Source organism: Megascapheus bottae, chromosome 6 (assembly GCF_031878675.1).
Source record: "Megascapheus bottae isolate mThoBot1 chromosome 6, mThoBot2.hap1, whole genome shotgun sequence".
In the NCBI taxonomy this organism is placed as follows: domain Eukaryota; kingdom Metazoa; phylum Chordata; class Mammalia; order Rodentia; family Geomyidae; genus Megascapheus; species Megascapheus bottae.
In genome coordinates, this window is record NC_143514.1 from 19,040,796 (window position 1) to 19,180,054 (window position 139,259).

At 46.1% G+C, this 139,259-nt stretch overlaps 8 protein-coding genes across 10 annotated transcripts; 7 read left to right on the plus strand and 1 right to left on the minus strand.

The window, feature by feature from the left end:
• Positions 1-1,538: 1,538 nt before the first annotated feature.
• On the minus strand, positions 1,539-12,516 carry Gnat2 (G protein subunit alpha transducin 2). The gene is made up of 8 exons (XM_090334362.1): positions 12,389-12,516; positions 10,590-10,632; positions 9,951-10,092; positions 7,170-7,327; positions 5,231-5,359; positions 4,903-5,032; positions 2,385-2,538; positions 1,539-1,930 (listed from the first exon to the last, which is right to left on the minus strand). The coding sequence occupies exons 1-8, from the start codon at positions 12,504-12,506 to the stop codon at positions 1,740-1,742; spliced, it is 1,065 nt and encodes a 354-aa protein (XP_090190488.1). The 5' UTR covers positions 12,507-12,516; the 3' UTR covers positions 1,539-1,739.
• Positions 12,517-23,070: 10,554 nt separating this feature from the next.
• On the plus strand, positions 23,071-33,623 carry Ampd2 (adenosine monophosphate deaminase 2). Of its 2 annotated transcripts, XM_090334363.1 has the most exons (18): positions 23,077-23,238; positions 26,804-26,934; positions 27,176-27,306; positions 27,574-27,642; positions 27,736-27,847; positions 28,073-28,259; positions 28,490-28,631; positions 28,742-28,831; positions 29,058-29,187; positions 29,348-29,542; positions 29,630-29,761; positions 29,896-30,059; positions 30,958-31,084; positions 31,173-31,336; positions 31,629-31,749; positions 31,984-32,157; positions 32,311-32,421; positions 32,542-33,623. In XM_090334363.1, the coding sequence occupies exons 1-18, from the start codon at positions 23,148-23,150 to the stop codon at positions 32,749-32,751; spliced, it is 2,481 nt and encodes an 826-aa protein (XP_090190489.1). In that variant the 5' UTR covers positions 23,077-23,147; the 3' UTR covers positions 32,752-33,623. The 2 variants fall into 2 exon arrangements, with proteins under 2 accessions (XP_090190490.1, XP_090190489.1); XM_090334364.1 differs by lacking the exon at positions 26,804-26,934 and having other exon boundaries at positions 23,071-23,238.
• Positions 33,624-55,802: 22,179 nt separating this feature from the next.
• Positions 55,803-61,071, plus strand: LOC150061460 (glutathione S-transferase Mu 4). Of its 2 annotated transcripts, XM_090334365.1 has the most exons (8): positions 55,806-55,972; positions 56,272-56,347; positions 56,675-56,739; positions 57,003-57,084; positions 57,191-57,291; positions 58,222-58,317; positions 58,871-58,981; positions 60,934-61,071. In XM_090334365.1, exons 1-8 carry the CDS (start codon positions 55,937-55,939, stop codon positions 61,021-61,023), a joined length of 657 nt encoding a protein of 218 aa, XP_090190491.1. In that variant the 5' UTR covers positions 55,806-55,936; the 3' UTR covers positions 61,024-61,071. The 2 variants fall into 2 exon arrangements, with proteins under 2 accessions (XP_090190492.1, XP_090190491.1); XM_090334366.1 differs by lacking the exon at positions 58,871-58,981 and having other exon boundaries at positions 55,803-55,972.
• Positions 61,072-72,332: 11,261 nt separating this feature from the next.
• LOC150061461 (glutathione S-transferase Mu 2) lies at positions 72,333-78,264 on the plus strand. Its single transcript, XM_090334367.1, has 8 exons — positions 72,333-72,439; positions 72,868-72,943; positions 73,319-73,383; positions 73,625-73,706; positions 73,811-73,911; positions 74,936-75,031; positions 75,118-75,228; positions 78,142-78,264. The coding sequence occupies exons 1-8, from the start codon at positions 72,404-72,406 to the stop codon at positions 78,229-78,231; spliced, it is 657 nt and encodes a 218-aa protein (XP_090190493.1). The 5' UTR covers positions 72,333-72,403; the 3' UTR covers positions 78,232-78,264.
• Positions 78,265-87,280: 9,016 nt separating this feature from the next.
• On the plus strand, positions 87,281-94,426 carry LOC150061462 (glutathione S-transferase Mu 1-like). The gene is made up of 8 exons (XM_090334368.1): positions 87,281-87,453; positions 87,750-87,825; positions 88,218-88,282; positions 88,551-88,632; positions 88,737-88,837; positions 89,679-89,774; positions 89,862-89,972; positions 91,960-94,426. The coding sequence occupies exons 1-8, from the start codon at positions 87,418-87,420 to the stop codon at positions 92,047-92,049; spliced, it is 657 nt and encodes a 218-aa protein (XP_090190494.1). The 5' UTR covers positions 87,281-87,417; the 3' UTR covers positions 92,050-94,426.
• A 498-nt stretch (positions 94,427-94,924) lies between these two features.
• Positions 94,925-99,835, plus strand: LOC150061463 (glutathione S-transferase Y1-like). The gene is made up of 5 exons (XM_090334373.1): positions 94,925-94,958; positions 98,743-98,802; positions 99,100-99,164; positions 99,433-99,514; positions 99,619-99,835. The coding sequence occupies exons 1-5, from the start codon at positions 94,940-94,942 to the stop codon at positions 99,828-99,830; spliced, it is 438 nt and encodes a 145-aa protein (XP_090190499.1). The 5' UTR covers positions 94,925-94,939; the 3' UTR covers positions 99,831-99,835.
• An 11,987-nt stretch (positions 99,836-111,822) lies between these two features.
• LOC150061464 (glutathione S-transferase Mu 1-like) lies at positions 111,823-116,985 on the plus strand. Its single transcript, XM_090334369.1, has 8 exons — positions 111,823-111,998; positions 112,295-112,370; positions 112,764-112,828; positions 113,098-113,179; positions 113,284-113,384; positions 114,227-114,322; positions 114,410-114,520; positions 116,508-116,985. Exons 1-8 carry the CDS (start codon positions 111,963-111,965, stop codon positions 116,595-116,597), a joined length of 657 nt encoding a protein of 218 aa, XP_090190495.1. The 5' UTR covers positions 111,823-111,962; the 3' UTR covers positions 116,598-116,985.
• Positions 116,986-132,539: 15,554 nt separating this feature from the next.
• Positions 132,540-137,768, plus strand: LOC150061465 (glutathione S-transferase Mu 1-like). Its single transcript, XM_090334370.1, has 8 exons — positions 132,540-132,640; positions 132,948-133,023; positions 133,325-133,389; positions 133,648-133,729; positions 133,834-133,934; positions 135,032-135,127; positions 135,209-135,319; positions 137,638-137,768. The coding sequence occupies exons 1-8, from the start codon at positions 132,605-132,607 to the stop codon at positions 137,725-137,727; spliced, it is 657 nt and encodes a 218-aa protein (XP_090190496.1). The 5' UTR covers positions 132,540-132,604; the 3' UTR covers positions 137,728-137,768.
• Positions 137,769-139,259: the final 1,491 nt, after the last annotated feature.

Consider the following 139,259-nt stretch of genomic DNA (forward strand, 5'->3'; position numbering starts at 1 on the left):
GCCAGGAGGTCTTTCTTCCATAACAGAACTAGAAGGTAGGTTCTTTGTCAATGTTTGTAACCAAAGAGGATGGCCTAGACTCTGTGGTTTGACCATATGTGTTCTGCCTATATTCAAGGGCCAAGAAAATTACAGCTAATTAAAGACAAGCTGTACAAGATGCGGGGTTATCCTCTGAAGTAAATGGGATAAATTAGGCTTTGCTGAAGGCTGATAACCCAGGACTTAAGAGCTCTGGAAGTTTACAGATAAACCAGCTCGCTAAACATGCTTAAAAAAATTCTCTGAATTTTACATTGTAATATATTCTAAGCTGGCACTGATTGCATTGATTGCATGTATAATATCAACTAATGGAATTTACTTTAAAAACCTGTGAGCTAGGCATGGCGGTAGATGTCTTCAGCCCAGCTATTCACAAGAAGGCTGAAGGAGGGTGGTGATCTGCTGAACCCTGGAGTAGAGACCAGCCTAGGCAACAGATAGTGAGGCCTTACCTCAAAAACAAATACTGTAGGTTTCCGCATACTGCCAGAAGGAAAAATTCTTGTATCTTGAGTTAAAGAGAACAAGTTAGTAATGGCTGAGGCTATCTTAGATGTGTGAAGTCTTGCCCAGGTTTATTTATTTATTTGCTTCTGATTTTAAATCTTTAGTAGATGTAGCCAGAATAGTTCCTCTGGTAATCTTCCAGGTTAGCATTTACTTATTTTTAGGCAACTCAGAATGATTCTAATCTTAGTAGCTGCAAATTTATTCTTTAGTGTATTTCAAACACATGTTGTTCTCTAGTATTAATATTGCTGGAAAGCAGTCTAAGTGTGAATGGATGTTTGTGGCAAGTTGCAGGTTTTCATTTTAATTGACACTTCATCTTTATATATTAAACCTTTCCAAGAGCTGTCCTTACTAGTACTGTAGTTGTAAATGCTAAATCTATACTTGACATCACCACCTCCCATCAAGATAAATGTAAGCTTCATCTCCCTCAGAGTAGTTCAAAGGAATAATTTACTCCTTGGTCTGGAGAGATGTTATTTGCAACTAGATTCATGTGGACCCATCCACAAAGATTTTCAATGCCTAAAACAAGCTCTGCAGTCTTTTTTTTTTTCTCCTGAAATGTGGCAGTTGAAATAATGTTAGATTGCCCACTTGTTCTGAATATTTTGATGCAGAAGTGGCAACAATAAAAATCCTAAGTGGGCATGTGTTGAAGCCCTCCAAGTTCAGTCAGAAAGTATCATATGTAGCAAAAGTTATTTATAAAGAAACTCAATGTGTTTGGCAGCCCAGAGGGCAGTGGGATAAGTCTGTGTTTACCAAAGATGATCTTTAAAAACTTAACATCTCCCATCCAGTGATCCAGATCTGTGAGCTGAGTCACAGAGATCTATTTGTGTAAAAAAAAAAAAAAATGGAGTGATAGTTTATTGAGGGTTTGGTTTTAATTGGTTTATTTTGCATTGTAGGGAAGATTGCCATTATGCTGGGGATAGTTTGTTGAGATTCTGAAAACCAGGTGTTATTTCATAAATTACAGCCTTTTTATGTGTGACTAACCACAAAAGCTTTTCTGTGCCTTCCCTACTTGTATTTGTGCTCCTCAGAAAAACCCTATGAAATAGTAGGTTGGGGAAGTTATCTTCTATTTAGAGGAAGGACTTGAGGCTCAGAGAGATGAAGCATCCAGAATCTTGTATTAAGCAGAATCTTGGGATTCTAATCTGAGGAATGTTTTAAAAGAGTCCACAGTCCTTGAGGTTTTCTTTGATGATAATATCTGTAACTGCATCAAACACAAATTTGACATTCTGTGTGTCAGTAGCACAGGTCATGTGGCTGTAGATTTCTTTGACATCTTTTCTCATATTGAGGTCGAGGAACTGGCTCTTGATATAATTCCCTGCATCCTCATAGGAGTTGTTGCCTGGTTTAAAAAAAAAAAGAAAATAGTGAATGGGATAAATTAACCCTTTTTAGTTGCTCAGTTTTTTTCTTCTTTACTGTACTACAGTTTAGAATCTAAGGCCTCACTTTTTTTTTAGGTGACCTTTTCCACATTGTGTTAGATAAAGAGTATCTAATTTCTGAGGTAGTTTTCTCTTACACTCTAGTACTTTTTATTTAGTGAAGCAAAAACATTGAGGAAAGATCTCTGTATCTCCATATTTAGTTTCTAGCAGGTGTCGTTTTGAACAGTCAGTGGCTCCCCTGTGTCTACTATCTCCTGTCTTCTGGACACATCTGAATTTAAACCCTGTACCTGAATGCTCAAGTTTCTCCCTTAAGACAAGTTCCTTTATATCTTCCTTGGCATAGGGAATAAGACATCTGTGAGTCACTACTAAAAGGCTTTGCTGTCTGCAACATTTGACACTTACCATCATACTCAGGAAAACAGATACTGAGATGGACTTTCTTGATCTTTTCCTCAAAGAGATCTTTCTTGTTGAGAAAGAGAACAATAGAAGTAGCGGCAAAGAACTTGTGGTTACATATGCTGTTGAACAGGTGCAAAGACTCATGCATACGGTTCTAGTAATAGGAAACACCATTGGAAATATCAGATTGGGTTTATGAGATATCTGTTTACTGTGTCCCAAATGTAAAAGGAAAACAGGAAATAGCTTCTGTCTTTTTAACGTGGAGTACACCCAAACAGATTGTGGTGGCTTCTAATTTCCTTTCTGTCATGTTCGTAGATGTGTGTTTCAGGGGAAATTCTCAAGCAACTCTGAGTCCTTTTTTTTCCCCCTTATATAATTATGAAAGTTAAATAAGAGCCGGGTGCAGTGGATCAGGCCTATAATCCTAGCTACTCAGGAGGCTGACATCTGAGGATCATGGTTCAAAGCCAGTCCAGCCACTAAAGACTGTGAGACTAATCTCTAACCACTAGAAAACCAGAAGTGGCGCTGTGGCTCAAGGGGTAGGGTGGTAGCTCTTCAGCTCAAGGACAACCCCCAGGCCCAGAGTTCAGAGTTCAAGCCCTACGACTGAAAAAGAAAGTTAAATAAGATCATGTATATATTGTTTCCACAGTAGTGGCTAGCATCTAGGTATACAATAAACATATACAGATCTTTAGCAACCAGGACACAAGTAAGGATTATGGCATTCATAAGTACTGCAGTTACAAGTTTGAAACCAGGCCCAAGTTAGCACGTGCCCACTTGAATATATCCCAGATCTCAGTTGTAGCAGAAACATGACAGTGGATACTTTGGTCTTGGTGCCACACAGAAGGAATTTCCCATTGCCACACTACCAACACTTCTCATTTTCTTTGTTGCTACATTTGAAGACAGAAAAGCATTAGATATAAGCAGTGTGGAGGTGGCTGTGTTCTAGTACAGCTTGTTTTTAGGGAACAGCTCTTTAGAGGCTTGAAATAGGCCGTAAAGGTATACCCTTTCCTTACTGTTAATACTTCTACAAAGCCCTTTAAGACCTTAGGATTTAAGGTAGAAAAGATCTCAGAAGGTGAATAAATAGTGCTGTAAGATACTGAGCAAATGCTCTAATGGGAACCTGATCTATTAGGGAGAAGTAAAGATAACTAGAGCAAGAGAGAAGCTTTGCTTTTCAGTTAGTAGGCTGCTGGACTCCATATGCAGAATAGATGTTTATATGAAATTAGTGTTTTCATACCTTGGATTTCCTTTCAGACTCAAGGTAACTGACACTTGTCCTGTAATGTTCACATCTAATAGAACTTTACAGGTTAGGGGCTGGGAGTTTAACCTAGTGGTAGAGTGCTTGCCTACTATGCACAAAGACCCGAGTTTGATTCCTCAGTACCACATACATAGAAAAAAGCCAGAAATGGTGTTGTGGCTCAAGTGCTGGAGCTCTAGCCTTGAGAAAGCCCAAGGACAGTGCCCAGGCCATGAGTTTAAGGCCCAGGACTGGCAAAAGGGAAAAAAAACAAAACAAAAAAAACAACTCTCAGTCTTCCAGCTGCCAGTTTAGTTGATATGTGAGAATCCTGGTCTTCCAGTCTCCTGTTGACACTCAGTCTATTTTTAGGCTTCAAAATGAGGTTAGTGTTTCAACCCCTTTTATTATATTGCATAAAGATACACAGCTGGGTGTGCTGGCACACATCTGTAATTCCAGACACTCAGTAGAATTGAGGTTCAGGGCCAGCCTGGGCAAAGGTAGGAAAACACTCAAAAATAAGACAGAGCCAGCAGTGGCTCACACCTGGAATCCTAGCTACTGAGAGTGTTGAGATCTGGGGATCATGGTTTAAAAGTCAACCCAGGCAAGAAAGTCTGAGAGAGTCTTGACTCCAGTTAACTTCCAGAAAGCTAGAGATGGAGCTGTGGGTCTGGGTCAAAGTGATATAATACTATACTTGTACAAAAATGCTCAGGGATGGCTCCTAGGCCCTGAGTTCAAGCCCTAGGACTGTCAAGAAAATGAAAGGGGGCAGGGAGTAAGGACATAGGTCAAATGATAGATGTTGCCTAGGATATTCATGAGACCTCGGGTTCAGCCCTAGTGCCTTAAATAAACATGTCCTGTTCAATATCAGTACCACAAACGGGAACATCATCCAGATATGGTGGCATAAGTGTAATCACACCTCATTGGAAGGTATTGTTACTGCTTGAGACCACACACACAAAAGGAACACATCAAACTTAACTCTTCATCTTTCTTCCTTATTCATCTGTAATTTATAAGCAGCCTGGGAGAATATACTAAAACCTGCAAAGGAAAAGCTTTTTCTGAAGTTGCTTACCTGCGCCATTCACTGATCTGATAGAATAGCTGAGTTGACAGTACTAACTGAAACCACCCAGTGAGGGGCATTGAAAGGCTTGTGGTTTAGAGGAAGGGAGAATGGAGGAAAATGTATCACTGGATCTGATTGGTGCAAAGGCTACTTACCACTTCATCATCTTCCACTAGCACCATATCATAGGCACTGAGAGCTGCACAGAAAATGATGCAGGTGACTCCTTCAAAGCAATGGATCCACTTCTTTCTTTCTGACCTCTGTCCTCCCACGTCAAACATTCTGAGAGAGAGGAAGCAGTTGTTCACATATGCTGTTCAACATGTGAGGTGGCCACCATAAGGCCAGTTGGCATAGCCAGAAGTGGGATGATGATGGGAGAACTGAGATTGGGCTTCAGCAAAGAGCACAAAGTATGCCCACACCCCACTTGAAATTACACATGTGCATCTGAGATGCCCTCAGGAAATGAGTACTTGCCTGAAATTCAAGTCTTTGACAGAAAACTTGGTTTCAATGATGCCTGTGGTTTTGACTCTGGATCGGAGCACATCTTGTTCACTGGGGAGGTAGTTGGGATCTGTAATTTGGTCCAACTGGTTCAGATAGCTAGAGAAAAGTGATTGGCCATTGGTGACATTACATTTGCCAAAGCCAAGGCTAATAGAAGGCAAATATTACCCAAAGTCACAACTAATGTGAAAGTGTCAGGGCTGGAATCTGTAGCATTAGATCTAGGATTCCCTCAAACACTCCTGAGCCTTATAAAAGTGAGTTTATAAAAGAGCTGTGAGTTTATAAAAGAGCTGTGGACACAACATTTTCGAGGCAGGTGTGCTGGGGTTTTTTTTTGGTTGTTTTTCTGTTGGTTGTGGGGCTTGAACTCTGGGCCTGGGCATTGTCCCTGAGCTCTTAGCTCAAGGCTACCACCTACCCCTTGAGTCACAACGCCACTTCTGGTTTTCTAGTGGTAAATTGGTGATAGGAGTCTCATGGACTAAAGTCCATCTGGCTCTGAACTTTGATCCTCAGATCTCAGCCTCCTGAGTAGCTAGGATTACAGGGGTGAGCCACCACGCATGGCTGGGTATTCTGTTCTTTAAGTCAAGTTGAATTTCACATGACAGGCTTTTTAAGACCCTTAACAAGATTTACTGGCTTAAATAGATACCAAAAGTTCATCAGGAGAGAGGAATAAATTGAAAGATTAAAATTTTGAGACTTGAAAGCAACACATCAACATTGTTTATATCCTGAATGAAATTAGAAAAAAAAATGCAGTAATTAGAAAGTTGCTGGGCTCACATCTGTAATCCTAGCTACTCAGAAGGTTGAGATCTGAGGACCATAGTTCAAAGTCATTCAGGGCAGGAAAGTCAGTGAGACTTATTGCCAGTTAACTACCCCTATCTCCCCCCAAAAAGAAAGACAAGAAATAGAGCTATGGCTCAAGTGATAGAACTCCAACCTTGAGTGGAAAAGGCTAAAGGACAATATCCAGGCCCTGAGTGTAAGCTCCAGTACTGGCACTAGAAAGAAAAAAAGAGGCTAAAGGCAGATATAAAACCAAATAACTCATGAAGAAGTGTGGCTCAACTGGTTGCATGACAGCTTTAAGCAGAAAAGGATAAATGGAAGGGAGAGGCCCTGAATTCAAGTCCCTCTACTGTTGGCTATGTGTGCACACACACCTAACTTGAAAGCTTATTGGTTAGGGGTAAAAAGGACTCTCTTAAGTAATACACTTAACAGTGACTGGGCCCTAGTAAAGCAGCATTCCAGAGATAACAGCATAATATCAAAATCAGATGGCAGATGGGAATTACGCACAAATCCATTTGATTCAAGCTCATTTGATACTACCTCATTGCAGGTAGGATGAATATGTCCCTTATTATTTTGAATCAAGCTTTGTAAAGTTGATTGTCTCTTAGTTCCTGACCCTTTGGTTTGTCCTGGTAATGTGTGAGTGTACATCTTAAGAGTGCAGGGCTTAGCCAGAAGTTTGGCTTAGTGGGATTGAGTGCTTGCCTAGCATGCCCAAAGACCAGGGTTCAATGCCCACATACATAGAAAAGCCGGAAGTGGTGCTGTGGCTCAAATGGTGAAGTGCTAGCCTTGAGGAAAGTCCAAGGACAGTGCTCAGGCCCTGAGTTCAAGCCCCAGGACTGGCAAGAAAAAAAGGAGTGCAGGGTAACGGCTGCTAGGTAGAGCACTTCTTTGAATTTTTGTCTTCAGCTTTGTAGACTGCAAAGAACTGATGTACAGTAATGCAGAATAGTGGAAAGTGGCAGATAGCCCTGTGACCTTACATCCAGCCTTCTGGATCTCCAGCTTTCATTGCCTGCAATTGAAATTTGGCTGAGTTTTCTCCTGAAGAATTGCTCAACTGTCATCCCACTTCCCATCCCAGTCTTACTAAGATGCAGAGTCATTGAGCTGATACTCTGCAGCTCTCTCAAAGCAGGCTTGCACTCCCCCATCTTTCCACAACTTCCGGATGACGTCTACCAGCTCAGGGGGCATGGTCCCCTCCTCGATGGAATCAGCCAGGTTGTTGAGCTGTCGGCCATCATCCTATAAAATACAGAAACCTGGCTGAGAACTTACAGGAGTCATGGCTATCCAGAAGACTTCCGTAAACATCCATGAATGGAAAGGGATTTGCCTTGCTGCCAAAACCTAAGGTGCAAAGTCCATCTATGGAAACTTTCTAGTGAACTCTTGAGTGTACATCCTAAATGTGGAGAGTGGAAATATATGCAGCTTTGAAATGCCTAGGGGATAGCAGAGTCCCATGTGCTTCCTCTTCAGTATTTCAGGCTTCAGATCTTAGTCTGAAAGTAAATGTCACACAATATGCTGCAGGAGACTATAACTTAAAATAAAATAGACTGTGGGGCCGGGAGTTTGGCCTAGTGGTAGAGTGCTTGCCTAGCATGCATGAATACCCGGGTTCGATTCCTCGGTACCCCACATACGTACTAAAAAACCACAAGTGGTGCTGAGGCTCAAGTGGTAGAGCTCTAGCCTTGAGAAAGTCCAAGGACAGTGCTCAGGCCCTGAGCTCAAGCCCAGGACTGGGAAAAAAAAAAAATAGACTGTTCAAGAAACAGAGAGCATGGAAAACAACTTTTGTTCTTTCAGTGATTCAAAGCTAGAGATTTTGTTTATAAAAGTTCCATGCTGAAAAGCATATGAGAAAATGTTCATCATCCATGGTCATAAAGGAAATGCAAATAAAAACAGCCCTAAGATACCACCTCACCCCAACAAGAATGGCCAAGATTTTGAACTCAGACAATGACAGATGCTGGCAGGGTTATGGAGAAAAAGAAACCCTACTACACTGCTGGTGGGAATGTAAACTAGTTCAGCTACTCTGGAAAAGCAGTGTGGAGGTTTCTTAAAGAACTGAAAATTGACCTTTCCTACGATCCGCCATACCACTCCTGGGCATCTATCCTGAACATCATGACCCAAGATATGATAAGGACACCTGCTCAGCTATGTTTATCTCTGCACTATTCACAATAGTCAGGCAATGGAAACAATCCAGATGCTCTACTGCAGATGAATGGATACAGAAAATGTGGTTTATATACACAATAGAATTCTACAGAGCCAACAGACAAGACAAAATAATGGAATTCGCAGGGAAGTGGATGAATCTAGAGAGAATCATGTTGAGTGAGACAAGTCAAGACCTAAGGAACAAAAGGCACATGGTATCCTTAATATGTGGCTATTAAATCCAAAGACTACAAGAGCGAGGACTCTATTTGCATACCCAATGCTATGGACATGGTACTGGAAATATAAACATAACTATATAGACATAAAAACCTATGACTCTATAGACATAATGTTTTATTTCATAAATTAATGTGTTTCTATGACATACAAACCCTTAGCCTAATTTTGATTAAGTTCTAAATACTAAGTTTCAGTGATTGTAAATAGAGATTCCCTCCTTGAACACTTGTTTGTTAAACATGTCATTTAAAATATGATGTAAAAATCAACGTTAATAAATTCTTTAATAAAAAAAGTTCCATGCCGGGGCCGGGAATTTAGCCTAGTGGTTAAAGTGCTTGCCTAGCATGCATGAAGACCCGGGTTCGATTCCTCAGTACCACATACATAGAAAAAAAAAGCCTGAAGTGGTGCTGAGGCTCAAGTGGTAGAGCTCTAACCTTGAGAAAGTCCAAGGACAGTGCTCAGGCCCTGAGCTCAAGCCCATGACTGGCAAAAAAAAAAAGTTCCATGCCATGGCCAAGGCTCAAAATGATAAAGAGAAAAAAATGTCAAGGAAGCAGAAAATTTTGTAGACATTACTTTCCTAGGACTGGAAATTTTAATCTGTTTGTTTTGTTTTGTTTTGTTTTTGCCAGTCTTGGGCTTAGGCTCAGGGCCTGAGCACTGTCCTAAGGCTTTCTCAAGGCTAGAGCCACAGCACCACTTCTGGCTTTTTCTATGTATGTGGTACCGAGAAATTGAACCCAGGTCTTCGTGCATGCTAGGCAAGCACTCTACCTACCACTAGGCCAAACTCGCAGCCCTGGAGATTTTAATCTTTACAGATGGCGTTTTAGCTACACAGAACTTTTTCTTAACTTTCCTTATGAATTCTTTTTTTTTCTTTTTTTTTTTTTTTTTGCCAGTCCTGGGCTTGAGCTCAGGGCCTGAGCACTGTCCTTGGACTTTTCTCAAGGCTAGAGCTCTACCACTTGAGCCTCAGCACCACTTCCAGCTTTTTTTTCTATATGTTGTACCAAGGAATCGAACCGGGTCTTCATGCATGCTAGGCAAGCACTTTAACCACTAGGCCAAACTCCCGGCCCATGAATTCTTTTTTTATTGAGGACTTTCTTTCTTTCTTTTTTTCTTTCTTTCTTTCTTTCTTTTCTTTTTTTCTTTCTTTTCCCCAGTCCTGGGCTTGAAGCTCAGGGCCTGAGCACTGTCCTTGAGTTTTCTCAAAGCTAGAGCTCTACCACTTGAGCTACAGCATCATTTACAGCTTTTTCTGTGTATGTGGTACCGAGGAATCAAACCTGGGTCTTTGTGCATGCTAGGCAAGCATTCTGCCACTAGGCCAAACTCCCAGCCCCTCCTTATGAATTCTTGACATTTAGTCTGTTTCTTGTTCTCACTAGCCATTCCTGCTTCTACCCATAATCATGAAATATCAATCACATACCGCACAACTTGGTTCAGCATAGTCAATGCCTAATGTAGACATGGCTCGGATGATAGCAAGGATAGACTGCAACACATTTCCATAGATGACTGACTTAAACTCCAGGCATTCTTCTGGCGAATATCCATCCTGGTGAATGATCCTTCAATGGGCAGATACCCAGCTTTCAGCTGGATTTAATAACCAGACTTAAGGGAATCTAGGGGATTTGAAGGGTGCTAAGAGCCCCATCTATCTCAAAAAATGTAGGAGGGAGGAGTGTTGGGAATCAGATTATTTATATCCAACTTTCCTAAGGCTAAAGAAGCTTTCAGTCTCTTCTCTCTCCCCCCCCCCCCCCCCCGTGCTAGTACTTAGGGCTTGAACTCGGCGGAGGCACTGTTCTGAGCATCAGCTCTATCACTGGAGCCACAGCTCCACTTCTGGCTTTTTGGTGGTTATTTGGAGGTAAGAGTCTCTCAGATTTTCATGCCAGGAGTTGGCTTTGAATCAAAATCCTTAGATTTTAGCCTTTTAAGTAGTTAGGGTTACAGGTGTGAGCCACCACCAGCACCTAACTGCCTCTCACGCCCAGTCCTTCCCCTGGTTCCACTGACAACTTCCCCCACCTCCATCCTTTTGGGCTTTGTTTCTACTCACTTCATCTGTTTGACAATAGTGCTCTTCCCAGATTCCCCAGCACCTGAAAGGAGAAATTTGTACCCTTCAAATCTCCATTATTCTCCCCACCATTCTGGTAGATGTCTGAAGAAGTGTTCTCTGGGAGCCTTGCTTCAGGAAGAACACACAGGATTGGTTGCCCCCCCGATGGTGCACATGGCACCATGAGCTCGGACCATCTGACCAGGGTTTACAGCAGAGTTTCTTAGCTTTAGCACTACTTCTATTGGAGGTTAGATTTTCTATTTTGCAGATGGCTGTCCTTTGCTTTGTAGGATAGTTGGAACCATTGTTGGCCTCTATTTAGTAGTATCCTACTCTAAAGTTGTAACATCCAAATGTTTTCCAGACATTTGCAGATGGACCTTGGAAATCAGTCAGCCCATTGACAACCCCTGATACATTCATGGAAAATTCTTTTAACAGTTTCCTAAGCATCCTTAAAAAAAAAAAAAAACCTTAAGATGAGTACACTTGGGTTGGATTGGAGAGAGCCAGAATCACTTCACTAATAAATTATTTTTTCATCATTTTGATGGTTCTAATAATTGACTAAAACATCCTCACTCATACTCTCCTCACCCCATCGAAACCTCACATTTCTTTCAATCCTCTCCCTCCAACTACACTGACTGCCCCATCCTCAACCTCCTCCCACTGGGTCTGTGCGTGTCCCTCTAAGCTGCTTATCCTGAACTTAGAAGAAATCTGTTTAGGTTTAAATCTCTTAGTGGCCTTTCCATCTCTTAGGTCTTCCTATATGACTCCTGGGTTCTTTGGAGTCTGGGTCTAGCTTACAGAAATAGGCTCCTGTACTGTGTCCTTGGACTGTGCCACAGGTACACTGGGAGAAAATGAGACACCTTAGCCTTGATGCTTCAATCCCAAAGCTCCTCACAAGCTTAAAAACCCAGTCTGCCATGTAAGTGTGCTGCATCTAAATTTCTTGTTTTGCTTCTATTTATAGCCATAATTAATTGAATGACCTACTGCAGTACCTTTATTTTCCCACCACAAACATCAAGTTAAAGAACCTCCCACTTGACAAGGGGCTTTAAAGGCTGCCACATAATATCAGAAGGGACTTTGGTGGGTAGAGACTCCATGGCCGCTCTTATGAGGACTCCCTACTCCCAGAGAAGAAATCGGCATACTTGGCAAGAGTCAGTGGACCTATCCTTAAGGCAGTGTGGTGGGAATATGTAGTGGAACTTGAGATTCTATTAGTGAAGGGAGATTCTGTTCTCTTCTGGTTCCATGCCCCAGAGTTCTTGCTATTTACCAAGCTAAAAGAAATATTACAGGGGCTGGGAGTTTGGCCTAGTGGTTAAAGTGCTTGCCTAGCATGCATGAAGACCCGGGTTCGATTCCTTGGTACCACATATAGAAAAAAAAAAGCCAGAAGTGGTGCTGAGGCTCAAGTGGTAGAGCTGTAGCCTTGAGAAAGTCCAAGGACAGTGCTCAGGCCCTGAGCTCAAGCCCAGGACTGGTAAAAAAAAAAAAAGAAATATTACATTAGGAGATAGATGGGACCATCCTGGCCTTTTCATGATTTCAAATTCAAAAACAGGAGAAAATTCAGTAACATTGCCATTCAGTTCCTTTTAGGTAGATGTGTTGTCTCCATATTAACTTAATGCTAGAGCTACTTCCTAACACAGACTGGAAAGAGGAAAATTGGCCTGCCCCTCCATCTCTGTGGGATGAGGTAGAATCTTCCCACCTCCCACAAAGCAGAAAGAAGCACTGTCTTCCCCTTTTCTGGTTTCACATCTCACCCAGCAATAGCAGCTTGATGGTCTTGGCTTCCTTGTCAGCGTCCTCCTGCAGCTTCTTTTCCAACTCCTTGGACCTCTTGGCCAGTTCTCTGTCCTCAGCACTGATTCCACTTCCCATCTCTGCAGTCTCCTCCTCAGCCTGTTCCTCTGGTTCTTAACACTTCCCTATGAAATTCCTATATGTGAATGAAAAAAGTGGAGATCCAGTATTGTTTTCCTCACTCCCCTAAAAACTAAGAAAATAGACTACAGGTTGTTGCATTCTGCTTACCTTAGCAGAGACTCCCTACTCCAACCAGAAACTATTAGTCTAGGGATTTTCGACTTTGTCTAGCAATGTGCTGGATTAAGCCAATTAAGAGCTTAGCCAGTAAGACAAGGCAAAGACTGAAATATGCTGGGGGCAGTGGGAATGATTAGAATTCTGACATAAGAAGGTAAGCTATTGGTCCTGAAGCTCTGAGATGCAAAAATGGCCCCCTTCCACCCTCTTGAAAGGCCTATCTCCTGAAAGAATTCTCTTTCATCACAGAGCTGGAGGTTAGGGACAGAGACATAGAAAGCATCTCTCATGTTGAAATTCCAAATTACAGGCCCTTGGTCTCCGAGGGCTCAAGGCATCAAAAAGGCTGATCCTGGATTTGTTTGAGGCGATGTCCTTACTTGGGAAGCTTAGAAATGTTTCATTCAACTCTCTCACTAGCTACGGCTCCAAGAAGCTCTAAAATTTTTCCTTCATATTGCTGTTTATTTGGGTTTGTACCATTTGTTTGTTTGTAGTATTCGATTTTGAACCCAGAGTTTAGAACTTTCTAGACAGGTACTCTACCACTTGAGCCCCATCCTTTCTTAATTATATATATGTCTATACTTATCACTTACCACTTCACAGTGGACTCTGATTTACTAATCTCTCCCACTGTGAATTTCTCCCCTGGGTGAGCAGGAACCAAATCAGATTCAATGTTAAACCCCCTCAGAACTTGTAGTTTATTAGTGGATCATCAGTGGATCATCATGAAAGGTGTGGTAGTATTAGAATAGCTCAGCATGTTGGGGTGTCATATAGGAATAAGGATGCCATCTCAAAAGGAACTTAGCAAGGCGGATTACTTTTGCAGGAGGGCCAAAAATGTGGTAAGCAAACACACAAAACAGGCAGTCTGCTCCGTATTTATCCCCAACCCAGCAGGCCTCTGTTCATATTGGCTGAGCTCAGGTTCACAATCTGCAAAAGGATGTGGTTTAATAGGATGTAATTAAAAATCAAGGAGTTTCTAGTGGGAGGTCTTAAAATGCATAGGGAAAGGATGAATGTAAGGAAAATGTAGTTAACAAGGGCTGAACTACCTAGTCAAAGCAGGAATCCTTCCAGAAAAATCTCATAAGATTAACAGAAAAGAGGGGTATAAATGTGTGTGAGGTAATTCTCCCTCTATCTGGCAAATATAACTATAACCCCTCTATTAATTACAATAAAAAAATTTTAAAAGCAGTATCCAATATCCATACAAAAAAAGATTAACAGAAAAGAAACTAACTACTTTGACAGAAAAGAGGCTTTTTTTTACCCACAGTGGGCTCTGGGCATAGGTGGCTTGCATTTACAGCTCTAGCTACTCAGGAGACAGATCTGGGTAAGAAAGTCTGTGAGACTCTTATCTCAAATCAACCACCCACAGAAAGCTGAAAATAGAACTGTGGCTTAAGCACAGTTCTAACCTTGAGCACAAAAGCTAAGGGATAGCACCCAGGCCCTGAGTTCAAGCCCCAGAAACAGCACTAAACAAACATTTGGAGAGTAAGTGAAGAAAGAAGGTGCGTAGTAGAGGGGAGGGGAGGGCTGCATTCCCTTAGCCCACTAGAGCCACCTGAAGCTCAGCTTCACCTGGCAAGTGAACTTTGCTGTCATTTCGGGTGAGATACATGGTACCTCTACACAACAAACTGCTTCCCTGGGCAACTAGAGTCTAACGGAGTTGAGCTTAGCTCTTCCTCTCTCCTTCTCCTTCTGCTCCTCCCGGAAGGAAGACAGTACAATCTAGCAGTTGTCCCCTAGCACTGAATAGTCCACTGGCCATAAGTGGCTATGCCCATTGTTTTATGGAAATGAGTTTTTCCAGTGGCACCTTCTCAGTTAGAGATACTTTAGAATTTTTCCTCACAAAGTTTCCTAGTCCTGAGAATCATCTGGCTAAGTTTGCTTCTACCTCATGAAGTCTTATATGCCACCAACTGGAAGTTTACTTTGCTTTCAAAAATGCCAACATTATCTATCTGTCTGTCTGTCTGTCTATCTATCTATCTATCTATCTATCTATCTATCTATCTATCTATATCTCTGAGCCATATAATTTTTTGATGGGTCCTGGGGCTTGAATTTAGGCCTAAGCTCTTTTTGCTCAAGGCTAGTGCTCTTTAAATTGAGCCATAGCTCTACTTCCAGGTTTTTTGATGCTTAATTGGAAGCAAAAGTCTTATGGACTTTCCTGCCCAGGCTGGCTTCAAACTGTGATCATCAGATCTCAGTATCCATAGTAGGTAGGATTACAGGTGTGTGCCTCTGGCATCCAGCATATATATATACAGAGAGAGAGAGACTGTTTTAAAGCCAATAAATTTTAGTAATAATATTAATCTCAGAGTCTCAGACACTATTTTAAAACTGATGCAGGTGATTATTGTCATCTGGAAAGTTTGAAAACTCTGGCCTAGAATAGTTCTCAATTTTTTGTGTATCAGAGACCTTTATCATTATTATTTTAAGTATTGATTGAATCTATCTGTTCTACTGTCCAGGAATAAGGATTTAAAATTTCCTTAGGTGAGCCCAATTAACTTGCAAAAAGAGCTGCAATTGGAGGTGTGGCTCAAGTGATAGAGTACACTGTGTGAAAAAAAGCCAAGTGTGAGTGAGAAGAATAAGTCCAAGAACTGGCACAGAAAATAAAATTTCCTCAACCAAGCTGGAAAACCCTTAAACTAAAAGATTTGCTTTTCCTATTAGAGCTGGAATTGTGTAGCAGCCACTAGTAGAATGACAAAGTAGGAGACAGAGCCTAGGTCTCCAACCCATCAGACACCCTAAGTTGTCACCCATCACCCTATCTCCCTGCCTTCCAGCTGCTGTTGGAGAGCCCAGACTGGTAGAGAATAAGGCATCTGCAGAGGTGTTTTCTATGGCAGTCCTGTTTTCCTAATTGAAACTTGGCAAGTGCTTATTGACTTAAGGGATAAAAGGAAAGTCCCTTTTCCCTTTGCATAAGAAATTGGCTGTCTTGGCATCTTGGCTCTAAGTTTCCAGTAACACACCACACCACCGGTCCTGTTTTGTCCTACAGAGTGCTGGTAATTTGTTCCAAAACCATAGATGTGCTGAGACTATCAGGAACTGTGACAGACCATGTATGTGGCTCACAGCCTCTAATTCTGTTGAAGGTTGTTGGAGGCCCACATAGCTTAGTAATAGATAAATTAATGATCTTTTCCAGTACCCACCCACCCATCCCCCTCAGTCCTGCCCTCAAGCTGCCAGTAAGAGAGAACTCTGGGTGAGTGCTGAAACCCAGGAACAGCAATCTTGCATTAGAAAAGAAACCTTCAACTTGTTTGTTGGGTAATATGCTTGAGGATGTTCCTTTCTCAGCCTCTAGAGCTGCAGGCTTCAATGCTGCTTCTGCTTTGCTTGCCGTGGCCACCAAGTTGAAGGAGGACATTCCCAGCCCTGCCCTGGCCTCTGGGAGTGGGAGCACATGCCCATAATGAGGGGTGTGAGCCCATGCCTGGGGCCTTCCGTCCCACGTCAGCTCGGCACTTCCTGTCATCACTGACCCATGTGAATATCCTATTTAGGGACAATGTCCTGGTGAAGAAGATAAAGCAGGAAGTGTGAGTCCCATTTTCTAAAATATAACTTTATTGGTATGATTAAGATGTTATACTGGCTGGGCGCAGTGGCTCACACCTGTAATCCTAGCTACTCAAGAGGCTGACATCTGAGGATCGCAGTTCAAAGCCAGCCCCGGCATTAAAGAATGTGAGATTCTTTTTTTTTTTTTTTTTTTTTTTTGCCAGTCCTGGGCTTGAGCTCAGGCCCTGAGCACTGTCCTTGGACTTTCTCAAGGCTAGAGCTCTACCACTTGAGCCTCAGCACCACTTCTGGCTTTTTTCTATATGTGGTACCGAGGAATTGAACCCGGGTCTTCATGCATGCTAGGCAAGCACTTTAACCACTAGGCCAAACTCCCGGCCTCAGAATGTGAGATTCTTATCTCCAATTGATCACTAGGAAAAGGGGAAGTGGGGCTGTGGCTCAAGGGGTAGGGCTGTAGCCTTGAGCTGAAAAGCTCAGGGACAGCGCCCAGGCCCAGAGTTCAAGCCCCATGACACCCCCCCCCCCCCCGCTAAAAAAAATAAAAGGAAAAAAAAGATGTTATACTGAAGGGTTACCATTTCATAAACAGATAATGAGTACATTTCTTTTTGGACAATGTCCCTTTGTTTTCCCTGCCACTGCTCTCCTGATTCCCATCTTAAGAGTGAGTAAAGGAAGCTGTGTGTTGGTGGCTCACATCTGTAATCCTAGTAGCTATGCAGGAGTATGAGATCTGTGGGACCAAATTCAAAGCAACCAGGCAGGAAAGTCCATGAGACTCTATCTCAATTAAACGTCAAAAAGCCAGAATTGGAGCTGTGGATCAAGTGGTAGAATGCTAGCCTTGAACACCAAAGCTCAGGAATAACACCCAGGTCCTGAGTTCAAGCCATAAGACTGGCACAAAAAAAAAGCAAAGGAAGCTTAGATCCATGATCCTCATCAGAGTATCAGAATTAGAGTTCGAGCTCAGCAGTTCAGTTGAGGGCCCTTTATAGACATAAAGTTAGTGGGCTTCTAAAGATCTGTATTATATTCAGTGATAAGGCTTGTCTAGATATAGTAGGGTGGAATGCGGGCATTGAAAATGGCCTTCAGGAACTTTCAGTACAAAGAATGAAATTTACAAGAGTAACATTTTCATTAAAGAGACCATTACTAGTGCTCGGGAATTTACAGCACCTATTGGCTGCCCATGGCTCACCCCTAGCTACTCAGGAGGCCAATGTTATTTAGGTCCTGCCAGAAAACCACACAGACATACAGGCACATAGAACAAAGGAAGGTTTAGTCACTGCCTGCACCAAATGGGCCTAATGATGAGCTCTAAGCTATGTGAAAGAGGCCTGTTGGACTAACAGCCAAGATCTGAAGATCTAAGCCAGCCCACGCAGGAAAGTTCATCACATTTGAATCTCCAATTAACCAATAAATAAATAACTTGAGGAGCCAGAAGTAGAGATATGGTTCAAGTAGTACAGTGCCAGCCTTGATCAGAATAAGCTAAAGGGCAGCATCTAGGCCCCAAGTTCAAGCCCCAGTACTTGAAGTGACTGGGCTGCAGTGAGAGGTGCATGGAAGGGAAAGCTGGGAAATGAGGACTGAGAAGGAAAATTGGGACCAACAAGCTGAAGAGCTTTGACGACAGGTTAAGGAGTTTAGTAAAATCCACCAGGAACTTAACAAAGATGGATACAGCTGCATGGTACTATGAACAGTGACTGAGATGAGGGGTAGGAGGAGTTGGCTGCCAGGAAAAGCTGAGATCTAGAAGGATCTGGGCTTAAGTGGCACTTGAAGAAGCGCCCTGGCCAAGTTTTTATTTTTGTTTTTTTTCAGAGCTGTAGGTGTTCTCTCCCAAGTCTAGGATCTGTTACTGATGCTCTGGCCTAGGGAAGCATACATTACCAGTGAGCTAAAAGCCAGAAAAGGAAATTAAAAAAAAAAATAGAACTATGGATATTAAGGGCCCGAGGCTGCAGGAGAACCCCTTGAAAAGTCATGATGGGAATGGACTGGGAGAGGAGAAAGCTGTGTTTGAACTAGGAAACATCTCAGGCATTTCAAATTAACCTTAAGGCTGTGAAAAAGTCTTAAGGCCACAGGGTGACTCACTCCTTCATTCCCCAAGCTTTGTTTTTCATAGACAATGCAACTCCACTGAAATTCTTGCTGCTAAGTAGGTGGGGGACTGATACTTAGCTAGAACCAGGGTAGACTTCCTTGCTGTAACTACACACCAGATGGCCTGAGAATAGAGAGGCTTTTCGAGTGAGCAGCATAATGTTGGTGGAACTAGGGAGACGTGAAAGGGACTGGTTCATCTGGGTTGGGTTGAGGGCAGGGACTGTCAAGAATTGGCTTGCCAGGTAGGTGGATCTGCATTAAGGAGATGCTAAAGAAGCCCGTCCCAATGTAAAACTCTGGTCCTTAAAATTATGTCAAGATTTGCATCTTATCAGAACATAGCTAACCCAGGTTACATGGTTCTTGATTTTTTTATTTTTTATTTTTTTTCCAGTTCTGGGCTTTGGGCTCAGGGCCTGAGCACTGTCCGTGGGCTTTCTCAAAGCTAGAGCTCTACTACTTGAGCCACAGCACCACTTCTGGCTTTTTTCAATGTATGTGGTATCAAGGAATCGAACCCGGGTCTTTGCATGCTCGGCAAGCACTCTACCACTAGACCAAACTCTCGGTCCACCTTGATTTTTTAATTCTGAGATTTATTCATTTTCAAGATCCAGCATCTCCCAAATTACTATGGGCCTCCAAACCAATCTAGGAAAACAAATGAAGAATAGCCAACTTTTGTTGGATGCCAGTGTCTCCTAACTACTTGGGAAGCTGAGATCAGATAATTGTGGTTTGAAGCCACCCATGAAGGAAAGTCCATGAGACTCTATCTCCAGTTAACCAGCAAAACGCTAGAAGTGGAGCTGTGTCTCAATTGATAGCCTTGCATGAAAAAGCTAAGACACAGTGCTCAGGCCTTAAATTTAAGCCTCAGTGCTAGCACCAAAAAAAGAATAGCCTGCTTTTTAAGGTGTGTGTGTGTGTGTGTGTGTGTGTGTGTGTGTGTGTGTGTGGAGGGGGTGGCAGTCTGTGCTGGTCACTACATTAGTTTACCATTTTTGTTAATTTACATTCCCTTAATTATAAAATTAAGGGCCACCCATCTACTGTGATTTTTTTTTTGCCTGTCCTGGGATTTGAACTCAGGGCCTGAGCACTGTCCTTGGATCTTTCTCAAGGATAGAGCTCTACCACTTGAGCCACAGCACCACTTCTGGCTTTTTTCTATGTATGTGGTAACTGAAGAATCGAATCCAGGTCTTTGTGCATGCTAGGCAGGCACTCTACCACTAGGCCAAACTCTTGGCCTCTACTGTATATTTTTTAAAAGTACAAATAGGTATAAGGAAAATCACCATAATCCATAATTCTAGTACTTTGAAAGTCATTTGTGAACTTTCTGGTGTGTTTATTTTCTGGGACTCTAGATCACATAATTAGGATATCATTTGTACACTGAAAAGTCTGTTTCACCTAACTATATTGTAAATATTTTCACACTATTAAAAATTCTACAAGAATAATTCTAATGTCCATATTTTATTATATGTATGTCATATAAACATTCCCTATGGTTTCCAAATTTTCTGTGTGACACAGTTGGCACTACTATACAATTGTGTTTATTTTTCTGGCTGCATATTTTGATGTTTTGTATTTTTGGCACTGAAGTTTAAATTCAGGACCTTATATTTGCTAGGCATCTATTCTCTAGTTGAGCTACATAATTCTTTTTAGCTTTTGGTTAGTTTGTAGATAAGATCTCACCTTTTGCCTAAACTGGCCTCAAGCCTCTATCCTCCCAATCTGCCTCTGGAGCAGTTGGAATTACCTTCAAGAGCCTGACATCTCTTTTTAAAGGAACAGCTCCCTGGAAGTGGCTTACTGAGTTCAATAATAAGAACATTTCTGAGACCCTCTGATTATGTAATATTAAGTGGCTTCCAGAAAGATGCTTATGGCCACCAGTATTGTGTATATTTATGTGCATGTGTGTGTTCCAGTTCACCAACTACATCTGTCCCCTTGTTAGACTGCTTTTCTTATTTCTAAATATTTTGGTATGTAAATACCGTATCTTTTTGTTCTTTTTTTTTTTTTGCCAGTCCTGGGCTTGAGCACTGTCCTTGGACTTTCTCAAGGCTAGTATGTATGTAGTATCTATGTAGTATGTATGTATCTATCTAGTATGTATGTAGTATCTATGTATGTGGTACCAAGGAATCGAACCCCGGTCTTCATGCATGCTAGGCAAGCACTTTAACCACTAGGCCAAACTCCAGGCCCTTGTTCTTTTAATTTTATTCTGCAAATGACCCTTCCCCCCATGTTTATGAAGTCCATAGCGTTTTTTTTGTTTGGTGCCCCTCCACTTTCCCACCCCCTGCAGTGCTTGTGAGAGCTTCCAGCACGTGAAGCCCTCAGCCCAAATCCCCAGCCTGAGGCAATAGTTAATAATTTGTTTTAAGAGACAATACATGGGATTAACGGACCAGCACCAGGTGTACACAGAAAATAGGGTTCAGGGTCCAGAACCTGGAGTGGTGAGACAAGGGGGAGGCAAAGTTTGAGACCAGCTTCGTGGGTGGCGTGAGGACAAGGAGTAACTAACAGCATTAGGACAACTGGGTGTGGGGGCCAACAGCTCCCACAGGGAGAGAACAGGAAGAGGCTAATTGCTGCTCATAAATTTAATTATACTCACAGGAAGGGATTTGCCTCCTCAGCTTCCCTTTAGGTAAGATTCTCTGCCCCTTGGAAATAAGAATGATCATAGCTTAATAATAATTAAAAAAAAAAATCTCCAAACAGCTCAACTTTCCATCTTCTTGTTTCCCCCACCTCCAAACTCCACTTCTTGGTAGGCCTCAAGGTGACCCAATAAGGTGTCAATAGGGACTCTCGAGAACAGACAAGACACAGCTCTACGTGCTTAATTTATATTAATTCACCTGGCCTTAACCACTATCAAAATATGGAAGTGGAGGTGTGGCTCAAGTAGTGCAGTGCCAGTCTTGAGGGCGGAGGTGTACTAAGGGACAGGGCCAGGCTTTGAACTCATGTCTTACCACCCTGCCTCACAAACCACCATGTAAAGCAGGTATTCCCATGCTACTTGTACAAACTAATCTGCACTAGAAAGTTAAGTAACTTGTTCATGTCTGAACTAGAACCCAGCGCCTTAGCACTATAGGAATTAATATCACACACACACACACACACACACACACACACAAAACCTCTGAACTCTGGGGCATCGTAACAGCTATCATCAGGCTCTGACTTTGTGCCAGGCACGGTGCAAAGGAATTTTACGTTTACTCGTCACAGTAACCCTTGATTCTTATTACCCCATGCCATCTTACTGATGAGGAAGCTGACGCACCAAACTTGCCCAAGACCTCGGGCTTGGCCTGACCAACCGCGGCGTGGTGGCTGCCCACGTGGCGCCGGGAAGAGGCAAGATGGCGGGGGCGGGGCCTGGGCCGGGGGGCGGGGCCCGGGACCCGGCGGGGCCGGGGCTGCGGGGGCTGGCGCCGCGCCCGCGCGGTTTCCGAGGGGTCGCACCTGTTGCTCGACTCGCCCGCAGGCCGGATCCCCAAGTCAAGGCCGGCGGGGGGACGCCAGAAGCCTAGACGGGTTCTGGGTCCGGTCCGCTGCGGAGCACGTGGCCAGCCCGCCTCTGGAGTGCAGCGCTGGGGGGTCAAGACGCCAGGGGTCCCCTGAGGCCACTCCGGCCACTGAGGTCAGCCGGGGTCCGCCCCCAGCCAGCTGGCCAATTTGAAAAAAAAAAACTGCCTTCCCCTTTCTCAGCGCTGGCGGAGCGACGTGGTGGGGGGTCTGGGCGCCATCCTCCCCCCTCTCCCCGCCCGGCTTCTCCGCGGTGCGGACCCTCGAGGGCGGCGTCCCCAGCGTCTCCCCGGCGCACGGGCAGCATGGCCTCAGGTAAGTGCCGCGGGTGCCGCGCGTTGGGGCTCGGGGGCGGAGAGGTGCGGGCACCGGGGTGACAGGACCGGGGGACGGCGGCCGGCTGCTCCGGGGAGCGCCGTCCGAGTGCGCAGACCCGGGGACGCGGCGGGGAGGCCGGGGCGCCTCCGCAGACCCCGCACGCGCCGTCTCCGGCCGGCCGCCCGCCCTGACAGGCAGCCTCAGCTGGACAGTGGAATTTTCCCAAGGCTGGCCCCTCCCTTCTGGGCCGGGATTCTCAGTTCTGCCCGCTTCGCCCGGAGTTGGGGGGTCAGATGGAGAAGAAAAACGAAAGGGGGGCGGGGGCTCCGTCCGGGGGCGCTGGGTTTCCTGGAGTTACGCTAGTCTTGCCCTGGGAGGAGTGAGTTCTGAGCTTTCGGGGGGCTCGGTCACGCTGGAATCCTCTTTATTATTTTTCCCCCAGGCTGGCTGAACTAGCCTAACCTGGACTTTGGCTCTTTTTCCTTGGAGCCTTGTCCAGGATGAGGGTTTGGGTGTGTGTGTGGGGGGGGGTGAGTTAGTGCGGAGTTAGGAGCTAGCTCTGCCCCCGTCTTTTTTTTCCCCTCCCACCCCGGGTGGGGGGGGGATCCTGGCTACATCAGTCGCGTGACCCTGGGGACTCCCAAGGAGGGTTGGGAACGACAGGGGACAGGGATGGAGGCCCCACTCCGTAGGTTGCCTAGACAACATCAGAAATCGTGGCCAGGGCCTCTTCCGCCGGCGGGGCGCTGCTTCCTGCATCAGTCACTCCCGCTGGGGGCGGGGCGGAGGAAGGGGTTGGATGTGGCTGAGCCGGGCCCTAGCCGGTGCCGCTCTGACTCCTCTGCTATCGCCTTGGCTCCAGCCATGGCATCCTATCCATCTGGCCCCGGCAAGCCCAAAGCCAAATATTCCTTTAAGAAGCGGGCCAGCCTGCAGGCTTCCACTGCCTTTCCTGGTGAGTGTGTGCTTCATTGCTTTAGGCACTGGCCCAGCTCCTGCCAGCTCCTGTCCAGGCCACACTGGACCCTCAGAGAGGGACTCTCCCATCTCTTGCACCCTCTCTGCAGTGGTGCCCCTTGGCCACCATTCAAGGATTGGCTGGGATTTTAAGGCAGCGAGACAAAGAAGGGGGTGCCTGAGGTTTCTGTGTCAGGCATGCTGGCCTCTAACAAGGAGTGGGTGTGGGTGCTGAGAAAGAGTGTGCACACACGTGTTTGCGTGTGCAGATGCTCAGACTGCGTATGTGGAGCCTGTGTGAATGGAGTGGTGGTGGGGTGTGGGACTGGCTGGTTTGCCGACTGGCTACTCTGATTGGTGCCTGTGCCTTGAACCAGGCCGGCTCAGGGTAGCCTCCTGCAACAACTGCTTCCTTCTCCTAGGACTCCAGATCTAGAATCCCTCTCTGGAATGCTGACATCTGGGCCCACCCATTGCTAGCCCACACACCAGAGCTAGCGTGTCTCTGTCACTGTCTCCTGCTGTTTGTGCTTGAAGCCTCCTTGGGAGAGTGGGGTGTCCTTGGCACTCTGTGTGCTGTGTGCATTGCACCCTTTGGTTTGGTTCCCACGCTGGGCATCTCTGCACCATTTGGAGTTGGTGGTGTCCTGTGGCTGTGCCCATCTTGTTGGGGGCTTTGTGTGTGCTTCCTGTGGAATGTCTGCTGCCCCTAGGAGTTGAGCTCAGGAAAGACCCACACTCAATTTAGTGCTGACCCGCTTCCTGCAGCTAGCCTTATCGATTGCTTGCCTACCTCCTGTTGTCATTGGAGAGGCCTGTTGGAGGTCTGAGCAGTGTTGAGGACCTGGGTTCTCTGTGCCATCCCGAAGGTGTGGGTTCCTGGGCTGTCTCTCAGCTGGTTGCCTTATTAAATCAGAGACTCCGATAGTGAGCACATCTTCTACTGGGGTCAAAGCCTTGGACATCTCTTGGTCTACTTGGCAATGAATGAGGGGGGCTCTGGATTAAGAGAGGGGACAAAGAGGGGTTAGAATCTTGGAGTTGGTAAGAATGGCTTTGTGGGGTACAGCCCCTTCCAGCTTTTGGTGGACTCCATTATGAAGTGTGGATATGTCTGTGTAATGATGTGGTAAGAAGCCTCCAGCTCAGGACCTAGGAGAAGAGACCAGCCATGTGCTCAATTTTCTAGCCTCACCTGAGAGATTCAGAAAGTTCCTTCCTGTGTGTAGCCTCCAGTAAATCTCAGGAAGCCCTCTGCAGTGGTTTGGCAGGCTGGCTGCTAGAACCTGTCCTGTTCTGTCTTCACTCACCTTTGCTGTGGAGGTCCCAGGCCACCAGCTAGGAGGGGTTCCCCTCCTGTTGAAGGGCTTTAGAAGTGGTCTCAGGCCAGATGTAGGGAGAAAGCACAAGGGTCTGAGTTTGGGGTTAAACACAGGCCTTCCAGCCTGGGCGTAGGCAGGTGCTCATCTGTACTTCTTCATATACACTTCCTTTTTCCAAGTGAGATAGTATCTCCAAGCCCTGCCAAGTTCTGTTCTCTTCATTGTTGTCCCTGCTCAGCTGCCTTGACCCTGATCTGGAGTTGGAGAATCTTCCGCCTTTTTCATTGAACAAGGGCTCATGCATGACATGTTTTGAGGGTCACAGGAGCTCCTAATTGCAGTTGTTGCTGGGCTCGGAGCCTCTATCTTTCCAAAATACTTCTATGACATTTTCTGTGTGAGCCATGGGGCTGTAGCTTGTTTACAGTGCAGGCCCTGAGATAAGCAGGGCAGAATCAAGTATCAGTCCTGTGTGTGGTAGTCCCACCTTGACAGTGAGCTTGAGACAGATTAGGTCTAGGGGCCAGGAAGTCTCCAAAACTGTCCCTATCCAGACTGAGCCATACGCCTGCTTCCAGCCAACTCCCTTCCAGCAAATCCTGTCTCCTGAGAACCCTGTAATCAGAACCTAGGGGTTATAGTGGTAGACAGAGGCAGCTGGCCTGGAGTTACAGTTTAGAGAGGAGGAGGATTGCTCCCTGTTTCCCCCCCTCCTGCCTTTTGGCTAGCCAGGTCCTGTCCAGTCCTTGTTCCTAGGGCTGAGATTTTAAGGAGGTTTGGTTCTTCCCTACCCCTGGCTATAGCAGCCTGCCCTGCTTCTCCCCCTTGGGGCCCCTTATATGGCTGGGCCTCCTTGGCATGGAAGAGGTTAAGACCCTGTTCACTCTGGAGTTCCTCTTGTCTCCCAATTCCTGCTCCTTTCCTGGATTTCTTGGCTCCCCTGAGCTTCCCCAGACCCTGTGTGTGGTCATCTCAGGGTCTCCCCTGCTTGCAGCTGCACTTGGTACAACCCATGCCGGGCCCCTGAGCTGTCCTAGGGGACCAGCTACAGCTTCATTTGCAAACAGGCGGGCAAGGGGCACCAGGCTGCTGGTCAGAGTGCCTGAACTCTGCAGGTCGGGTCCAGGCAGGTACCACGGCAAGCAGTTTTCTGGGTTCTGGATCTGGGGTAGGCATGTCCCTTTTCCCATTGTCCAGCTTGGGACCAGACTTGGAGGACTAAGGAATGGGCATAGAGACCTTAGGGCATGCTACTTGAACAGACCTGTCATTTCTCCTTTTGGTCAGGGTGGAAGGAGTAAAGGGTGCTAGAGGGAAGACCCTCCCATCTGGATGGGAGAGCTAGCTGCCTGTTGGGGAGACTGGGCTGCGAGAACCCTAGAAAAGGTCCTTTCCAATAGACAGTTTCAAGGCCTTTTAGTGTCAGCCTCCTGGCAAGTGCAGCTGAAGAGTTCTGTCTTTGACGGAGGAAAAAGACCCCTGGTTGTGGTATTCCTTTCCCGGGGCCTCCACGGGGCCTCTCGCTCAGATCCTGGGGTCTCTAAGTGGTGCACACTGTTTGTGGCCGCTGCCTTCGGAGGAACAGCCAACAGTGGGAGGTGCAGGCTGGAGCCGGGCCACATCTTGGCAGACCTGGGGTCCTGGGGAGAGAGCAGGCCTCTAGAGAGGAGACAGGGTTCCCTGCCAATCTGGTCCTTCTCTTCTCAGGGCTATTTCCCTGGGTCAGAACTGGGTGTCTGCAATGGCCTCCCTGAGCCTGTAGGTATAGAACAGCAGGCAGGGCCTGCAGATCTAGAGCAGGTCTGACCCTGGATTAGTCACTCTGACAGCTAGGGCTAAGGGTCCCTGGTGTGGCCCTTCACAAGTGCCTGGTGTGTGTCAGTGGGGAGCAGGTTCTCCAAGCCTCAGCCAGCAGACAGGGTTGCTAGTGAATGAATCCACTTGTTCCAGGAGTAGATGAAAGACCTCCTCCCCTGAGCCTGGGATAGTGAGGGCCCCTGTGTAGACGGAGGGTGAGGATGATAAAGGGGCCCTGAGTAGAAAGAGGGTGAGGATGATAGAGGGGCCCTGTGCGGATGTGAGGGTGAGGGCCTCTGGGAATCCACTAACTTGCTTCTCTGCCTCCGTGGAGGAATTGCCCACTCTCCAGGCCCTGTCCTCTGTTGGGGACTGGCCTGGGGCAAATGGGCATCTAAGCCCTGCTTCTCCACCCCCTTGACTGTGGCATCACTGTCTCTGCAGAGGCTCGGGGTAGTCTGGGGGCCCCTCCGCTGCAGTCTGCCCGATCCCTGCCGGGCCCCGCCCCCTGCCTCAAGCACTTCCCGCTCGACCTGCGCACGTCTATGGATGGCAAATGCAAGGAGATCGCTGAGGTATCCCCTGGTGCCCGCACCCCTCACCCTGCACCCCGCCTCTGCTCCCACACCCTCCATCTCAGCTACCTTGTACCTCACACTTGGCTGTCCCAGATCCTCAGCCTCTCCCAGGAACCCTGGCTCCTGCTGCCCTGCTGTCATACTCCATGTCCAGGCTCTGCAGGGGAGGTCCCAGGACGGGGAATGTGGGAGCTGGGCCACCTGACCTTTTCTCCTCCCCTCCCGCCTTCCCACCCAGGAGCTGTTCAGCCGCTCACTGGCTGAGAGTGAGCTCCGCAGCGCCCCATATGAGTTCCCAGAGGAGAGCCCCATCGAGCAGCTGGAGGAGCGGAGGCAGCGGCTGGAGCGGCAGATCAGCCAGGATGTCAAGTGAGCTAGGCTGCCAAAGGGGCCAGCTGTAGTCTGCCTAGAATCTGGTCCCTTGGCCTCTTTGTTCCCTCTGCTCTCGTCCCTCCGGGGTCCCTGCCCCAGAGGCAGTGGATGGCTCATTCTTTGGAGCCAGACTACTGGAGTCTGCTTCAATTCTAGATCTGTGTGTAGTCCCATGGGGACGTGTGACAAACCTTGTGGGACACCTAGCAAAAGTGCTGAGAGCTGGAGCCCAATCCCTTTTGCTTTTGCCCCTCTCACCTCTAGGCTGGAGCCAGACATCCTTCTTCGGGCCAAGCAAGATTTCCTGAAGACAGACAGTGAATCAGACCTCCAGTGAGGGCAGAGGGGCACATGGAGGAGAGGGGAGAGGGTGCTGGGGCCTGTCCTGCTATGGGCATCAACCCCTCACTGTACCTCTCCCTCTAGGCTCTACAAGGAGCAGAGTGAGGGGCAGGGTGATTGGGGCCTGCGAGAGCGGGATGTGGTGCTGGAACGGGAATTTCAGCGGGTCACCATCTCTGGGGAGGAGAAGTGCGGGGTGAGTCTAGGGACTGGAGTGGAGTGGGGGCTGGCAGGGTGTATCTTACTACCTGGAGGTGTGGAGTCTGGCTGGGAGCCCCCTAGTAGGCTAGGAGCACTGTGAATGGAGTGCCCCTGGGGTCAAATCTGCTGGAGATGAAGTCGGGGGAAGGCTGCAGGCAGCAGGGGAGCCTGAGTCTTAAGTCAGACCCCAAAGAGAGTGACTCTATGTCTTCTTTTCCAGGTGCCATTCACAGACCTTCTGGACGCAGCCAAGAGCGTGGTGCGGGCACTCTTCATCCGGGAGAAGTACACAGCCCTGTCTCTACAGAGCTTCTGCCCCACCACCCGCCGCTACCTGCAGCAGCTGGCCGAGAAACCCCTGGAGACACGGACCTATGAGCAGGGCCCTGACACCCCTGTGTCTGCTGGTGGGACCCCCATCCCTGCCATGCCCCATCCAAATGCCCTGGTCTCCTGGGCATTGAACTTGGGACCTGGACATCACCCTGCTGACTACTTTCTCATACTTGGCCTCATTCCAGCTTCTTGGAGCCTGGGAGGGTGGAGAGTGGAGCAGTGGAGCAGGACCTGGGACTTCTGATGTCTCCTGCTCTTTGTAGGACCTCTGGGGATGACTTCTGTCTTTCTACCCTTGCAGATGCCCCGGTACACCCCCCTGCGCTGGAACAGCACCCGTATGAGCACTGTGAACCGAGTACCATGCCTGGGGACCTAGGCTTGGGTCTGCGGATGGTACGGGGTGTGGTGCATGTCTACACCCGCAGAGAACCTGATGAGCAGTAAGAGGGGGTGTGGCATGTGCTTGGGGACACCCTGTGGGAGGCTGCATGGGCTCGGGAGGGGCTGTGGGCCTGGCTTACTTTCCTTCCCCAAACTCCCTTCGTGCCAGCTGCTCAGAGGTGGAGCTGCCGTACCCTGACCTACAGGACTTTGTGGCTGATGTCAATGTGCTGATGGCTCTGATCATCAATGGTCCCATGTGAGTCTCCACCTGTCCCTGGCAGCTGCCCTCCCTGCCCAGATTCTCCAGTGAGAGCCCTGCCCTGCCTTGAAACCTGTCACCTGGGCTCAGGCTCCTCCCTAGATACCTGACATCTTGGTGGTCCCCCTACCTCCCCCGCCTTCTCTTTGGCTCTGCTATGTGAGCCCACCCAGGTGTTTCTACCTTCAAGGCCTGAGTTCTACCTTGCTTTTCTCCTGCCTAGAAAGTCATTTTGTTACCGCCGGCTGCAGTACCTGAGCTCCAAGTTCCAGATGCATGTGCTGCTTAATGAGATGAAGGAGCTGGCCGCTCAGAAGAAAGTGCCACACCGAGACTTCTACAACATCCGGAAGGTGGGCCCCCAGACTATGGCCTTCCGTGGATCCTGACCCTTTACCCTCCTGACCAGGGCCTGGGCCTTCCTTCTGGCATCCCTTTCCATCATCCCCCTGTGCTCATCCTGGACCTTCCTGGTCTCTGGTGGACCCAGCAGCCCTGTTGTATGCGTTCCAGGTGGACACACACATCCATGCCTCGTCCTGCATGAATCAGAAGCATCTGCTGCGCTTCATCAAGCGGGCCATGAAGCGGCACCTGGAGGAGATCGTGCACGTGGAGCAGGGCCGTGAGCAGACACTGCGCGAGGTCTTCGAAAGCATGAATCTCACAGCCTACGACTTAAGTGTGGACACGCTTGATGTGCACGCGGTCTGTGTCTGCAGCCTGGCTGGAGGGGGTTGGGTCAGCGCAGGGGCTGGGGATCAGGGCTGACCTAAGCCCACCCATCTCCCCCAGGACAGAAACACCTTCCACCGCTTCGACAAGTTCAACGCTAAATACAACCCCATCGGGGAGTCTGTCCTCCGAGAGATCTTCATCAAGACGGACAACAGGGTTTCTGGAAAGTATTTTGCTCACATCATCAAGGTACGGAGACAGAGAGAGAGCCTGAGGCTGAGGGTGGGCTCATGTGATGGAGAGTGGAGACGGGGCTTAAATAGGTCTCTGGAGCAGAGTCCTGAGTGGAGCCTTTACTTGATAATTATGCCTCATCTGTCTAGGAGGTGATGTCGGACCTGGAGGAGAGCAAATACCAGAACGCAGAGCTGCGGCTCTCCATCTATGGACGCTCAAGGGATGAGTGGGATAAATTGGCACGCTGGGCCGTGACCCACCGAGTACACTCTCCCAATGTGCGCTGGCTTGTACAGGTGCCCCGCCTCTTGTGAGTATCCCTCTTTCACCAGGTCAAGGTGCCTGTGCCTGTACCCTGCCCTCCTGTCCCAGCTGAGCCCTTTTTAAAAAGTTTTTAAAATTGTTACTATAAAGGTTACGTACAGAGGGAGTATTTATAAGTCAAGTTGACGAATACAAGTTCTTTCTGGACAGTGTCACCCTTTCCTCTCACCCAGTTTCCCCTCCCATTCCCCTACAAGTTGTGTAGATAGTTCATTTTCATTTTTAACGTAGTGTCTCATGAGAACCACCCTCCCTGAGGCTGCGGTGGAGGAGAACGTCCTACCTTCTGCCAACCAACTGTATTACACCTTTGCCAACACTTGTTCATCCATTGACCCTTCGTTTCTATGCCCTCTCCTTCCCTCCCAAAGAAATGAACAGACAAGACCGAGAGAAAAGAAAACAAAAACATCAAAGAAAGCCTCTTGTTTCCATTTTCGGGAGTTCCTTTCGATAAACATTTTTTTATGTAAGATCAGATGCACATAGACATGCATTCATGCTTTACCTCTGAGACCTGTTTTGGTCTGTAAATGCCTAAAGTCCTGTATAATGTATCATGTCCCAGGGTATTTTAGATCTAGCTTCCATGTATGAAAGAAAAACGTGCCATTTGTCTCTCTGAACTAGGCTTACCTCATTAACATGATTTGTTCTCGGTCCATCCATTCCCCTGCAAATGGCATAGTACTATCTTTCCAATCCAGCCATGCCCTCTTGAGTGTTAAGGAGGGACTTCCCAGGCTCCTCCCCAGCTCTGCCTGCCCTGACAGGCCAGCTTTCCCAATGCCTGTGCTCTCTGACCATCTCTGACCCTTCCTGGGGTTCAAGATTGCCTCCTGCTGGCCTCACCGGTGCTAGCTTATTTACTGTCTTATCTGCAGTGATGTGTACCGGACCAAGGGCCAGCTGGCTAACTTCCAGGAAATGCTGGAGAACATCTTTCTGCCTCTGTTTGAGGCCACCATACACCCCGCCAGCCACCCGGAGCTGCACCTTTTTCTGGAGCACGTGAGTAGTAGCATGGTTGGGGTGAGGGTGGGTAGCCAGATGGAGGCCACAGCCACAGCTCTGGTGCTGACCACTGGTTCTGTGCCAGGTGGACGGTTTTGACAGTGTAGACGATGAATCCAAGCCTGAGAATCATGTCTTCAACTTGGACAGCCCCCTCCCCGAGGCTTGGGTGGAGGAGGACAACCCACCCTATGCCTATTACCTGTATTACACCTTCGCCAACATGGCCACATTGAACCACCTGCGCAGGTACCTGTATCTCCCAGTGTTGAACCTCTGCTCGCTGTGGGGTCTCACTCATCAGACCTCACTGTAGGCACTCTGGACTGGGGTCACTGTGGACCCTGACCCACCTGTTTGTGTGGCCTTTATGTCCTGGCTGATTAGACTCTGTCTCTGCCCTTGGACCTCATCCCTAATCCTTCCTAGCCCAGGATGTACCCTTGCCTTCTAAACCCAAACCAGCAGAGTCATTGGGTGCGGGGTGTGCTGGGGTTAGGGCTATGGAGCTGAACCTGTTTTCATTCCCCCACTCCCTCAGGCAGAGAGGTTTCCACACGTTCGTGCTGAGGCCTCACTGTGGGGAAGCTGGCCCCATCCACCACCTGGTATCAGCCTTCATGCTGGCTGAGAACATCTCCCATGGACTGCTTCTGCGCAAGGTCAGGGGCTTCACCCAGCTGTGCATCTTCCTTTGAGCCCTTCCATAACTGATATCCTCACCCAGTCTCCAACGAGTGGTATTCCGCACTGGGACCCCACCCTATCCTCGGTTCTGGTTAGAACTATTCTCACAGTGGGTCCACCTTGTGTTTCTGTTCCCCAGATGTGGCCTGGATCACCCCAGTTTTCCAGCTTCAAATCCATCTAACAGCTCTTCCTTTCCACCTGCCCAGGCCCCTGTCCTGCAGTACCTGTATTACCTGGCCCAGATAGGCATTGCCATGTCCCCACTCAGCAACAATAGCCTCTTCCTCAGCTACCACCGGAACCCGCTGCCTGAGTACCTGTCCCGTGGCCTCATGGTCTCTCTGTCCACTGATGATCCCCTGCAGTTCCACTTCACCAAGGTCAGAACCCCAGCAGGCTGCTGTGCCAGGTCCTCTGGCCCTGGGGTGGTGCTGCCCCCTGCTGGTGGAGCACAGCAGGCTAGGTGCAGGTCCTGCAGGGGAGGAAGGGACATAGGGTCAGGGAACCTGCTAAAGGAATTTTGGCCTATGCAGGAGCCACTTATGGAAGAGTATAGCATCGCCACTCAGGTGTGGAAGCTGAGCTCCTGTGACATGTGTGAACTGGCCCGAAACAGTGTTCTCATGAGCGGCTTCTCTCACAAGGTACTGTGCTTGCCTACTCTAGGCAGGCTTTCCCTGCCTTGGGCAGTTAGCTTCCTGGCCTCATCTGTGGGTTGGCAGGGAGCTGGCTGCAGCCTCGCTCCTTACTCGAATCTCCTGTAGGTAAAGAGCCACTGGCTGGGACCTAACTACACCAAGGAGGGTCCTGAGGGCAATGACATCCGCCGCACCAACGTCCCGGACATCCGTGTGGGCTACCGCCATGAGACTCTGTGTCAGGAGCTGGCACTCATCACACAGGCCGTCCAGAGTGAGATGCTGGAGACTATCCCAGAGGAGCCGAGCATCGCCACCAGCCCGGGGCCTCAGTGAGCCCGGTCCGTGTGGTGCCAGCCCACCTTACACCTTGACCATGCCTTGTTCTTGGACCCCTCCCGCCCTGATGTGGTCTCTGCATGTCTCTGTTGCTTTTTTGTTTCTGTCCTGCATGTCTCTTGACCATGTCCTGTCCCTGGGCCACCTCTGTGAAAATGACATCCAGGAGTCTGCCACTGTCTTGGCCCAGGTGGTACCTGCTAGCCAAGGTAAAAGGGCTGGGCCCTGCCGGTGGCTTCAGTATTCTTAGAAGTCTGGCTGTCTTATGGATGTCTTCAGTGTCCCCGTGGCTTGGGATAGTTGGGTGGGGCTGGCCCTTCTAGCCTCTGGGGTCCTACCTGGACAAATGTGTTTTTTCTGGAACTGAAGTTTAGTTCTCTACTGGTAGACGTGGCTGAGGGGCAGGTAGGGGGCCTGTGCATCTCCACTGCACTCAGGCTGCTGAGACCCTGTGAGGCTCCAGCAGCTCTGCACTGGGTGCATTTGGACTTGAATTTACGCAAGACTCCAGATGCCAGCCAAGAGGTTGGACTTAGATCTCGGAGGTACTGGACCACTGCCTGTGCCAGTCCCTGCCCAACGGCCTTCTCCGTTCTCCCCTGGCCCACATGCTCCTTCTGTGGTGTCAGCTTTTGTGCCTCTGTGGGAGGGGGCAGCTTCCCTGTGCTGTCTGGGCCACTGCAGCTGGAGAGTGCTGGATCTTCTAGTAACCCTGGGGGTGGTCTCCCCTTTGTGGTTCCCAGATCAGCCCCAACCCCAGCTGGCCCCCTGTGTTGTGTTCTCCACTGAGGCCTTTGCTGTGAAAAGCAGTGTTTGATATGACCCATCTTTCCTAGTGCATGAGAAATAAAGACTATTTCAGTAACGAGCCAGGTGGGGTCTCTGTTGGGAGAGGGAGAGCTTTGGGATGGAGAAGATGAGGGGCCAGGGCTACTGTGGATGAAGGTGGTGTGTATGCATGTGTTGAGAGTGAGCAGGGTCTTGCTAATGTAGTTCAGGTGAGTCTCGAACTTGGTCCTCCTGTCTCAGCCTCCTGGGTTCTGGAAATACAGGCATGTAGCACCATGCCCACAAAGGGAAAGAAGAGCTGCAGGGCTTGCATGGTATGTGTGTGTGTGTTCCTGACAGCTGTGGAGAAAGGAGAGACCCATGCATCCAGCTTGTCCTCAGGAGGACCCCGGGCCCCAGCTGGGGTCATCCCTGTCCTACCAGCCTGGAGGATGGGACTTTTTTTTTTACCTTTCTTAGCTGGACGGAGTAGTGGAGCAGGCCTCTACAGAGCCTGTTTCCAGTGCTTTCTCACTTTCTCAGGCTCTGAGATGCGATGTGTGTCACTGCGGTCTCGTAGGAGATGGTGGTGGCAAGGGTCTAGAACAAGTGGTGGTGTTTACCTTTAGTTGTGTGGGGTCTATACTACACAACCTGTGGAGCATCTCCTTGCTGCCAGGGTTGCTAGGGTTGGTTGTTGCTATACAAAAGGAAAGCAAGGGCTGAGGATGTGGCTCAGGAACCAGAACAACCCCTCAAAGGGGGAGTGATGTGTTCCGAGCTGTACACATGCTAGTGGCCTGCTGCTGGGTGGGGAGGGACAGGGATAAGGCTGCCCTAGTACAGAGACAGCCTGTATAATTGGGGGCTTGTCTGGGGGGCTTAGGAGGCAAGTGGCTTCTCTGCCCCCCACCCCAGGATAGAGGAGACTTCTGTCTATGGACAGAGGTCTCACCCCACTCCCTGCCCTTCCCTCTGTCAGGGCCCTTCCCAGCACAGCCTCTGCTGGTTGCCTACACCCCAGGTCCAGGGCAGGGGGCAGAACTCTCCCTCCTTTCACCTGCTGAAGGTTCCTAGCTAGGCCAGGACCCTTTGGGGTACAGACGGTGTGTTGCCATTATCAGAATGGAATGCTGGAGCTGAGGAGGAGCTGAAGGCTGCAACACTGGCAGATTTGCTGAAGAAACCGAGGTGAAAATGAGTGGCAGAATCTAGATGTGGTTGACATCCAGAGCTCTCTTTTTCCCCACCTCAGGCCCTGTCTGATCCCAAACAAAGCTTTCTCAGGATGATGGAAGTTGACTTTTCAAGGTGAATACATTTAATGGTACAAAAACCACTCCTTTGTCAAATAAGCAAGCTGGTTGAGACTTTCCTCTGAGGACAAGAACTGCCTGTCCAACCCAGCTCTCAAGACTTTGCTAGTGGTAAGAACTCTATATTTACAGATTGAGTCACTTAGTCATTGAATCAAATATTTTTGTTCATTTTCTTGTCCTCTGGTTTTCTCAGTTTGTTCTGAGGTCTTACCCTAAGAATATTACTGATTCAGAGTTTCTTAGCAACCTCCCCACAACGTTTGTGGTCCCCTGTTTTCTCAGAAGTTTTTTTCAAATGTTTACCAAGAGCAAATAATCTTTAATCTGGATCTAAAAAGAAAAAGAAGTCTTACTAAAGAACATGGGGAAATACAGAAAAATTAGGAAGAAAAAGCCCACTAAGAAGCACTAAGTAATGCTGGTTACTTGAATGCTTGAGATTTATGTATATATTGTGACACATTTATATGTTTATATCTTCTTTCCAGTTCTTTTTCCAAGAAATTAAAAACAAAGAAACAAAAAAACTTCCCAGGCTGTTCCTGGAACTTTCTGAACTGTCTCAGCCTGCCAAATGCCAGCATTACTTATGTGAACCTGTGCGGGATTTTCAAATGGCTTTTTTTTATTATTGAGTTTAGGTTGTATATGTATTAATTTTGCATTTAAGATGCTTCTCCCCACCCCCCCTCCACACCCGTAATGGGGCTTGAAGTCTGGGTCTGGGTGCTGTCCTTGAGCTCTTTTGCTCAAGGCTACCATCCTACCCCTGGGATCACAGCACTACTTTCCATTTTCTAGTGACTAGAGAGAAGAATCTCACATTCTGGGGCCAGGAGTTTGGCCTAGTGGTAGAGTACTTGCCGAGCATGCACGAAGACCCAGGTTCAGTTCCTTGGTACCACATACATAGAAAAAAGCCAGAAGTGGTCTCTGAGGCTCAAGTGGTAGAGCTTTGGCCTTGAGAAAGTCCAAGGAAAGTGCTCAGGCCCTGAGCTCACGCCTAGGACTGGCAATAAATAAATAAATAAAATAATAAATAAAGTTAAAAAAAAAACAAGAATCTCATGTTCTTTAGTGCCCAGGTTAGCTTTGAACCATGATCCTCAAATCTCAGTCTCTTGAGTAGCTAGGATTACAGGTGTGAGACACCATGCCCGGCATTTGAGATGCTTTTAACATGTATTTCTTATGAATTACTCTAGAAATTGATTGAAGTACTTTACAAATATAAATTTAATTACACTGCTTTTCCCCATGTGATCTCTGATTTCCCATCATAGATCTGTTAAGTATAGCTGTAGAGCCTGGCACTGGCAGCTCACCCCTGTAATCTTAGCTACTAAGGAGGCTGAGATCTGAGGATTGTAGTTTGAAGCCAGCCTGAGCAGAAAAAGTCTGTGAGGGTTTTTGTTTTGTTTTGTTTTTTATTAAAGAATTTATTAGCATTGATTTTTATATCATATTTCAAAGACATGTTTAACAAGTATTCAAGAAGGGAATCTCTATATACAATTACTGGTGTCTGTGAGGTTCTTTTTTTTTGTCAGTTGTAGGGTTTGAACTCTGGACCTGGGCACTGTCCCTGACCTCTTCAGCTCAAGGCTACTACCCTACCCCTTGAGCCAGAGTGCTACTTCCAGTTTTCTAGTGGTTAATTGGAGATAAGAGTCTCAGGGACCAACTTTTTAGTGCCCAGGCTGGCTTTGAACCTCGATTCTCAGATCTCAGCCTCCTGAGTAGCTAGGATTACAGGTGTGAGCAACTGCACCCAACTTCTGTGAGAGTCTTCTCTCCAATTAGCCACTCCCAAACCAGAAGTGGATCTATCACTCAAAGTTTAAGAACACTAGCCTTGGGATAGCTCCCAGGCCTTGAATTCAAGCCTTATGACCAACAAAACACAAAACAAAAACCCTATAGAACCAGATGTCTGTGGCTCAGAACAGGAGCTGAGATCTGAAAAGGCTGAGATCTAAGGTTCTGAGTTCAAATCCAGCTTGGGCAGGAAAGTCCCTAAGACCTTATATCCAATTAACTACAAAAGCCATAAATGAAGCTGTGGCTTAAGTGTTAGAGCATTAAATTTGTGCAAAAAAAGCTAAGAGATGCTCCTGGGCCCTGAATTCAAGTCCCAGAACTAATACACACACACCACAAAATTATATGCTAGGAGTGAAGGCTCATACTTGCAATACTTAGTTAGCAGATCTAGAGGATCATAGTTCAAGGCCAGTCTAGGGAAAACAGTCAAGGACACCCCCCCCTTGATGAGTACCTTTCTTCTACAAATAGCTGAACATTATGGTGAACATTTTTCAGTTCAGCTATTGGATTAAAGTCTAGGCCTGAGTGCGTCCAGGCATAAATATGAGAATCTATTGGAAAAATAAAATGGCTAGAAGCATGGCTCAAGGCGGTTCATTGCCTGCCCAGTAAATATAGGCCGTGAGGTCATACTCCATTACCACCAAAATAATAATAATAATAATGCAGTGACTAAGCATGCATGCTGGATTCAGAACACTTGTACTTGGGTTTGGGCTCCACCCCTTTCTATGCAGCTGGATGGCTTCTTTCAGCCTCATCCATCGCATGAGGATAATAATCGCTTTCCTAATGCTTTTGTGTTGTCTTACTCTCAGCATACAGAACACTCAGCATTCAGTAAGCATTAGCAGTTGTCTTTGTATAATGCTGTAGAGATATATCTTGTCTAAAGGCCCATGAGGAAAATTACCAGGTCCCAGACATTGTGTTATTTTCCATAGAAATGGATCAGTCAGGTGTTAATGCATTACGTCTGTAATCCTAGCTGCTCAGAAGGCCGAGATGGGATTGTGGGTGGAAGCCAGTCTGGACAGAAAATCTGTGAGACATTGTCTTCAATTAACAAGAAGTCAGAAGTAAGTCCAGGGCGCACACCTGTAATCCCAGCTACTCGGGAAGCTAAGATCTGAGTATTTTGTAAGAACCCAGTTTTAGATATAGTTTTTGTTTGTTTGTTTTGATCCGTCATGGGTCTTGAGCTCTGGGCCTGGGTGTTGACCCTGAGCTCTAGCTCAAGGCTACCACCCTACCCCTTGAGACATAGTGCCACTTTAGATACAGTTTTTAAAAAGTCTTAGACTCTCAGCCCTTTGCCCAAATTAGATGATGTAGCCTGTGTGAGCCTCACCTCCAGTCCTGAAACTGCAGCTATCTCTAGCCTCCAGCAGCATCAGTGGAATGCTGTCTGCCTAGGTCTAGTCACAATTGTTGACCTCCTCCCCACATGTGTTATCTCTGATGTCCAGGACAGCTGCAGAAATGCCCCACCACCCCAATGGCTCCAGGATTTGACCTCATGAAATTGTTTAAGAAAACTCCTCATGAAAGTTGCCTACGAAATTGCTTATGATAATGCTAACTGCAAATGTTGTTTCTGTGAATCAGTTGGCTTGCTTGCAAAACTGCCTCACCATCTGCATGTAGTTTTACAAACCCTGCCCTTTGTTCAGAGACTTCATTGGGAGTCCAAGACGGGACAGTTGATGGTCAGCGATAAACTCCTTTGCCATCTTTAACAGTGCCTCCGTGGAGTACTTGACTTGTGGGATATGTCAATTCTAGTTCAAAGTTAGCCCAGGCAGGAAAGTCTGTGAAATCCTTATCTCCAATTAACCAACAAAAAGCTAAAGGTTGGAGCTGTGGCTCAAGTGCTAGTCTTAAGCAAAAGAGCTAAGGGACAGCATCCAGGCCTTGAATTCAAGCCCCAGGACCAGGAAAAAAAAAAGGCCAGAGTTGTAGCTCAAATGGTACAGTACCTGCCTTGGGTGGAAAAAAGGTAAGAGACAAAGCCCAGGCCCTAAGACCAAGCACCATTACTGGCACACACACACACACACACACACACACACACACACACACACACACACACACACACACACACACACACACACACAACACCAAATGAAGAAAAGCCTTTCCCTGTTCTCTACCTATGCCCTTCGTTGGAGTCCTATCATGCCCCTCTGGTGGCACACGTGGAAGGTGTGTGACACATCTTTCCTCCCACGCTGGCACTTGGGGGTGGGGACTCTGTCTCAGATGGAGTGAGGTGCCTTAAAAGTTCCCAGTCAGAGAACAAAACAGCAGAATCTGCCTTCTTTCCGTCCTAGAGCTGGTGCTGAATGAAGTCTACATCTGGGCACTGTTCCTATCAGTCACAAAACCTTGCCAACCTTGCTCTGCCCTGGTGCTCCTCTCGGGCGCCCCCTCCTGGGAGAGTCAAGGAGTGCAGGTGGGGAGGTGCTTAGGATCAGAGTCCACTCTCCCTGGGAACATTAACTGGGTCACAGTATTGCCTCTGATGAATTTTCTCAAAGGAAATACCAATAAATATTTAAGTAGTAAATCACATTTGAGCGTTTTACTTTGTTTTGTAAATGAGAGAAAAGTTGCCCAACTATGCTTCCTGGTCAGTGTAGGGTATATGGTCTTTGTAGCAGGACCCACAGGGTGGTGTACTTGTCTGGAGTTGGGACTCCCTAAGTGCCCTGGCTCTGGGCACAAACCTGACCTCTGCAAAGGGTAGAGTCAGTTTTCCAACGCCTGGGAAATGTGGGGCTGCTGAAACTTTAAGGACTTCAAAGTATGAAAAAAGCAAAATCAAAATTGACAAATGTTTAATGAAATGCCTTCAGAAAATAACACATCAACTTCAATATTTGCTAAGTGTAGTATCGTTACAAATGTCACTGTATTTGAAAACAAATTGTACATTGGGTTTTGGCATAAACTCTGAAAAAATGCAGGATGATGGAAGAGAAATCACGGCCAATAGTAAATTAAATGAATTACTCATAGTCAAGTAATTTCAAAAGCAAAGTTATTTTTTTAAAACTTTTTGGCCAGGCACAAGTGGCTCACTTCTGTAATCCTAGCTATTCAGGAGGCTGAGATCTGAGGATTTTGGTTGGAAGCCAGTCAGAGCAGGAAAGTCTGTCAGACTATCTCCAATTAACTGCCTCCCCACAAAGCCAGAAGTAGAGCTTAGGCTTGAGTGGTAGAGGCCCAGAATTGAGCAAAAAAAGTTCAAGGATGTGCTCAGGCCATGTGTTCAAGTCCTAGAACCAGCAAAAAAACAAGAAAGACTTCTCAAATTTAAAACAAAGAGTTACATTGGATGAGAAATGTGCTGTGTATTTTTTGTTATAGTAAAATTTTATTCATAAAATCAGATGACAGGCTATGGTTTGCAGATCTGGTATTTAAAATATGTCCACCCTTCACAGTGATGTAAAATAACTTTAACTTTCATTTTCTTTAAATCACATAAGATTTCTTTAAACAATTTTATCATCTTTAGTGGCATATTTGACTGCTTCTTGTTATTGCCAAGAGACAGAAGGGTGTAAGAGTAAACTTCCAGGCCTGGAATTTAGCCTAGTGGTAGAGTGCTTGCCTAGCATGCACGAAGACCCGGATTCGATTCCTTGGTACCACATACATAGAAAAAAGCTGGAAGTGGTGCTGATGCTCAAGCAGTAGAGCCTCTAGCCTTGAGAAAGTCCAAGGACAGTGCTCAGGCCCTGAGCTCAAGCCCAGGACTGGCAAAAAAAAAAAGAGTAAACTTCCAGAGGGATGATAAACTTGCTTTGAGATATTCTCAATGCCTCACCTGGTTGCTCTGTAACCAGAAACATGAATTTATGAAAGTTAGCTGAGCTCGATTGATGGAATTTTCTAGAAAGGAGACAGATTTTTTTATACTTAAAGAATGTAACTCACCTGTGAAGACATTTCACTTTTTATGAACTAAACTTCCTTTTCATGCTTTTTAATTAGTTTTTATTGTTAATATAAAGGCAATGTTAGAGGGGTTACTGTTACCATTTCTTTCTTCACTATCTTACTGTGTACATTTAATACTTGTTAATTGTGAGATTGGGGTCTGTAAAAATTAGATGCAGGATCCAGGAGCTGGTGACTCACTCATAATTCTAGCTACCCTAACTCCAACTCCAACCCCAGCCCTAAAGCTAAACCCCAATCCTAACCCTAACTCTAACCCCTAACCCAAACTCCAGCCCTAACCTCTACCTCAGTGCAAAGCCAGAATGTTCGAGCAAGAACATTTGAGAGAACTTTATCTTCAATTAATCATCAAAAAACTAAAATAGAAGTAGAGATATGTCTCAAAAAGTTCAGAAACAGTATCTTGAGTTCACGCCTCAGCACTGGTGCACAGACACCCAAAATAATAGAAAAAGTTGGGCTTTGATGGCTCTCACATAATTCTAGCTACTCAGAAAGCTGAGATCTGAGGATTGTGGTTTGAAACCAGTCCAGGCAGGAAAGCCACTAGTGCCTGGCCCAGGATTCAATATTCAACACACACACACACACACACACACACACACACACACACACACACACACACACACACACACACACACACACACACACACACACACACACACACACACACACACACACACACACACACACAGAGTGGCTCTACCATGAAATGCCCTAGGCTGGAATCAGCTCACTCTCTGCTCTCTGGTCTGGCTCTTCTTAAGCCATCCAGCCTGGTAGCTGCACAGGCGTGGAGCTCATACTATTGCCTGGTGCCATCTGTATGCAGAGTTTCCACGTTTGCTTGGCAGATGAGAACCTGATCTGGCTGTGCACCTATCCGGTGGGAAGTCATCCCTTCTTCCTGCAGTCTTAAGCTTGGGGGAGATAAGCAGGGAGAAGGAGGAGCATGTGAAGCAAAGGACTTGGGAATATTTTTGTGAGATAAACAGCCTGAACACACAGCATTAGGCCTTTGGAAAGAATGAGTTCACTGAATGTACCTAAGGACTTCAGGGAACCGGTGACTCATGCCTATAATTCCAGTTATCCAGGAGACTGAGAGCAAGGTTCAAAGCCATCTTAAGCAGACATATCCTAGAGACGTTTATCTCCAACGAACCAGCAAAAAGCCAGAAGTAGAGGTATGACTTAAGTCTAGAGCATAGGTGTTGAAAGAAAATGCCAAATCAGAGCACAATGCCCGAGTTCAAGCCCCAGTACAGGCTCCTTAAGAATCTTGCATCGGGGCCGGGAGTTTGGCCTAGTGGTTAAAGTGCTTGCCTAGCATGCATGAAGACCCGGGTTCGATTCCTCGGTACCACATACATAGAAAAAAGCCGGAAGTGGTGCTGAGGCTCAAGTGGTAGAGCTCTAGCCTTGAGAAAGTCCAAGGACAGTGCTCAGGCCCTGAGCTCAAGCCCAGGACTGGCAAAAAAAAAAAAAAAAAAAAAAAAGAATCTTGCATCAAGGGTCATTGTACTGTCTCTGTCTGTCTGTCTGTCTGTCTCCTTCTCTCTCTCTCACACCTACACAGGTACTATGGTTTGGACTCATGGCCTAATGCTATCACTGAGCTTTCGTGCTCAAGGCTATTGCTCTACCATTTGAGCCAAGCTCCACTGCTGGTTTTTTGGTGGTTAATTGGAGATGAATGTGCCAATCTCACCTTCCTGAGTAGCTAGATTATAGGCATGAGTCATGGGTGCTAGGCTTGTAACCTTCTTTTAAAGAGACAGAGGTTCCAGAAGGTTAAGTAACTGATTCCAGGAGACCTGACCTCAGAACTTTCTGGTTCCAAAGTCTTTGTTTTTTCCTCTCCACCACAGTATTTGAGTTTGTAGCATGTGTGTGTGTGTGTGTGTGTGTGTGTGTGTGTGCTGTGCTCAGTGAGGCTGAAGGTGGAACATCATGGAGAGCTGCCCTGCTATGCTGAGGCCGTGGGGTGCAGAGAAGCTTTTCAGGAGAGGCAGTCAAGACCAGAGGTGGCAAAACTGGCCACAGCCTAACAAAAGTTTGTGGCCCTGCGGTGGCCACAAGCCTTGTTTCTTCCTATTATCTTACGTGCGGCCCTGTCCACTGTCAGGTAGATAGGAGTTCATTCATGATTCCTGGGTGGTAGAGTGGCATAGTGGTAGAGTGCTTGCCTAGCATGCACGTAGACTTGGGTTCCATTCTTTGGTACCACATACAGAGAAAAAGCTGGAAGTGGTACTGTGGCTCAAGTGGTAGAACTCTAGCCTTGAGAAAGTCCAAGGACAGTGGTCAGGCCCTGAGTTCATGCCCTAGGACTAGCAAAAACAAAATCACTGTCACTTATTAACACGAGCTCTTGACCAAATTATATGAACTCTGAGCTTTAGTTCTCTTATCTAGACAAGATAGGCTAGGGTGTGTTGGTTTTCTGTGACAGGGAAATTAAAAATTAATCAAATGAAGAGAAGGAAAAATGTATTTTGACTCAAGGTTTCATTTCCTGGTTGCACATCCAAGATGGCCATGAATGGTGTGCCACTGAGAGTTCTAGAAGATTCCTCCATCTTGTAAGAACAAGTTGTCCTGAATCCCACATCATTGGAGACACAGTAACAGCGAGCTGATGCGAGAAGAGGTCTTCGTGCTGTATTAAAAGGAGCACCTGCCATAGCATTCAGAGAAACTGTGTCCATTGCACCTGCTTCTCTTGCCTGGCAGTCTGACCATTCAAGGTGCTGCCCAGCCAGCCAAGAATCACGCTGAATAACATCATAATAATGTGGTTTGTATCTTTCCCCCTTGCCCTTCTACCCTTAACTTCTGCTACCTGGCTGCCCATCTCTCAGACTTCTCCTCTTGTCTCACCTCTAATTTCTTTCTCCCCGATGGAATCCTAAACCTCTCAGGGACATAGAAGGCCAGTGTGTGTGTGTGTGTGTGTGTGTGTGTGTGCGTGCGTGCGTGCGTGCGTGCGTGTGTGTGTGTGTGTGTGTGTGTGTGTGTATATGCATGCTAGTCCTGGGGCTTGAATTCAGGGCCTGGGTGCTGTTCCTGCTCAAGGCAAGCCCTCTATTATTTGAGCCACATTTCACTTTTAGATTTTTGGTGGTTAACTGGAGGTCAGAGTCTTATGAAATTTTCTGCCCAGGCTGGATTTGAACCACAATCCTCAGATCTCAGCACCTTGAGTAGCTAGGATTACAGGTGTGAACCACTGGTGCCCTAAGTTTGAGGGTCATTTCTTTCCTCTTGGCCTGGGTGACCCTGACTCCCAGCTAGTCCACTCACCTTTCTGTTGGGTCCCTCCGTAGCTCCGTCCTCCACCAGTCACTCCCATCTCCCAGCAGGCCAGGGAGGATAGTTCAGTTGCTGGTGATAGGCCTATGGGTAGTTTTCCTTAGTTCTTGGGGTAAAGGTGGAGAGGAAAGAAGGGGAAGGGGAGAGGAGAGGGAAGGAGGTGCTCTAAGTGTATGTATCAGCAGAGGCGAGGAAGAGTGAGGGGAGACTTCTGGGGGGAAGGGGTTCTGCCAACAAAATCCTCAGCCTGTCCTGGCATCCAGAGATGGCCAGTCCCTCAGAACTGACTCCCTTTTGCCTATCTCACAGGTGATGCGGACAGACCTGATAAGCTACTTACCAGCTTATAATCAGGACTCAAAATGCCAAGCACAGGCTTTGTAGAAAGATCCATGAGAACCAGCCTGGCGAGCAATGGCGAGCAATGAGTTGGCATTAGGGTTGTGAACAGCCTGATTTGGCCCTAGGCCTCCTTTTTCTTTTTTTTTTTTTGGCCCCTTTCTCTTTCTGGCCCCGCTCGCTCCAGCCCTGCTCGCTCCGGCCGGGCTAGGCCCCCTTTCTAGCTCAGGCCCCGCTCGCTCCGGCCCGGCCCTGCTCCTGGCTTGCTCAGGCCCCGCTCGCTCAGGCCCCGCTCGCTTCCGCCCGGCTCGCTCCAGCTTGCTCTTGGCCCCGCTCGCTCCGACCCCTGGCTTGCTCTGGCCCCGCTCGCTCCGGCCTCGCTGGCTCTGGCTCGGCTCGCTCCCTCACGCTCCGGTCCTGCTGGCTCCGGCCCCGCTCGCTCCGGCCTCGGTTGGGCTCTGTTCACTTCAGCTCAGCTCGCCGTCGCAGTCTTGTCTCTGCCTCTTTTCCGGTTTGGTTGTGTCTCGTCTCTGCCACTTCCGGCTTGGTTGTGTATGTGGGATACCGAGGAATCGAACCCGGGTCTTTGTGCATGCTAGTCAAGCACTTTAACCGCTAGGCCAAACTCCCGGGCCCTAGGCCTCCTTTTTCTCTGCAACCATGCTTTCCCAGGGGCAGAACTAGAGTAGCCCCCACACAGTGCCTTTGTGTTAACTCTCCCCTGTGGGGGCACAGCCTCCTGCTGGGAAGTAATGCTCAGTGGGCAGAGCCAAGGCTAGCTTTCAGATCCTGATGGCTGGGAACTCTTGGGCAATGTAGAACCTGCATGCTATCTGTGGTGGCCTGGTCCTGGCTCCCTGGGGGCACATGCAGCCTGCTGCCACAGGTTCTTATGTCTGAGGTGGGCCTGGGAGTTGTAGGTAACACCCTAAAGGAGTCTATACGCGGGAAATTAGTGGCTCATGCCTGTAATCCTAGCTACTCAGGAAACTGAGATCTGAGGATCATGGTTTAGAGTCGGCCTGGGCAGGAGAGTCTGAGACACCCTTATCTCCAGTTAACCACCCAAAAGCTAGAAGCAGAGGTATGGTTCAAGTGGTAGAGTATTAGCCTTGGGTGAAAAAGTTCAGGGGGAGTGCCCAGGCCCTGAGTTCAAGCCCCACTATTAGCCCAAACAAAAACAACGCTTCCTCCCACAAACAACAACCAAAAGCTAAAGAAGCCTATGAATTAATGAATGCTCAGCCACTTGCATCTCTCTCCCACTTCACCTCAGACCTGGCCCTTCCCTGGACACATGTATTGGCTGCTGAATGGTGAGCAGTGAGTGTGTTACCCGGAGGCACCTGCTGTGGTCTGGGAGCTTCACTGTTAAGAATCCAGGTGTGTCGCTGTTTGCCTCCTTTCCTCCACATCCTGTCCCTGGGCTCTGGGTACCCTTGCTGGGCTGCCTGAGCCTCTGGGTTTTGCACTGTTCCCAAGCTGTTGCTCACCCCCATACTACCTTTGTGCGAGTTAGAAAACAGGGAAGACATTGCTCACAGAACTGATGATATCCTTGGGTAAACTTCCTTGTAGGTAGTTGTGACTGTGCTATATGTCAGGGCAAACGTTTTTCTATGAGCTGCCAACTGCAGGATTTCAGTTTCCACTTACTTTGTAGTCCCATGCAGTTCCAAACTTGTCCACAGGGGGACAGTACAGAGAACGTTCTGAGAACAGCAGCTGAATGCTGGATGGGCACCCTTTCTAGACTCTGCTTCTCTGGCAATATTTCATTACTGCATTATCTTATTAATACATTCTTCCTTCAGATATGTGGGCCTGATGTGCATGAGCCACAACGTTGTGTGCGTGCGTGCGTGCGTGCGTGTGTGTGTGTGTGTGTGTGTGTGTGTTTGTGTGCTGGTCCTGGGGCTTGCACTCAGGGCCAAGGCACTGTCCATGAACATTTTACTCAAGGCTGGTGATTTACCACTTGAGCCACAGCTCCATTTCTGACTTCTTGGTGGTTCATTGGAGATAAGATTCTCACAGACTTCCTTGCCTGGGCTCGTTTTGCACTATGATACTGAGATCTCACCCTCCTGAGTAGTTAGGGTGACAGGTGTGAGTCAGCAGTGCCCGGCTCAGATCACTTCTTTACTTGTCCATCTCATGGATAAATCGCATCACTGGGTATACAGTTCTCCTGACTGAGTGATTTGGACAAGTCACCTTGGTGTTGGGTTGATTCTTTCTTTGAAATCCCAGTCAGCTTTGTCTCTGATAATTTGGGCAGTCCCTATGGAGACTGCCACTCCTTGCACCTTTGGTGCCAGCCCAGCAGTGAGATCTACACAACAAAACAAACTTTCAAGGAAGTCAATTCCAGGAACAATGGAAAGACACTTTGAGAATGAATATGTCTTTAGACAGAAATACAGAAAACATGAGCTGGGAATGTGGCTTAGTGCCAGAGTGCCAGAGTGGTGCTGTGGCTCAAGTGGTAGAGTATAAGCCTTGAGTAAAAGAAGTTTAGAGACAGTGTTCAGGCCCTGAGTTCAAGCCCCAGGATTCACACATTCACACACACACACACACACACACACACACACACACACACTCGAAATATAGAAAACATTGATAGCCATGGAGTGCAAAGATTTCTTAAACAGGACACAGGAAGGGAAAAATGATGTTATATTAAGATAAATCCTATTCATGAGAAGCCACAGAATGGAATTAGATTTTTTTTTTTAATGAAGTGGGTTGAAATGAGGATCTAGTGGCTCACACCTGTAATCCTAGCTACTCAGGAAGCTGAGATCAGAGGATTGTGGTTCAAAGCCAGTCTGGGCAGGAAAGTACAGAAAACTCTTATCAACAATTAACCACCAAAAATGTTGGAAGTGGAGTTGTGGGTCAAGTGATAGCGTGGAGCAAAGAAAGCTCAGGAACAGCACCCAGAACATAGGTGTTCAAGCCCCCAAACTGGCACAAAATAAATACATCTACATACATACATACATACATACATACATACATACATACATAAATGGGATTGTACCCAGAGAAGATAATGAAATCCTCCTACAGGTCAATAAGAAAAAGAAAATTTTGTATTAGTTCTAAAAATAGAAAATAAGCAGAGGTTTTGGTCAGATATTTCCCAGAATAAGGCATCCAAAGAACCAATAAACATGAGAGAGAGGCTCATCCTCACTGACTGACAGGGAAATGCAAATGAAGAATTCAGGAAGTGAAAGTTAAGCAGTCAAGAGCTGGGTGCCAAGCGACTCACACCAGCAACCCGAGTTACTTAGGAGACTGAGATCTGAGGATTGTGGTTCAAAGAGTCTATGAGATCTCCAATTAGCCAACAAAAAGCTGGAAGGAGAGCTGTGACTCAAGTAGTAGAGTGCCAGTCTTGAGCACAAAAGGTCAGGGACAAAACTGGGTGCAGGTGGCTCCTGACTACTCAGGAGGCTGAGATATGAAGACTGGGGTTCAAAGCTAGCCTGGATAGGAAAGTCTGTGAAACCCTTATCTCCAATAAACTATTCAGAAAAGGCAGAAGTGGTGCTGTGGCTCAAGCGGTAGAGTGCTAGTCTTGAGTAAAGGGACAGTGCCCAGGCCCTGAATTCAAGCCTCAGGACCAGCACACACAAAAAAGGCTAAAGGATAGAGTTTGTGCTGGTCAGCATGTAGAATAGAATTCTCAGGCATTAATGGTGGCAGAGTGAAATGGAACACAGGCATTCTGGTGACCTGGAATCTCACTAGGATAGTACTATTCAACATCTACATTATATTTAATGGCTTTGCTCTTGCAGAGCTGTATTTATTGCTGATAACAAATATAAAGCATCCAGTTGCTGATGGTTCATGCCTGTAATCCTAGCTACTCAGGAGGTTGAGATCTTCAGATCTGTTTGAAGCCAAACTGGACAGACAAATTGATGAGAACCTTATCTACAATTGATCACCAACCCCATCCTCTCCAAAAAAAAAATGGAAATAGAGCTGTACCCCAAGTGGTAGAGTACAAGTCTTGAATGAAAAAGCCCAATGAGACTGGGAAGCCTGAGTTCAAGCTCTGATACGGGCAAAAACAAAGCAACAACAGCAAAAGAATGTGATACATTCTAAGAGATATTCTTAATGACCAGATGTGGCCAGCTTGTCTATTAACAGAGTCATGGATTTATTCGATCCTTAGGTCTTTTGATTTCTCCCTGTGTCATTTCATAGGTAGTATGGGAGCCTAGGTAGAGCAGACCTTGCTGGGGGCTAACAGCATTGGGTAAAATATAACTTTGTAGCTTAGTAGCTGTGAGGCTTGGGCAAGTAATTAATTTTTAGAGTCTCACTTTCTTATTCATCCAATAGGGGAAGAAAAAATAATTCAGACACACAACACTTGGAGAATTTGGTAGGAAAATATGTGTAGTGGACACACAGTAGGCACTTAATAAGCATTGTTTGGGATTTTAGTATAAGCAAATAATCTCTGCTTTCCTCCCTTCTAGCAGTGCTGGGAACTGAACTCAGACCCTTAAGTTTGCTAGGCAGGGGACTCTACCACTGGAGCTACATCTCCAGTCTTTTTTGCTTTAGCTCTTTTTTTCTTTTCCAAATAGGGTCACTCATTTAAACCTGGCCTGGTCTGGACTGTGATGCTCCTACTTATGCTTTCTACATAGCAGGGGTGGGCATGTATGTACCACCAAGCCCAATTTTTATTGGTTGACATGGGAGTACCTCATGAACTTTCTGTCTGGGGTGGCCTAGAATTCCCTTTTGATCTTTGTCTCCCCAGAAGCTAGAATTACAAACCTGAGCCACTGTTCTTGGTGACCCTTTCTTTAGAGAAGAGTATAGATCTTTCCTAAGCAATGTCTGTCTGTCTGTCTGTCTGTCTGTCTGTCTGTCTATCTATCTATCTATCTATCTATCTATCTATCTATCATCTATCTATACCTGCTATGGGGCCTGGGTCTTCTGACTATACATGTGTGTTTGTGTGTGTGTGTGTTTATTATTTTGCAGAACACAGAGTCTCATGTTTGGGCAAGTGCTCTATCACCTGAACCATACTCCTTGCCGTTTTGCTTTTGAGATAGTGCTCCACTAAGTTTCTCAAGGCTGGCCTCAAACTTTAATTCCTCTTGCTTACCACCTGGAGTAGCTGGGATTGCGGTCATGTACTACCACACCGAATTCCTTTATTTCCTATTAAGTTTCTAATTATAGATAAGACTCCTTACCGTCTGCCTGGAAGGCAGAACACATTCAGACATTAGCACAGCAGTGTTTTGTACCTTCACTAAACAAGTCAGACAAATGGGAAAGCTGCAACTCTAACTGTCCAGAAGATTTCCAAACAGGTTAAAATCCATATGCCTGCAGCCCTGGAAATCTCATTCTCTTCCGTCTTTGACATGTAATATGTAAATCAGCTATATAATTTATTCAAATCTGTGAATGTTATACTCAGCCATAGAGAACTCCGCAAAATTAGAAAGCCAGTAGAGAGTATAGTTAGTGCCTCAAAGGCATTTCTTGTAAGCTAAATCCCTACAGACAACCATGACAGGAAAGGTTCCAAAAAAGCCAGTTGTAATAGTGGAAAAGAAACTGGTTAGACAGAATTTGAAAACAGGCAGTTTTGAGTAAGTGAGTAAGTGGCTTCATCTCTTTGCTCGTGAATTTCCTCTTCTGACTACAGTAGCTCACACCTCACAGGACACTTTTATTCACCTTGTTTTATCAGGTTATGGAATGCTTGCCAGTCACTGCTGTGAATTTCAGCAGTGAGTAAGCAAAATAGAAAGTTCAGATTTCACAGAAATATCTTCAGGGTGGTTTATTTTGGAGATTGACTAGGTTGATAGTGGGAACCTCTCTGACCAGCATCATATTCATATGATGTGTTTTTCATGTACTCTGCATTTTTAAACCATTTGGTTAGAAATCCCCCTGACTTGTTTTTTGTGGGTCGTGAGACTTGAACTCTGGGCCTGGTGCTGTTCCTGAGCTCTTCAGCTCAAGTCTACCACCCTATCCCTTGAGCCTCAATGCCACTTTCTCTGACCTAACTTTCTAATTTAACATACATTAGTTATAGAAGGGGGAGGTGTTTACTGTGACATTTCCACACATGTAAACAAGATATCTTGAACTACCTTGCCTCTCTATCACTCTCCCTATCCTCCTCCCTGTGCTTAAAACAATGTCAGCAATTATTAATGTTCTATTTTCTTTTTCTTTTTTTATTGTAATTAATAGAAGGGTTACATTTTATTCACCAGATAGAAGATGCATTACTTCACAAACATTAATACCCCTTCTCATGTTTTTGTCCCCATTTCCCACTCCCTACATCCTCCCCTTAATGTTCTATTTTCATGCAAGTAAATAAACTACAAGTTGGACCTAACTGTACTTATTCATATTTAATAATATTAATAAATGTAATAATAAATATAAATGCATTTAAATGTATTTATTTAATATATTTATCTATAAATATAATATTTATAAATATGTTGTCACAATCTAAATTCATCCCACAGAAATAAAATTAAAAGAATTGCTTTCATCTGCCTCTACCAGGTGGTAAGAAGTAAGAGTGTGTGTATATTCCCATTGTAAATGTATTTTTGTGGTATCTATGAATTTGGAATATTTTGGAAATGAATTTCTAACCAGGACAAAAAAGAGCAAAAACCAAAAAAACCTGTAAAAACTAAATTAGTTGAAATAAATTGTGTAGCTGTTTCATTATTACCTAGGGAAATTGCTGTAATCAGAAAGAACACTATTCAAGCATAAATACCCAGAACCTTGGACTATTGCTTTTATTGCCATGATAAACAAAGCAGGATTAACCAAGCTAATTGCTCCTATAATCAATTCAAGAAAGCTATTTTTAGCTATCACAGACAAACCCTTGATTGCATAAAGAAGAAAAGTTGAACATTTCCAAAGATGGAAAATTTTGGATGCACCTTGCATGGCCAGAATAGCTGACTCATAATCTTAAGTTATTTACAATAGAATTAAACAAAAATGTTTCAGGATGTTATTGAATAGCAAGGACAAGTTAGCAATAATATCAACAACACTGGTATTGTACAGGTATTATCAGTGATGTTTTAGAATCATTTCCCGCTCTCAACAATGAGATCCTAATAACTCTAAATATGGCATATGAACAAGAACTAAGGTCCTGACAGCCCTTTTAACTTTCAAATGGAATTCCTGTCCCCCGTGTCCCCTCCGCCCCCCGCGCTGTGTATTGGGTGCTTTGTGATCTCTCCTGGCTTTTTTTTTTTTTTTTTTTTTTTTTTTGCTGAAACTGGCACTATTATCTGAGCCACAGCTCCCCTTTTGCTTTCTGGTGGTTAACTGGAGAGTCTCACAACCTTTCCTGCCCAGTTTGGCTTCAAACAGCGATCAGATTTCAGTTTCCTGAGTAGGTAGGATTATAGGTGTGTGTTACTGGCACCTGACACCTCTGGCTCTATAATCAAAAGATGCTAGTTGTATTGCCAAACCACCCACCTATGGCTTAACAGGAAGTGATTCACTGTTCTGGAAAAAAAAAGAAAAACTGCCCTTGAAGAGGGATGGGGGAGGGGGACTAATGGAATAATCAGATACTATGAACAATGGATAGCATCCAAAGTCCAAAGTGTTGATCCTAAGGACCAACTGTGCTATTATTATTCAGCATGAAAGATATATGCTCTTCCAGGCCCCTGGGCCTCCATCCTTTGGAAACCTTAAACTGAGATTCTTAGGAATTTTCCAGAAGATGCTGATGTTACATATGATCAGCTTCTTTCTGACTTTGGATAAAGATTAACATTCAGATTCTGCATTCTTTTTGCCTACTACCATTCTTTGTTTTTATTTACTTTGAAGACTTCTAAAGTATTAGTTTCCTGATTTTTTTTTTTTTTTTTTTGCTGGACATGGGATTTAAACTCTGGGCCTGGCTACTGAACCTGAGTTTCTTTTGCTCAAGGTAAGTGCTCTACCACAGTGCCATTTCTGGCTTTTTGAGTAATTTATTGGAGAATCTCACAGGCTTTCCTACCCTGGCTGGCTTTGAACCACTATCCTTAGATCTCAGCCTCTTGACTAACTAGGATTACAGGTATTAGCCACCAACACTCAGCTGCTCCCACATCTTAATCCTTCTGACTACCTCTATTCTCTATCTACCATTTAAAATTAAAGAAAATAAACAAAAAAGCCATCATTGAACTACACTTTACCCAATAACCACAGAACACCCTAGTATCAAAAGCGCTACTTCTGAGTATTCCTGACTGCCTTTTCTTGTCTTTCAGAGACCAATACCATCCAGTACTCTTCTCCTTGCTGCTTGTGGGAACTGGGCCTTTGAGAGCTTGGTGATTTTGTCCTTCTGCTTCTGTATAATCTTGGAATCCCCTGTGCTCTGGGCCCATCTTTTCTGCTCCTCAGAATCCTCATTTTGGGCTGTGTTAAGTTCCATTTGTTTTAAAGCTGCCTCTAACAAACTGCAGCTTAATTTAGAATGCAAACAGACTGTACCCTGATAGTACATCCTGGTGACAAGCTAATCATAGCAGCTATGCTGAAGCAAGTGATTGACCAAATGATATGACCACGTCTGCAAGAAGCAATTGCTGAGAAGAAATCAATCGAGCTGCTTCTGTATATGTTCTGACTATAATTATCAGTCCTCTATGCAGGAGGATGTGGTCCGAACCTCTTCTGGTTCTAAATGCTGCCTACCCATGAATTATTTTTTGCCTGAGTAAACTCTGCTTAATTTGTCTAAAGTTTTTCTATTAATATCAGAATGGCTACCTTCCCTTGCCCTCAACCTATTAAAAAATATTAAGACATGTTCCATATCTTCAAAATTTCTCTCCCTGTAGTCCCCTTTAGTCTTTTTGGGTGTTACTAGGGCTTAAACTTAGGGTCTATTCCTGGTAGGCAGGTACTCTTCCACTTGAACCATGATCACAGCCCTTTTATTTTTTTACCTCTAGTTTAATTTTCAAATAAGGGTTTCCTTTTTGCTCAGAGGGCCTTGCACTGCTACCTTTCTGCCTCCTGAGTAGCTGGAAATATTGGTTTGTGCAACCAAATTGGACCCTTCCTTGAGGCTTTAATAAACCAACTACAGTCTCCTGGAAGGACTATCATTCATGGGGTTTAGTCTGTGGTAGTAATTCAATTGTTTTTCAATAAAAGACTGACTCAATAAATACTAATGTAACAATATCTATTCTATATCTTTCAAAGTTATCCAAATTAGCCAGTTGGTACAATTTGGGAAGTGAAGCTTAGGACTGGTTGCAGGCCAGCCAGGGAGTCAGTGAGACCCATTTAATTAAGCTTCTTGGCACAGAGACATGAGTCTGTGATCCTAGCTACTTGGGAGCATAAGTAGGATAATTTTTCCCTGAACAAAACCTGAAGGCCCGGGGCCGGGAGTTTGGCCTAGTGGTTAAAGTGCTTGCCTAGCATGCATGAAGACCTGGGTTCGATTCCTGGGTACCACATACATAGAAAAAAGCCGGAAGTGGTGCTGAGGCTCAAGTGGTAGAGCTCTGGCCTTGAGAAAGTCCAAGGACAGTGCTCAGGCCCTGAGCTTAAGCCCAGGACTGGCAAAAAAACCCAAAAAACAAAAAACAAACCTGAAGGCCCTTGATAAAAAAACAAAACCAAAAACATGGGGCCAGGAGTTTGGCCTAGTGGTAGAGTGCTTGCCTAGAATGCAGGAAGACCCAGGTTGGATTCCTCCGTACCACACAGAGAAAAAAAAAAAAAAGCTGGAAGTGGTGCTGTGGCTCAAGTGGTAGAGCACTAGCCTTGAGAAAAGTCCAAGGACAGTGCTCAGGCCCTGAGTTCAAGTCCCATGACTGGCAAAAAAACCCCAAAAAAACAACACAAAGAAGTTTAGAAGACATGGCTAAAGTGGAAGATCCCCTGTCTACCAAGCAAAGAGCTCTGAGTTCAAACTCTACTATTTCTCCAAAGTGTAATTTTCTGTTGATTTTGGTGACATAGGGTAATGAATGGCTTAGGTATAAATATTGTGAGTTTAAGGCCAGTCTGAGTCACATAACTAGAGAAAAATAAAACAACTTTCTTAGTTGGATCTAGAAAGTTTATCTTTGTAAGATCAATATATAAAATTAAGAATCACAAACTTTTGATATATGATAAGTACAGTTGTGCTGGCTCACCATGTTTTGGTTAAGGAACCCATATATAAAGGTTTCCAAAAATTATAATGGAGTTGAAAAATTCTTATGGCTTAGTGACACTGTAGCTTTCTTTTTCTTTCTTGGTTGTGGGGCTTGAACTCTGGGACTGGGCACTGTCCCTGAGCTCTTCAGCTCAAGGTTACCACCCCTTGAGCCACAGCACCACACTGGTTTTCTGGTGGTTAACTGGAGATAAGAGTCCCACAGACTTTAGTGCCCTGGATGGCCCTGAACCTCCATCCTCAGATCTCAGCCTCTAGTAACTGAGATTACAGTAGCAAGTTACACGCACGAGCCACTGCACCAGGCCAACATTGTAGCTTCCTTGTTATAGTGAAATGTGTGACTCACATGATGGTAGTGATGTACATGTCAACAAACCTGCTGTACTAACACATATACAAACCCATGTGGTGGTGCTCTGTAGCCCCAGATACTCCAGAACTAAGGCAGGATTCCTTGAGCCCTGAAGTTCAAGATCAGCCTAGGCAACAAACATGGCTAGACTCCCATCTCAACAAAACGGACAACAAAAACTCATAGCACATACAATTATGTATGTCAATAGTGACATTAAGCAACTGTTACTTAAGTTTGCTGTGCCGTTTATTGCTAATTTATACTTTCTACTTATATAAGAAAGTTTACTCTAGAACAGTATGCCCTGATACACCGGCGACAGCCCCGTAAACGTCACCCTTACGGCTCTTGTGATTGCTTCAAGAGGCAGGGCGGCTTATGTGTACCATCCAGATGTGTGTGCACACAGTACGGCATGTTCCCACAATGAGGAGAGTGGCTCACTCCCTTGGATGACACGCACTTTGGAAATACTCGTAAACAAGAATTCACTGTCAGGCCAGAGGCTGTTTCCTAACCGAGGGCCCGGCCGGCCGCAGGACCCAGGCTGAGGAACACTGACACCAGGGCCTGCCCTCCGCTAGGCCCAGAAACCCCTGCGGAACCACCCGAATAAGTGGAGCCTCTGCCCACCGTGTCACCGCACGGGACGAAAACTCTCGATTTAGGGACCTCCAAGAAGGCCTGCGCTTCTCACAACGGAGGCCGACGCCAGGGCTGAGCGCGGCGAGCCGAGCGGGAGACGACCGGCGCCTTCCCCACCCGGCGCACATCCTGCACACCGCCCACTTCCGGTGATAGAGGCCCGCCGGGAAGGGCGGGTCTTAAGCAGATTCGGTCTGTTCCTACTTCCTTCCGGAGCGGCGAAATTGAGTAAATCCGGTCTCAGACGGGCTAAGGGGCGGGGCGATGTGGGGGCGGAGCCGGGTGACGTAGAAGCCCCGCCCATTTCCCCCTCCCCCGTGGACACCGGGTACAGTTCCAGTCAAGGTTCGCCGAGGCCCATCTGCTCAGAATACCAGCACCATGCCCATGACACTTGGTTACTGGGACATCCGTGGGGTGAGCGACAGCCTGACGCGTGGGAGGGGGGAACGGAGAGCAGCTGAGGGCGGTTCTGGAGTGGGGACCCTCCTCAGCACTTGCTGGAGTTTTCTGCCTAAGCCTTGCCAGAGCACCACACGTGCAACCTGTTTCTGTTCCCGGTGTGTGTGTGTGTGTGTGTGTGTGTGTGTGTGTATGCGCGCTCACGTGTGTGGAAGGAGTTGTTAGGTATTGAGTGGGCTCGCCTGGAGGAGGTGAAGTCACACAGTCAGGGAGTCCCCCATTTCTGACCTCTGTCACCTGCCATCTCTTCCCAGCTGGCCCATGCCATCCGCCTGCTCCTGGAATACACAGACTCAAGCTATGAGGAGAAGAGATACTCGATGGGGGATGGTAATGACACCTTCTGCTCAGTCTCCTGGCCAATTCGAGTCTATTGGGATGCCCAGCCACCCATTCTGTGGCCACTTGTTCAGGTCTGGAGGCCTCCTCCACCTGCACCCAGTGCCTGCCCCTTTCCAAAACCTAGAAGGGTGTAATGGACTAAAGCATTTGTGAACCTGGTCCTAGGATCCCTCAATTCTCACAACATTCTTCACTCTGGTAGCCTTGGAATGTGGGACAGAACTGATCATATTGCAGATCCACTGCCTCATGGGGTCCTGGGGAAGGAAGGCTGGACTGAGGGGGGTTTGTTTTCACTTGATCTTGTCACCACAGCTCCTGACTATGACAGAAGCCAGTGGCTGAGTGAGAAATTCAAGCTGGGCCTGGACTTCCCCAATGTAGGTGCAGGGGAAGGGGTGGTCTAGGGAAGTGTGGCCTCCCCCCTCCCTCCTTCCCTCCTCTGCTTGCCCAGCCCAGGATCAGTGTTTCTGCTCCCCTCCTCTCTTTCCTGGCTCTCTGTGGTCTTCTGTGATGCTCTATGCTCACAGAATGCTCTTGATTCATTCTGCAGTGTGTTTATGTGGGCTCACCATGTCTGTCCTAACCCAGGAAGGGCTGCTGGGTCCTGGGCCCCTTGTGACTTTCCCTGCTTGTCATCCAGCTGCCCTACTTGATTGATGGAGCTCACAGGATCACCCAGAGCAACGCCATCCTGCGCTACATTGCCCGCAAGCACAACCTGTGTGAGTGGGGCTGGCTGCTGGTCTGTATGTGGGGGCATGCAGTGGCCATTCCCTATGTTTGGCTAGGGTGGGTTGGTGAGGATGCTTTTGTGTTGTGTGGCTGCAGGTGGGGAGACAGAGGAGGAGAAGATCCGGGTGGACATTTTGGAGAACCAGGCTATGGATGTCTCTAATCAACTAGCTAGAGTCTGCTACAGCCCAGACTTTGTGAGTCATGTATTTCTACCCACTCCTTGCCCCTTTCCTCCTCTGCTGTGGGCTGTGTCATGTAGAATTTGGATCAAGAGTTAAGTCTTTTAAATTTCCATCTCTGCTGGCCCTATTTCACTTTTGAACTCATTGGAACTGCTTATCCTCCAGGATATTTTCTGTGTTGCCATCTGTGTGCCTCACTGAACTGTATTAGCTGAACATTCTTATTTGGTCCCTACTAACCTTAGGGTGCAGTCTAGATTCTCCAAGATGGATATTCAGTGCTAGACAGTGTCAGGTTTTCAGAATTGTCCTTACTTCTGCTCTCTGCCATGGCTCTTCTCCCAGCAGGTTCATTCCATCTACTTGCTTACAAAAAAAACATGCTCACTGATGGGAAAAAAGAAGTCCACAATTCAGGACTATCATGGAAGTCTTGAGTTTAGGCCTCTGCCCAAGTGTTTCCTAGTACTGTCCCCTTTACACCAGCACGAATCAGCTAATAGGGCCAACCAGAAGACCTCTGCTCTTCTCTCTTCCTCTTTTCAGCTTCATTCCTTGCTTTATGAGAAAGACTCAGATGTTTATTTCATGTTTCTGAAACTTACTAGTTAAATTGCCATCTTCTCTACTGGCACCTTTAGTTCTTGCTTCTTTGATTGATTCTGCTGGGCATCATAGCCTAGACCTGCCAGGTGGTCAGAGTACACAGGAGGTCTTTTGACTATCAGGGGCTTCCTTAAGAGAAGTGGCCCATTCTTTTCTGACTTTCTATTGCCTCTCAATGACTGGGTGGAGTATCTGGAAGGAGTCTATTAAAGACTGAAAACTGACCTAGTTTCCATCTTAGGGAAGATGGCTGGGATAGGGACTGTGCACAATGAGACTAGTCACTCCATTAGGGAATTTGTGTGTGAAGGTGGTGACAGCTGTTTTCTGTCTCAGGAGAAACTGAAGCTAGAGTATTTGGAGCAACTCCCTGGAATGATGAAGCTCTTCTCAGAGTTCCTGGGGAAGCAGCCATGGTTTGTTGGTGAAAAGGTAAAAGGGAGGGAATCAAGCTAGGCACCAGTCGTTCACATCTGTAATCCTAGATACTCAGGAATCTGAGATCTGAGGATCACAGTTTGAAGCCAGCCTGGGCAGGAATGTACCTAAGACTCTTATCTTCAATAAACTGCTAAAACTAAACAGAGCAAGGGTCAGGCCTGTGGCCTACTGGTAGAGTACTTGCCTAGCATACATGTAGAGCCCTGGGGTCCATTCCTTGGTACTGCAGACACAGAAAAGGCCAGAAGTGGTACTGTGGCTCAAACAGTAGAGTGGTAGCCTTGAGAAAGATCAATGGCAGTGGCCAGACCCCAAGTTCAAGCCCCAGAACTGGCAAAAAATAATAAAGAAAACAACAACCCAAAACCCAAACCAAACCAAACAAAAATGTATTTGTCTTGAGCAAAAAGAAACTCAGAAACAATGCCCAGGCCCTTAGTTCAAGACCCAGAACTAGTACACACACACACTAAAAAGGAAAGGAATGAGAACTTCTTTCAAGAGTACAGAATTTCATGCTCACTTATCCTTGGCTGTTTTGCAGATCACCTTTGTGGATTTCCTGGCTTATGATGTCCTTGACTTGCACCGCATATTTGACCCCAAATGTTTGGACACATTCCCAAACCTGAAGGATTTTATTTCCCGCTTTGAGGTGATATCTCTCATTCTCCTTTTCTGGGATATCACCACTTTCTTTTTATCATGATGTTTTCCTAGGCTTAGAGCTAAATGAAGAATAACTAGGGTTTAATTAAGTATTGGCTTTCTGCCAGCTCCAGCAACTTACATCTATTAGGACAACATTCTTACAGATAAGAGAATTCTGTCCATTGGATAGATTAGGAACCTGAGATTGTAGAGGGGAGTCACTTGTTCAAGGTCCTAGTGCAGGGGAGGCTGTGCTAAGCTTTTTGTGTTCCTGAGTTTTAAGGCAGCAGTCAGTAGCTTTCCATGTTTTATGCTAAAGGAAAAGTCTTCAGGCCTTACATAGTCTTGTTTCTTGCCCAGGACTCTGGGCAGAGTCATCAGAGTGTATATAGCTGGCATTTGGGAGAGGGGCGGGTGAGAAAAGTTGGGATTAATGTGAATCCCCAAGATTTAGACATTATTCACACTTGATCTGCAGGAGGCTTTGCCTAGTCCAGCCAGATCAGTGATTGGTGCTGGATTTGGAGAGACTAAGCATAGAAGTACTCTATGGTGTGTGCCTTTCCTTCTACCTGTTTCCCCTTTCTCCCTCCCTCCCTCCCTCCTTTCCTCCCTCCCTCCCTCCCTCCCTCCCTTCCTTCCTTCCTTCCTTGCCAGCTGTTCCATCTGTGAAGTGGTCTACTTAGTTTTACTCATGTTTTCTGACCTTTTCTCTATGAGGCTCCATGTCAGGGGGATAATACAAAGAGACACCCCTTTCCCCATCTTGGCACTAAGCAAAGTATGGAGTAGTTGGAATTCCAGACTCTGAGGTACCCCATCTGGGTTCTGGGGAGCCCAGCCTTGTTCTCACCTCACAGCAGGTCACGGGGGCACCTAGAGTCCTTATGTTTGAAACCCACAAAACCCACTTTATTAGAGATTTGGAAGTTGGAGGCATCAGTGCAAATTATTTCAGACTAGAATCTATTCTTCCTCATTCCTCATGAAGCAGTGTGCTTTCTCATCAGTTCTGGTTCTAGTCCAGACTGTGTGGCCTTGGGGATTGTGCAAGAGTTGACTTAACTCAGGAGTAGGAGGGATGATGGGGAGAGGCTGAAAGAGCTGAGGCTGCAGCTTGAGGTTAGTGTAAACTTGATCCACTGATACAGGCAATCCTAGATTACTCCAAACTGTTTAGAAGTTATCCAGGAACTGAACCTTGGTAGTAAGGCCCATAATACAATTAGATATCATTTAGCTTGGTCTCTGAGTCAGGGCTGGGTTGGGTGGGTACACATGGAGAAGATTGGACTTTCTGCTCTTAGAGGATTGATTAGGACTGTCTGCCTTTCCTTATGGGTCCTCCTCTACGTGTGTGTGTGTGTGTGGTGTGTGTGTGTACTCATACCCACGCACATGTATGTGCACATGAGCACACTGCTCCTGAGGCAAACCAGGGTCTCATGCTGTTGCTTGGTGTTCTCTCTCTCTCTCAGCTCAAGACTGGCATTCTACGACTTGAGCCACATCTTCAATTTTAGAGCTTTTTTTTTTTTTTCTGATTATTTGGAGATAAGAATCTCAGGGATTTCTGCCTGGGCTGACTTTAAACCATGATCCTTAGATCTTAGCCTCCAAACTAACTAAGATTATAAGACATGAGCCACTTCCACATCCCACCATGTTACACACTCTCACCCAAGATTTACTGAGTTGCTGGACTCTGCCAAACTAGCAAGTTCTGCCTGCTCCCTTGTGTGCAAACCCAGGCAAGCAGGAGCTTCCCTGGGAAAAAGGAGCATGTCTGTGGAGACAAGTATTGACAGGACCTCCTGTGAGGGGGCAGAAAGGGCATGTCCAGACAGGACAGACAGCCCTGTCCCCCTCACTGTCTGCATGAATAATAAGAAGTTGCTTTCCCTTTATGAACCTCAGCATATCTTGAGCCCCTGCTTTCTCTTTTTCATTCCTCAGGGCTTGAAGAAGATCTCTGCCTACCTGAAGACTAACCGCTTTCTCCCAACACCTTTGTATACAAAAGTGGCCACATGGGGCAATAAGTAGAGCTTTGAAAAAAATGGAGTGAGGAGCCCATTTTGCTACTGCCTGGGACTCTGGGAAGCAGCTAGTGTGAAACAGATGGTAGCCATTCACAGAGGCAGGGGGCAGGAGTTCAACATTGCTAGATCACAGTCATACACAAAGCACTTATTGTTGGTACCAGTAAGTCTTGGTTGTAACACTTTTTACATTGTTCATTTTCTTCCTTTAAATGGATTGATAATATTGAGAAATAGACTTGGCTCCTGATGAACATTTTTTTTTTTTTTTGCCAGTCCTGGGCTTGAGTTCAGGGCCTGAGCCCTATCCTTGGACTTTCTCAAGGCTAGAGCTCTACCACTTGAGCCTCAGCACCATTTCCGGCTTTTTTTCTATGTATGTGGTACCGAGGAATCGAACACAGGTCTTCGTGAATGCTAGGCAAGCACTCTACCACTAGGCCAAACTCCTGGCCCTCCTGACGAACATTTTAATAGCTGCTAAAGGCAGCTGGAGCTTGGCTGCCTCCAGTGAAGGACCAGTAGTCACAAAATTGGGCTGCACTCATGCCACATGGTTTAATTTGAACCTAAAACATGACTCTGGTGACCGAATGCATTGACCATCAAGCAGTTTGCATTAGACTTTTGCCACCATAAAAATTTGTGAACTCTAGAAGAACCTCTGGCCACTCTCACCCAAGCTAGCAGGGAACATCTCATTCCCCTATTGACCCAGCACAAGGCTTTCCCTCTTTGCTTTCCCTTGTTATTACAATAAAGAGTGATTTTTTTTTGCCTACTTTTGATTTTCATTTGTTAATACAGTGAATGAGCTGGTAACATGAAAAAAATTTGGTGATGAAGGTAGAGTAGCCAAACCATCAAGGCAAAGGTGGTGGCAGAACTAAGAAGTTGTACGACAGTGAGTGGCTGTGGGGACATGGCAGCTGATCAGACCTATTGCAATGGGCTCCCTGGCAGCAGCAGTGGGTGGTCAGAACTGTTCTGCAGTACACCTGGCATCAGTGAAGCATGAGAGCCATAGCACTTGCCCCTCCCAACCATGACTGCCAAATATTCTACAATCAGAAGACTTGTAACATGGACCCCAGGTATGAGCTGTCAAGTCTTCCTGGACTGTGTCTCCTATGGTGCAGAAACCTGTGTCACTGCTCCAGCCGTCAGCTGGACCCTCCCCCCCCCCATGAGGGTTATTATAGAGTGGGGCTCCTCTTATATCTCTTCCTCTGGGTTTTGTACTGATTGCTTCATGACTTGCCCATGTGCCATTCTTCCATTGGTCGAGTGGGTAAATGTCATTATGGGAAGAAAAAGTGTTTGAGTGAGAACTCAGCATTATGGGTAGAATCATGTGAGTAGGAACCTGAGGTACTCTGGGAACAAGAATGACCTTAGTGGGATACTTGTTAACTACAATTCTGTGATTTTTCTCCAAGTAGATTAGGAAGGACCCCATCACTATTTAAGCAAAAGATCTTAGTCTATTTCATTCTATAATCTGTGAAATACAATAGAATTTGGATTTAACTAATAGTATGTAGTCCTATTAACAAATGTGGTTTTTATAAATTGGTATTACAAGGAAAAACTGATCATGGTGGCTTTTGGTCCCATACACAGGGAGTATTTTATTTTATTGGAAAAAAGATCTTTCTGCAGGTTGATTGGAGATATGTGTTTCTTAGACTTTTCTTCCTCAACTGGCTTGAAACTCCCATCCTCAGATCTCCTAGGTAGCTTGGATTACAGGCATGAGACACTAACATCTACCTTGCCTTGGAGTATCTAGGCAACTGGTTCTCTACCCTACAACATACACAGGACTTATCATCTCCCACTTACCCAGATCTTCAGAGTTGACTGGTTAACATCACTGACTTCTTGAATTGCAGAGTAATCATAGGATCTACTCCATAATCTGTTGAATCAATTCATATAGATAATATATATACACATACATGGATATATGTACATGCATACACATGCATATGTATATATAAATATACTAATGTATAAATTCATTTATTTGTATCCTTCTGTGGAACACTCTTGACTATATCGCAAACAAATCTGCAAATAAGTTGCAAAAATGAATGAATACATTCATATAATGAACCATTATCTTTTATTTCTATTTGGAATGGACTGGATGGAGATTTGGAGGTATTGTATCTTTGTTTTCCCTTAAAAATAGCCTGGTTTAGCCACGTGCTGGTTGCTCACGCCTTAATCCTAGCTACTCAGGAGGCTGAGATCTGAGAATCATGGTTCAAAGCCAGCCCAGGCAGGAAAATCCTTGAGACTCTTATCTCCAATTAACTACCAAATAACCAGAAATGGAGCTGTGGCTCAAAGTGGTAGAGTATTAGCTTTAATCACACAAGCTCACCCCCCTGAATTCGAGCCTCAGGACCAACAAAAAAGGGGGAAAAATCTCCCAGTTCATCCTCAGTATTTCATGGGGAAATATTTCAGTATTCCAAAGGGGAACTTCATCTGCTGCTTGCCCAGTCTGTGTGCTTGGGCATACCTGGGAGGCCTGCAAGCATGGGTGGACAGTGGGAAGTGTCTGCTGTGGTGACCTCCATTAATAGTGTCTGTGGCCCATGGTAGTCACTAGGTGCTTATTTACTCAATTTTTGGCTTCCTTTGTGAAAGGGTTAGATGTAGGATATGTCTCAATAAAGTCACTGTAAGTTCATGGTGACATTTTCAGTACCCTTGAAGCTCAATGCAGACTGTCTGGACCTTGAACAGTGTGCTAAGGACTGCATGGAGGTTGGCTGTATGATCAGAAGAGAATCATATGTCTTCCTCCCCTGTGTACCAGTAGACCAGGCTGCCTAGGCTTTCCACTTGGTAGACCCTTGTGTGATTCCTGGTCTGCAGCCTGATGCTACAAGGGCAACCCCCATGCCAGCTGGCTACCAGGGTAATGGCTGCTTATTATGCCTTCTTCCTGCTAAAACAGCAATTGGAAGGCCATGGTTTTCTAATGTAGATTTTGATCCATTCATAGTTCATAGAGTAGGGTTTGTTAACTTGGGAATGATTGCTAATGATTGAACCATATAATTCTTTGCTGTGAAGAGGGCTGTGTTGTGCATTGCAGGGTGTTTAGAAGAGTGCCTGTGCTGTCCCCATTAGATGCCACCAGCACTTTCCAGTTTAATCATTCAAAAAGTCTCTTGACAATTGCCAAACATACCTGAAGAGGCAAATTGCCTCCTGTTTTAGATTAGTGGTATAGTGAGTTGAGTCTCTTTTTTTTTCTTTTACAAAAGTAAAATCAGAATTAAAAAAAAAACTTTATAGTGAAACTCAGACAGATAAGATGGGTCTTTTCGGGCCGGGAGTTTGGCCTAGTGGTACAGTGATTGTCTAGCATGCAGGAAGACCCGGGTTCAATTCCTCGGCATCACATACATAGAAAAAAGCCGGAAGTGGTGCTGAGGCTCAAGTGGTAGAGCTCTGGCCTTGAGAAAGTCCAAGGACAGGGCTCAGGCCCTGAGCTCAAAAAAAAAAAAAAAAAAAAAAAAAAGAAAACAAGATGGGTCTTTTCTGATGGAGCTTTATTTCTTTTGTTGTTGTTGTTGGTTGTGGGGCTTGAACTCACATCCAGGACACTGTTCCTGAGCAATTTTGTTCAAGGCTAGTGTCTACCACTTAGCCTTTTCACTCAAATCTGGTGCTCTATCACTTGAACCACACCTCCACTTTCAGCTTTTCAGTAGTTAATTTGGAGATAAGATTTTTGGGATTTTGTGCCAGGAGCATGGCCTAGTGATAGAGTGCTTACCTAGCATGCAAGAAGCCCTGGGTTTGATGCCTTGGTATCACATACACAGAAAAAGCTGAAAATGGTACTATGGCTTACGTGGTATTGCTAGATCTTGAGAATGCTCAAGGACAGAGCCCAGGCCCTTAGTTCAAACCCCAGGACTGGCAAAAAAAAAAATCTCAGAATTTGTTTGCCAGGGCCTGCTTCAAGCAGCAGTCCTCATACCTCGGCCTTTTGAATAGTTAGGATTACAAGCATGAGCCATTGGCTCTTGGGAGGACATTCTATTTCTTTTCTCTTGTTGCTAGGGTCTGGGTGAGGATTCGGGCTGGGATAGAAAGGTGGTTAATAGTTATCCTCACGGTGCTATCCTCTCAGGTAGGTTTTTGTAGTAAGATGAGTCTGCCTAATCCTCCCAGATGAGCTGTGCTCAGCGGTTCCTTCTACTCTCCAGATTACAGCAAAGCCGAGTACTTCCCTGATAAGAACAAGCTGATAGTTCAATCTGTGCCTTATTTTGTTTGGAAATGCAGTCATTTTTGTACTAGGTGGCACTCTAAGTCCAGATTTACAACTATTTTGTAGCAGACAGCTATATAAAATAGAAGCTTGGGCTAAGGCATGGCTCAAGCAGGAGACCCTGAAATCAGACCCCAGCACTACAACAAATTCTTATGGTGGAAACATTCAAAATCCTTCTTTTTTTTTTTTATTTCTTTTTGTTTTCTTGGGGTGTGTGTGTGTGCATGTGTGTGTGTGTGTGTGTGTGTGTGTGTGTGTGTGTGTGTGCGCGTGCGTATGCACATGCACCAGTACTGGGGCTTAAACTCAGAACCTCTTTCTCTCTCTAAGCTTTTTCCCTCAAGGCCAGTGCTCTACCACTTGAGCCATGTCTCCACTTCTGGCTTTTTGCTTATTAATTGAGGAGAAGAGGCTGGTTTCTGTACATTCTCATTGTTATTAGTCCCTTACTGTGCAATAGCAGCGTACTAGAACTCCTTGCACCTAGCTACCTCTTCTCCTTGATCATTATCTTCCCATCCTTCCCTCCAGCCTAATTTCTCTACTTCTGGCCACTATGCGCAAGGGTCAACTTTCATGGTATTAGCTTCTTTTGCCTCCTATGGGATGTTTCAGGAATTTGCATGTCATCCTTTCCCATGGATCATGCTAATCTTCTCATCCCTATTTACTGCATTCTCTTCCCTGTCTCCACTCTGCCTTCTCCTTTCAGTTCCTCTTCCCATACCCTAATAGTCTGTTTCTCCTCTCCTTCCCTCTCCTCTCCTCCCCTCCTCTCCTCTTTCCTTCCCTCTCTCTCCTCTTCTTCTCTCCTTTCCTCTCTTCTTTCTTTCTTTCCTTCCCCCTCCTTTCCTCCCTCCCTCCCTTCTGTCTCTCTCTCTCTTTTTCTCTCTTTCTTGTCTTTCCTTCCTCTTCCTTCTTCCTTTCCTCCCCATCCCTCTCCCCCTCTATCTCCCTTCCTTGTTCTTTCTTTTGTTTCCACAAATATGAGAGAACACATGTGATATTTGTCTTTCAGTATCTAGCTACTTTCATCTACTTTCTTGAAAATGATCTCATTTCTTTCTTTTTTAATGACTGAACAATACTCAATTATAAATGCATACCATATTTTCTATACATATTTATTTGTGGAAAGGCATCTAGGCTGATTCCATGACTTGGCTATTACAGACAATCTATAGTAAACATGGGTATGCATGTGTTTCTATTGTATGCTGATTTAATTTCTTTTTTTTTTTTTTTTAGTAGATTCTTTTTTTTTTTTTTTTTTTTTTGGCCCCCTTCTCTTTTCTTTCTGGCCCTGCTCGCTCCGGCCCCGCTCACTCCGGTCAGGCTCGCTCCCTCATGATTTAATTTCTTTCGAGTATATATCTAAGGGTGACAAATCTGGATCATGTATTGGTTCTAGTTTTAGTTTTTTGGAGGAACTTTCATACTGATTTCCATAGTAGCTGTACTAAAAGCAGTGTATGAGTGTTCCTTTCTTGCCACACATTTGCTATTTTATTCTTTTGAGGTTTGTTTTTAATAATTATTTTTTGTGCCCTTATACTACAGACAAGCATCATTACAAGTGGAAATAAATTTATGTTACTCATAAATAGTTTATTTGATTATATATTTAACTACTTATTTATTTAATTATATATTTCAGTATTTTCTTGTGCTGTACTGGGCTTCAACTCATGGACTCTCACTTGGCTTTCTCACTCAAGGCTGGCACTCTTTCACTTGATTTTCACATTCAGCTTTTTTTTTTTTTGCTAGTCCTGGGGCTTGAACTCAGGGCCTGAGCACTGTCCTTGGACAATTTTTGCTCAATGCTAGAGCTCTGTCACTTGAGCCACAACACCACTTCTGGCTTTTTCTGAGTATGTGGTACTGAGGAATCAAACCCAGGACTTTGTGCATGCTAGGCGAGCACTCTAGCACTAAGCTACACTCCCAGCCCTTACTTTCAGCTTTTTAATTGGAGACAAGAGTCACAGATTTTTCTGCCCCGGCGGCTTCAAACTACAATCCTCAGATCTCAGCCTCTGAGTAGAACCCAGTGCCATTTTATTTTTACATGGCCATTTTGTCTGGAGTGAGATGGAATCTCAATGAAGCTTTGATTTGCATTTCCTTAATGACTAAAGATGTTGAGTATTTTTTCATATATTTATTAGCCATTTGTATTTGGTCTTTAAGAAGCGCCTATTTAGTTTGTCTGTTTGTTGATGGAATTACTTTTTGTTGTTAATTTTTCGGAGTTTAAAACTTTTTTTTTGATGGTTGGGGGAGGGAAAGTGGGGGAAAAAACGTGAAGGGGTAACAATGTTCAAGAAGTAATGTACTTGTCCTCATTATGTTACAAATGTAACTGTAACTCTTCTATACATCACCCTGATAAGAAAATTAATTTTTTTTTTTTTGCCAGTCTGGGGCTTGAGCTCAGGGCCTGAGCACTGTCCTTGGACTTTCTCAAGGCTGGAGCTCTATCACTTGAGCCTCAGCACCACTTCCGGCTTTTTTTTTTTTTATGTATGTGGTACCGAGGAATTGAACCCGGGTCTTTGGGCATGCAAGGCAAGCACTCTACCACTAGGCCAAACTCCCGGCGCCATAAAATTAATTTTTTAAAAATAGGCTTTTCTTATATAGATCAAGCTGGCCTTGAACTCAAGCCTACTGCCTCAGCAGTCTAAGTGCTGAGATTACAAGCTCTCACCCCTCTACCTGGCTAAGTGTTTGAGTTGTTGGTTTTTTGGTCATGGGGCTTGAACTCTGGGCCTGGGCACTGTCCCTGAGCTCTTCAGCTCAAGGTTAGTGCTCTGTCGCCTTAAGCCGCAGTAACACTTCCAGCTTTCTGGTAGTTAATTGGAGATAATAGTCTCACGGACTTTCCTGCTGGCTTTGAACGGTGATCCTCAGATCTCCACCTCCTGAGAAGCTAGATTTATAGGCATGAGCCACCAGCACCTGGCAATGTTTTAGTTTTTATATGTTCTACAGATTGGTCCTCTGTCAGATGAATAGCTGGCAAAGATTTTTCCCATTCTGTACATTGTTTCTTCCCTGTGTTAATTACTTCCTTTGTTGTATAGCTTTATCATTTGATGTAATACTATTTGTCAGTTCTTGCCTTTATTTCCTGAGTCATTTGAGTCCATTCCTGGGTCTCTTTGCCTGTGTGAATTTTTACATTATTTTTCCCAATACTTCCTTGTGTTTGATTTCTTTTCAGCTGACTGCTGGACAGGGTGAAAAACAGAGCTCTAGTTTCAACTATTCACCTGTGGCTATCCAGTTCTCCAGTATCATTGGTTGGAGAGGCAATTCCATTCTTTTATAGCTGAATAGTATTCTAATATATGTGTACACACACACACACACACACACACACACACACACACACACACACACACACCATATTTTCTTTATCCGTTTATCAAATGATGGACACTTAAAGGTTGTTTTTATTTCTTGGCTATATTGTAGATAGTACTGAAATAAACATAGAAGTGCAGATGTCTCACATATTGATTTCTCTAGCATAAACATGCCATAGTGGGATTACTGGATCATCTGTAGTCCTATTTTTCTTTTTTTCTTTTTTCTTTTTTCTTTTTTGCCAGTCCTGGGCTTAAGCTCAGGGCCTGAGCACTGTCCTTGGATTTTTCTCAAAGCTAGAGCTCTACCACTTGAGCCTTCGCACCACTTCTGGCTTTTTCTAAGTATGTGGTACCAAGGAATCAAACCCGGGTCTTCATGCATGCTAGGCAAGCACTCTACCACTAGGCCAAACTCCCGGCCCTGTAGTCCTATTTTTAATTTTTAGAGGAATCACTACATTGTTTTCCATGATGAGTATACTAATTTACATTCCTACCACAGTGTACAAGTGTTCCTTCCTCCCACCCCAAGTCCTTACAAACCCTCCCTCCCTCCCTTCCTTCCTTCTTTTCTTTTTTCCTTTTTGTGCCAGTTCTGGGGCTTGAATTCAGGGCCTGGGAATTGTCCCTGGGCATTTTTGCTTAAAGCTAGCATTATACCACTTGAGCCACCACTTTACTTCTGGCGTTTTGATGGTTTGTTGGAGCTAAGAGTCTCACAGACTTTCCTGCCTGGGCTGGCTTTGAACTGTGACCCTCAAATCTCCGCCTTCTAAGTAATTCAAGTTCTGGGTGTGAGCCATCATCATCTGGCTATTTATTTTCTTTATTCTTTTTGAAAATAACCTTTGTTGTTGTAGTGAGGTGTACCTCACTGTGATTTTGGTTTGCATTTTATTGCTGATTAGTGATATTGAGCATTTTTCACATACCTGCTGTCCATTTCAAAAATGTTGATTTTGGTGTATTGTCCAAGTTTTTAACCCAGTTATTATTCTTTACTATTGAGCTTTATAGAGTTTCTTACATATCCTAGATATTAACTTCTTATCAGATACATAGTTTGCTAATGTTTTTACCCCCTTTTTTTTTTTTGGCTGGTCTTGGGCATGAAATCAGGGTCTGAGCACTGAGCTTGAGAAAGCTAGAGCTTTCACTCAAGGCTAGAGCTCTGTCACTTGCACCACAGCACCAGCATTGTTTTTCTATGTATGTGGTACCAAGGCAACAAACCTAGGTCTTCATGCAGGCTACGCAAGCACTCTACCACTAGGCCATACTCCCAGCCCCATGTTTTTACCTGTTCTATACACTCTGTCCTTACTTTGTAGACTAGAGACGTTTTAGTTTAGTGTAACCCCATTTGTCTGATTTTGCTTTGGTCTCCTGTGCTTTTGAGGTATTGCCCAAAAATGTGTATATTAACACTCCTAGAGGCTTTGAACCCTATGTATTTGTCTGGGAGAACTTTTCTGCCCAAATCATCTCAAACTGCAATTCTTCAGCTTTCAGTCTCTTGAGTGTCATCCTGTAGTCTAGGCTGACCTTCAACTTGTTACCTATTGCCTTTCTACCTGAGTGCTGGCATTACAAGTATGTTCCATCATACTCATTAAATGATTATTTTTGTAAATGATGAGAGAAAAGGACCTACTTTATCCAGATACTATATCATAAACTACATGTTGGATTGAAACACCTATGTACCTTGTACACCTTTGTACAACTACTTGAAGATAACTAAAAAAAAAGGAAAGATAAAAAAGGTTTCTTTTCATAATCTTGAATGTGAACATAATCATTTTCTTTTTTCAGGTTAAGGAAAATTTCTTGATTTCCTAAGTTTACACACACAGTAGTTAAGAAACTTTTTCCATAAAGTTTCATTTCAACTTGTCTAATTTTATTTAATTTCTAGCAAGCTGTATTTTTTAAAAAATAATTGAGGTCATTATATGTAGAATTCCTGTGAATTGCTTTGAAGGTATCACCATAGAGCCGGAAGGAATTATAGATTGCAGCCTAGAGGTTATTGTAAAGGCCCTAATCCATGTTCTACCAATATATGTTGATGACCTGCACAGTGTCTCTTTAAAGAGTTGAAAATAGCTCCCACCAAACACTCAGGATATTGCAAACAGATATCCAGAGAACTGAACAACACTGGGGCAAGTTTCTGTGAAATCATTAATTGACTGCAATCCCTTGCTTCAGGAATACTTTCCAGTCTTCAGTCCTGATTGTTTTCCATTGCCTTTCAGAGACATATGCCACCCCTGGACGTCCTTCCTGGCTGTGGGGACCCTGTCTCTGAGAACGTGATGGCTCTTATTTCCTCTCCTTTTGCAGAGCTGTTCTCCTGAAAGGTTCTGTGACTGGGTTCCACCTTCCCAGCTCCTGAGAGTCCTTGTCCTGGCCAGCATGGCCTCCCTCTCCTTAACCCGGCCTCCCTCCCTGTCCACTCCTCTCAGGGTGTAAAAACATGAAGACATGTCCGATCTTTACAAAGTTTCTCCCAGTACTTTCTACCTCAGTTGTCTTTATTGACATCCAAACTAGCTGGTCTAGTCACCAGCTGTGTTGTTCCTGGGGCTCAGTTTCTGGGGTCAATAATTGTCCTCCTCCCTCAATAAAGCAGCCATTGCATAAATAAATGTGCATGCATTACTTTGGTTCTTCGACAATTATGAGTCTGAGATTCTAGCTTAAAACTAATTTTCTCATGGGACACTGGTGGTTCACGCCTGTAATCCTAGCTACTTAGGAGACTGAGATCTGAGGATCTTGGTTCAAAGCCAGCCCCGGCACGAAAGTCTGTGAGTTTCTGATCTTCAGTTAACTACCAGAAAACCAGAGTGGTGCTGTGACTCAAGGAGTAGTCTTGAGCTGAAGAGCTCAGGGACAATGCCCAGGCCCAGAGTTCAAGTCCCAACCCATCAAAAAAAATTATTTTCTCAGTTGAGCCTGGAGCTTCCCCCCCCCCTCCAAAGATAAACAAAACTCATCGTGATAAGCAATTTGTAAGGGCTTAAAACAATTTGAAGGGCCAGTCCTGTGTGAGTACAGGGGCCTCACTTGAAGCTAAGCCTAGACACAGAACTAGACCCAATTGGGGATAACTAGACACAGGGCCTACCCTGTCAGCCCCAGTGGCAGGCCTCTGAGCTGCTCACCTTAGCAGAACTCTGCCATTGGCTAATTTATATAATCTCCTAGACAAAGTGGAGTATTAGTCTTTCAGGTTATTACCTGTGAGGTATTCCTCACAGCCTGAGCCACCCAGAGCCTGTAGGAACTTGACAGGGATGGAGACTGAACTATGTCACTAGGAGAAAGGAGGGAGAATAGCGTTGCTATTCGTATCCGGAGAGTCTCTGTCACTAAAGAACACTACCAAAGCATCGTGGATTCAGCAAAACAGGGTTTGGGCAATGACCCTGGGCTGGGCTGGCAAGCAGACTGGCTGAACTCGGGACCTGGCTTCTGGAGGCTAAGTCTTGGGTCCCCAGAGATTTCTGGCATTCTTCAGTGTTTGTTACTCCTCCTAGTGGGTGGGGTCCCAAGCGGTAAACCGGGCTTCCCGGATTGGCAGAGATGGTGGACAGGGCGGTGCCTGGAGAGTCCTGATCAAAGCAGTTCCTGCTTCATCATTTGGCCCTCGACAGATTTGGAAGCCAGCTAGAGTTCACAGCACCAGCACCATGCCTATGATACTGGGTTACTGGGACATCCGCGGGGTGAGCAAGGGGTTCCCCATAGAGGAGGGTATAGGGGCTTGGGGGGGGGGGACACGCTGCGTAGATGGGGGCTGCTTCTAAAACACCCAGGAATAGCTGGATGGAATCTGCTTTTCTCTCTCAGATGTGTGTGTGTGTGTGTGTGTGTGTGTGTGTGTGTGTGTGAGAGAGAGAGAGAGAGAGAGAGAGAGAGAGAGAGAGAGAGAGAGAGACAGAGACAGAGACAGAGACAGAGACACAGAGAGAGAGAGACAGAGAGAGACAGAGAGAGAGAGAGAGAGAGACAGAGACAGAGACAGAGAGAGACAGAGAGAGACAGAGTTAGTTGATGCTAGGCATGAACAATGTCACTTGGAGGATAGGATCTTAGCCTCAGCACACCCCTGTCCCCACAATGTCTGACTTCTGTTACCTGCCGTCTCTCCCAGCTGGTTCACGCCATCCGCCTGCTCCTGGAATACACAGACTCAAGCTATGAGGAGAAGAGATACTTGATAGGGGATGGTAAGGACACTCCCTAGGCATAATCTGACCCACTCTTGCCCATTGGTGCCCAGCCACTTCTACTGTGGCCACTTGTTGCTCAGCTCTGTAGGCCTCCTCCAGCTGCATCCAGCTCCTGCTACTTCAGAAAACTCCTGTAGGATGCAGTTTAATTTTCCATTTTAGGAGCCTGGGAATAGAAGGCTGTCTGTAATTCTGTTTGGTTTCCTTAGGGCTGACTTAACCTTTTTGTGATCTCTCACAGCACTCTTCACCCCTGTAGTCTTGGAAGGTGGGACAGAGCTGGTCAGATTCAGATCCATTGCCTCAGGGGGCTCCGGGGAAGGCGGGCTGGACTGAGGGGGGTTTGTTTTCACTTGATCTTGTCCACCACAGCTCCTGACTATGACAGAAGCCAGTGGCTGAGTGAGAAATTCAAGCTGGGCCTGGACTTCCCCAATGTAGGTGTAGGGGAAGGGGTGGTCTGGGAAAATGAGGGTGACCCTTTTGCATGACCTTTTTCTATATTGTAGGTTCTAGGGTCAGTTATTCCAGACTGGGCTGTGTCTTTGTGATGCTCTGTGCTCCAGCTCTTGCATTCATTCTGCAGTGTGTTTATGTGGGCTCACCATGTCTGTCCTAACCAGGGAAGGGCTGCTGGGTCCTGGGGCCCCCTAGTGACCTTCCCTGCTTGTCATCCAGCTGCCCTACTTGATTGATGGAGCTCACAGGATCACCCAGAGCAACGCCATCCTGCGCTACATTGCCCGCAAGCACAACCTGTGTGAGTGGGGCTGGCTGCTGGTGTGTGTGGGGGGCAGGTAGTGGCCATTCCCTGAGCTTGGCTAGAGGGGATGGTGAGGATGCCTCTGTGTTGTGTGGCTGCAGGTGGGGAGACAGAGGAGGAGAAGATCCGGGTGGACATGTTGGAGAACCAGGTTATGGATATTCGCATGCAGCTGGCCAGAATTTGCTACAGCCCTGACTTTGTGAGTTCCCCGCTGGGCTAAGAGATACAGAGAGGAAGAGGGACCATTCCTTTGTATTTCCAACTCCTCTGTCCACTTAGTTATCTGAACACCTTTGTGTTATCATCCCACAAATGGTGTTTTCAATTACCAACAGAGCTGGGCATGATGGGAGCACTCAGGAGGCTGAGACAGGAGAATGGAAGGTTTAGGCTAAAGCCTGTGCTATATATTAAGATTCTGTCCCAAAACCAAACAAAAAGACACCCTCACAAAATCCACCAACAGAGGGACCTCTGTTGTATTTTCTAATGGAAACTGCAAATCACCTGCCACTAAATATTAGGAGCCATTCCAGACCCCCTAGGTAGAAATTCAGTACGTGGGTAGTTAAGTTTGTGTTCTGAGTCCTCAGTTCTGACTCAATTGCTTCCTTTAAGCCATGTCTCCAGCTGGCTGAACACACCACTGCTACTGGAGTAGACTGAAACTAGAAGGAAAAAGAGGACATGATGGGCACTCTTTTTTTTCTTCTTCTTCTTCCAGTCCTGTGATGAAAACTCAGAGCCTGAGCACTGTCCTTGGGCTTGATCAAGGCTAGAGGTCTAGCACTTGAGTCACAACACCACTTCTGGCTTTTTCTATGTATGTGGTACCAAGGAATCGAACCTGGATCTTTGTGCATTCTGGGCAAGCACTCTACCACTAGTCCACCCTCCCAGCCCATGGTGGGCACTCTTCCTAGCTGGTTTCCTATAGATCTTCCCTTCCTTCTCATGCCTTCCCCTCCTCTTCTCTTCCTCTCCCTTAACCCCTTCTTTTTCCCTTCCCCTCCCTCCCCCACTTTTTTCTTTTGTGCCAGTACGTGGGCTTAAAATCAGAGCCTTGACTTTTTTTTTTTTTGTTTTTCACTCAAGGCTTACATTCTATCATTTGAGCCACATGCCCACTTCTGACTTTCTGTTCCTAATCCAGCTGAAAGAACTCTCTGCTGGGGACAGTGAAACTTGTATCTGAAGGCACTGACAGCTGTTTTCTGCCTCAGGAAAAGCTGAAGCCAGAGTACTTGCAAGGCCTCCCTGAGAAGATGAAGCTCTTCTCAGAGTTCCTGGGGAAGCGGCCATGGTTTGCAGGGGACAAGGTAAAGGGGAGACTATTCATGGGAAGAGAACTTGTTTTTCCTCTAGGTTATGAAATTTCAGCCCATTAATTCTCAGGTTTCTGCAGATCACCTTTGTGGATTTCCTGGCTTATGATATTCTTGAACAGCACCAAGCATTTGAACCCAAGTGTCTGGATGAGTTCCCCAACCTGAAGGACTTCATTTCCCGCTTTGAGGTGACACCCCCAGTCCTCTTCCCTCATGGATGAACTTCTTCCCTCTCTTCTTTCCATGAAACCTCCCTAGTCCTGGAACTGACTGAAGAATAACGAGGGTTTATTGAGCACAGGCTTTCTGGCAGCCCCTGCTCTTGGCAAGTTTATTATTACAGCATCCCTGCAGGGTGGTTAGAGCAATCTATCCCATTAGATTAGCAACCTGAGAGTGTTCCAGGTCCCAGTGTCAATAGAGGCTGTGCGGGTTTCCCTGTGAGCCTCTGGCTTAGTCTAAGGGTGGCAATAGGTGGCTGTCTTCTTTATACGGAAAGGAAAATCCCCAGAGCTTGTGCAGCCTGCCTAGGACCCTGTGGAGAATGAGGAAGAGTCAGTAGAGTGTGACCAGGTGACATTGGGAGAATTGAGATGAGGTGGGATTGATAGGAAATATCAAGGCACAGACAGTATTCACACTTGCTTTGCTGGATGTTTACTTTGATCCCTGGTTAATGAAAATCTGAGACTCCAGCACTGTAGCTGGTGCTGGACTGAGTACATATGTGAAGCCTCTGTTGGAGGACTTGATTTCCAGTTGTTCTCTGCTCATCTTTCACCTTGTACTCTTTAGTATGTCAAGTGTAAAATAGGTTGCATTCTCAGTGTCCCTCATAGTCTCTGGCTGTCTTCTCTGTATGAGGCACATTGCTTGGCTCCAGGGGACTTGGCGATGACTTCTCATCTAGGGCTAAAATGGCAGAAGATGATGGGCATTCCAGACTGTGAGGTATAGGTGGTGCCACCTAGATGTTGAGGAGCCTAGCCTGGACCTCACCTCACAGTAGTCACAAGTCTCCCAGAATCCACTTGTTTGACATCCATAAAACCTACATTATTAGGGATCTGATTGGTGGAGTCCTCAGTGCAACGGCTGGAATCTGTTCTCCTGTCCTTCTCCTCATGAAGGGAGGTGTTCCTTAGCCAAGTTTTATAGGTTTGCTTCTGGTCCAAGTGGTGTGCCCCTGGGGATTGGGCAGGAGCTGTAGGCCTGTCATGGGTTGGGATGGAAGACACCAGAAAGCTTCAGACATACCAGCAAGGTCTGTTCAGATGGGCCTTCTTGGATGTCTGTCTGTCTGTCTCTCCTTTCCTGCACTCCCTCCCTTCATTTCCTCTCTTTCTCTTATCTTGTCTACCTGTTGGAAATGCCAGAGTTTTGGCAGATGCTTTCACTGAATGATACCTCTAGTCCGTTTTGTGCAAGATTTTATTTATTTGCTTGTTTGCTTTTGTTCTGTTGACAGGGTTTGAACTTGGAGCCAAGGTGCTGCCCCTGATTTTTTTTTTTTCTCAAGGCTGGCACTTTCCCCTTGAGCCGCACTCATCTCCACTTCCAGCTTTTTGCTAGTTAATTGGAGATAAGAGTCTCATGGACTTTCTGTCTTATCTGGCTTTGAATCCTCCGATCTTAGTCTCCTGAGTAGCTAGCCTTACAAGTATGAGCTACTGGTGCCTGGTCTGTGCTGGTTATTTCTGAGCTAAGGGTCTTCATACTTTTTTGCTCCTGGACCACAATTATCTTATTTTTCACTTTCCACTGTATCTTTGATGACAGATGTGTGTGACTATGCCTAACACCCACTGATGACTTTTTGGCATGAGTTAGCTTGGAATTCTCCCAGTTTCAGCCACTCAAGTCAAAGTAGCTAGGATCACAGATATGAGCTACTGGCACTGGCTAACTCTGGATCTTTTGAGTCCTGAAAAGATGGTAATATAGAGCACTTCAGTATTAGCTTGGTCATTTCCACTACAGAGGTACAGCTAGTATGGATTCGGGCACTCATTTTCAAAGTGAGGGTTTTCTGCTACAGAAGAATGATATTAAGCATGTTTATGTCCTTTGCTTCTTGTTCCCTTTTCATGTTGTCCCCTTGCAGTCAGGATTTGTTGTATCACGTAGTAAGACTTGGTCTTTCTGTAGACACTGGCAAGTCTTAGTCCCTCTGTACTGCTAGATCTTTTCTCTGTGCTAGCTCAGATAGGGAGGGCCTTCCCTGTGAAAGAAGAGCATATCTGTACAGACAACAAGTGATAGGGCCTCCTGCAGGGAGGAGTCTGGGGGCCAGTTCACATTTAGCATAGAGTAACAGGCTGACTTCAGTCCTGTAAGGGTGTGTGTGGGGGGGGGGGCAGGCGCGAAGGCAAATGTGCACACGTGCATACCTACGTTGTAATGTCTATTTTATATAAAGAACCTTGCATAGAGACCAGACTTTTCCCTCGTTACAAGGAACTGAAGAGCTCCCCTCCCAGGGCTTGGGGGATTACAGAGACTATGATGATGCCTCTATGAATAGGATGTTCACAGAGTAGGTGTTGGGGCCTGGTCTCCATCTCTGAGGCCTGTTCATCATTCTGGCTCAGTGGCTATTAAAGAGCTTTGGCCAGGCATTCCTCGCATACCTCTCTTGAGGTATTCGCATTCCTTGCATACTCTCTTGAGGTATTTCTGTGTATGTGACTCAACTGAGCCCCCGTAGGACAGGTCCTCTGCCCGTGTGCTTTCCTGCACCGGTCCTGCCCAGTACCTAAAAGTTTCCCCTAACCCTTAGTGATAGACCTTGGCCTTTTCCTATTGGCTACTCTCCCTTTCCCCATCCCCTCTTCCCCAACAGTATATAACTGTGCCTGACGCAATACACCTGAGATCTGATGTGCTTTCATGGCTTGCACAGCTCCTGGCTCAGTGTTGTTTTCTCCCCAGTAATTGGGGGAGGGCTGGGTCATCGATACTTGCCATCTCGCTCAGCTCCGGGGGACTTTAGGCTGGCCCTGGATGTCCCTCTCATATCCGTGTTGCTCGAGAGCAGCAAGTGGGGGCTACTTGGCCTGGTAGGCAGAAACTCTGATCTACTTTCTCCTTCCTACTCACAGGGCTTGAGCAAGATCTCCACCTACATGAAGACCAGCCACTTTCTCCCTAGACCTCTGTTTGCAAAGATGGCCCTGTGGAACACCAAGTAGAACACACAGCTGCCCTTTCTGGCTCTGGATCCTTAGAAAAAGATCCAGCCCTGCAACTGAGACCAGTTTTATCATCTGTTCTCCTTTTCATTTCCATTCCCCCACCCCTATTAATTCTACCAATGCCCTCATCAAGATCTTAAGTAAGGGAGGCCTTACGGAGAAACAGTTTCTGTGATGTTTGGAGGGGCTTGACTGACTCCAATTCCCAGCAGTCTCTGCTTGCTGTGCAAACTCTATTCCCCAGTGTGAGGGCTTCCCAGTCCTGTGTGACTCCCAATAAAACGAAAACGATACTTGCTCTATGTTGTGTCTTTGTGTGTGTGTGTGTGCGTGTGTGTGTGCGCGCGCGCCTGCGTGTGCACACGTGCAGGTCCTAGGGCTTGAACCCAGGGCCCGGGAGCTGCTGCCCCTGAGCTTTTGTGCTCAAGAGCTTTACCATTTGAGCCACAGCTCCACTTCTGGCTTTTGGGTGACTAACTGGAGACAGGGATTTTCCTGTTCAGGCTGGTTTTGAATGGAGATCTCAGCCAGTTCTGAGTCTCATGAGTTGCTAGGATTAAGCAGGAGCTGCTGCTAGCCAACCTGTCTTATCTTATTGCCTCTGGCCTGACTATGTTGAGTTCCATCTGGGCTGGCTGATGGGAGGGGGTCCAGCCAGGATATTATATAAGACCCAACCAATAAAAATAATAAAAAGATCACTTTCCAAATGCCTAATTACAAAAGGGGCAACCAATCAGGGCATAGCTCAAGGTATAAAAAATCTCTAGACTCATCCACTTACAGAGAGCAGCAGAGGTTTCAATAGAGATACTGCTGAAAAGAATTCTCCACCTCATCCTTTCTGCTGTGTGGACTTGAGTCATAGAATTCCTTAGACAAGAGCCTGGAGAGGTAACCACAGCAGTGTGAATCTGTAACAGTGGCAGACATTGCCTGCTGCGGAGCTGGAAGGAGAAAATGTCAGAAGTGTGTATATAGCTGTCACTAGGAGGGTGTGACAAGGCAAAAGTGATGTTGAATACCAAGGCACAGACAATATTCACATCTGATCTGCAGAACATATCAGCCCAATCACTTATTCTAGCTGCTATTGGAAAAATTACTGACTGGGGAAGCATGAAGACCCCAGGGCTGTGGTTTGTACTAGATTTGAGAAAGTATGTGGTGTCTGTCCTTTTTCAAAGACTTTATCATGATGTGTTCTGTGATGTGAACCTTTCTTTCCCTCCTCTCATTGCTACAGTTTGGATCTAAATGGTCTCTTATGATTTAGTGGAGTGTGTGTGTGTGTGTGTGTGTGTGTGTGTGTGTGTGTGTGTGGTGTACTGGGTCTTGAACTCAGGGCCTTGAGCTCTTGATTAGCGTTTATATTCAAGGCTAATATTTTACCACTTGAGCCACACCTCCAATTCAAGCCTTTTGCTGCTTAATTAGAGGTAAGAACCTCATGGACTTTTCTGCCAAGGAAGCTTTGATTCATGATTCTCAGATCTCAGCCTTCTGAGTAGCTAGAATTACAGGTGTGAGTAAGTCGCTCCTGGCAGTTGACTGGTGTCTTGAATGAAGGCTGATGTCTTGAAATGGGTCCCTAACAAAACAGGGTTCAGAAGTGAGGCCTCTGGGACATTATAGGATCATAACGACTCCGACTTCATCAATGAGTTCATCTATTGTTAACTAATTACCTTTTAGACTACTAGAAGGTTGTGGAAACTCCATCCAGGAGGTTAGGCCTAGTTGGAAGAAGGGATGGGGTACTGAAGTCTATTTCATTCTGGCCCCTTCCCCTCTCTCTTTGCTTCCTGGTATCATGAAATAAGCAGCTTTCTCTATCACCCATTCCCTGCCATAATATTCTGCCTTTCACCACAGGACCAGAAATGACAAAGTCAAGTGATCAAGAACTGAAACCATGAGCCAAAATAAATCTCTTTTCTCTAAGTTGATTTTTCTCAGATATTTAGCTGACTATATTCCCACTTCCCTGATGTTCTCTCTGTGACATGAGATCATAGTCTCATTCTAATTCCTATTCTCTGGGCTTTTGTTTATGAGGTTTGGCCTTGTGCACAGTGGGGTACACCAAGGCTCCCTCCATCCAGAGACTAAGTAGAGTACAGAACAACAGGCATACTGAAAGGGACCCATATTTGACCCCACTTAGAATTGAAGACACCCAGGGCAAAGGCCCAGTTGTCTGGAAACAAAGAAAGAACATAAATTACCTTTCTTATTTCTATCTTGGGTGGAAGATTTCAAATCTTGGCACACATGCTTAGATCAGTTGCAAAAACAGCCACCAGGCAAACCACCACCCCAGGATAGGAGGTGACCAATCAGACAAAAACATATCCAATCCAGAAGATCTTCTACAGTGAGTGACCATTGTTTAACAAATGAAACCAAAGATATATCCAATAAGAGGGTAGGGGCTAAGGACTAAATATCTAGTGAGGAAAAAGGAGCCTCTGACTTTTCTTTATGGGGTGACAAGGAAGTTCCCTCCGCACTCAAGAACTTTCTAATTCATGGTTTCTTTCACCTACAAATAAACCTGTTTTTACCTTAAACACTATCTTGCCTCTTTGTTCTTCAAAGGACAGAGAAAAGGGGTCAGGAGTATGGCTTCATGGTAGAATGCTTGCCTAGCACGCACGAAGCCCTGGGTTCGATTCCTCAGTGCCACATAAACATAAAAAGCCAGAAGTGGTGCTTTAGCTCAAGTGGTAGAGTGCTAGCCCTGAGAAAGCCCAAGGACAGTGTCCAGGCCTCAAGTTCAAATCCCAGGAGTGGGGAAAAAAAAAAGAGGACAGAGAAAAGGATCTGAAGTGCCCCTAGACTATTTCAATACCAGACTATGAAGTATCCATAGTCACCTCAAGGTGTTGAGAATACCCTGGGTCTTACCTCAAAGCTAATTCTGGGCACCCAGAACCCACTTGTTTGATATAGACAATACTCACAATGGATTTGGGAGTTGATCATGTCAGTGCCAACAACTGGCTCAGCCTGGAATCTGTTTTCCTTTCCACTTCCTGTCAAGGAGTGTACTTTCTCAGACAGCTGCCATCTGCTATGGTTTTGGTCCAGGCTGAATGGCATTGGGAATTGTTCAAGAGCTGGCTTGACTACCAGGAAGAAAGGCTGCAGAGAGAGCTAAATGTTGCAGCCTGAGACCTGCTTGAGCTTAGGTACAAATAAGCCTTTAGAAATTATCCTGTAACTTCCTTTTCTGGTGGAAGATCAAAGCATATATGACTGTCCAGCCTGGTCCCTGGAGATGAGGGCCAGCTTAGTCTCTGGAAAAGAGGTCAGGTAGGACAAAATGGATTGAGCTCAGGTGTCACAGAGAAATTAGGACTTTTCAGATCTCAAAGATCCCACCTTTCTTTGTGGGTTTTCTTAAGATCCTCTTTCATTCAGGAGTTTTTGAGTCATTGGGTAAGATCTGGGCCCTTAATTAGTGTGAAACTGGCATATTCTGGATCTCTTTCTTTTTTTTTTGCCAGTCCTGGGCTTCGGCTCAGGGCCTGAGCACTGTCCTTGGACTTTCTCAAGGCTAGAGCTCTACCACTTGAGCCTCAGCACCACTTCCAGCTTTTTTCTATGTATGTGGTATCGAGGAATCTAACCCGGGTCTTCATGCATGCTAGGCAAGCACTTTAACTACTAGGCCAAACTCCCGGCCCATGGATCTCTTTCTTATTAGAAGTCCTTTATCTGTGTGCAAACACGGGCAAGAAGGAGCTCCCTGGGAAAGAGGAGCATGTTTGTGTGGACAGACATGCAACTATCTATGTATTTATCTATCTAATGTATCATATATTAGAATATGCACATATAAATTATATAATATATACATATACAAATTATATGTAATATGTACTGAATAAATATAAATCTATACAAGATGTTACTGTGTGTGTGTACACATGCATGCACCAATACTGCAACTTGAAATCAGGGCCTTGTAGTGATGGATAGTTTTTCCCATTCAAGGAAGCATTCTACCCATTGAGCCACACATCTACGTCAAACATTTAGCTGGTGAATTAGAAGAGTCTCAGATTTTTATCTGCCCAGGGATGGCTTCAAACTTTGATCCACAGATATCAACCTTCTGAAAAGATGTGACCCATCAGTGCCTGCCTGGAGTAGGTGTGTGGTTAGTGTGTGTGTGTTTGTGTGTGTGTGTGTGTGTGTGTGTGTGGTTAGTGTGTGTGTGTGTGGTTAGTGTGTGTGTGTGTGTGTGTGTGTGTGAATTTTGGTGCTTAACTGGGCTGGGCACTCTCCCTGAGCTCTTTTTCTCAAGGCTAGCATTCTACCATTTCATCCATAGCTCTACTTATGCTTTTCTGGTTATTACTTGGAGATAAGAGTCTCTGGTTTGTCTGCCTGGGCTGGCTTCAAACTTTGATCCTCACATTTCAGCATCCTGAGTAGCAAGGCTATTGGTATGAGCCACTGATACCTGACTTATCTTTTTTCTTTTTTTTTAGTACTCTTTTCTTTTCTTTCTCTCTTTCCTTCTTTTCTTTCTTTTTTCCAGTCATGGGGCTTGAACTCAGGGCCTGGGCACTGTCCTTTAACACTTTTGCACAAGGCTAGTGCTCTGTCACTTGAGCTACACCACCACTTCCGGGTTTTTCTATGTATGTGGTACTGAGGAATTGAACCCAAGGCTTTGTGTATGCTAGGTGAGCATTCTATCACTAGGTCACACTCCCAGCCACTATCACTCCTTTCTAAGACAGACTCTTTCACTTGATTTCAGCCATATCCTCCCTTCTTCCTCCTCATCTGATTGATAAATCAAGCACAGAGTCTTGCTGTGATTTTTTAGGAGCCCTTTGAGCTTGTGCTCCCTAGAACTACCCAGCACTGCTCTGATTTCTGTACAAGACACCCTGCAAGGCCGGGAGTTTGGCCTAGTGGTAGAGTGCTTGCCTAGCATGCATGAAGACCCAGGTTGGATTCCTTGGTACCACATACATAGAAAAAAAAAGCCAGAAGTGGTGCTGAGGCTCAAGAGGTAGAGCTCTAGCCTTGAGAAAATCCAAGGACAGTGCTCAAGCCCTGAGCTCAAGCCCAGGACTGGCAAAAAAAAAAAAAACAAAAACAAAAACAGACACACTGCAAAGATAGGCACACAATATCACCATCATTATAGAGAGTCCAGCCTCTACTTCAGTTCACATGGGTAATTAATCATGGGTCACCAAGAGATCATTTATTTGATACAAAATTTACATCACTAGAGATTTGGAAATTTGAGATACTGGTCCAACATGCTTATGAGCCTGGAATCTATTTTCCTCTCCCCTCCCTTTGCAAACAATGTGCTTTCTCATCAGCTCTGGCTCTTGTCCAAGTACACGGCCTTGGGCATTGTGCAAAAGCTGCCTTGAGCATGGGGAGGAGAAGTGGGGGAGAGTAGGGAACACAGCCTTCTGGGGCCACTGGCCTGGCTCATTGGGTACAGATAGCGGTGGGCCCCCTTGAACCCGTTGGAATTCTCTGTGCACTCTGTCTCCTGAAAAGAACTCCCACAATAGAACTGCAAGTCTGTGACTTGGTCAATAAGTCAGGGCTGAAGATGAGGTAGGATGGATTGCAGTGAGCTTGGACTCAGGTCTAGGGTGGAGAAATTTGGACTTTCTTCTCTCATGAGAACCCTGCCCAGCCTTTCTTTGTAGGTCCTGTTTTTGGTGTCTCTTTTCATATAGGATTTGCCATGTCATGGGGTGGAACCTGGACATGAAGGAGCATGTCTGTGCAGATGGGAGGTGACAAGGCCTCCTGCTGAGATGCAGAAAGGGACCACACAGAGAGTACCAGATGGCATACCCAGAGCTAGCTGACTCCAGCCCTGTCCCTCCCACTAGCTGTGTGGAAGTGTCTTGTTCTCATTGAACCTCAGGTTCCCTCCTGAGAAGTCTCAGAAGTGGTGATGGCATTAGCATTGCCTGCCAGATATGAGTAAAAGCCATTGGCTACCAGATTCCATTCTAAAACTTCAGATGCCCCAAACCTTGAACCAAAAATCACACCCTTCTGCTAGAAGCCACTCCCCATATCAAGATTGGCTCTGTATCTTGAATGCATAATGAAGGGCAAAGGGGACTGAATGCAGAAGCTATACCTTCTAACACCACCTCACTCCCCACCAGGCAGCTTCTGTAGGGTGACCAAACCATTTGGGAAGACCATAAGAGAAACCAGTGATTTCCCTCCACGTAGAAACTCTACCCTTGTAGATAAAACAGCACCCCTTGCCAGCTTCCATCAATCCTCATTTGAGCTCGCCATCTCATCCTTTGAGGATTAATTCCACTTAACTAATAAGTTGCTCCATATTATCTGCCTACATTTTTGCCTCCTTTTCTGTCTGAGCACCATGTCTAGAGAGTTGCCTTTCCAGAGTTAGAGGGCTAAGCAGCCTGGGTTATCTCCAGGGCTTGACTTCTGTGAAAATGCTACTCTTGGAGGGCAGCTGCCTAGTCCAGTGGGCAGCAGACCTCACTTCTGGTATCGCATACTCACAGGGTCTGAAGAAGGTTTCTGCGTACATGAAAATCAGCTGCTTCTTCCCAAGACCTGTGCTTTCAAAGATGGCCCAGTGTGATCCAACCAGTAGAACTCTGCAATGCTTGGGCACTCGGGAGGACCTGGCAGAGCCTGGGCCCTGGGCCCAGCTGCACTCCCTGCACTACTGCCCAGGTCAGCCCACTGCTTCTTCTTTCTACTCCCTTCTCTTTGCAAGGCCTCACTGGTTCTTTCTTCTCTCCAACCCCCTTCCAGGCAAACTTCAGCAGGCAGACTCTCCTACTGTATTTCAGCCTTGTCCTCTCTTCCCCCTCCTCAGTTGAATGCTAACTACAAGCACAGAGTCTTTTGCTGTGGGGTTTTTTAGAAGCACAATGATCTTGTGCTCCCCAACGCTACCCAAAAGGAGAACATTTCCCTTGTGGCCAGACCCTGTGTGGAGAAAACATGGCTAAGATGACCTCTGCGTGGCCTCGTCCACCCCCATTCCAACCTTTGCACTGATAGTTCAAGTCATTATTGATACACTGAGTTTATTCACTGCAATCCTAACAGTGCATTAACTATTTCCCCAGTTATTTCCTACAGATAACAAACGGCCTTGTCCTTGTAAACCCATTTCCTTTTTTAATTTTTTTTCAGACTGAAGGAAAATGCATGAATACAGAGCCACCTGTGAGGCCTCAACAAGATACTTTCTAACTGGCCTCCAAAGGGAGATACTCCCTTGTTCCCTTTATTTCTCCCAAGCCATCAACTCTGGAACCTAATTAGAAGTTTAGACCCTGTCTTAAGCTCAGTGCATTATCAAAACAGGTCTGCATTGCACCTGCAAAAATAAAAACTGTGTTTTTATGGCAGGGCCTCTTGGGCTCTATTCAAGAGTACTGGATCCAACGGAAGTAGCACTGGATTAGGATCAGGGTATACACCATCCTTAAAGACATGCCATTCCTGTGCACCTTTCAGATCCTCTTTCACTTTCCTGAGTGGACTTCCCAAGCAGGAAGAAAACATATGACATCTTTTAATCTGCTTGGCAGTCACAGGGAAAGTATAGAAGTTGGGTGTGTCTTCTTGGGGAAGGTCCATGTTCAACCTGTACCCAGACAGTGGTCTTCCATTTCCCAGGCAAATTATTTTCTTTGTTGTATTTAATTTTAATGTTGCTCAGGGCTGGCCCTCTACAGAGCACTTGAGCCACACTTCTCCCTTTGACTTTTTGGTGGTTTGTTGGAGATAAGCGTCTCATGGACTTACTTTCTGGGATTGGATTTGAATGGTGATCCTCAGGTCATGTTTTCCTGAGTAGCTAAGATAACAGGTGTGAGCCATCAATACCAGGCCCCATTTCCTTCTTAAGTTATTCCTTCCTCTCTAGCTATTATGCCCTCTAAGTTCCTTGACAAAGGGCAAAGTCAACCCCAGGCCAACCGATTGCATATCTCTTGGTTTTGAAATAGGATTCTTGGGATATTCTTTGGGGGACACTGTTCTTATAGAAGTTTCTGCCCAAAGTCTCAGATTCCAGAGTGACTTTAAAGGCTGTTTCAGCCTTCCTCTGTTACCAAGAGCACAGAGGGGACAGAGGCCTGGGGTAGGGCCTGAATCTAGGAATCTAGACAGCTGAGGGTTTGAGCCTGGACTGTCTATTGTCTTGTGTGATATCCTCCAGGGAACCCTCTTGTCAGTTTCTTGTAACTTGGAAACAGAGAAGGTGTCTGGAGATTAAGAGACACTTCAATCTAGTTCACAGTCCAGCTGTGAACTCTGTAGCCAAGGCTATACTTCTGTCATTGTGAGTTTCTGCTACATGCTTCATTGTATGGCAATGTCCCTTGGGGTGTATATGGGGTTAGGGGATGTCTCTCATCTCCCCTGCTTTTTCGTTTTGTGCTTGTTTTTTTTTTGTTTGTTTTTTTTTTTTTAATTTAGATTCACAAGTATGGCCAAACTATTTAGTGGATAATTTGCATAATCATAACCCGACCCCCATAGAGCTTGTGCCTCAACTGCTGCGAGATCACACAGTCCCTCTGTCTGTCCTTTGTCCTAGGTTCTAGTTCACTGAAACCTGTTTGTGTTGCTAGGAAGCTTTAGAAGTTTCCTTCAGATTGGCCAGCGCCAGGTTCTTTCAATCATAGGGGCTGAAGGAAGTCTTCTGGGTGGGAAGACATTTTAAGCTGGATGCTGGCAGCCTGAGCTTCCCCAGAACATTGAATCTTCCTAGTCCAGAGTACTGGGTACCCAGAGCACTGGTTGCACCCCAGGAGCTCAGCAGGTGGGAACCCCGCTGGTGGGCTGGGGAGCAGATGAGCCTAGCACGGGCTGAAGTTCCCAGATGTCCCGGCTTGGCTCCTAGATCACGCAGGCTGAGGCTCCTCGGGTTTCTTCTAACCTCTTCCAGGATTCCAAGCGCCGCCCTGCTCCACTCTTCTGCACCAAAAGGTCAGGGGAAAGTTGGGGTGGGCAGGAGGGGGAGTTGGGGGAGGAGAGCAGAGGCTGGCGAAGACGGGTGAGGAGGAGAAGGCGGAGCCTCTGGTCAGCCTTGTTCTCTGTTTTCGCAGGACTGTGGATAAAGTCACAGTTCAGCCCCATCCGCAGACCATCTGCGCAGTCCAGGACGCCAGCAGCATGCCCATGACCCTGGGTTACTGGGATGTTCGCGGGGTGAGTGGGCCTCGCCTGGAGAAGGCGCCGGGAGGGGGTTTGCAGGAGGGCTCCAGGGCTCCCTTTGTTGGTGATGTGGCCTCCTGCGGGCACGATCCTGCTAGCATAATTGTCAGCTCTCCAGAGCTCACAGGATTGGGGGCTACCTGGGTATGTATGTGTCTGAGGGCTTGCAATGCGGTGTGAGGGGAAGGTGTGTGGGGTGTGCTGTGTGGAGTGCCCACCTGGGGAGCTGAGGTCAGGCATTCCTGGAGCCCCCTCCTCATCTGACCTGGTTCCCCTGCCATCTCTCTCAGCTGACTCACCCCATCCGCCTGCTCCTGGAATACACAGACTCAAGCTATGAGGAGAAGAGATACACCCTGGGGGGTGGTAAGTGCACTTCCTGCTCAGACTCTGACCAATTCTTGCCCATAGGGGTGACCAGCCACCATACTGTGGCCTCCTTTTGCTCATCTCTGCAGGCTTCCCTGACCTGTACCCAGGGACAGCCCCCATAGCATGCAGTTTGATATTCCATTACATGGTGCTGAGAGTGGAGGGCTGGGGCGTCCTCTGCCTGTAGTTGGGTGGGGTTGCCTAGCAATGGCCTAAACCTTGTGTGAATCTGGTTCTCCCATCCCTCAGCCTCACAATGTTCTTCATCCCTGTAGCCTTGGAATGTAGGACAGAGTGGTCAGATTCAGATCCACTGCCTCAGGGGTCCTGGGTAAGGAAAGCTGGACTGAGGGAGATTTGTTTTCACTTGGCCTTGTCCACCACAGCTCCTGACTATGACAGAAGCCAATGGCTGAGTGAGAAATTCAAGCTGGGCCTGGACTTCCCCAATGTAGGTGCAGGGGAAGGGGTGGTCTAGGGAAGGGTGGCCTCCCCCTCCCTCCTTCCCTCCTCTGCTTGCCCAGCCCAGAGCTTCTAGGATCAGGGCTTCTGCTCCCCTCCTCTCTTTCCTGGCTCTCTGTGGTCTTCTGTGATGCTCTGTGCTCCAGCTCTTGCATTCATTCTGCAGTGTGTTTATGTGGGCTCACCATGTCTGTCCTGACCAGGGAAGAGCTGCTGGGGCCTTGGGCCTCTTGTGACCTTCCCTGCTTGTCATCCAGCTGCCCTACTTGATTGATGGAGCTCACAGGATCACCCAGAGCAACGCCATCCTGCGCTACATTGCCCGCAAGCACAACCTGTGTGAGTGGGGCTGGCTGCTGGTGTGTGTGGGGGGCAGGTAGTGGCCATTCCCTGAGCTTGGCTAGAGGGGATGGTGAGGATGCCTCTGTGTTGTGTGGCTGCAGGTGGGGAGACAGAGGAGGAGAAGATTCGTGTGGACATTTTGGAGAACCAGGTCACAGACATCCGCACACAGTTCATCATACTCTGCTACAACTCAGACTTTGTGAGCTTCCCACCTGTGCCTTCTCCAATAGTGTTGAGCAGAGTTGTTAAACCTTTACAATTGTGTCTTCAGAATTTCTATTCAGCAAAGGAACTTGTTAGTGGGCCTGACCTCTAAATTTTCCTATCCTCCACATTGACCTTCAGTATTTCAGCACATCAAATCAGGTGGGAATCCATCCTAACCAGTCCTATAATATAGTTTAGATTAACCAGATGGATATTCTGATCCCAGACTCAAGCCATGAAACATAAGGGGGAGCAGTGCACCTTGATCTTTTGTCTTCCCAACCTTTTCCCCCAGAGCTGTGTCTTTGGCATTCCAAGGAATCAGGACCTTTTCTTAATAGGCAGCTCAGGGTCTTGGAGTAACCTCTGTTCCTTCCCCTCTATGCCTTCAACATGGAGCACTCTTAATCTCTATGCACACTCCTGTTGTAGCAGTACAGCCCTTCCCCCATGCATACCTTTGTGTCTTTTTCTTCAATCATTGGTTCTACTAGGTTACCCACTGGGTTAGAAAAACAGCCTGTGAAGTTTTCAGCAACTACTGGCTTCAATTCACAGGAATCCACTTGAACAGCCATAGATTCCAGCATGTGTTGTATGTGTCTCACCTCCCAATACCTCTAATGGATGGATCTGTACCAGGTGGAAATCTAGGCAATGCAATTGTGATGCATGAAGTGGGAGGCTCTGTGCAGACCTAGGTGCAGAGTCAGGGAGATGGCTGTACAACCCTGGCCAGCTGGGGCCTGCTGCATAGCCCCTGCTGAGGTTGGTCTCTGTATTGAGAGGTGGGGCTTGGATGCAAAGATGGTGAGAGCTGTTTTCTGTCTCAGGAAAAGATGAAGCCAGAGTACTTGCAAGGCCTTGCTGAGAAGATGAAGCTCTTCTCACAGTTCCTGGGGAAGCGGCCATGGTTTGCAGGGGACAAGGTAAAGGGGAGACTACTCATGGGGAGGAGAACTGTTCTTTCTTCTAGGTTATGAAATTCCAGCCCATTCATTCTCATGTTTGTGCAGATCACCTTTGTGGATTTCCTGGCTTATGATATTCTTGACATGCATCGTATGTTTGAACCCAAGTGTCTGGATGAGTTCCCCAACCTGAAGGACTTCATTTCCCGCTTTGAGGTGACACCCCCAGTCCTCCTTCCTCAGGGATGAACTTCTTCCCTTCCTCCTTGCCCTGATATTTCCTCAGTCCTGGAGCTGAGTGAGAAACAATGAGAGTTTAGTGAGTGCTGGCCTTGTGGCAGCCCTTTGCTTGGCAACCTGCTTCTTTTGAGCCAAGTCTATCATTACAGCCTTCCTGCAGGCTGGGTAGAGCAATCTGTCCCCTTGAACATATTAGAAACCTGAGACTGTAGAGGGTGAGTTAGTCAGTCCAGGTCTCAGTTCCAGGGGGGCTGTGCTGGGGGCAGTACTGGGTTCTCTTTGGGCCTCTGCCTTAGTCTAAGGGCAGCAGTCAATGAGTCAGTCCACATGTGGGGTCCCTCTTGGAAGATTTTATCTTTTATTGTTTGGCAGTCATCTTTCATCTCTCTTATGTTTTCTGCTTTCTCTTGCATAGCTTAGGTGTATTGACTGTGTAATGGGAACAGAATGTTAGAGTTTTCTTTCATGGTAACCGCTGACCTCTCTAGCAGTACAGGAGCAGTCTTAGCAGGCCATGCAAAGATGTCCCCAAATCCTGGTACTGAATAGAGGAATTGGCCAAGATATCAGATTGTAAGGTGCACAGGGGCCACCTGGATGCTGGGGACCCCAGGCTGGACTTCCTCTTACAGCTTGTCACAGGGTGCCCATGGTGGATGGCTTGATCCCCCACAAGGCTCTCTCATTACAAGTTTGAAAATTGCCCTCCCAGTTCTTTTTACCTGAAGTCTGTTCTCTTTCCCACTACCTCTGAAGCAGCATGATTTTTCTGTCAGTTCTAATCATCTGTGGTCTGGTCCAGTCTTGATGATGGTTTAACAGCTGGCTTGAACATAGGGAGAGAGCACAGCACAGCGCAGTTGCCTGAGGTCATGAGGCCTGTGTGTTTGGAACAGCATGGAGCTGGATATTGTGAAATATTTTAGGATTTTTTCTTCACTGTGTCCTGGGAAGAAGGCCCACAATGTGACTGAGAGTCTATGGCAGGATTATATTAAGGCTGAAGATGAGATTTTTTGAGTGGTGGTTTGATTGTTTTTATGTAGTAGTAGAGAATATTGTATTTCTGCTCACTAGGCATCAGTCAGAACTGTGTCATATCTTTCTTTGTAGATTTCCTCCCTGTCTCTTTGCCTGCCTGCCTGCCTGCCTGCCTGCCTTCCTTCTTTCCTTCCTTCCTTCCTTCCTTCCTTCCTTCCTTCCTTCCTTCCTTCCTTTCTTCCTTCCTTCTTACATTTTTGGTGCCAGTACTGGAACTTAAACCCAGGGCCTCTGGCTCTTTAGTTTTCTGCTCAAGACTGGTGCTCCACCACTTGAGTCATACCTCCACATCTTTTTTGTGGTTTATTGGAGATAGGAATCTGTGTAGTTTGTCTGCTTGGAGCGGCTTTGAACCTATTCAGATCTCAGCCTTCTGAGTAGCTATGATTACAGGAATGATTCCCCACTGCCCAGTCCCGTGTACTTTTCCATGTGGAGTTTTCTGAGTCATTGGGTAAGACCTAGACTAGCTTCCAAGTTATGCTGGCAGGTTCACAGCTCTTTTCTTCTCCTTGACCCCTCCTCTGTGTGCAAACTTGCATAAGCAGTAACTTCCTGGTAAGAGAAGAACAGGCCTGTGTGGACAGGGAGGGATAGGGCCTGCTGTGGAGGGGAGGCATACACAGGGAGCACAGGATGTCAGGCTCAGGGCCTTGACCTCACACAGCCTCTCTGTTTCCCTGCTGATCAGTGATAATGGAAGGACTGAAGAGCTCTTTTTCTTGAGCCTATATTGTCATTTCTAAAACACCTTGCACAGTGTCCAGTCTTTCCCTCCTTATAGGAAGCTAAGGAGCTCCCTTCACAGAGCTGGGGTGGTAAACAGACTGGCTGTGCCCCAAGACTTGACTCCTTGTGGGGGCAGCTGCCTGGTCCAGTGGGCAGCTCAGGCCTCTGAGCTGTGGCTTTCTCCTTCTCACAGGGTCTGAAGAAGATCTCTGCCTACATGAAGACCAACCGCTTCCTCCCAAGACCTGTGTTTTCAAAGATGGCCCAGTGGTCTGACAAATAGAACTCTGCAATTCTCAGATGCAAAGGGAGGATGTGTCCGTGGCCTGGCCCTGGGCCCAGCTTGGCTCCCTGCACTGCTGCCCAGGTCTTCTCACTGCTTCTTCATTCTAAGCACTTCTCTCTGCAAGGCCTTACTGGCTGCCTTTCTTCTACTTAGCCTCTTCCTGCATAGCTTCAGCAAACACACCCTCCCACTCTCCCATTCCTTTCTTCTTTCTCATTTCATTGCTAAATGCAAGCATGCACTTCTCTGCTGTGATTGTAGGAGCTTTTTCCCCAGCACTACTTGAAAGAGCAAAAGAGCAGCATTGCCTTGTGGGCAGACTCTGTGCCACTGGGGAACAATACCCAGGTATGACTGTCCTCAATAAAGCCTACAACTCCCCTGCTATGTAGTTTGCTTATTCCTGTGGCTCCATGCACTCAACAATGGTCACTGCTACTTTCAATGGACTGAAATCTGAGTTTCAGAAGGTTTCTCTGGATTCTGAAAGTCTTAGGGCTCCTTTTTTGATTTTAATGAAAAAATTCTGTTTTTTTTCTTGTTGTGCTGCTACTGCGGATTGAACTCAGTGTTGCCTTTTCACTTGGTTCAAGGCTGGTACATTGGTACTTGAGGCACACCTGTACTTCTGAATGTTTGTTGGATAATTGGAGTTAAGGGTGTTTCAAACTCACCTGCATGGACTGGCTTTCAACAGTGATACTCACATGTCTTCCTCCTGAGTGAGTACCTAGGATCATTAGCATCAGTCCTAAGGACTCACCTGCTTTGAGTCTTCTTGCTCTCAGTTTTGAGGCAATCACAGGAGGCAGAGCCTGTTGGCCTTCTAGAGTAAAAATGATCTCTTTTCAGGGCCTGCATCTCTCATGCACTCCTATAGGGCTGCTGAGTCTCAGGAAAGGCTGTGCGTGCCAATGAGTCAAGGTCCAGAAGTGGTGGGAGTCCCTGGCAGAGACCTGGCCCCTCTGTGTTTTCTATGAGGTGTGATTGTAGGTCATAAGAGCATTCTGTAGGTCTAGGAGCCTGTCTTTGCCTTCAAGGCTTGTTTCTGAGCTGGCATGGGGAACATATTTCTTGGTGAGTTCCTCTCTGTTCTAGAAAACAAGATTAAAATTCGACCTTAATTCATTGTGAATGGTTAGCACTTGTGCTTTCCCATCTGATCAATCATTGTCATTGAATCTTATTGTGTGTGAGCAACAGCAGTAGTTATTTATTTATTGATTGATTGATTTTTGCTGGTCCTGGGGCTTGAACTCTGGGTATATTATCATGCACTCGTAGCTCACGCTTTTAATCCTAGCTACTTAGGAGGATGAGATTTGATGATCTTGGGTTCAAAGCCAGCCCAGGCAAGAAAGGATTACCTTCAGTTAATCACCAAAAAAAGCTGGACGTGGAGTGGTAGCCCATGTGATAAATTGCTTGCTATGAGCAAAAACATTTCATGGACAGCACCGGACTCTAAGTTCTAACCACAGGATCAGTAAAAAAAAGAAAGGAAGAAAGGAAGAAAAGATCAGAGGGTAACTGAATTCATTCTCTCAGGACAAGAACAAACATCATCTCTTGTCCTGGGTCATCTGTACTCCTTGTTCTCTGGCCTTAGGGCTTCACTTGCCTCCATCTATTGTCAGGTCTTTAGACTTGGACTAAATGTACCACTCTAGTTTATGGTTGGAAGATCATGGGATTCTTGCTCCTCCATGATGCATGAGCCAGTTCTCATAAAAGCACACAAATACCTGTACTTAAAGAAAATGTGCTCTCCATTTCTTGGAGAATCCTGACTAGTATATGCAGTAGCAAAAACACACAAATTGGTCACAACCATTCAGTGAATTCATACAACCAACCTCACACACAAAATGCTAGAAAATGAGGACTGTTCATATTTCTATTGGACTGGAAGAGATGCCCTAAAATATAGCTTCACGGTGATTTTGAGGAAAGATACCATTTCTCTTTGTGAGTCTCCTAGCATATCAACAGTATTTTATGGTTTTACAAGGATAAAATCATTCACAGTCCATACATTTTGACTAGTCCATGTGCATGAAGGGATGTGGGAAGCTTAAAAGCCCAGGTGGATAGTGGTAAAGGAATTACTGTGTCTTTCGGGGTCTCCATCAGATCTGTTGTTAGGTGCTTATCTATTTAACTTGTGACAATGACTTGTAGGAGATGGTTGGACATGATTTGCAGTTACAGTGCTCACTTTTAAAAACATCTTCACATGGGCACTGGTGGCTTATGCCTAGATTCCTAGTTACTCGGGAGGCTGAGATTTTTGAGAATTGCGGTTCCTGGTTGGCTATGGCAGAAATGCCTGCAGGACTCTAATCTCTGTTAACTAGCAAAAAAAAAAGAAAAAGGGGAGTTATGGCACAAGTTATGGAATGCAAGCCTTGAGCAAAAATTAAGGGAGAACTGGCTGTTCTGAAAAGCCATCTTTGCATTGTTCCTGGGTCCAGCTCACTGCAAAAGACTGGTGGCTTTCTTGGAGGAGTTCTGGAACTCTGGCTTTTCTTTTTCTCTGGCTGCACAGGATCTCTGTCGTGCCCCACTATGTTAGATCCTGCTCACCCCGTTCACTTGTCCACTCCCCTCAGGGTATAAAAACATAAAGATGTGCCCTGTGCTTCCAAAATCTCTCTCTGTACTTTTTACCTCAGTTGTGGCTGTGAACAGCCAAACTGTCAAAATGAAGGACCATCTTATTCATGGTTCTGGTCTTTTTTGCACCCCCCCCACCAGTAATAAAGGGAACAATTGATGAGCACTAAGGTGTAATATCTGTTCCATGCTATGAAATTAGTTTTGTAATGAATGTCTTACAACATGTTTCGTCCTTTTAAAAATACTTGTCATTCTAGGAATCAAATTCATGCCTACATGTTTCCAAGGTAAGAACTTAACATATACCCAACTTTAGTCTAGTGAATCTTAAAATTTAACTTGCATTTTTTCAGATGAATCTAGTTATGTCTTTTGTTGTTGTTGTTGTTGTTGTTGTTGTTGTTGTTGTTAGTGATGGGGCTTTGAACTCAGGACCCGGATTCTGTCCCTGAACTTTTGTGCTCATGGCTCGTGTTCTACCACTTTGAGCTACAGTGCCACTTCTGGTTTTCTGGTGGTTAACTGGAGATAAGAGTCTCACAGCTTTTCCTGACTGGACTGGCATTGAAACTGTGATCCTCAGATCTCAGCCTCCTGAGTAGGTAGGATTACAGGTATGAGCCACGAGAGCAGGGCAAGGTCATATTTCTGAGATCAAGATGCATAAACTTTAGAATGCCAAATGATTAAAGAGTAATGATGATTATAAAAGCTCAGAGAGAGACGGGAGTTTAGCCTAGTAGTAGAGTGCTTGCCTAGCATGCAGGAATACTCAGATTCTATTCCTCGGTACCACATACATGGAAAAAGCTGGAAGTGGTGCTATGGCTCAAGTAGTAGAGCATACTAGCCTTGAGAAAGCCCAAGGACAGTGCTCAGCCACCTAGTTCAAGCCCCAGGACTGGGGCAAACAAAACAAAACTCAGCCAGCCTCTGTGAAGTGGTTTCTAATTCCTCCCTTCCCAGAGCATGTAACACCACCCTCCCTCTCAGCAGGGATGAGAAGACATCTGTCTGTCCCCCTCCATCCCCACTCCTCACCTTTTCCTGGAGAGTTTAAACCATTAGTGATACAGAATTCATACCTTATAGTCCCAACAAGGTATTAGCTAATTTCTCAGATACATTGCCTATAAGATAACAACCTTGCCCTTGTAAACTCATTTCCTTTTTACATTCCATTATCTGTCCTCCTAGCCATTCTGTTCCTTAAGTTCTTTGAGACAAGGTAAAGTCAACGCCAGGCCAATTGATCTCACACCTCTTAGTTTTTTTTTTTTTCTTGCCAGTCCTGGGCTTGTGCTCAGGGCCTGAGCACTGTCCTTGGACTTTCTCAAGGCTAGAGCTCTAATACTTGAGCCTCAGCACCACTTCCAGCTTTTTTCTATGTATGTGGTACCGAGGAATCGAACCCTGGTCTTCATGCATGCTGGGCAAGCACTTTAACCACTAGGCCAAACTCCCGGCCCCACCTCTTAGTTTTGAAACAAGCTTCTGTTTGGAAGGAAGGAGGCTGGCCGATAGAGAAATGTTCTTGTTAGGATAATGTGCTTGTGGAGGTTTTATCCCAGGTCTGAGATCTCAGAGAGACCTGAAAGGCCATTGGAACCTTCCCCCTGAAAGGAAGAGCACAAAGAGGTCAGAGGTCTGGACCAGGGCTAGAATGCAGGGACCTAAACAGCTGAGGGTCTGGCCCTGGTCTTCCTGTGGTTCTGTGTGGTATCTACAGGCTCTCTTCTAGTCAGAAAGACATCCTTAGGAGGAGAAGAGGTGTCTGGCCCCTGGAGCTCTTAAGATCTTCCAGGGTAGCTCACAGCTGGACTATGGGCTCTTCACCACAGATCACTGTGCTGCCAGGGTGAGATTCTGCTAGCTGATTTCAGTCTTTGGTGCTGGGGGCACCTCACAGTCCTGGCAGAACCTTTGGCTGTTTCTTTGATTTAGATCCATCCGCAGGGTCAAGATACATCCTCAGCCAGATGTCCAATGGGTGGGTGCTCCAAATTCTCTGTAGGAAACCAAGAAGACCACATGTCCTTGGGTGGGCCCTTGTCCTGGAGTCTGTCATGTTTCACTGATACTGTCCCGGGAGGTTGTCATGGTTTGTAAAACATGGAAGAACGTTTTGTCAGACCTCTGGGGGATGATGAGGCAGCAAAAACCACTTGTACAGAAACACCACTTCCCTAGCCTTGGCTCAGGGTGCTGACCTACAGCTGCCATGAGTAAGAATTTCTACTGATTCACAGTTCTGCTTTTACCTCAGCCATAAAAGCTCTGCTGCAACCAGACTTGGTACAATCTCAGTGGTCTGGACTAGCCAGGTTTGCCCTGGAACGTATCCCATTAAACTTTCCTCTACTTGTTTTATTTCTCCCCGTGTGCTCTTTTCTCTCCTAAAACCTTACACTTTTTTTTTCTTTTGCCAGTACCAGGGATTGAACTCAGGGCCTGGGCACTGTCCTTGGCTTTCTTAAGGCTTAGAGGACTACCACTTGAGGCTCAGCACTACTTCCAGCTTTTTCTCCATCCAGGTCTTTGTGCATGCTAGGCCAGCACTCTTAACCACTAGGCCAAACTCTGGGCCCCAACCTTACATTTTCCACTTGTTCTTCCTGTGACAGATTCTAAATCTGTCTTTTGGTTTGGAGACAACTGCTCTTTGGCAGCCTGAGCCTCTCAGAGCTCATTGGATCTCCCCAGTTTAGGGCCAACGACTGAGTGATGGGAGAGGAGGGCAACAAGAAAACACTATTGCCCTTTCACTGGTGTTTCTGAAAGTGCACGTACAGAAAGTGTAGGGCCCAGGGTGCATGGGTATGGTTGGGGAGGTGAAGGGCTGTGAAGGGACCCCCCTGTAGATTTCTCCCTAAAATATTGAGACCCCTTTGAGACCTCTCTTCCATCCCCTATAGGCATGTCCAGTCCTCCTGACAAAGGAGTATGTGACTTGCCTGAACATCAAGCTGGGGGCTATAAATTCCCTGATAACAGAGTTTAGATTACAGGAGCAGCCAAGGTGGAGCTACCAGAGCTCCTCCCCCACTCCACCCCCTTTGTCTGCCAGGGTAAGGAAAGCCCCTTCCCCTTTCCTTTGAAAGAGCTGTGAGCTGGAAGCCCCCTGAGATGATAGATGGGCTCAAATACAAAGGTGTCAGTGGTCGCCTCAGCAGTCACTCAAGTATGTTGAGATTCTATTGGGCACCTGTGTATGGTCAAGCCCAATTGCATGGCTGGTGACCTATAAAAGTAGCCTGTGAAAGTAGGCAAGGTCGCTCTCTCACTCACATCTTAGAGACAGCCTTGACTGGTCAGGATGATTCTCAGTGCTAGGCGCGGAATAACATTCTGTTTAACTTCTGCTTTTGTGTCAGACTCATTCTTTTGATCATGGACCCTAACATTGTGGGGCTGTAACCTGATGGGATGATCCCTGCCTTTTTGACTTCTGTGTGCCCAGACTTGGCTCCCTGAACCCTGGAGGGTTAAGACAGCAGTAATTCTTCCTCTTTCCTACCTCTGAGTCACAGGCTCCCTCTCCTGGTTTTCCTGGCCAAGAGGCTCAGAAGAAGAGGGTGGTGCTTGGGAGGAGGGGCCAAGAAGCTGGGGGTGGGGCTGTCACCAGGCCCAGGCCCTGGCTGGTGGTGCTCAGAGGCAGTCAGAGCCTGGTCCTGCTGAGAGAGAGCACTAGGCTCAGTCGCAGTGCTTGTGGAAGCACCATGGCCATGACACTGGGTTACTGGGACATCTGTGGGGTGAGCAAGGGCTACAAGATGCAAGAGTGTAGTGGGATGGGAGTGAGGAGGAGAGAATGCTGCCAGGAGAGGATTCTAGAACATGGATCTTCTGGAATCTTGATGGATTTCTCTGTTTGTACCTCTCTGCACTCTGGTGCTCACATAGAGGTGTGTGTGTGTGTGTGTGTGTGTGTGTGTGTGTGTGTGTGTGTGTGTGTGATACAGCATGAGCATTGTGTGCATAAGGTATTGTTAGGTGTAGGCTAAATCACCTGGAGGAGGAGATGTCACATAGCCCTTCTATCTGACCTCTGTCACCTGCCATCTTCCCCAGCTGGCTTATGCCATCTGCCAGACTCAAGCTATGAGGAGGAGCTATACACTGAGGAGGATGGTAAAGACAGCTCTTTGTCAGACCCTTGCCCAATCCCTGCCCAGTGATAACCAGATGCCTGTATCATGGCCACCTGAATTCTGTAGACCTCCTCCACCTCAACCAGGGGCCTGCCCCTTCCTACACCCCAGAACTGTGTAGTTTGGTATTCCTTTGCAGGGAGCTGGGAATGGAGCGCTCAGGCCCCTTTGTAATTGGATTGGGTTGTACAGGACCAGACTAACTGCCCCAGGGGGTCCTGGGTAAGGAAGGCTGGACTGAGGGAGGTTTGTTTTTATTTGACCTTGTCCACCACAGTTCCTGACTATGAGAGAAGCCAGTGGCTGAGTGAGAAATTCAAGCTGGGCCTGGACTTCCCCAATGTAGGTGCAGGGGAAGGGGTGGTCTAGGGAAGGGTGGCCTCCCCCTCCCTCCTTCCCTCCTCTGCTTGCCCAGCCCAGAGCTTCTAGATCAGTGCTTCTTTTCCCCTCCTCTCTTTCCTGGCTCTCTGTGGTCTTCTGTGATGCTCTGTGCTCCAGCTCTTGCATTCATTCTGCAGTGTGTTTATGTGGGCTCACCATGTCTGTCCTAACCAGGGAAGGGCTGCTGGGTCCTGGGCCCCCTAGTGACCTTCCCTGCTTGTCCATCCAGCTGCCCTACTTGATTGATGGAGCTCACAGGATCACCCAGAGCAACGCCATCCTGCGCTACATTGCCCGCAAGCACAACCTGTGTGAGTGGGGCTGGCTGCTGGTGTGTGTGGGGGGCAGGCAGTGGCCATTCCCTGAGCTTGGCTAGAGGGGATGGTGAGGATGCCTCTGTGTTGTGTGGCTGCAGGTGGGGAGACAGAGGAGGAGAAGATTCGTGTGGACATTTTGGAGAACCAGGTCACAGACATCCGCACACAGTTCATCATACTCTGCTACAACTCAGACTTTGTGAGCTTCCCACCTGTGCCTTCTCCAATAGTGTTGAGCAGAGTTGTTAAACCTTTACAATTGTGTCTTCAGAATTTCTATTCAGCAAAGGAACTTGTTGGTGGCAAATGACTCTCTAAGTCTCTCTCTCTTTCTCTCTCTCTCTCTCTCTCTCTCTCTCTCTCTCTCTCTCTCTCTCTCTCTCTCTTCTCTCTCTCTTTCTCTCTCTCTTTCTTTCTCTCCCAGTCCTGGGGCTTGAACTCAGGGCCTGAGTGCTGTCCTTGGGCTTTCTCAAGTCTAGAGCTCTTCCACTTGAGCCACAGAACCATTTCTGACTTTTTCTATGTAGGTGATGCTGAGGAATGGATCCTGGGTGTTTGTGCATGCTAGGCAAGCACTCTACCACTAGGCCAGACTTCTGGCCCCTCTAAGTCTTTGTATCTTACCAAATTTCCTATCTTCCACATTGACCTTCAGTATTTCAGCACATCAAATCAGGTCTGAATCCATCCTAACCAGTCTTATAGTTTAGATTAACCAGGGTGGATATTCTGATCCTAGACTCAAGCTATGAACAAGGGAGAACAAAAAACAAGGGAGAACAGTGTACCTGATCTTCTTTTATGTTCCTGTTTCCCCAGAGCTGTGTCTTTGGCATTGGTAGGTATCAGAGCCTTTTCATAAATGGCAGCTTAGGGTATTGGAGATAACTTCTGTTCCTTCCCCTGCATGCCTTCAACATGGAACACTCTTAATCTTTATTCACATTCCTGTTGTTGGCTTACAGCCCTTCCCCCATGCATGCCTTTGTCTCTTCACCTTCAATCTTTTAGTTCCCCTAGGTTATAACTGGGCAAACAACCTGTGAGGTACTCAGAAACCGTTGGCTTTGATTCACAAGAACCGGTTTGAGCAGCCATAGATTCCAGCATGTGTTCTTTTTTTTTTTATTGTAATTAGTAAAAGGGTTACATGATATTTGCCAGATAGAAGGTGCATTAATTCACGTACATTGATACCCTTTCACATGTCTTGGTACCCATTTCCCTCCCCCCCCACACCCCCCACCCGTCTTGTTTTTCCCCCCTTCCCTATCAAATTTCAAATAACCAAATACAAATAAATTCAATATATCAGATAACAAAGTGAGATACTGTAACAATATGAGATAACCAAGGGACAGCAAAGGAGATGAGAGACAACATAGTACATTAAGGACAACAATCATTCATTATATGCCTTTTGTTTCAATATCCTGGAGGTCCTTTCAATTAGCTTCATACTATATGGCCTTATGTATCAAGATTTTGCTCTATTGCAGATCTCTGCTAGTAGAGCCCAAGGTTTCTACTGATTATGACGAATGAGGGAAACCATTGAGCCTAAGTTCCTTTGAGTCTGGCTTACTTCCCTTAATATGATTTTTTCTAAGTCTTTCCATTTCCTAACAAATGGGGCGATGTCGTTCTTTCTGACAGCAGCATAGAATTCCATTGTGTACAAATACCACATCTTGTTGATCCACTCATCAACTGAGGGACATCTAGGTTGGTTCCATATCTTTGCTATGGTGAATAGTGCTGCAATGAACATTGTTGTGCTAGTGGATTTTGTATGCCCTTGTTTCTGGATGGTTGGGTAAATGCCAAGTAGTGGAATTGTCCAGCATGTGTTGTATGTGTCTCACTTCCCATTACCTCTAATAGCTGGCATCTGTACCAAGTGGAAATCTAGACAATGCAATTGTGATGCATTGGGAGGCTCTGTGCAGACCTAGGTGCAGAGTCAGGGAAGATGGCTGTACAACCCTGGCCAGCTGGGGCCTGCTGCATAGCCCCTGCTGAGGTTGGTCTCTGTCTTGGGAGGGGGGGGGCTTGGATCTAAAGATGGTGAGAGCTATTTTCTGTCTCTGGAAAAGGTGAAGCCAAAGTACTTGCAAGGCCTTGCTGAGAAGATAAAGCTCTTCTCACAGTTCCTGGGGAAGCGGCCATGGTTTGCAGGGGACAAGGTAAAGGGGAGACTACTCATGGGGAGGAGAACTCTTCTTTCTTCAAGGTTATGAAATTACAGCCCATTCATTCAGATCACCTTTGTGGATTTCCTGGCTTACGATGTTCTTGACATGCAACGTAGGTTTGAACCCAAGTGTCTAGATGAGTTCCCCAACCTGAAGGACTTCATTTCCTGCTTTGAGATGACACCCCCAATCCTCCTTCCTCAGGGATGAACTTCTTTTCCCCTTTTCCCTGATGATTCCCCCATCCTGGAGCTGAGTGAAAAATAATGAGGGTTTATTGAATACTGGCCTTGTGGCAGCCCTTTTGTTTGGCTCCTTGCATCTATTAAGCCAACTTTATCATTAAAGCAGCCCTGTAGGGTAGTTGGAGCAATCTGTCCCATTAGACAGATTAGCAACCTGAGTGAGTTCAAGGTCCCTGTGTCAATAGAGGCTGTGCGGGTTTCCCTGTAAGCCTCTGGCTTAGTCTAAGGGTGGCAATAGGTGGCTGTCTTCTTTATACGGAAAGGAAAATCCCCAGAGTTTGAGTAGCCTGAATTTCCTGCCTACTATCCTGTGGAAAATGAGGAAGAGTCAGCAGAGTGTGACCAGGTGACATTGGGAGAATGAGATGAGGTGGGATTGATAGGAAATATCAAGGCACAGACAGTATTCACACTTGCTTTGCTGGATGTTTACTTTGATCCCTGGTTAATGAAAATCTGAGACTCCAGCACTGTAGCTGGTGCTGGACTGGGTAGATATGTGAAGCCTCTGTTGGAGGACTTGATTTCCAGTTGTTCTCTGCTCATCTTTCACCTTGTACTCTTTAGTATGTCAAGTGTGAAATAGGTTGTATTCTCAGTGTCCCTCATAGCCTCTGGCTGTCTTCTCTGTATGAGGCACATTGCTTGGCTCCAGGGGACTTGGCGATGACTTCTCATCTAGGGCTAAAATAGCAGAAGATGGTGGGCATTCCAGACTGTGAGGTGTAGGTGGTGCCACCTAGATGTTGAGGAGCCTAGCCTGGACCTCACCTCACAGTAGTCACAAGTCTCCCAGAATCCACTTGTTTGACATCCATAAAACCTACATTATTAGGGATCTGATTGGTGGAGTCCTCAGTGCAACTGCTGGAATCTGTTCTCCTGTCCTTCTCGTCATGAAGGGAGGTGTTTCTTAGCCAAGTTTTATAGGTTTGCTTCTGGTCCAAGTGGTGTGCCCCTGGGGATTGGGCAGGAGCTGTAGGCCTGTCATGGGTTGGGATGGAAGACACCAGAAAGCTTCAGACATACCAGCAAGGTCTGTTCAGATGGGCCTTCTTGGACTTTCTTTCTTTCCTTCCTTCCTTCCTTCCTTCCTTCCTTTCTTTCTTTCTTTCTTTCTTTCTTTCTTTCTTTCTTTCTTTCTTTCTTCCTTCCTTCCTTCCTTCCTTCCTTCCTTCCTTCCTTCCTTCCTTCCTTCCCTCCTTGCTTCTCTCCTTTCTTCCTCCCTCCTTCCTTCATTTCTTCCTTTCTTTCTCTCTTATTTTTTTCTGTTCCCTGTCTCTTTCTTTTCTTTCCCTCCCTCCTTTTCTCCCTCTCTTCAATTCCTCCCTCTTCTCTACTCTTTCTCCTGGCAAAGCCAGATTTTTGACAGGTGCTTTCAGTGAATCACACCTTTAGCCCTTTTCTATGCAAGATTTTGTTGTTGATGGGGCTTGAACTTGGGGCCTGCCTGCTGCCCCTGAAACTTTTTTTGCTGGCACTTTACCACATGAAATACGTCTCTACTTCCAGCTTTTTGCTAGTTAACTGGAGATAAGTGTCTCATGGACTTTTCTCTCTTGTCTGGCTTTGAACAATGATCCTCTCCTGAATAGCTAGAATCACACACTTGAGCTACTGGTACTTGCTCTGTGCCAGTTATTTCTGAGATAGGGTCTTGCTTCATGCTGGCATTGCTCCTGGATCATAGTTGTCTTGTTTTTTTACTTTTCATGGTATCTTTGATGACAGACACATGTGCCTGTGCCTAACACTCACTGAAAGGCATCCTACAGACTTTTCTCCCTCAGTTAGCTTGGAATTATAGTTCTCCCAATTTCAGCCACTGCTAGCATAGCAGCTAGGATCATAGGTGTGAGCCACTGGCACGTGGCTAGCCCTTGATCTTTGAATCCTTTTATTTGGTCACTGAAAAGATGGTACTTAGTATACTTTGGTATTAGCTTGTGCATTTTCACTGGGGGGAGGGAATGGGGGCTTCACTGCAAGTATGGGTTCAGACACCTGCTTTTAAAGTGAGGGCTTTCTGCTACAGAAGAATGATAAGCCATCTATCTATCCTTTGCTTCTGTTTCCTTTTTCATGTGGTCCCTTTGCAGTCAGGATTTGTTGTATCACATAGTAAGACCTGGTCTTTCTGTAGACATTGGCAAATCTTGACCCCTGTGTACAGCTACATCTCTTCTCTGTGCTAACCCAGATAGGGAGGGGCTTCCCTGTGAAAGAAGAGCATGTCTGTATAGACAACAAGTGATGGGGCCTCCTGCAGTGAGTCTGGGAGTCAGTTCACAATCAGCATAGAGTAACAGGCTGACTCTAGCCCTGTGAGGGTTTTTGTGTATGTGTGTGTGTGCATGTGTGCCTATATTGTAGTATCTATTTTATATAAAGAACTTACATAGCAACATGACTTACAAGGAACTGAAGACCTCCCTTCCCAGAGTTGAAGGGACTAAGGTGCCTTGGATGTGCCCAAGCATTTGACTCTCTTCCTATGAACAGGATGTTCATAGAGAAGAGCTACATGGCCTGATAGGCAGAAACTCTCCTGCTTTCTCCTTCCTACTCACAGGGCTAAGTCAGATCTCAAGGTCCCCTTTTCATTCAGGATTTACTGAGTCATTTGGTAGGATCTGGACTCTTTATTAGTATGAAACTGGCATATTCTGGGTCTCTTTCTTATTAGAAGTACTAATAAGAAAGCTAGCAAGGAGCTTCTCTGGAAAAGAGAAGCATGTGTGTGCAGACAGACATGTATCCATGTATGTATGTATGTGTATATATTTATGCTGTATTATTGTTATATATGACCCATAAAATGTATATATAAATAACATGATATCTAATATATGCATATGCAAATTATATAATATATACTGAAAATGTAAATAAGTAAATATATATATATATATATATACATGATGTTACTGTGTGTGTGTACACATGCATGCACCAATACTAAGGCTTGAAATCAGGACCTTGTACTGTTGGTTAGCTTCTCCCATTCAAGGAAGGCATTCTACCCATTGAGCCACACCACCACTTCCAACATTTGGCTGGTGAGTTAGTGAGGAGTCTCAGATTTATCTGAAGGGGCTGGCTTCTTGACAGATGTGAACCACCAGTGCCTGCTTGAGTGTATGTCTGTGTGTTTGTGTGTTTGTGTGTGTGTGTGAGAGAGAGTGAGTGAATTTGAAGATTTAAATAGGCCTGTCCCTGAGCTCTTTTCTCTCAAGGCTAGCCATCTACCATTTCATCTCCAGCTCTACTTAACTTTTTGGTGGTAAATTGGAGGTAAGAGTCTCTGGTTTGTCTGCCCGGGCTGGCTTCAAAATTTGATCCTCACATTTCAGCCTCCTGAGTGGCTAGGATTATAGGTATCGGCCACCAATGCTTGACTTTTACTTCTTTATCACTCCTTTTCTAAGGCAGACTCTTTCACTTCATTTTAGCCTCATCCTCTCTTCTTCCTCCTCATCAGGGAAAATCAAGCACAGAATCTTTTGCTTTGATTTTTTAGGATCCCAATGAACTTATGCTCTCCAGAACTACCCAGCACAGCTTTGATTTCTGTATAAGACACATTGTAAAGATATGCACGCAATATCACCATCATTATAGAGAGTCCAGCCTCTACTTCAGTTCACATGGGTCACTAATCATGGGTCACCAAGAGATCATTTATTTGATACCAACAAAATTTACATCACTAGGGATTTGGAAATTTGAGATACTGGTCCAACGTGCTTATGAGCCTGGAATCAATTTTCTTCTCCCCTCCCTTTGCAAACAATGTGTTTTCTCATCAGCTCTGGCTCTGGTCCAGGTACACGGCCTTGGGCATTGTGCAAAAGCTGCCTTGAGCATGGGGAGGAGAAGTGGGGGAGAGTAGGGAACACAGCCTTCTGGGGCCACTGGCCTGGCTCATTGGGTACAGATAGCGGTGGGCCCCCTGAACCCGTTGGAATTCTCTGTGCACTCTGTCTCCTGAAAAGAACTCCCACAATAGAACTGCAAGTCTGTGACTTGGTCAATAAGTCAGGGCTGAAGATGAGGTAGGATGGATTGCAGTGAGATTGGACTCAGGTCTAGGGTGGAGAAATTTGGACTTTCTTCTCTCATGAGAACCCTGCCCAGCCTTTCTTTGTAGGTCCTGTCCTTGATGTCCCTTTTCATCTAGGATTTGCCATGTCATGGGGTGGAACCTGGACAAGAAGGAGCATGTCTGTGCATTTGGGAGGTGACAAGGCCTCCTGCTGAGATGCAGAAAGGGACCACACAGAGAGTACCAGATGGCATACCCAGAGCTAGCTGACTCCAGCCCTGTCCCTCCCACTAGCTGTGTGGAAGTGTCTTGTTCTCATTGAACCTCAGGTTCCCTCCTGAGAAGTCTCAGAAGTGGTGATGGTGCTTGCAGACTGGAACTTTGAACATGCATTATCATGTTGTTAGCATTGCCTTGCCAGATATGAGTAAAAGCCATTGGCCATAGATTCCATTCTAAAACCTCAGATGCCCCAAACCTTGAACCAACAATCAAGATATATTAAGATACACCCTTCTGCTAAAAGCCACTCCCCATATCAAGATTGGCTCTGTATCTTGAATGCATAATGAAGGGCAAAGGGGACTGAATGCAGAAGCTATACCTTCTAACACCACCTCACTCCCCACCAGGCAGCTTCTGTAGGGTGACCAAACCATTTGGGAAGACCATAAGAGAAACCAGTGATTTCCCTCCACGTAGAAACTCTACCCTTGTAGATAAAACAGCACCCCTTGCCAGCTTCTATCAATCCTCATTTGAGCTCGCCATCTCATCCTTTGAGGATTAATTCCACTTAACTAATAAATTGCTCCATATTTTCTGCCTACATTTTTGCCTCCTTTTCTGTCTGAGCACCGTGTCTAGAGAGTTGCCTTTCCAGAGTTACAGGGCTAAGCAGCCTGGGTTATCTCCAGGGCTTGACTTCTGTGAAAATGCTACTCTTGGAGGGCAGCTGCCTGGTCCAGTGGGCAGCAGACCTCACTTCTGGTATCGCATACTCACAGGGTCTGAAGAAGGTTTCTGCGTACATGAAAATCAGCTGCTTCTTCCCAAGACCTGTGCTTTCAAAGATGGCCCAGTGTGATCCAACCAGTAGAACTCTGCAATGCTTGGGCACTCGGGAGGACCTGGCAGAGCCTGGGCCCTGGGCCCAGCTGCACTCCCTGCACTACTGCCCAGGTCAGCCCACTGCTTCTTCTTTCTACTCCCTTCTCTTTGCAAGGCCTCACTGGTTCTTTCTTCTCTCCAACCCCCTTCCAGGCAAACTTCAGCAAGCAGACTCTCCTACTGTATTTCAGCCTTGTCCTCTCTTCCCCCTCCTCAGTTGAGTGCTAACTACAAGCACAGAGTCTTTTGCTGTGGGTTTTTTTTAGAAGCACAATGATCTTGTGCTCCCCAACGCTACCCAAAAGGAGAACATTTCCCTTGTGGCCAGACCCTGTGTGGAGAAAACATGGCTAAGATGACCTCTGCGTGGCCTCCTCCACCCCCATTCCAACCTTTGCACTGATAGTTCAAGTCATTATTGATACACTGAGTTTATTCACTGCAATCCTAACAGTGCATTAACTATTTCCCCAGTTATTTCCTACAGATAACAAACGGCCTTGTCCTTGTAAACCCATTTCCTTTTTAATTTTTTTTTTTTCAGACTGAAGGAAAATGCATGAATACAGAGCCACCTGTGAGGCCTCAACAAGATACTTTCTAACTGGCCTCCAAAGGGAAATACTCCCTTGTTCCCTTTATTTCTCCCAAGCCATCAACTCTGGAACCTAATTAGAAGTTTAGACCCTGTCTTCAGCTCAGCGCATTATCAAAACAGATCTGCATGGCACCTGCAAAAATAAAAACTGTGTTTTTATGGCAGGGCCTCTTGGGCTCTATTCAAGAGTACTGGATCCAACGGAAGTAGCACTGGATTAGGATCAGGGTATACACCATCCTTAAGGACATGCCATTCCTGTGCACCTTTCAGATCCTCTTTCACTTTCCTGAGTGGACTTCCCAAGCAGGAAGAAAACATATGACATCTTTTAATCTGCTTGGCAGTCACAGGGAAAGTATAGAAGTTGGGTGTGTCTTCTTGGGGAAGGTCCATGTTCAACCTGTACCCAGTCAGGGGTCTTCCATTTCCCAGGCAGATTATTTTCTTTGTTGTATTTAGTTTGAAAGTCCAGACATTTGCATTTGTATTCTTAGCAGGGTACTTATTCACTGAGGTTACAAAGAAACAAAGTAAAATGTTCCCTGTGTCAGTCAGAGATATGTGCCAGGATTTACCAGTGTTGCCTGTCTCAAAACAGCTTTTCTAGGTCTCTGCACTTCATGTTTATGCACTGGTAGACATCAGTGTGTTGTACCAACTGGGGGATTTGAATTCAGGGCCTTGGCACTGTTCCTTAACTATGTTGCTCAGGGCTGGCCCTCTACAGAGCACTTGAGCCACACTTCTCCCTTTGGCTTTTTGGTGGTTTGTTGGAGATAAGCGTCTCATGGACTTACTTTCTGGGATTGGATTTGAATGGTGATCCTCAGGTCATGTTTTCCTGAGTAGCTAAGATAACAGGTGTGAGCCATCAATACCAGGCCCCATTTTCTTCTTAAGTTATCCCTTCTTCTCTAGCTATTATGGCCTCTAAAATCCTTGACACATGGCAAAGTCAACCCCAGGCCAACTGATTGCATATCTCTTGGTTTTGAAATAGGATTCTTTGGGGTTTTCTTTGGGGGTACTGTTCTTGTAGAAGTTTCTGCCCCAACTTTCAGATTCCAGAGTGACTTTAAAGGCCATTTTAGCTCTCCTCTGTTACCAAGAGCACAGAGGGGACAGGGGCCTGGACTAGGGCTTGAATCCAGCTGAGGGTTTGAGCCTGGACTGTCTATTGTGTTGTGTGATATCCTCCAGGGACCTCTCTTGTCAGTTTCTTGTAGCTTGGAAGTAGAGAAGGTGTCTGGAGATTAAGAAACACTTCAATCTAGTTCACAGTACAGCTGTCATTGTGAGTTTCTTTTTTTTTCTTTTTAATATTCCATCTTTTTTATTGTAATTAATAAAAGGGTTACATGATATTTGCCAGATACAAGGTGCGTTAATTCACATACATTGATACCCTTTCATATGTCTTGGTACCCATTACCCTCTCCCCCACCCCCCACCCGTCTTGGTTTTCCCCCCTTCCCTATCAAATTTCAAATAACCAAATACAAATAAATTCAATATATCAGATAACAAAGTGAGATACTGTAACAATATGAGATACCCAAGGGACAGCAAACGAGATGAGAGATAGCATAGTACATTAAGGACAACAATCATTCGTTATATGGCTTTTGTTTCAATATCCTGGAGGTCCTTTCAATTAGCTTCATACTATATGGCCTTATGTATCAAGATTTTGCTCTATTGCAGATCTCTGATAGTAGAGCCCAAGGTTTCTACTGATTATGACAAATGAGGAAACCATTGAGCCTAAGTTCCTTTGAGTCTGGTTTACTTCCCTTAATATGATTTTTTCTAAGTCTTTCCATTTCCTAACAAATGGGGCGATGTCGTTCTTTCTGACAGCAGCATAGAATTCCATTGTGTACAAATACCACATCTTGTTGATCCATTCATCAACTGAGGGACATCTAGGTTGGTTCCATATCTTTGCTATGGTAAATAGAGCTGCAATGAACATCGTTGTGCTAGTGGATTTTGTATGCCCTTGTTTCTGGACAATTGGGTAAATGCCAAGTACTGGAATTGTTGAGTCATAGGGAAGCTCTATGTTTAGTCTTTTGAGGCACTGCCATACTGCTTTCCATAGTGGTTGAATGAGTTTGCACTCCCACCAACAGTGTAGTAGTGATCCCTCCTGGCCACATCCCCTCCAGCATTTGTTGTTATTAGTTTTCCTGATCCTGGCCATTCTAACTGGAGTGAGGTGGAATCTTAGAGTTGTTTTGATTTGTATTTCTTTTATGACCAGAGATGTTGAGCATTTCTTCATGTGTCTATAGGCCATTTTTGTTTCTTCTTCGGAGAAGACTCTCTTTAAATCTTTGGCCCATTTTTTAATGGGATGATTGTTACTTTGGAGATTAGTTTTGGAGTGATTCAATTTTTTGAGCTGTTGATATATTTTAGATATGAGGCCTTTGTCCATTGTATGGGTGGTGAAGATCTTCTCCCACTCTGTAGGCTTCCTAATTAATTTACTAGCTATGTCCTTTGCCATACAAAAGCTCTGCAGTTTAGTGCAGTCCCACTTATCCAGTCTTTCTCTGATTTGTTGTGATTCCTGGTCCTTATTAAGAAAGTTTCGACCTGTGCCAAGGAGGCCTAGTGTATTTCCTGTTCCTTCTTGTAAAGTTTTCAGTGTGTCAGCTTTTACCTTGAGGTCGTTGATCCATTTGGCGTTAATTGTAGTGCAGGGTGACAAAGAAGGATCCAACTTTAGTTTTCTGCTGGTGTTTAACCAGTTCTGCCAGCAAACATGTTGAAGAGGCTATCTTTCTTCCATTCTAATTTTTTTTGGCTCCCTTGTCAAAGATTAGGTGGCCATAGGTCTGTGGTTTAATATCTGGGTCCTCAGTTCTATTCTATTGATCTTCAGGCCTGTACTTGTGCCAGTACCAAGCTATTTTGATAATTATAGCTCTGTAATAGAGTCTAAAGTTTGGTATTGAAAATTCCTCCTGCGCTGTTCTTTCTGCTAAAAGAAGTGTTTTTGCTATATGGGGTCTTTTATTATTCCATATGAAATTTTGGATTGCCTCTTCTATTTCTTTAAAGAGTGCCATTGGGATATTGATGGGTATTGCGTTGAATTTGTAGATAGCCCTTGGCAAGATTGTCATTTTCAGGATGTTGTTTCTTCCAATCCAGTAGCATGGGAGGTTTTTCCATTTCCTCAGTTCTGCTTTAATTTCCTTTTTCAGGGTTTTAAAGTTTTCATCAAAAAGGTCCTTTACATTCTTAGTTAAGCTAATTCCTAGGTACTTTATTTTTTTTGAGGCTATTGCAAAAGGAGTTTCTTTCCTGATTATTGCCTCATTCCTCTCACTGTTGGTGTAGAGGAAGGCAGTTGATTTTTGAGGGTTAATTTTATACCCTGCTACCCTTCTAAAGTTTTGAATCAGCTCAAGGAGCTTGAGAGTAGAGTCTATAGGATTCTTTAAATACAGAATCATGTCATCTGCAAAGAGGGAAAGTTTTACTTCCTCTTTCCCTATTTGGATCCCCTTTATGCTTGCTTTTCTAAATTTAGATTCACAAGTATGGCCAAACTATTCAGTGGCTAACTTGCTTAATCATAACCCGACCCCCATAGAGCTTGTGCCTCAACTGCTGCGAGATCACATAGTCCCTCTGTCTGTCCTTTGTCCTAGGTTCTAGTTCACTGAAACCTGTTTGTGTAGCTAGGAAGCTTTAGAAGTTTCCTTCAGATTGGCCAGCGCCACGTTCTTTCAATCATAGGGGCTGAAGGAAGTCTTCTGGGTGGGAAGACATTTTAAGCTGGATGCTGGCAGCCTGAGCTTCTCCAGAACATTGAATCTTCCTAGTCCAGAGTGCTGGGTACCCAGAGCACTGGTTGCACCCCAGGAGCTCAGCAGGTGGGAACCCCGCTGGTGGGCTGGGGAGCAGATGAGCCTAGCACGGGCTGAAGTTCCCAGATGTCCCGGCTTGGCTCCTAGATCACGCAGGCTGAGGCTCCTCGGGTTTCTTCTAACCTCTTCCAGGATTCCAAGCTCCGCCCTGCTCCACTCTTCTGCACCAAAAGGTCAGGGGAAAGTTGGGGTGGGAAGGAGGGGGAGTTGGGGGAGGAGAGCAGAGGCTGGCGAAGACGGGTGAGGAGGAGAAGGCGGAGCCTCTGGTCAGCCTTGTTCTCTGTTTTCGCAGGACTGTGGATAAAGTCACAGTTCAGCCCCATCCGCAGACCATCTGCGCAGTCCAGGACGCCAGCAGCATGCCCATGACCCTGGGTTACTGGGATGTTCGCGGGGTGAGTGGGCCTCGCCTGGAGAAGGCGCCGGGAGGGGGTTTGCAGGAGGGCTCCAGGGCTCCCTTTGTTGGTGATGTGGCCTCCTGCGGGCACGATCCTGCTAGCATAATTGTCAGCTCTCCAGAGCTCACAGGATTGGGGGCTACCTGGGTATGTATGTGTCTGAGGGCTTGCAATGCGGTGTGAGGGGAAGGTGTGTGGGGTGTGCTGTGTGGAGTGCCCACCTGGGGAGCTGAGGTCAGGCATTCCTGGAGCCCCCTCCTCATCTGACCTGGTTCCCCTGCCATCTCTCTCAGCTGACTCACCCCATCCGCCTGCTCCTGGAATACACAGACTCAAGCTATGAGGAGAAGAGATACACCCTGGGGGGTGGTAAGCACACTTCCTGCTCAGACTCCTGACCAATTCTTGCCCATAGGGGTGACCAGCCACCATACTGTGGCCTCCTTTTGCTCATCTCTGCAGGCTTCCCCCGCCTGTACCCAGGGACAGCCCCCATAGCATGCAGTTTGATATTCCATTGCATGGTGCTGAGAGTGGAGGGCTGGGGCTTCCTCTGCCTGTAGTTGGGTGGGGTTGCCTAGCAATGGCCTAAACCTTGTGTGAACCTGGTTCTCCCATCCCTCAGCCTCACAATGTTCTTCATCCCTGTAGCCTTGGAATGTGGGACAGAGTGGTCAGATTCAGATCCACTGCCTCAGGGGTCCTGGGTAAGGAAAGCTGGACTGAGGGAGGTTTGTTTTCACTTGGCCTTGTCCACCACAGCTCCTGACTATGACAGAAGCCAGTGGCTGAGTGAGAAATTCAAGCTGGGCCTGGACTTCCCCAATGTAGGTGCAGGGGAAGGGGTGGTCTAGGGAAGGGTGGCCTCCCCCTCCCTCCTTCCCTCCTCTGCTTGCCCAGCCCAGAGCTTCTAGGATCAGGGCTTCTGCTCCCCTCCTCTCTTTCCTGGCTCTCTGTGGTCTTCTGTGATGCTCTGTGCTCCAGCTCTTGCATTCATTCTGCAGTGTGTTTATGTGGGCTCACCATGTCTGTCCTGACCAGGGAAGAGCTGCTGGGGCCTTGGGCCTCTTGTGACCTTCCCTGCTTGTCCACCCAGCTGCCCTACTTGATTGATGGAGCTCACAGGATCACCCAGAGCAACGCCATCCTGCGCTACATTGCCCGCAAGCACAACCTGTGTGAGTGGGGCTGGCTGCTGGTGTGTGTGGGGGGCAGGCAGTGGCCATTCCCTGAGCTTGGCTAGAGGGGATGGTGAGGATGCCTCTGTGTTGTGTGGCTGCAGGTGGGGAGACAGAGGAGGAGAAGATCCGGGTGGACATGTTGGAGAACCAAGTCATAGACATCCGCACACAGTTCTTCATGTTCTGCCTCAACTCAGACTTTGTGAGCTTCCCACCTGTGCCTTCTCCAATAGTGTTGAGCAGAGTTGTTAAACCTTTACAATTGTGTCTTCAGAATTTCTATTCAGCAAAGGAACTTGTTAGTGGTTCTGACCTCTAAATTTTCCTATCCTCCACAGTGACCTTCAGTATTTCAGCACATCAAATCAGGTGGGAATCCATCCTAACCAGTCCTATAATGTAGTTTAGATTAACCAGATGGATATTCTGATCCCAGACTCAAGCCATGAAACATAAGGCGGAACAGTGCACCTTGATCTTTTGTCTTCCCAACCTTTTCCCCCAGAGCTGTGTCTTTGGCATTCCAAGGAATCAGGACCTTTTCTTAATAGGCAGCTCAGGGTCTTGGAGTAACCTCTGTTCCTTCCCCTCTATGCCTTCAACATGGAGCACTCTTAATCTCTATGCACACTCCTGTTGTAGCAGTACAGCCCTTCCCCCATGCATACCTTTGTGTCTTTTTCTTCAATCATTGGTTCCACTAGGTTACCCACTAGGTTAGGAAAACAGCCTGTGAAGTTTTCAGCAACTACTGGCTTCAGTTCACAGGAATCCATTTGAACAGCCATAGATTCCAGCATGTGTTGTATGTGTCTCACTTCCCAATACCTCTAATGGATGGAATCTGTACCAGGTGGAAATCTAGACAATGCAATTGTGATGCATGAATTGGGAGGCTCTGTGCAGACCTAGGTGCAGAGTCAGGGAGATGGCTGTACAACCCTGGCCAGCTGGGGCCTGCTGCATAGCCCCTGCTGAGGTTGGTGTCTGTATTGAGAGGTGGGGCTTGGATGCAAAGATGGTGAGAGCTGTTTTCTGTCTCAGGAAAAGATGAAGCCAGAGTACTTGCAAGGCCTTGCTGAGAAGATGAAGCTCTTCTCACAGTTCCTGGGGAAGCGGCCATGGTTTGCAGGGGACAAGGTAAAGGGGAGACTATTCATGGGGAGGAGAACTGTTCTTTCTTCTAGGTTATGAAATTCCAGCCCATTCATTCTCATGTTTGTGCAGATCACCTTTGTGGATTTCCTGGCTTATGATATTCTTGACATGCATCGTATGTTTGAACCCAAGTGTCTGGATGAGTTCCCCAACCTGAAGGACTTCATTTCCCGCTTTGAGGTGACACCCCCAGTCCTCCTTCCTCAGGGATGAACTTCTTCCCTTCCTCCTTGCCCTGATATTTCCTCAGTCCTGGAGCTGAGTGAGAAACAATGAGAGTTTAGTGAGTGCTGGCCTTGTGGCAGCCCTTTGCTTGGCAACCTGCTTCTTTTGAGCCAAGTCTATCATTACAGCCTTCCTGCAGGCTGGGTAGAGCAATCTGTCCCCTTGAACATATTAGAAACCTGAGACTGTAGAGGGTGAGTTAGTCAGTCCAGGTCTCAGTTCCAGGGGGGCTGTGCTGGGGGCAGTACTGGGTTCTCTTTGGGCCTCTGCCTTAGTCTAAGGGCAGCAGTCAATGAGTCAGTCCACATGTGGGGTCCCTCTTGGAAGATTTTATCTTTTATTGTTTGGCAGTCATCTTTCATCTCTCTTATGTTTTCTGCTTTCTCTTGCATAGCTTAGGTGTATTGACTGTGTAATGGGAACAGAATGTTAGAGTTTTCTTTCATGGTAACCGCTGACCTCTCTAGCAGTATAGGAGCAGTCTTAGCAGGCCATGCAAAGATGTCCCCAAATCCTGGGACTGAATAGAGGAATTGGCCAAGATATCAGATTGTAAGGTGTACAGGGGCCACCTGGATGCTGGGGACCCCAGGCTGGACTTCCTCTTACAGCTTGTCACAGGGTGCCCATGGTGGATGGCTTGATCCCCCACAAGGCTCTCTCATTACAAGTTTGAAAATTGCCCTCCCAGTTCTTTTTACCTGAAGTCTGTTCTCTTTCCCACTACCTCTGAAGCAGCATGATTTTTCTGTCAGTTCTAATCATCTGTGGTCTGGTCCAGTCTTGATGATGGTTTAACAGCTGGCTTGAACATAGGGAGAGAGCACAGCACAGCGCAGTTGCCTGAGGTCATGAGGCCTGTGTGTTTGGAACAGCATGGAGCTGGATATTGTGAAATATTTTAGGATTTTTTCTTCACTGTGTCCTGGGAAGAAGGCCCACAATGTGACTGAGAGTCTATGGCATGATTATGTTAAGGCTGATGATGAGATTTTTTGAGTGGTGGTTTGATTGTTTTTATGTAGTAGTAGAGAATATTGTATTTCTGCTCACTAGGCATCAGTCAGAACTGTGTCATATCTTTCTTTGTAGATTTCCTCCCTGTCTCTTTGCCTTCCTTCCCTTCCTTCCTTCCTTCCTTCCTTCCTTCCTTCCTTCCTTCCTTCCTTCCTTCCTTTCTTCCTTCCTTCCTTCCTTCCTACCTTTTTAGTTTATTTTTGGTGCCAATACTGGAACTGAAACTCGGGCCCTCTGGCTCTTTACTTTTCTGCACAAGACTGGTGCTCCACCACTTGAGTCATATCTCCACATCTTTTTTGTGGTTTATTGGAGATAGGAATCTGTGTAGTTTGTCTGCTTGGAGCGGCTTTGAACCTATTCAGATCTCAGCCTTCTGAGTAGCTATGATTACAGGAATGATTCCCCACTGCCCAGTCCCGTGTACTTTTCCATGTGGAGTTTTCTGAGTCATTGGGTAAGAGCTAGACTTGCTTCCAAATTATGCTGGCAGGTTCACAGCTCTTTTCTTCTCCTTGACCCCTCCTCTGTGTGCAAACTTGCATAAGCAGTAACTTCCTGGTAAGAGAAGAACAGGCCTGTGTGGACAGGGAGGGATAGGGCCTGCTGTGGAGGGGAGGCATACACAGGGAGCACAGGATGTCAGGCTCAGGGCCTTGACCTCACACAGCCTCTCTGTTTCCCTGCTGATCAGTGATAATGGAAGGACTGAAGAGCTCTTTTTCTTGAGCCTATATTGTCATTTCTAAAACACCTTGCACAGTGTCCAGTCTCTCCCTCCTTATAGGAAGCTAAGGAGCTCCCTTCACAGAGCTGGGGTGGTGAACAGACTGGCTGTGCCCCAACACTTGACTCCTTGTGGGGGCAGCTGCCTGGTCCAGTGGGCAGCTCAGGCCTCTGAGCTGTGGCTTTCTCCTTCTCACAGGGTCTGAAGAAGATCTCTGCCTACATGAAGACCAACCGCTTCCTCCCAAGACCTGTACTTTCAGAGAAGTCCAAGTGGTCCACCAAGTAGAACTCTGCAATTCTCAGATGCAAAGGGAGGATGTGTCCGTGGCCTGGCCCTGGGCCCAGCTTGGCTCCCTGCACTGCTGCCCAGGTCTTCTCACTGCTTCTTCATTCTAAGCACTTCTCTCTGCAAGGCCTTACTGGCTGCCTTTCTTCTACTTAGCCTCTTCCTGCATAGCTTCAGCAAACACACCCTCCCACTCTGCCATTCCTTTCTTCTTTCTCATTTCATTGCTAAATGCAAGCATGCACTTCTCTGCTGTGATTGTAGGAGCTTTTCCCCCAGCACTACTTGAAAGAGCAAAAGAGCAGCATTGCCTTGTGGGCAGACTCTGTGCCACTGGGGAACAATACCCAGGTATGACTGTCCTCAATAAAGCCTACAACTCCCCTGCTATGTAGTTTGCTTATTCCTGTGGCTCCATGCACTCAACAATGGTCACTGCTACTTTCAATGGACTAAAATCTGAGTTTCAGAAGGTTTCTCTGGAATCTGAAAGTGTTGAGACTCCTTTTATATTTTAATTTAAAAAGTCTATTTTTTCTTGTTGTGCTGGTTTTGAGGATTGAACTCAGTGTTGCCTTTTCACTTGTTTCAAGACTTGTACACTGCCACCTGAAACCACACCTGCACTTGTGACCTTTGTTCGATACTTGGAGATAATAGATTTCCTTTTTTTTTTTCAGTTGTCAGGTTAATAAATGGAGGGGTTATATTTACATTTGCCAGATAGTAGGTGTATTAGTTCACACACATTGATAACCCTTCTCCTGTTTTTGTTCTCATTTCCTTCCTCCTATCCCCTTTCAATCGTCTTGTTTCCCCCCCTTCTCTTTCCTATTTCAAATAATCAAATAAACTTATATATGATATGACAAAGAGTTTTGCAAACTCGCCTGCATGGACTGACTTTCAACAGTGATACTCAGATGTCTTTCTCCTGAATGAGTTTCTAGTTTTATTGGCATGAGCCATTAGGACTCATCTACTTTGAGTCTTCTTGCTCTTAGTTTTGAGGCACTCACCGGAGGCAGATCCAGGTTGCATTCTAGAGTACAAAGGACTCCTTTTCTTGGCCTGCATCTCTTGTGCATGTTAGGGTCCATGATCAAAGGAACAAGCCTGACACAAAAGCAGAAGTTAAACAGAGTTTTATTCCGCACCTAGCATCGAGAATCATACTGGCTGGTCAGGGCCGTCTCTAAGATGTGAGTGAGACAGCGACCCCACCTAATCTTACAGGCTACCTTTATAGACCGCCAGCACAGGTGACCAATGGAATTCAAAATAGTTGATTGATGGTGGGGCAACCACTGACACCTTTGCTGTTTGAAGGGACCTATCATCTCATTGGGCTTCTGGCACACTGCTCCGATGACAAAGGAAAGGGAGGGAGTTTCCTGGCAGGCCAAGGGGGGTAAGGTGGAGAGGAATTGGGGAAGTCCCTTTCGTTCCCCCCTCATTTTGGAAAATGAGTCAAATCTTTCACTCTTCCTCCCACCCTATATCCTCCTGTCATAAGGGCCATATTGAGTCCTCAGCACTGGCCTTTTAACCACTCCAATTCTCCTTTGTACAAATGATCATTATGCTGTTTACAATGCAGGGGCCAAGAGCAACATTAGTAAAGCTAAGGATTCTGCAATTGCAGATATTCGGGATGTCATCATGGAGACCAGCTGGATAAGCTTTTATACACCATCCTTGGGACCCCTGCTTCCCTCGTGCTCAAGTCTCCTTTTTATATCTGCCAGGTTATCTTTCATCACTCCATCATGGTTTGTCCAAAGTGACATTCTCATGCTGTCTCCATCTGGGAGTGATGAATCCAGTAGCTCTTTCCCATCCTTTCACAGTGGTTGGAGTCCTGGGTATCACAGTGCAGGTACACTTGAGTGCCAGGATGTTAGAAACCAGACAATGAACATGTCTCCCAATCACCCTGTAAGGCCTGTAAGAACTGGATTGAATCATGGTTAACACTATCAGCTAGTTCAACTTCCCCGAGTTTTAGGGGAAGGTCTCCCTCCAATGGGGAGAACTTTACATGTGGGGAGTTCCCATTATTAGGACATGCTTCATACCATCTGCTACATACTCATACTCTCTGGGATCTGTCGTCCTCCCTTTTTAGAACATTTAAGACAATTCCTTTCAGATCCTTTCTTTTCTAGAATAAACCATTTCTTTAAAATTCCTTTCCCAAGGTCTCTTTACTGTCCTTTGTCTCTTTTCATTTGACCATAGCCCTCATTCACATTTAACACCTCTCGCCCCTAGACTTCTCATTACAGGGTGGAGAATTCCCTTCATGAAGCCATAGGCACCAAGATGGCTATGGCTGCAAAAGGCTAGGTGCAGCCTCACTTTATTTTCTCTCCTATGACTTAGGGGACTTTGAACTTAGCACAGATACAGTGTTCCACCACCAAGGGTTTAGTTCCAGTGAGGAGCAGTTGTAGAGGTGCGGAGTCAGGCTGGACAGGATGTATAGCTGCAGCCTTGTCTCTTGAGGCAGCTCCAATGGAACGTCACACCTCCTGAGTTGCCTCCAAATTCCTGCATGCTGGATAAAGAAGCTTAACTTAAGGCCTGACTTTGGTGAATTCTCCCAATGGTTTCCTAGTTGCTTTTCCTGAGCACACTTGTTTTTGCAGCCTGGCACCCCACTGGTTTTCAGGGCAGTCTAGGGTTGAGATTTCAAAGTAATACCAGGGTGACAACTTTTAGTAACCAGATTTCCTTTAAATGAGGCTAGGATTCTCTAGACAGGTATAGAAGACTTGAACCTGTGGTCATTGCCACTCCCCACAAGTGCAGTCTCCACTCTTGTACATCTGTTACTACTCTTTCCCATACCTCTAATTTATCCTGTCTCACTTTCCAAAAATGACTCTGGTCCCTTCATCTTAAGGGGAGTTGATGGGCGAGGATCTGTCTTCTATAACTTCTTCAAGCTGACTCAGGGGCGTTGTCTCTGTACTTGACCAGGGACCTTAAAAGCTTAGCCTATTTTACCAAGGGGTTGCCAGGATTAGCTATCAGGAACAATGATTTGCTCCAAACTAGAGGTCATATTCAACATTTAACAACTGCACAAACCTTCTTTAGCTACAATAGTTTAGCTTACTTAGCACCCATTTGCAAGGCATTTTTCCTGATTTTCTGGAGAGCTTAACTATGCTTCAGTTGTCACTTTAGGCCTACACAGATCAATAGGGACTCAGCCTCAGGTCCACAAACTTCTTTCCTGAATTTGTGGCTGGTATCAATTCAAAATTTGCTCAGTTAGGGCTTTGAGCAACCATGGGGTTCAGGATTGTAAACTACCCACTATTATAGATGACTGACAAGTTCCTGCCCAGTTATGGAGTAAATGAACATGGACATTAGTAAGGCATGCTTACAAACTATTCTAAGACCTCCTGGCTCTGAATAATTCTGAATGGCCAAGCACAAATGACACTAGGATCTGTCACCATCTCTGCCATCCAAGCAGTGGCTTACTGCATCTGGATGCTTTATTGCTTTTGTCCCAGTAGTGTCTCTCCACACAGGGCTAAGCATCCCATTGGCATTTCACTCTGTTGGTTGCTGGACTTGAACTCAGGGCCCGGGCACTGTCCCTCAGCTTTTTAGCTCAAGGCTAGCACTCTGCCACTGTGAGCTCCAAAGCAACTCTGTCTCAATAGCACTCTGCTGCCAGATTAGACACCACAGTCTCACAGGGACTTTGCTTTTCCTGGGCTGGCTCCAAACTGCGGCTTTCAGATCAATGAGTCCTACAAAAGGCCACCTTACTCCAATTTGAAGCAACAAGGTGGTTAACTCAGAAATAGTCTCTAAGCATGATCTTACCTGGAACTTGGTGAGGGCCAAAATTACATCTGAATGAGGATCTGCTGTCCTTGCTGGAAATTGCTATAAAGTAACTTACAGGAGTAAGCTGAAATAGCAATTAAGCAACCATTTTGATAGTCCTAATTTTCCTTGTTTTCTTTTTTTGAAACAAACCTTTAGGACAACTTTACTTTAAATTTTGTTCAGAAACCCATTTCTAATTTTCTTTAAAACTTTTACTGATATTTGCTTTAACATTAAACACTTTAGCCTTTATTTGCATTTAACCCTTCCTTCCGGACCCCTTTTCTCCCCCACAGTATATAACTAAGTGCCTGACACAATAAAGAGAGATATCTACTGTGCTTTCATGGCTGACACGGCTCCTGGCTCAGTGTTGTTTTCTCCACAGTAATTGGCGGAGGGCTGGGTTATGGATACACTTACCATCTCACTCGGCTCCCTGGGACTTCAGGCTGGCCCTGGGTGTCCCTCTCATACTCATGTTGGTGGAGAGCAACACCTTATCTCCAGTTAACTCACAAAATAGCTGGAAGTGGGGCTGCAGCTCAAGTGGGAGTGCACTAGCCTTGAGCACAAAAGCTCAAGGATAGCACACTGGTCCAGAGTTCAAGCCCCAGCAAAAATAAATAAAAAACAGAATTTGATACAGAGTTCCTCAGACACAGGGATATTCATTGACATTGACTGATCAGATGGAAAAGCACAAGTACTAATCATTGGACTAAAATTTGACCTTTTTTCATTGTTAATGGATAAAGGTCAAATTTTAGACCTCTTCTCTAGAACGGAGAGGAACTCACCAAGAAATATGGTCTCCAAACCAGCATATAAACAAGCCTTGAAGGCATCAAGACCAAGTAAAGACAGGCTCCTAGACCTACAGAATACTCCTATGACCTACAATCAAAGCATGTAGAAAACAGAGGGGCCCAGGTCTCTGTCAGAGACTCCCACAACTTATGGATCTTGACCCATTGGCACCCACAGCCTTTCCTCAGGGTAGACTCAGCAACCCTGTAGGAGTGCACTGAAAGGGACTTCCCCAATTCCTCCCCACCTTACCCTCCTTGGCCTGCCAGGAAACTCCCTCTCTTTCCTTTGTCATAGAGCAGTGTGCCAGAAGCCCAACGAGATGATAGGCCCCTTCAAACAGCAAAAGTGTCAGTGGTTGTCCCACCATCAATCAACTATGTTGAATTCCATTGGCCACCTGTGTATGGCCAGCCCAGCCACATGGCTGGCGGTCTATAAAGGTAGCCTGTAAGATTAGGCAGGGTCGCTCTCTCACTCACATCTTAGAGACGGCCCTGACCAGCTAGTATGATTCTCGATGCTAGGCGTGGAATAAAACTCTGTTTAACTTCTGCTTTTGTGTCAGGCTCGTTCCTTTGATTACGGACCCTAACATTTGGGGGCTCGTCCAGGATCAAAAGACTAGGACTGGGGCCGGGAGTTTGGCCTAGTGCTTGCCTAGCATGCATGAAGACCCGGGTTCGATTCCTCGGTACCACATACATAGAAAAAAGCCGGAAGTGGTGCTGAGGCTCAAGTGGTAGAGCTCTAGCCTTGAGAAAGTCCAAGGACAGTGCTCAGGCCCTGAGTTCAAGCCCAGGACTGGCAAAAAAAAAAAAAAAAAAAAAAAAGATGAGGACTGAGCCAGCATCAGAATTTTGAACAAAAACCTCCAGAGGTAAGATCTTGGGTGCTAGTTTTGTCTTTGGTCTTTATGTTTTGTCCTTTCTGTTGGGGTGCTCCAGGGGAGTGGCCCACCGGGGAGAAACTGGACGCAGTATAGCTCCCAGGGCCGTAGTGGATGCAGGGATGCCCCATCACTCCAGAGGGTTGTCGCAAAAATAGGGAGTTCGAGCCTCCTGGGCACGACATCTGGAGATTAGGAAGTGAGAGTCTCCCAGGTACAACGGTTGTTACTGTGTTACTGTAGTTTTATGTTTGTACAGCAGTTGTATTCGTCTTGGTATTTGTGTATCTTGGAACTGGTCCTTTGTCTCGTAGGAGTTGCCATTTTTGTGTTTCTCTTTACCGTCTGATCCCTTCTTGGGTGTTTTTCTTCACTGCCTGATAGGAAAATGGGTCATACAGGGAGTAAGGAGCTTGCAAGGCCCCTAAACCTTATCCTCCAACCTTTTAAGGATTTCCAGGACAAGGCTGCCCATTCAGTGACAAAATTTGCCCAGGAAAACTTAAATGTTCAGGTACTGGGCGGAACTGGTGTAGGAAAGCGAGCGGGTTGAGGACCTGCCCTAGGCGGTTCAGTTGAGTCATGTACATGGAAATACCTCAAGAGAGGTATGGAAGGAGTGCGAATACCTCAAGAGAGGTATGCGAGGAATGCTTGGCCAAAGCCCTTTAATGGCTGCTGAGCTGGAATGGTGAACAGGCCCCAGAGATGGCCACCAAGCCCCAACAGTAAGGTTCTTTTTTTTTTTTTTTTGCCTGTTCTGGGGACTAAACTCAGGGCCTGAGCACTGTTTTTGGGCTTTCCTTGACTAGCATTCTACCACTTGAGTCACAGCACCACCTCTGGCTTTTCTATGTATGTGTTACCGAGGAATTGAACCGGGGTCTTCATGCATGCTAGGCAAACTCTCTACCACTAGCCAAACGCCCGGCTTCAGAAGATAAAGTTCTTAAGGACTTTTTTTTTGTCTAGACTAGTTTTAAACTGCTGTCCTAAGGTCTCAGCCTCTTGCTTAGCAAGGATCACAGGCAGGGGTCTCCGGCACCCAGAAAGCTTTTCTTGGAATTTGTCCATCCTAGTTCCTGTACAAACATGCAAAGAAGAACCTGTCACCATTTTTGTTCGTGGAGGAACAGTGCAATTAGTTTTGATTGTATTCTGGATTTCATTACTTAATATGATGGTAATTGTTTTATTCAAATGGACTACATTATCATGCACTGGTCACTCAGGCTTCTAATCCTAGCTACTCAGGAGGCTGAGATCTGATGATCTTGGACTCAAAGCCAACCCAGGCAGGAAAGTCTGTGAGATTCTTACCTTCAATTAATCACCAAAAAAAGCTGAAAGTGGAGTGCTAGCCTATGTGATAGAGTGCTGGCTTTGAGAAAAAAAAATTCATAGACTGCACCAGACCCTGAGTTCAAACCACAGGACCAGTACCCCCCCTCAAAAAAAAGTCAATGGAAAGGATAATCCATTCTCTCATGACAGGAACAAATATCATCTCTTTTGCCAGGAGCAGTGGCTTAAGCCTGTAATCCTAGCTACTCAGAAAGCTGAGATCTGAGGATGGCAGTTCAAAGCCAGCCCAGGCACCAAGGGTGTTGTCCCTGAGCTCTGCAGCTTAAGATTACTGCCCTATCTCTGGGTCTGGGCACTGTCCCTGAGCTCTTCAGCTCAAGGCTACTACCCTACCCCTTAGCCAAGCCCCACTTCCTGTTTTCTAGAAGTTAGTTGGAGATAAGAGTCTCAGGTCCTTTTGTGCCCAGGCTGGCTTTAAACCTTGATCCTCAGATGTCAGCCTCCTGAGTAGCTAAAATTATAGGTATGAGCCACTGCCTGGGTTAAAGTCATGGTTCTTATCTCCAATTAATCACCAGAAAACTTGAAGTGGCACTGTGGCTCAAGGAGTAGAGTGGTAGCCTTGAGCTGAAGAGCTCAGGGATAGCACTCAGACCCAGAGTTCAAGCCTCACCACCGACCAAAAAAAAGAAGAAGAAAAAAAAAAAGAACATCATCTCTTGTCCTGGGTCATCTGTACTCCCTGTTCTCTGGCCTTAAGGCTTCACTTGCCACTTGTATAGTGTCCTCCATTTATTCTCAGATCTTTAGACTTGGACTAAATGTACCACTCTAGTTTATGGTCGGCAGATCATGGGATTTTTGCTCCTCCATAATGCATGAGCCAGTTCTTGTAACAGCACACAAATACAGGTACTTAAAGAAAATGCACTCTACCAATTTTATTTCTTGTTGAATCCTGATTTATATATGCACATAGCAGAAAGCACACATATCGGTTATAACCATTCAGTGAATTAATTAATCATACAACCAACCACACACAGTACAACATGCCAGAAAAATGGCCAATTAAATGAGATCTGTTTCTATTTCTATTGGACGGGCAGAAATACCCTAAAATATAGCACCAAGTTGACTTTGAGAGAAGATACTTTGTTTTGGAAGTAAGATACCATTTCTCTTTATGTCTCCTAGCATATCATCAGTATTTTATGGTTTTACAAGGATAAAATCACCCACAATTTATACAATTTAACTAGTCCATGTGCTTGAAGGAATGTGGGAAGCTTAAAGCACGGGTGGATAGTGGGAAAGGAGCTACTGTCTCTCTCAGGGGCCTCCATCAGTTCTGTTATTAGGTGCTTATCTATTCTTGTAGGAGCTGATTGGATATGATTCTCAGTTACAGTGCTCACTTTTAAAAATGCCTTCATTCAGTTGGGAATCCTAGCTACTCAGGAGGCTGAGATTTGAGAATCACGGTTCCTAGCCAGCTGTGGCAGATAAAGTCTGTGAGATGCTAATCTCTGTTAACCTGCAAAAAAAACAAAGGCAGAATTCTGGCACAAGTGATGGATTGCTAGCCTTGAGCAAAAATAAAGGGAGAACGTGCAGTCCTGGGCTCAAGCCACAGTACTGGTACAAAACAAGCATTTATTTCATTTGTGATCTGAAGCTTGATACCCCAGGGTAAGAGTGTTCTAGGTCCTTGCTTCAGGCATTCCCTGCACCAGCTAGTTACCAAGTCAACTGCCCACTACCATTTTAGAGCCATTTTCCTGTAAATGTAGATTTTAACTCATTTCCAGTTTTTAGACCTGGAGTTTTAGAGGCTATGACTTCCAAATGAACCATACAATTGTTTGGGTAAGGGGCTGTGCTGTGCCTTGCAGGGTCCTTTGCCATCCACCAACCTCCTCCAGTTGGATGTCAGTCACATTTGCCAGGTGAGACCATTTGAAAAGTCTCTGACCATTGCCAAATACATCCCAACAACAAAACTACCATTTGTTACAGACGTGTGGTGATGTAGAGTCTCATATCAGAAATTAAACAGAGGGGGTCCCAGAGCATAGCTCTGTGGTAGAGTGCTTGCCTAGCATGTACAAAACCCAGGTTCGATTCCTCGGTACCACATACATAGAAAAAGCTGGAAGTGGTGCTGTGCCTCAAGTGATAGGGTTCTAGCCTTGAGAAAGCCCAGGACAGTGCTCAGGCCCTGAGCTCAAGCCCAGTACTGACAAAAAAAATTAAACAGAGGAAGAATAAACAACTAAGAACATAATTAATGGTGAGTCAGAAGGATTTTGTTGGAAGAACTTTATATTATAATTAGTAAGGCATGCGTGTTTGTCCTGAATAATGTAGTAAATGCTGTCTTCTTTCTACTTTTTAACTTAGTATAACCTTTTTTTCATATATTTTATTGTAATTAATAGAAGGGTTACATTATATTCACCAGATAGAAGGTGCATTACTTCACAAACATTGATAACCTTTCTCATGTCTTGGTCCCCATTTCCCTCCCCCCACCCCCGCCCCTCATCTTGTTTTCCCCCCTTCCCTATCGGATTTCAAATAACCAAATAAGCATATATACAATATATCAGATAACAAGGTAAAATATTGTAAAAATATGAGATAACCAAAGGACAGCAAAAGAGATGAGAGATAACATAGTATATTAAGGACAATAATCACTCATTTTTATGGCTTTTGTTTCTATATCCTGGAGGTTCTTTCATTTAGTGTCATACTATATGACCTTATGTATCTAGGTTTTGCTCTATTGTAAATCTCTGCTAGGAGAGACCAAGGTTTCTACTGCTAGTATAACCTTATACTTTGAGAAAATTTGCAAAAAGAGAGAAGAGGACAGGTGTACTTGGAAGTTCACTTGTCCATATTGTCCTTCTGCTCCCTCCCCTTCCCTCCCCTGCCCATCTTTCTCTCCAGTCTCACTCTCTCCCACATGCTGTGTCTGAGCACAAAAGTACTTGTCATCAAGACATCATATTCTAGAAGCCTGAGCCGATGTGGACTCAAAAGGAACAGTGAATCATTATCCTCACTTTGTGTTGGCCTAGGTAGGTCTCTCATGCTGTCTCTTTTAGTTTGGGACAACTGATATGGCTTAATTTTTTAGGAGGGCTCAAAATTTCACCTAACCAACTTCTTGAACCATTTGCTCATAGATTTCTTCTTTCTTTTCTTTATAAAAATTTGTTCATCCCCAGGGCCAGTAAGAGTGCTTGCCAAGCATGCACGAAGACCCAGGTTTGATACCGCATACATAGAAAAATGCCAGAAGTGGTGTTGTGGCTCAAGTGGTAGAGCTTTAGCCTTGAGAAAGTCCAAGGATAGTGCTCAAGCCCTGAGTCTAAGCCCAGGACTGGCCAAAAAAAAAAAAAAAAAGCTCATCCTGGAGCTTTAACTCAGAGCCTGGGTTCTGTTCTTTAGTTTTTTTTTTTTTTTTCTCTGCTCAAGGCTGGTATTTTTCTATTTGAGCCATAGCAACACTTCTGGCTTTTTGCTGGTTAATTAGAGATGAGAGAGTCACAGACTTTTCCTTAAGTCTCAGCCTCCTTTGTAGCTAGGACTACAGGCATGAGCAGCTGGCACCCATCCAGATCTTAAATTCTTCAATTTGTATCTGACCTTGTCTGTTGCAACTTTAGTACTTATAAATGGAGAAAATTCTTCCCCAATTTGAATCATTTGTGCTGCTTTCTAAATCTTCCGTCTTAGTTCTGCTGGTTATTAAATTGGAATTTTATTGTTTTGTGTTTCTTGTTAGACAATGCTATATCATTTCAGCTAATTTTTTTGAAGAATTGACTTCATTTCCTTTTCAGATGAAAGTCGAAGTTTTTTTCTTAGTGTTATCTATAAGAATGTTCACATTGAACAGTGTTGTTATTCCTCCCTCTTAAAACTCTAGTGTGTTAACCCAATTTTTCTTATTTCACTTTTGCCTTTCTTCTCTTTCTTTTCTCCTTTTCTTTTTGGCTTCCCTCCCTCCCTCCCTCCCTTCCTCCCTCCCCCTCCCTCCCTTCCTTCCTTCCTTCCCCGACTTTCTTCTTCCCCTCCCCTCCCTTTCTTTCCCCTTCCCTTCTCTCCTCTCCACCCCTCTTTTCCTCTTTTCTGTGTTTAAGATCCAATCTAAAGCTTCATCCTATGCTTGCACTCTCTCTATCACTGAGGTATATCCCTAACTTTAACCTAATTTTTAATATCAGCAGGATGTAGGACATGCATTTTCTCAAATCAAAGTTGGTGGCACATAGGGTATGTTGCTACTCTATTTTTTTAGAGATAAGAAAATGTGGTATATTTCCTCTACTTCCTGAGTTGTTAGACAATCAATATTTAAGAAATTTCTAAAAAATTTCCATAAGATAGAATACTTTTGAATTTTCTTGTTTGGTACTTATTTCTACAATAGTATGCTTAAATTAGGAGGCCATTTTTATTAGAACTGGTGTGAATTTACCTTGCTAGTAGTAGAATATTATACAGGTTAAAATGAAAGAAGGAAGGTGAAGAGTTTGGCCTAGTGGTAGAGTGCTTGCCTAGCATGAACGAAGACCCAGGCCACATACATAGAAAAAGCCAGCAGTGGTGCTGTTGCTCAAGTGGTAGACCACTAGCCTTGAGAAAGCCTAAGAACAGTGCTCATGCCCTGAGTTGAAGCCCCAGGACTGGCAAAGAAAGAAAGGAAGAAAGAAAGAAAGGAAGAAAGAAAGGAAGGAAGGAAGGAAGGAAGGAAGGAAGGAAGGAAGGAAAGAAAGAAAGAAAGAAAGAAAGAAAGAAAGAAAGAAAGAGAGAAAGAAAGAAAGGAAGGAGCAGGGTGTTGGTGGCTCATGCCTGTAATCCTAGCTACTCAGAAGGTTGAGATATGAGGTTCACAGTTCAAAACCAGCCTGGGCACAAAATACCATGAGACTTTTTTTTTTTCTCAAGGCTAGAGCTCTACCACTTGAGCCTCGGCACCAGTTCCGACATTTTTTTTCTATGTATGTGGTACAGAGGAATTGAACCCTGGTCTTTGTGCACAATCGGCAAGCATTCTACCACTAGGCCAAACTCCCGGCCCCAGCCCCAAAAGTTAGATACTTGAAGTACTTTTTTTTTTTTTTTGGCCAGTCCTGGGCTTGAGCTCAGGGCCTGAGCACTGTCCTTGGACTTTCTCAAGGCTGGAGCTCTACCACTTGAGCCTCAGCGCCATTTCCACATGAGACTTTTATCTCCAATTAACCGCTAGAAAACCAGAAGTAGCCCTGTGGCTCAAAGTGGTACAGCAAAGAAGAGCTCAGAGACAGTACTCAGATCAGACCCAGAGTTCAAGCCCCATAACCAGGAGGAGGTGTGAAGAATGAAGGATCCAGCGCAGAGGTCACTCTCACTCTATAGATTTTTTTTTTGCCAGTCCTGGGGCTTGAACTCAGGGCCTGGGCACTGCCCTTGGATACATTTTAGTCAAGGCTAATGCTCTGCCACTTAAGCCACAGCTCCGCTTTTGGCTTTTTCTGTGTATGTGGTACCAAGGAATTGAACCCAGGGCTTCATGCATGCTGGTATGCCAGAGTGTGGCCTACTGCTAGCAGTCTACCACTAGGCTACTCTCTTGGCCGAATCATTCGGTAGATCTTTAGGTAAATTTCACTCATCATCTTACGATTATCTGCATAATGTTCTCTTAGACAACTAGAACTTGGCCATTATGTATAATTGTGACAATGCACACAGAAGTCCAGGGGTTCAGGTAACACTAGGGTGCATTTCTATGAGGTCACTAACTACAGTGCTCTGCTTCATATCACTTTGAAGCACCCTAAGCCTGCCTGCTCCCTCTTGCTTTCTAGAGCAAGATCACCCACTGGATATCTGTTTGGCCTCTGGAGATGCCGCCTTGAGAGCCAGCTGGTCTGTCCTCTCCCCTCTTCTGCAGAGCTTCTCTCCTCCTGGGTTCTACCTTCCCAGCTCCTAAGAGTCCTTGTCCTGCCTGCATGGCCTCCCTCTCCTTCACCTAGAATCCCTCCCTGTCCACTTGTCCACTCTCCTCAGGGTATAAGAACATAAAGATGTTTCCAGTGTTTCTAAAATCTCTCTATGTACTTCTCACTTCAGTTGTGGCTGTTCACAGCCAAACTAAGTAAAAAAGAAGGACCATCTTTTTCATAGTCCTGATCTTTTTTCTCCCCAGTAATGGAACAATTGATGAGCACTAAAGTGCAATATCTGTTCTGTGCTATGAAATTAGTATTGTAATTAATGTCATACAACATAATTCATCCTTTAAAAAAATGTTGTCATTCTAGGAATCAAATCCATGCCTACATGTTTTCAAGGTAAGAACTTTAACATTGAACATATACCCAACTCTAGTCTAGTGATTCTTTTTTTTTTCAGTCAAAGGACTTGAACTCTGGGCCTGGGTGTTGTCCCTACCGCCCTACCGCTTGAGCTACAGTGTCAGTTCTTAGTCTAGTGAATGGCATTTTTCACCCGAGGTGAATCCAGATGTCTTTTGTTGTTGTTGTTGTTGTTCGTTGTGGGGCTTTGAACGCAGGACCTGGATTCTGTCTCTGAGTTTTTGTGCTCATGGCTCGTGTTCTACCACTTTGAGCTACAGTGCCACCTCTGGTTTTCTGGTGGTTAACTGGAGATAAGAGTCTCACAGTCTTTCCTGCCTGACTGGCTTTGACACTGCGATCCTCAGATCTCAGCCTCCTGAGTAGGTAGGATTACAGGTATGAGCCACCAGAGCTGGGCAAGGTCATATTTCTAAGATCAAGATGCATAAACTTTAGAATGCCAAATGATTAAAGAGTAATGATAACTATAAAAGCTCTGAGATCCAGGTGTGTGTGTGTGTGTGTGTGTGTGTGTATGTGTGTGTGCACGTGTTATTGTCTGGTTCTGAGTACAGCTATGCCAGAATTCTATTTAAGGGCTGTGTTACTTCTTAAGCCCAGGCTCAGTGCAGGAAAGTGAACTAGAGAGTTGGTTTTGTCTGAATGCTGAGACGGTATTTGTAATAGGTACTTCTCTCTGCCAGCTTCTGTGAAGTGGTTTCTGAATCCCCTCCCTTCACAGAGCCCTGAAAGCATGGGACACCCCCCTCCCACTCAGCAGGGATGAGAGGATGTCTGTCAGTCCTCCTCCACTCCCACTCCTCACCATTTCTTTTCCTTCCTTCCTTCCTTTTTTTTTTTTTTTTTGCCAGCTTGAATTCAGGGCCTGGGTACTTTCCTTGGGCTTTCTCAAAGCTAAGGCTCTGCCACTTGAGTCACAATGCCAGTTCCGGCTTTTTCTGTGGATGTGGTACTGGGGAATTTAACAAACTCAGGGCTTCGTGCAGGCTAGCCATGCACTCTATCTATCATCAGGCTAGGCTCCTGGCCTCCCCTCACCTATTCCTAGAGAGTTTAAACCATTAGTGATACCTTATAGTCCTAACAAGGCATTAACTAATTTCTCAGATTCATTGCCTGTAGATTACAACCATGCTTCATTTCCTTTTCAAGTTCCATTATCTGTCCTCCTAGCCATTCTGTTCCTTAAGTTCTTTGAGACAAGGCAAAGTCAACGCCAGGCCAATTGAACTCACACCTCTTAGTTTTGAAACAAGCTTTTGTTTGGAAAGAAGAAGGCTGGCAGGTAGAGAAATGTTCTTAAGATAATGTGCAGCTGGGCACAGAGGCTCACTTCTGTAATCCTAGCTACTCAGGATCCTGAGTTCTGAGGACTAAGGTTCAAAGCCAGCCTGACACAAAAGGGCCTGAGATTCTTATCTCCACTTAATCTCTGGGAAACGGGAAGTGGGGCTTGATTCAAGGGTAGCCTTGAATGAAGAGCTGTGGGACAACACCTGGGCCAAAGGGTAGGGTGGTATCATTGAGCTGAAAAGCTCAGGGACAGCGCCCAGGCCAAGTTCAAGCCCCGTGACCCTCAAAAAAAAAATAGGATAATGTGCTTGTGGAGGTTTTATCCCAGGTCTGAGATCTCAGAGAGACTTGAAAGGCCATTGGAACCTTCCCCCTGAAAGGAAGAACACAGAGGGGTCAGAGGTCTGGACCAGGGCTAGAACCCAGGGACCTAAATAGTTGAGGGTCTGGCCATGGTCTTCCTGTGGTTCTGTGTGGTATCTACAGGTTCTCTTCTGGTCAGAAAGACATCCTTGGGAGGAGAAGAGATGTCTGGCCCCTGGAGCTCTTAAGATCTTCCAGGGTAGCTCACAGCTGGACTATGGGCTCTTCACTGCAGATCACTGTGCTGCCAGGGTGAGATTCTGCTAGCTGATTTCAGTCCTTGGTGCTAGGGGCACCTCACAGTCGTGGCAGAACCTTTGGCTGTTTGATTTAGATCCATCAGTAGGGTCAAGATACTAAGTAGCTAGTTTGCATCATTCTCAGCCAGATGTCCAATGGGTGGGTGCTCCAAATTCTCTGTAGGAAACCAAGACCACATGTCCTTGGGTGGGCCCTTGTCCTGGAGTCTGTCCTGTTTCACTGATACTGTCCCAGGAGGTTGTCATGGTTTGTAAAACATGGAAGAACGTTTTGTCAGGCTTCTGGGGAATGATGGAAGAACTTTCTACTTGGTCAGAGTCTTGTTCTTCCTGTGACAGATTCTAAATCTGTCTTTTGGTTTGGAGACAACTGCTCTTTGGCAGCCTGAGCCTCTCAGAGCTCATTGGATCTCCCCAGTTTAGGGCCAAGGACTGAGTGATGGGAGAGGAGGGCAACAAGAAAGCACTATTGCCCTTTCACTGGCCTTTCTGTAAATGGCCTGATAGTTCCCTGGGGACCTGGAGAGTGTGGGGTGCATGGGTATGGTTGGGGAAGATGATCCCTGCCTTTTTGACTTCTGGGTGCTCAGACTTGGCTCCCTAAACCCTGGAGGGTTAAGACAGCAGTAATTCTTCCTCTTTCCTGCCTCTGAGTCACAGGCTCCCTCTCCTGGTTTTCCTGGCCAAGAGGCTCAGAAGAAGAGGGTGGTGCTTGGGAGGAGGGGCCAAGAAGCTGGGGGTGGGGCTGTCACCAGGCCCAGGCCCTGGCTGGTGGTGCTCAGAGGCAGTCAGAGCCTGGTCCTGCTGAGAGAGAGCACTAGGCTCAGTCGCAGTGCTTGTGGAAGCACCATGGCCATGACGCTGGGTTACTGGGACATCCGCGGGGTGAGCAAGGGAGACGTGATGCAAGAGTGTAGTGGGATGGGAGTGAGGAGGAGAGAATGCAGCCAGGAGAGGATTCTAGAACATGGATCTTCTGGAATCTTGGCTGGATTTCTCTGCTTGTACCTCTCTGCACTCTGGTGCTCACATTGAGGGGTGTGTGTGTGTGTGTGTGTGTGTGTGTGTGTGTGTGTGTGTGATACAGCATGAGCATTGTGTGTATAAGGTATTGTTAGGTGTAGGCTAAATCACCTGGAGGTGAAATTGTACAGCCTCCTTTTCTGATCTCTGTTATTTGCCATTTTCCCAGCTTGCTCACGCCATCCGCCTGCTCCTGGAATACACGGACTCAAGCTACGAGGAGAAGCTATACACTATGGGGGATGGTAAAGACAGCTCTTTTTCAAACCCTTGCCCAACCTCTGCCCAATAATACCCAGATACCCATACCATGACCTCCTGTTGCTCAGTTCTGCAGGCTTCTTCCACCTGCATTTGGGACCTGCCCCTTTCAAATCCCAGAACTGAGTAGTTTTGTATTCCATTGCATGAAGCTGGGCGTGGAGCGCTCAGACCCCTTTGTACTTGGATTGGGTTGTACAGGACCAGACTGACTGCCCAGGGGGTCCTGGGTAAGGAAGGCTGGACTGAGGGAGGTTTGTTTTTACTTGACCTTGTCCATCACAGCTCCTGACTATGACAGAAGCCAGTGGCTGAGTGAGAAATTCAAGCTGGGCCTGGACTTCCCCAATGTAGGTGCAGTCTGGGAAACTCCAGGTGTTCTTTACTCATCTCCATGTTCTGCTAAACGCTTTTAGGCTCATATATTCTCCTGGGCTCTCATGTCTCTGTGATGCTCTGTGCTCCAGCTCTTGCATTCATTCTGCAGTGTGTTTATGTGGGGTCACCAGGGCCAGGCACACTGAGTGCCAGGTTGTATGTCTGTCCTAACCAGGGAAGAGCTGCTGGGGCCTTGGGCCTCTTGTGACCTTCCCTGCTTGTCCACCCAGCTGCCCTACTTGATTGATGGAGCTCACAGGATCACCCAGAGCAACGCCATCCTGCGCTACATTGCCCGCAAGCACAACCTGTGTGAGTGGGGCTGGCTGCTGGTGTGTGGGGGGGGCAGGCAGTGGCCATTCCCTGAGCTTGGCTAGAGGGGATGGTGAGGATGCCTCTGTGTTGTGTGGCTGCAGGTGGGGAGACAGAGGAGGAGAAGATTCGTGTGGACATTTTGGAGAACCAGGTTTGGGACATCCGTGTACAGTTTGGCATGCTCTGCTACAATCCTGACTTTGTGAGTTTCTGGTAGGGCTGGGGCAATAAAGATGTAGAAAGAGTAAAGTCTAAAATCCGTATTTATATATGCACCACCCTTTGGACATTTGCCCTCTTTTTTTCCCCCCCAGTCTCTAAGTTCCTTTTTGCTCAAGGCTAGAGCCCTACCACTTGAGCCACAGTGACACTTCCAGCTTTTTCAGTGATTAATTGGATATCAGAGTCTCATGCAAGGACTTTTCTGCTGGCTTTGAACCTTAATGCTCATATCTTAGCTTCCTGAGTAGTTAGGATTATAGTCATGAGTCACCATTGCCCAGCTTGACCTCACTTTTGGTATTGAATTTCCATGTTTTCCTATCCTAACAACAAATTGATCCCTGTTCTCAGATTTAGGTAATGAACACTGTGAATCCATTTTTAACCAGTAAGTGTATGTTGGTAGGACATTGTTTCTATGAGGTCAATTCATGTGCTCAAATTCTCTCCAACTTTGACCTTTGTCATGGGCCTTGACTCCTGAGTTCTCACTATCTGTCTGTTTTTGGAATGTAGAGATGCAAATCATGAGAAATAAGTAAAAGAGGGGAGAACATTATGTACTTGGTCTTCTGTCATCTGTGCTCTGGACCCCAGTATCAGAGCGTTTGATTAACTGGCAGCTTGTGGTCACTTTCAGCATCTCTTTTCCTTTCCTTCCTTTCTTTCAACATCCAACATTCCTCTACATCATCCAACTCATCCAACCAATCAAATATGCATTCCATTCTTTGACCATGCGCTAGGTAGAAATCTGTCTTCTCTTGTAGCTGTGTTCCTACTTTCATAACTTTTTTAGCCTCCATGACACTTTGGACACCAGAATCTGCCACACAAATGTCTGGGATGCCACTGCAAATTCAGGGACAGAATTGTATTCTTGCATTACTTCCTAACAACTCTGGCAGTGGAGCTCTGGTTCACAACAGCTCACTAAAGGCAGATGAAACCTGGGCACTGATGGAGGCACAGTCCTAGAGCAAGTGGCTGAGGTCTTCTTAGCCCCTCTGAGACTGGCCTGTCAGCCCAGTGGTGGGGGTTGCACCAAAAGATGCTGACAGCTGTTTTCTGCCTCAGGAAAAGCTGAGGCCTGAGTTCTTGGAGGGCCTTCCTGACAAGATGAAGCTCCTCTCACAGTTCCTGGGCAAGCGGCCGTGGTTTGCAGGCAACAAGGTAAGGAAGGGGGTCACAGGGAGGAGCGCTTGTCTACTTTCACACACTTTGAGATTTCACCCACTCATTCTGTTCCTGCAGATCACCTATGTGGATTTCCTGGCTTATGATGTCCTTGATATGCACCGAGTGTTTGAACCCAAGTGTCTGGATGCGTTCCCCAATCTGAAGGACTTCCTTTCCCGCTTTGAGGTGATGGCTCCATCCTCCTTTCTCATGAATGAACTTTTTCCCTTCCTCCTTTCCCCACTGCTTCCCTAGTCTTGGAGCTGAGTGAAAAATAACGAAGATTGGGGCCACGAGTTTGGCCTAGTGATAGAGTGCTTGCCTAGCATGCACCAAGACCTGATTTGATTCCTGAGTACTACATACACAGAAAAAGCTGGAAGTGGCACTGTGGCTTAAGTGGTGGAGCTCTAGCCTTGAGAAAGTCCAAGGGCAGTGGTCAGGCCCTAAGTTCAAGCGCCAGGACTGGAAAATCAATAAATAATGAGGGTTTACTGAGTGCTGGCTTTCTGTCAGCCCCTGTGCTTGGCAGCTTGCATCTATTGAGCCAAGTTTATCATTACAGCATCCCTGCAGGGTTGCAGAGCAATCTGTCTCATTGGACAGATTAATAACCTGAGGCTGTAGAGGGTGAGTTTACTCATTCTCAGGGCCAGGGGAGGCTGTGCTGGGCTCCCTGTGGGCTTCTTGCTTAGTTTATAGGCTACAGTCAGTGGCTGCCCATGTTTTATAGCAAAAGAAAAAGCCTCAGCTCTTGTGCATCCTGGGTTTCCTGCCCAGGACCCTGTGGAGGAGGAAGGAGGAGTCAGCAGACTATGAGCAGGTGGTAATGGGAGAGTGAGATGGGGTGGGATTGATGGAAAATACAAAGACACAGACAATATTCACACCTGCTCTGCAGGAGGCTTTTCTGGGTTAGATTCCACATGGCTATGGTTGTTGTTGGATTGACAAGCATTCTGGCAGCCATCTTAAAGGAAATTTATTTTGAATTGGTTAAGTCGCTTAATATCTTATTTCTCCCCCTTCTCTGTCCCATCTTATGCTTTATGTCTGTGAAATGGGCTCATACCTTTTTCTCCTCTCTTCTGGATATTTAAGCATTTTTTGTCAGTCCTGGGGCTTGAACTCAGGGCCTGAGCACTGTCTTTAGGCTTTCTCAAGGCCTAGTGCTCTACCACTTGAGCAACAGCATCACTTCTAGCTTTTTCTGTGTATGTGGTGCGAGACAAGCACTCTACCACTATGCCAACCTCCTGGACTCTACTTAAGAAACGCGAAGATGTCCCCTATCCTGAGCCTGGGGATAGCAGAAAGGGGCAGAAATAGTCTATACTGGGCACATGGTTCTATGTGGATGTAGAAGAAATCGAGTTGGCCTCATCTCATAGCTCATCATTCTCCACTCTAAGTCTACTTGTTTGTCACCAGCAAAACCTACTTGACTCTGGATTTGGATGTTGCAGGCATCAGTGCAACTATTTTAGCCTGGAATTTGTTTATTTGTTTTCTCTATAAAGCAATGTGGTGCATGTGTGTGCGCACGTGTGTGTGTGTGTGTGTGTGTGTGTGTGTGTGTGTGTGCGCCCATGAGTACCTGTGCGTGCATGTCCATGAATGCCGACACTGGGGCTTGAACTTAGGGCCTTGAGTCGTTGCTTGGCTTGTCCCTTCAAGGCTGGTACTGTACTACTTGACGCATACCTTCACTTCTGTGGGTTTTTTTTCTGGTTAATTGAAGAGCTTCTGAGATTTATTTATCTTCTTTGTCCTGTGATTCTCAGCTCTCACCTTCCTGAATACCTAAGATTACAGGAATAAGCCACCAGCACTTGGCTGGAACCATGTGCTTTCTTAACTAGCTCCCATCAGTTCTGCTTTGGTCCTGGGGTGACACTGTAGGAATGCTGGAGCACATGACAGTGGAGCCTGAACCTCAGTGGACCTAGCCTGTTGGCATCCCTGGATCATCTAGGAATCCGTTAGAAATGATCCTTGTAAGGTAGACCATTGTGTGTCTTATTGTTATTCACCTTGTTCTCTCTGGACAAGAGATGAGGTGGATTAAGCACAGGGAGATTATACTGGGGTGTTAGGTGAGGAAGTTTCAGCTTTCTGACTCAGATTGGTAGTTGTGGCAGCTAGTACTTTCTTTGTGGCTCTGATTCTTCCCCTAAACTCAGAAGTCCCTGAGTCACGGTGAGATCTGGGTTTACTCAGGATCTGTCGGGGCAAGTTCTCTGTCCTGTTTTGCTAGCGCCTTCTTCCTTTTCATTACGCATAAGACCAGCGCTTCAAGGAGGAAAGGGAATGTACGCATGCAGACAGGGCCTCATGTAGGAGGGAAGAAAGGAATGTACCCAGAGGACATAAAGGAGACCAGTTTGGGATGTGTGTAGCCCTGGCCCACTTTCTAGCCATTGGAGAAGGAGGGTGTTACATAACCCTGTCTCTCTTTGGCTCCCTTATTACCTAAGCTCCTGTGTTTTCTTTCCTACCTGCAGGGACTGAAGAAGATCTCTACATACATGAAAACTGATCGCTTCCTCCCCAAACCCATGTTTTTAAAACTAGCCACGTGGGGTCACAAGTAGGACTGTGCAAGACTCAGAAGGAAGATCTGTCTACACCCGCGGGCCTCTCAGCTGGCTCCCCACACGGCTGCCTCAGCCTTCTCAGTCCTTTTGCCCTCTTGCTTCTCCCTTCTCTGCAAAGGCTATAATCTCCTTTTTTCTACTCATGCCCTCCTGTAATTGAGCCTCTGTAAGCTTCAGATCTCCATTTCTTTAGTAAAGTTATCCCACTACCTAATTCCTTGTCTTGGCCCCGAATCCAACCTCACAGCCTCTGTCCTGCTTGACTGACCCCAGTTCTCAGCATTGCCTGAAAGACCAGTTTTACCTGGTGTATAGGCCCCAGTCTCCCGTGTGGGGATTGTCCAGTTCTATGTAAACACCTCTCCACCCCACCCCACACCACACCCAGTAAAGCCTGAGCTATACTAGTTCTGTCTTGTTGCTTCTGTTTTTTTTCTGGGCTGTTGGTGTTGACAAAGTGGGGGTTCTTTGTTCTGATATCCACAGCTGGGCTGAATGATGGAGAAGAGAGGGGACTCTTAGTGGCTAAGCAGGGTTAGATGGTATCCGGGTCATGGCAGCGCCCTACTCATATTCCCATGTGCATACCCTGGGATTTCTGCCGAAGGTGATCCTTCTGTGCAGGGCTCCATCCAGAGTAAAAACTGCAGTTCCCTGTCAGCCATGACTAGAGGGGTGCCAGTGATGGTGGGGAGAGCCTAAGTAGTTCATGGATCACCACCTTCTGTCCCCTCCTCTTGGAAGCCCTCTCTGATCTGGTGTTCGGCTCTGTAGTCTCAATACATAAACTTTCCCTGCTGAATTGTATTCAGTACTATGTCCATTTTCAACTAACTCAATAAAAAATTTATTTAGAAGGATTGGGACATCTTATTTCTGATATATTTGATAGTGCCTGGCATATAACTAATGTTTAGGAAACTCAGAAATTGAAAAGAATTTGTTAAAATTGAACTTAAGGCTGGGTGCTGTTGGCTCACACCTGTAATCCTAACTATTCAAGAGGCTGAGATCTGAGGATTGAAATTCAAAACCAGCCCAGGCAAGAGAGTCTGTGAGACTCTCATCTTCAATAAACTACTCAGAAAATGTTAGAAGTGGCACTGTGGCTCAAGTAGCCTTGAGTAGAAGAAGCTCAGGGACAGTGCCCAGGCCTCGAGTTCAAGCCCCAGGATCTACAAAAACAAACAAACAAAATAGAACTTACGGACAAATGAAATTATCAAAAGAAACAATGGAATTAATGTGAAAGTGTGATGAAAGTTATGTGGATGCATAAAAATATTAGGCTAGACTAAAATACATAGCAGCCTAGAAGTCAGCAAATAATATTCCATGGCATGCCAATATTTCATATTACTGGTCATAGTTCCTCCCTGTATCATTGTGTAGAAGCAATGATAACTCATACATACTTCATGGATGCACCTTTGCCTCATGAAGTGTTATTTACAAATATTGGTGTCTATAGCAAACAGGTTACAAATAGATTCAAACATTGACTAAAAAACTCAGATAGACATTTCTCT

Coding starts and splice junctions, on each gene's coding strand:
- Gnat2 (XM_090334362.1), bottom strand. CDS start 12,506: ATGGGAAGTGGAATCAGTGCTGAGGACAGAGAACTGGCCAAGAGGTCC. Junction 2,539..4,902: donor TAGTGGAAGATGATGAAGTG/GTAAGTAGCCTT, acceptor TCCTATTACTAG/AACCGTATGCATGAGTCTTT. Junction 1,931..2,384: donor CTGTTTTCCTGAGTATGATG/GTAAGTGTCAAA, acceptor TTTTTAAACCAG/GCAACAACTCCTATGAGGAT.
- Ampd2 (XM_090334363.1), top strand. CDS start 23,148: ATGGCATCCTATCCATCTGGCCCCGGCAAGCCCAAAGCCAAATATTCC. Junction 28,260..28,489: donor TGACACCCCTGTGTCTGCTG/GTGGGACCCCCA, acceptor CTACCCTTGCAG/ATGCCCCGGTACACCCCCCT. Junction 32,422..32,541: donor TGAGCGGCTTCTCTCACAAG/GTACTGTGCTTG, acceptor AATCTCCTGTAG/GTAAAGAGCCACTGGCTGGG.
- LOC150061460 (XM_090334365.1), top strand. CDS start 55,937: ATGCCCATGACACTTGGTTACTGGGACATCCGTGGG. Junction 55,973..56,271: donor GTTACTGGGACATCCGTGGG/GTGAGCGACAGC, acceptor ATCTCTTCCCAG/CTGGCCCATGCCATCCGCCT. Junction 56,348..56,674: donor GAGATACTCGATGGGGGATG/GTAATGACACCT, acceptor TTGTCACCACAG/CTCCTGACTATGACAGAAGC.
- LOC150061461 (XM_090334367.1), top strand. CDS start 72,404: ATGCCTATGATACTGGGTTACTGGGACATCCGCGGG. Junction 73,912..74,935: donor TTTGCTACAGCCCTGACTTT/GTGAGTTCCCCG, acceptor TTTCTGCCTCAG/GAAAAGCTGAAGCCAGAGTA. Junction 75,032..75,117: donor CATGGTTTGCAGGGGACAAG/GTAAAGGGGAGA, acceptor AGGTTTCTGCAG/ATCACCTTTGTGGATTTCCT.
- LOC150061462 (XM_090334368.1), top strand. CDS start 87,418: ATGCCCATGACCCTGGGTTACTGGGATGTTCGCGGG. Junction 88,838..89,678: donor TCTGCTACAACTCAGACTTT/GTGAGCTTCCCA, acceptor TTTCTGTCTCAG/GAAAAGATGAAGCCAGAGTA. Junction 89,973..91,959: donor ACTTCATTTCCCGCTTTGAG/GTGACACCCCCA, acceptor TCCTTCTCACAG/GGTCTGAAGAAGATCTCTGC.
- LOC150061463 (XM_090334373.1), top strand. Junction 99,165..99,432: donor TGGGCCTGGACTTCCCCAAT/GTAGGTGCAGGG, acceptor TTGTCCATCCAG/CTGCCCTACTTGATTGATGG. Junction 99,515..99,618: donor TGCCCGCAAGCACAACCTGT/GTGAGTGGGGCT, acceptor GTGTGGCTGCAG/GTGGGGAGACAGAGGAGGAG.
- LOC150061464 (XM_090334369.1), top strand. CDS start 111,963: ATGCCCATGACCCTGGGTTACTGGGATGTTCGCGGG. Junction 112,371..112,763: donor GAGATACACCCTGGGGGGTG/GTAAGCACACTT, acceptor TGTCCACCACAG/CTCCTGACTATGACAGAAGC. Junction 113,385..114,226: donor TCTGCCTCAACTCAGACTTT/GTGAGCTTCCCA, acceptor TTTCTGTCTCAG/GAAAAGATGAAGCCAGAGTA.
- LOC150061465 (XM_090334370.1), top strand. CDS start 132,605: ATGGCCATGACGCTGGGTTACTGGGACATCCGCGGG. Junction 133,024..133,324: donor GCTATACACTATGGGGGATG/GTAAAGACAGCT, acceptor TGTCCATCACAG/CTCCTGACTATGACAGAAGC. Junction 135,320..137,637: donor ACTTCCTTTCCCGCTTTGAG/GTGATGGCTCCA, acceptor TCCTACCTGCAG/GGACTGAAGAAGATCTCTAC.